Here is a 144,179-nt window from a genome sequence, read left to right on the forward strand (position 1 = left end):
ACACAATATACACACACACAGTATACATACACACAGTATACTGTATACACACACACACACACACACACACACACACACAGTGTACATACAGAGTACACACACAGACAGTATACATACAGAGTACACACACACAATATACATACACACACTCACAGTATACATACACACAGTATATACACACACAGACGGTGTACATACACAGTATACACACACACACACACAGTATACACGCACACACAGAAGACACATACACACACTGAAAAGGTACTGGAGAGGCGGGGAAGCTATAATCTTGGGATTTTTTTTTTTTAAAACACAGATTTTTACATACTGTCCCTGGTTTTACTGAGGCTGGCAACCCTGATGGAGCCCCCTAGTGGCATGGGGCCCTCGGGCAGTGCCTGAATGGTCAGTCCGCCCCTGCAGAGCAAGGATCCTCCCCTGTAGCATGCAAAAATTATTTACTCTATTTGTGAATAAGTAATTTTCCTCCTTCGCTGATGAGGCGGTGCTAATGGGCACTGATAGGCTTAACTGATGGGTATTGATGGGGTGGCACTTATGGGCATTCAATATTTGACACTGATAGGTGACACTGATGGGCATTCATGGATGGCACTGATGGGCAGCACCTTTAGGTGCCACTGATAGCCAACACTGACTGGCATCACTGGGCACTGGTGGCACTTGTGGGCACTGATTTCTGGCACTGGTGGGCAATTGTGGGCACTGATTGCACTATAATGTAATCGGGGCACTGATGATCAGTGCCCCGATTACATGTTTTGTTGTCCCCTACACTGTCAGTGTAAGGCGAGGAGCGCCGATCACCGTCATCTCCCTGTTTACATGTGACCAGCTGTGATTGGACATAGCCGATCACATGGTTGAAGAGCCACTGACGTGGCCCTTTACAGAGATCAGGGTCGCGCCGTGTCCTAGCAACGTCCCGGAACGAGAGCGGCAGCGCCTCTTCGTCATTTTGATGGTGGACGGGCGGCAAGTGTTTAAAGTCAATTTAACTAAGCCCTGGTTCACACCAGTGCGGCTTTGAAATCACGCTGTATCAGTGCAATTTGGATCTTGCAAGCTGCCATGAAATTGCCAAAAAGTATCGCAGGAACCGTTTTCGACGTAAAAGCTAATTTGCATACCCGACGCTGGAAAACTATGCGAACTCCACCCATCGGCAACCAAAGTATTGCAGCCTAAGAAACTAAGGCGTACGAAGCCGTAAGCCTGTCGGATCTTAGCCAAATGCCGTCGTATCTTGTTTGTGAATCACAAATTAAGATAGGACGCGGCAAATTTGAAAATACGGCAGAGTATCAGCAGATACTCCGGCATACTTTATTCTGTGAATCTGGCCCAGGACGTGTATATATACAGTGGGCGGTCGTTAAGTGGTTAAAACGATGTTAAAAAATGCAGCATGTTCGAAAAAAAAATTGTCGTTTTTCAGAACCTGAAAAACGATGTGCAGCCCACACACGATCGTTTTAAATGACGGTTTTAAAAAATTACGTTTTCTTCATGCTAAAAAATGATCGTGTGTACGCGGCATGAGTGGTTCAGTCTTAGTAAATCCCCCCCCCCACACAAAATTCCACAACCATCTCTCATAAACATAAGTTGCAGTCTGTCCATACCAGAAATAGAAAGCACAGATGCAAACCGATCCTTTTATCTATACACTGAAAATCTCTGCATGACATAAAAGAAATACAAAGTATCAAAGGGCGAGATCACATCTTCACAAGAAAGGGAAAGTTTTCTCAGCCAATCAGTGCAGGGCGGGGGGGGCATGTGAGCTGTGTGGGCTGAGCCTGGCAGGGCTGTGCTGGGAGCATTACTACAATACTATAGCTGGATCTGTCACTAGCTGCATGCCGGTCTGAGGGGCGACTCCAGAGGACCATGCTGTGCGGGCTTAAGAAGGATTTTCAGTCGGATTTCGGTAAGTGGGGCCCCTTCTCTATTTCTAGGTTACGGCTGGCGGTTTGATCGCACGAGTCGGCGGGCTACAAGAGGAGCGCTCTGATCTGTGGACGGATCCTGCTGGAATATTTTGCTTCCTTTTCCTTTTAGCTTCATAATTTTTTTTTTAAATGCAATTAAAAACTAGCAGGGTAGCCAAAATGTCCCTCCGCTGTCACATAGGTCAGGGGGTTCCTGGCAGAAGGAGAAGCGGGGGGGATTCTTGGATGGGTGACACTTGGTCTTCTGAGTACCGGGGGGGGGGGGGTCCTGGGTTCAGTAACTACCAGAACTTTCATCAATCTGGATTTTTTTTTTACCTTTTTTTTTTTTATTTTATTTTTTATTTTATTTTTTTTACATTTTTATTTATTTTTTTTACATTTTTATTTTTATTAAATTTTTTTACATTTTTTTTTTTTAAATATTATGACTTATTTTTTTTTTAAAAAATTTTGAACATTGGCCCGGATTCAGAAAGCAGTTACGACGGCGTATCTCCAGATACGCCGGCGTAACTCTGAGTGCGGGCCGTCGCATCTCGCGTCTGATTCATAGAATCAGATACGCCTCAATGTTGCCTAGATACGAGCGGCGTAAGTCTCCTACGCCGTCGTATCTTAGGGTGCAATATTTACGCTGACCGCCAGGGGCGCTTCCCTAGAGTTCCGTGTCGAATATGCAAATTAGGTAGATACGCCAATTCAGAAACGCCCGGCGCATTTTTTTACGTCAGGCTTTTTCCGGCGTAAAGTTACCCCTCATAAAGCAGTGTTAATGTTAGGTATGGACGTCGGAAACGAACGAACAGCGTCGTATTTTAAAGTTACCCCTCATAAAGCAGTGTTAATGTTAGGTATGGACGTCGGAAACGAACGAACAGCGTCGTATTTTACGACGTTTGCGTAAGTCGTTCGCAAATAAGGCTGTACGTAAGTTACACGTAGTTCACGTCGAAAGCATTGACAGTTTGCGGCGTAATTTGGAGCATGCGCACTTGGAAACGTTCACGAACGGCGCATGCGCCGTTCGTAAAAAACGTCAAATACGTGGGGTCACAAGTAATTTAAATAAAACACGCCCACATCATCCACATTTGAATTAGGCGGGCTTACGCCGACACATTTACACCACGCCGCCGTAACTTAGGGCGCAAGTTCTTTCTGAATACGGAACTTGCGCCCTAAGTTACGGAGGCGTAATGTATCTGAGATACGTTAAGCCCGCCGATAGATACGAAAATGTACCTGAATCCGGGCCATTCTCTCTGTGTTGGATGGGTTTCGCCTTCCAGAAAATAACAGGTTAACCACATTCCGAACTGGACATGGAGCGTGAATGTAAAGCTGGATACACACTACACAATTTTCTTTAGATTTTTTTTTAACTTTCATCAATCTGGATTTTTTTTTTCTTTTTTAATTTCTTACTTTTTTAATTTTTTTTACATTTTTTTTTTTTTTAATATTGCGATTATTTTTTTTTTTTTTATTCTTTTTTTTTTTCCCGAACATTCTCTCTGTGTTGGATGGGTTTCGCCTTCCAGAAAATAACAGGTTAACCACATTCCAAACTGGACATGGAGCGTGAATGTAAAGCTGGATACACATTACACAATTTTTCTTTAGATTTTTTTTTAACTTTCATCAATCTGGATTTTTTTTCCTTTTTTATTTTATTTTATTTAATTTATTTTTATTTATTTATTTATTTATTTATTTTTTAATATTACGATTTTTTTTTTTTTTGGTTTAGATTTGCCAAAACCATATAATAGGAGATCGAACCTAAACACTTTCAATTTGTATGCAATCAGGCAGGACATTACACTACATGGTTGAAGGGTAAGGCTGGCCATCAGGGGCGGACTGGCCATTGGGACCCCCATGCCGCTAGGGGGCCCCGTCAGGGTTTCCAGGCTCAATAAAACCAGGGAGAATGGGCCATATTCTCAAAGAATTACGCCGGCGTATCAGCAGATACTCCGACGTAAGTCCGAATCTAAGGCCGTCGTATGTTTAAGTGTATTCTCAAACTGAGATGCACTTAAACATGCCTAAGATACGACGGCCAGCACCGTTGTATGTTAGGCTGCAATATCTACGCTGACCGCTAGGTGGCGTTTCCATTGCGGTCAGCGTAGAATATGCAAATGACTAGTTACGCGGATTCACGAACGTACGCTTGCCCGTCGTAGTGATTTTACGATGTTTCCGTAAGAGATACGCGGCGTAAAGATAAACATGCCCCCTAGGTGGCGTACTCAATGTTAAGTATGGCCGTCGTTCCCGCGTCTCAATTTAAAAATTTTACGTCGTTTGCGTAAGTCGTCCGTGAATGGCGCTGGACGCCATTTACGTTAACATCAAAACAAATGACGTCCGTGCGACGTCATTTAGCGCAATGTACGTCGGGTAATTTACCCGACAGAGCATGCGCAGTACGAACGGCGCGGGAGCGCGCCTAATTTAAATGATCCACGCCCCCTACCAGGATCATTTGAATTAGGAGGGCTTGCGCGGGTGGACTTTACGCGACGTCGCCGCAAGTTTACAGGTAAGTGGTTTATGAATCAGCCACTTGCCCGTAAAACTTGCGGCGGAGTAACGTAAAGGAGATACGTTACGCCGGAGATCTACGAGAATCTGGCCCAGTATGTCAAAATCTGTTTTTGTTTTTTTTTACATCTGTCCCTGATATGTCCGAAACCGACATGCTTTTGATGTGAAAATCCTGAGATTTTAGCTGCCCCGCCTCTGCACTGTCTCCTGGCGTATTGGCCATCTGTAAGCCAGAGGGGCCCCATAATCTTCTATTGCCCGGGGGGGCCCTATGAGTTGTCAGTCCGCCCCTGCTGGCCATGCATTATACAATTTTCTTCTATAGATTTCTTTTAGATTTACCAAAACCATATAATACAAGGTCAAATCTAAACGCTTTCAATTTGTATGCAATCAGGCCGGCCCTTGTGCTACACGATTTAAAGGTAAATCTAAAAGAAATTGAATAAGAAAATTGTATGGTGTATGGCCAGCTTAAAGGGGTTGTAAAGGTTCGATTTTTATTTTCTAAATGGGTTCCTTTAACCACTTCCATACCGGGGCACTTACGCACCTTCCTGCCAAAGTCAATTTTCAGCTTTCAGCGCTGTCGCACTTTGACAATTGCGCGGTCGTGCTACACTGTACCCAAATAATGTTTTTATCATTTTGTTCCCACAAATAGGGATTTCTTTTGGTGGTATTTGATCACCTCTGCGATTTATTTTTTATTTTTTGCGCAACCACTAAAAAAAGACAGAAAATTTGGAAAAAAAATATCGTTTTTATTTTTTTCTGTAACAATTTTTTTGTAAATAATTACAATTTCTTCTTTGATTACGGGCACTGATGAGGCGGCACTGATGGTCACTCATAGGCGGCACTGATGGTCACTCATGGGCGGCACTTATGGGTGGCACTGATGGGTACTTATGGGTGGCACAGATGGGCACTGATAGATGGGCACTGGGCATGGATAGGCACTAAGGGGTGGCACTGATGGACACTGAGGGGCATCCCTTGTTGATCCCATATTGTGCCAGTCAGTGCCCATGTTGCCAGTCAGTGCCCATCTGCCCTAGACCATACTTTCTCCATTTTTATTTTTTGCGCAACAACTAAAAAAAGACCGAAAATTTTGAAAAAAAATAACGTTTTTATTTTTTTCTGTTAATTTTTTTTGTAAATAATTTAAGTTTTCTTCTTCGATTACGGGCACTGATGAGGTGGCGCTGATGAGGTGGCACTGATGGTCACTCGTAGGCGGCACCTATGATCACTCATGGGCGGCACTTACGGGTGGCACTGATGGGTACTTATGGGTGGCACAGATGGGCACTAATAGATGGGCACTGGGCATGGATGGGCACTGAGGGGTGGCACTGATGGATACTGAGGGGCATCACTTGTTGATCCCATATTGTGCCAGTCAGTGCCCATTTTGCCAGTCAGTGCCCATCTGCCCTAGACCATACTTTCTCAGCCAAGGGTTGCGTGGATCTCAAGGATACCTCCAGAGGTTGCTATGAGTTCCTTGAACTGCGGCTGATTGACCTCCTATGTGATGGTGCCCGCATAGTTCCAGGACCATCATGACTTGGCACAGTGAATGGCGTGACACCAATCGTCTCTTACCTAACAACTACCCTAGGGGGACATTCTCCTCCCTGGCCCCCGATGTAAGGGCAGTTTTTCCCACTGACCCCCGATGAATTGGTTTTAGCAGAGGCTCCCTGAGACCTGATATTATTTTGAAGGTTTCTCTCGCCTTTTCCAAAAAATGTGCAGTGCTGCAATATACTTTTCAGATGAATAAAATGTACATGATGTGCAATTATTACTTCGTATTTAATAAAAAAGAATGTACACGCTGTGGGAAACTGTGCAAATGAGTTTTTGTAAACATCCAGAACTTGTCCCACAAGAGCCGTAGACACGTTTACTGCTGCTGCGAAATGCGAGTTGATAACTAATTTTTAAAGATGTAAGCTTCAGCGCTCTCGTCTCTGTAGAGCTTTTGGTGCCTAACCATCTGCCGTTTGGTCGCTTTTGTGTGGCCCTCTCACGGTGTCTGAAGTCTGTGTTTTCTCCTGGCCACCGCGCGTGCGCCACAGTCTCCTGGCCACCGGATCCGAGCGGAAGTGGGCGCGGGTACCTGTCAAAACGTGGGGGGAGGACTATAACAGGCGCTCCAGTGCTGGAACGCATCACGGCGACCGCGCAATGGCGTCATCGCCCGGCACCGCGTGCATTCCAGCCTGGAACGCGGAAGTGCGCTGTGGATCAGCACTGGATTCGGCTCACCTGTCTCCTGCCTATAAAGGCATTCAATTTAAATAGAAACACTGTTCTATTATTGTCGGCCGTAGCCGGCCAGGCTACAACGAACTACAGGTACCAGCAATCCTTAAACCCTGTAAACCATGCCACCGTGGATGCCTGCCCGATTAAAGCTATTACAGACTGCCATGTTGGGACACCTTGGCCCAGATTCTCAAAGGGCTTACGACGGCGCAACGCCATTTACGCCGTCGTAAGTCCTAATCTGGGCCGTCGTATCTATGCGACTGATTCTTAGAATCAGTTACGCATAGATATTTATTAGATCCAACAGGCGTAAGGCTCTTACGCTGTCGGATCTTAAATGCAATTTTTTTTTTTTGCCGCTAGGTGTCGCCTCCGTAGTTTTCCCTGTAGAGCAGGGGTCTCAAACTGGCGGCCCTCCAGCTGTTGCAAAACTACAAATCCCATTAAGCATTGCAAGGCTGAAAGTTACAAGCATGATTCTCACAGGCAAAGGCATGATGGGATTTGTAGTTTTGCAACAGCTTGAGACCCCTGCTGTAGAGTATGCAAATTAGCTAGATACGCAAATTCCCAAACGTACGCGCGGTCGACGCAGTGAAGTTACGACGTTTACATTAGGTTTGCGCGGCGTAAAGTTGCCCCTGCTATATGAGGGGCAACCAATGTTAAGTATGGCCGTCGTTCCCGCGTCGAAATTTATAAATTTACGTTGTTTGCGTACGTCGTCCGTGAATGGGGCTGGACGCCATTTACGTTCACGTCGAAACCAATGACGTCCTTGCGACGTCATTTGGAGCAATGCACCCTGGGATATTTTCCAGACTGCGCATGCGCAGTACGTTCGGCGCGCGAACGCGCTTAATTTAAATGCTCCACGCCCCCTACCCGGCTTATTTGAATTAGGCGGGCTTGCGCCGGGTGATTTATGCTATGCCGCCACAACTTTACAGGCAAGTTCTTTGTGAATAAAGCACTTGCCTGTAAAACTTGCGGCGGCGTAACGTAAATGAGATACGTTACGCCCGCAGAGTTTTACGCCCATCTACGAGAATCTGGGCCCTTAAGAATATCTTCTGCCAGGACACCCTACACTACGGAATCCCATGTCTTAAGCCCTGCAAACGGATAAGTACAAATTGTGTTACTTGTAGTGCTTTAAGAAGACCTGCTACACCTATTGCTGTCAAACAATTCCTGTACTTAACGCTGGCTTATTAGCTATCATCTACTGCTTGGGATTGACTGTTGTGTTACTGCTAGTCCGCTGTAGAGTATCTTAAAGGGACATACATACTCAACTTATCTGAGCTATATTTATGCCTCTCTTACGCAACTATTTGTTGCTATTACAAATCCTATTTACTACGTGCTTGACATAAGTTGGTACTTGTTTATGGGCCCATGCCCTAAGTGACTGAACATGTTCGCCTAAACTTTTGTATGCTAAGGGTTGAAGATATTTCATACCTGCGACCTAATGCATTCTTTACGTTAAAGTGATATGTTGTAGAGAACCCCCTAAACTCCTGTTCCCTGATTGGAGTGACGCCTGGGGTCCGATACTGATAGTCGCTTGCCTACAGAACTGCATTGGAATCTTCACGTGTGTGATATAATTTTAAACGCTAAGGTCCGGTCGCATGTTGTAATACGTCCAACCTTGGTAGCTCAACGCCTTTCTTTATGTGAGAGAGATGATGTAGTGAACCCCCAAACTCCTGTTTGTGTGGAGTGACGCCTAGGGTCCAATACTGAATTCTCACATTACAAAGTGCATTGAAATCCTTAAGCCGCAGTTGTGGTTCACCAGAACCGTTACAAGGACGTCTCAGGCCTCGTACACACGACCGAACATGTCCGCTGAAACTGGTCCGTCGGACCAGTTTCAGCAGACATGTTCGGTCGTGTGTAGGGCCGACCGGACAATTTTCCAGCCAACCGGACAGGTTTCCAGCGGACGAATGTTTCTTAGCATGCTAAGAAACATGTCCGCTGGAAGCCTGTCCGCCGGACATGTCCGATGGTCAGTACGACTCATCGGACATGTCCGAGCCCGCGCATGACGTCGAAGTCATTCGACGCATGCGTGGAAGCATTCAACGTCCCCGCGTCATCGTCGTATTCTGTCCACGGGGATTTTGGTTTGATGGTGTGTACAACCATCAGACCAAAATCTGCTAGCAGACATGCATACCTCCCAACTTGTAAGAGTTGGGGGGCGCAGACCAAAGTTGTTGAGGGGGGGGTCCGCGGATCAAAGTTGTTGAGCGGGGGGGGGAATTCTGCGTTGCTGAGAGGGGAGGGAATTCAAAGTTGTTGAGCGGGGGGTAAGAGTTGTTGAGCAGGGGGGGGTCCGCAGAACAAAGTTGTTTAGGGGGGGTCCGCAGATCAAAGTTGTTGAGCGGGGGGGGGGTCCGCGGTTCAAAATTGTTGAGCGGGGGGGTAATTTCGTGGATCTGAGTTTTTGAGCGGGGGGGGTTCTCGCCAATCGCGGGAACGCGGGATTTACCCGAATCGTGGTAATCGCGGGGGGGCCACCGGACATTCCCGCGAAATCCGGGACGGTTGGGAGGCATGGCCATGTCCGACAGGTCCGTGGACCATTTTCACCGTGCAGGTCCGCTCGTCTGTACGAGGCCTTAAAGTGGAACTTCCCCGTTTTGGGTGGATCTCCGCTTTAACGCCCGTGGGGGAGGTAGAGGAGCAGCGATCATGTGATCACTGTGAATAGCTGTCACCTGTCAGAAGCTGTTTCCGCCAGCCACCGATGTCTTCTTGGGACGGAGAACCATCTTTGGAAACGTAATCTTTGTGCTTGGAACGCGCATGGAGCACATAGACCTTGCCCGCCCACCTTGACACCTATGTGGGGTGTTAAAGCCCAGGCTTTTGCCACTGCACATATGTTACTGCGATGTAAAGGGGTTAACCTATCATGTAGACCTCATGCATACTGGGAGATTAGTCTCAGTCTCTGAGGCTCCAGCATTTAGCTGCGGGTGGAAGGTACAGGCTTATCGCCCAGCACCGTTGCCAGCAGCTTGTCATGGACAGTCAGTGCATTGATCGATACTTACGTTTAGTGCATTATGTGCCCAGAGATCAATGCCAAAAACGCAAGCCGTCTGCATTCCAGGCGTTCATCCCTGATCCTGCACTAAAACATGAGTACCAATGGGGGCACCGTCCAGCCGCAGCAGCTGCCAGCCCCTCCAAGCGTTTGACAGGCTTCCAGCAGTTGGGGTGGACGTTGAGCCTGTACCTTCCACCGGGAACCTAAATGCTGGAGCCTCATGCACGGTGTGAATCGGGCCTCATGGTCTTTAAATGATATATCTAATAATACATTTTTTCTTTGCCACCAAGTTAAAGTTTTTCATTAACAGACCGTTTGGCGAGTAGTCGGAGTTACCAATTTTTCGAAGTGTGACACTATAATATATTTTGTACGTGATCGGCGTCTCAATCTTTGCCAGTTCCAGCTGAAGCAGCCCCTAGGGTAACGAAGGTAACGTTTTCTTTAACGGACAGTTTGGCGAGTTGAGTCGGAGATAGCAATTCATATTGCGACACAATCGTGCGCAAAATATAGGATAGTGTCACACTTTGAACAATTGGTAACTCTGACTCAACTCGCCAATTGGCCGTTAACCGCTTGCCGATCGCCGCCAGTAGATATACGTCGGCATAATGGCATGGCTGCGCAAAGCAACGGACGGGTACATTGCTTCGAATTTGCAGCCATACGGGCACACGCGTGCCCCTGCCGCGAGCTCCGTGCCCGCGGGACCCATGGACTCAATGTCTGCTGGTGTCTCGAGATCGTGTCACGGAGCTGCCTGTGTAAACAATGCATTTCCCTGTTCTGCCTTGTGACAGGACACTGATCTACTGCTCCCTGTCATTGGGAGCAGTGATCAATGTTGTGTTACTGGTAGCCCATCCCCCACACGGTTAGAATGACTCCCTAGGACACAGTTAACCCCTTCCTCGCCCTCCTAGTGGTTAACCCCTTCCCTGCCAGTGTCATTTACATAGTAATGGTGCATTTTTATAGCACTGATCGCTGTATAAATGACAATGGTCCCAAAATGGCGTCAAAAGTGTCCGATGTGTCCGCCATAATGTCGCAGTCACGATAAAAATCACAGATCGCTGCCATTACTAGTAAAAAAAAATAATTTATAATAAAAATGCCATAAAACTATCCCCTATTTTGTAGACACTTTAACTTTTGCGCAAACCAATCGATATACGCTTATTGTGTTTTTTTTGTTTTTTTTTTACCAAAAATACAGTATGTAGATATGTAGTATGTAGAATACGTATCGGTCTAAACTGAGAAAAAAATATATATATATTTATTCGGGGATATTTATTATAGCAAAAAGTAAAAAATATTGCTTTTTTTTTTTTTTTTTTATTTTTTTTATTGTCGCTCTCCTTTTTTGTTTATAGCGCAAACAATAAAAACCGCAGAGGTGATCAAATACCACCAAAAGAAAGTTCTATTTGTGGAAAAGAAAGGACGGCAATTTTGTTTGGGTACAACGTTGTGCGACCGCGCAATTGTCAGTTAAAGCAACGCAGTGCCGAATCGCAAAAAGTGCTCAGTTCAGGAAGGGGGGTAAAACTTTACCTTGGGGGGCTTCTTCAGTGGAAACTGGCAGAGGGCCCCAATACCAGGCTAAGGGGTCCGACGTCTGTGGTCATAGACTGCTGATTTCATTGGGCCAGATTCACATAGATTAGCGGATCTTTAGATCCGCGTAATCTATGTGATTTACGATCCGCCGGCGCACTTTTGTGAGGCTAGTGCTGTATTCACAAAGCACTTACCTCGAAACTTGCACCGGCGGATCGTAACTCCCCCGGCGGAATTCAAATTCCGTGGCTAGGGGGAGTGTAGTATTTAAATCAGGCGCGTCCCCGCGCCGATTTAAATGCGCATGCGCCGCCGGCTAAATTTCCCGGCGTGCATTGCTCACACTGACGTCGCTAGGACGTCCGTGGTTTCGGCATGAGCGTAACTTGCGTCGGGAAGAATTCTGAATCGGCGTACCCAAACGACGTTAAAATTTAAAACTCGGCGCGGGAACGACGGCCATACTAAACATAGGATATGCCGCAGTTACCCCTGCCATAGCAGGGGTAACTATCCGCCGGAAAAAGCCGAACGCAAACAACGTGAAAAAAAAGCGACGGGCGGGCATTCGTTACTGAATCGGCGGTTCTCCTCATTTGCATATCCGATGCGTAAAAAACCAAGGCGACACCTAGCGGCCGGCGGGAGATTGCAGCCTAAGATCCGATGGTGTAAGTCACTTACACCAGTCGGATCTAAGCGAAACTGATTCTATGAATCAGTCGCATAGATCCGACCGTCGGATCTCAGAGATACGACGGCATATCAGGAGATACGCCGTCGTATCTCTTTCTGAATCTGCCCCACTGTGTTTCCATTTGAAGTATTTTCCCCGGTCTGTCTTTGTTATGGCGCCCTTGTATCAGTTCTCACCATGTTTCGGAATGACTGTTCTGTTTTATGTGCATTGTTATACCGCTCATAATAATATATTGTCTGTTTCTTGTATTATTCGAGATGGTGGCGGATTTCAGTAATTCAGTTGTAATAGTCAGTGATCCGTGTAAGGAGCATTGTGAAAGATGATTTTCAGAAAGTAAACTATTTAACTGTGAAATATTACCGAGGCTTGAAAAGTCGGGTAACGCTGTGTAGTGAAAATATACACTATATTACCAAAAGTATTGGGACGTCTGCCTTTACACGCACATGAACTTTTTAAAGTGGTTGTAAACCTGATGTAAAAGGAAAAAAAAAACCTGCAAGACAAAAGCATAATGAGCTAGTATGCGGCGACATCTCTCCCGGGGGTTACTTCCAGGTATCGCGGCTCCGGCGCTGTGATAAGCTGGAGCCGCGATGACATCAGTCCCGGGAGCCGCCGGTAACGGCACACGGACTGAAGCAACGGCACATAGGTGCCATTGCTTCAGTTTGCTTTAGTGCGCATGTGCCGATGACATCAGCACAAAAGCAGAGGTCCGCCAAATTTATTTATATTTATTCATATATACTGCAGCTACTGACTTTTAAAATAAGGACACTTACCTGTCCAGGGCACCTGCGATGTCGGCACCCACAGCCAATCCGTGTCTCTTTTCTCGGTTGCTCTCGTCGCTATCTTCGGTAAGGGAACCAGGAAGTGAAGCCTTGCGGCTTCACTTCCTGGTTCCCTACTGCGAATGCGCGACTCGCGCTGTGCGTTCCCACTGGTCCCTGCTTTCTTCTGTCCCAGAAGAGACAGCGGGGGGGGGTTTAGAAGGCGCCGGAAGGGGCATAGATACCCGCGGGTAGCTCGAGTATCTATGCCTAGATGTGGGAGAAGAATGCTTGTATTAGACAGGTGGCTGGAAAAGCGGAAGTTCCATTTTTGGGTGAAACTCCACTTTACAAAGGGGTTGTAAAGGAATTTTTCTTCCCTAAATATCTTCCTTTACCTTAGTGCAGTCCTCCTTCACTTACCTCATCCTTCCATTTTGCTTTTAAATGTCCTTATTTCTTCTGAGAAATCCTCACTCCCTGTTCTTTTGTCTGTAACTCTGTCCCTGGTGTGGAGAAAGCCTCTTGAGGGGGGAGGGGGCGAGCAGGAGTGTCAGGTAAGGAAAAGGAAGCTATTTAGGGAATTTTTTTTTTTACCTTTACAACCCCTTTAAGCGTCATACACACAAGTGGATTTCCATTAGACAAATCCATGGATTTTTGTATGAAGGGCGTTGGCCGCATACAGACGGCAGAACTTTCTTAGCAAACCTTCACAAAACGACGCGTTTTTTTCTGCTCTTTAGCGCTACCCTTAGGGCAACTTCTGCTAATGTTGTCTTATGGTTAGCGTTGGTTCGGAGCATGCGTGTTTGTACTTTGGATTTTAGTCCGACGGTCTAGTGTACACATGATTGGATAATTTTTAAAGACAGATTTGTTGTCGGACAATTTGAGAGCATGCAATCCCACATTTGTTGTCGGAAATTCCAACAATTGTCCGATGGAGCGTACAAACGGTCGGATCCGACAAAAAACCTTCCATTACACAATTGTCGGAATATCCGATCGTGTGTACGGGCTTTTAGACTGACCACCCCATGCAAAGCAGTAAAGTTGTGTGTGTGTGTGTCTGTGTGTGTGTGTGTGTGTGTGTGTGTCTGTGTGTGTGTGTGTGTCTGTGTGTGTGTGTGTGTGTGTCTGTGTGTGTGTCTGTGTGTGTGTGTGTGTGTGTGTGTGTGTGTGTGTGTGTCTGTGTGTGTGTCTGTGTGTGTCTGTGTGTGTGTGTGTGTGTGTGTGTGTGTGTTTTTTTGCCAGGATCTGAGCTTTAGAATTTCAATCCGATATAAAAATGTTGGCCAAGTAATTGACCCCCGGGGCAAACTGCACATGATCTAAAAATATCTGCAGCTAACCCATGATGCATCTTTAGTTTTTCCCAAGATATTCTGCCTTGAGGTGTGTCCGGGAAGACCTGCATATGCTCAGAGCTGAAATAATATCTAAAAGAAAGAAAAAAAAAAGGATACTAACATATTGCGTTCTTTGCTGTGCCTGAAACCAACAACGCAGTGTGGGGTCGTTGTATTGAGGGGCTGTGCATTGCATTGTGGGATGCTTGGGGGCATCTCCCGGTGCAGACAAGCAACATTTTCATTCTCTAGTACAGTAAAAACTTGGGTTTGCGAGTACAATCCATTCCAGAAACATTAGGGGTGCAACGAATCATCATTGATCCGTGATCCGAACGGGCCGCCGCGTTCGGATCGGCACACCACGCGATCCGCGGATTGCGGCCATAGCTAGGCCGAAGCCGCGGCCTTTCCTAGGTACACGCGGCGGCGGCCTAGGTGAGATGTGGAGAGATGTGTACATTACAGGGGGGAGATGTGTACATTACAGGGGGAGATGTGTACAGGGGGGAGATGTGTACAGGGGGGAGATGTGTACAGGGGGGGGGGGGGGAGATGTGTACAGGGGGGGAGATGTGTACTACATTACAGGGGGGAGATGTGTACAGGGGGGGGTGGGGGAGATGTGTACAGGGGGGGAGATGTGTACTACATTACAGGGGGGAGATGTGTACAGGGGGGGGGTGGGGGAGATGTGTACAGGGGGGGAGATGTGTACTACATTACAGGGGGGAGCTGTGTACAGGGGGGGGTGGGGGAGATGTGTACAGGGGGGGAGATGTGTACTACATTACAGGGGGGAGATGTGTACAGGGGGGATGTGTACAGGGGGGGGGGAGATGTGTACAGGGGGGGAGATGTGTACTACATTACAGGGGGGAGATGTGTACAGGGGGGGATGTGTACAGGGGGGGGGAGATGTGTACAGGGGGGGAGATGTGTACATTACAGGGAGGAGATGTGTACATTACAGTGGGAGGAGATGATGTGGACATTACAGAGGGGGAGATGACGTGGACATTACAGTGGGAGGGGATGACGTGGACATTACAGTGGGAGGGGATGACGCGGACATTACAGTGAGGGAGATGACGCGGACATTACAGTGGGAGGGGATGACGTGGACATTACAGTGGGAGGGGATGACGCGGACATTACAGTGAGGGAGATGACGTGGACATTACAGTGGGGGGAAATGACGCGGACATTACAGTGGGGGAGATGACGCGGACATTACAGTGGGAGGAGATGGCGTGGACATTACAGTGGGGGAGATGACGTGGACATTACAGTGGGGGGAGATGGCGTGGACATTACAGTGGGGGGAGATGGCGTGGACATTACAGTGGGGGGAAATGACGCGGACATTACAGTGGGAGGGGATGACGCGGACATTACAGTGGGAGGGGATGACGCGGACATTACAGTGGGAGGGGATGACGTGGACATTACAGTGGGGGAGATAACGTGGACATTACAGTGAGGGAGATGACGTGGACATTACAGTGGGGGAGATGACGTGGACATTACAGTGGGGGAGATGACGTGGACATTACAGTGGGGGAGATGACGTGGATATTACAGTGGGGGAGATGACGTGGACACTACAGTGGGAGGGGATGACGTGGACACTACAGTGGGGGAGACGACGTGGACATTAGTGGGGGAGATGATGTGGACATTACAGTGGACAGAAGTGGACATTACAGTGGGGACTATATATGGTGGTGATCCGAAAAATGATCCGATCCGTGACTCTGATCCGAGGAACGTTTCAAACCGTAAGTTTTTTGATCCGTTGCACCCCTAAAAAACATGCTTGTAATCCAAAGCACTTGTATATCAAAGCATTTTTTTTACAGGGTATAAAAGAGAAGAGAGGCGCCTCTAAGTGTAGCAATAAGTTGCTAAATGTTGTTCCTTCATTAAATGTAACCATATTGTTACACTTAGAGGCTCCTCTCTTCTCTTTTATACTCGGTTGTGACATGACGCTACTCTTATATCAAGACATCGCTTGTATATCGAGGCAAAATGTATTAAAAAATGTTGCTTGTCTTGCAAAACGCTCTCAAACCAAGTTACTCTCGAACCAAGGTTTTACTGTATTGCTATGTTATGCAGGATTGACTCGGGATGTTCTCACTTTAATAATTTTTTTTTTTTTTTTTTACGCACATCTGGCAGATGATTGGGTGTAAAGACAATGGGTGTTCCCCTGGAAAATAAGGGCCAGATTCACAAAAGCGATACGATGGCGTATCTCCTGATACTCCGTCGTATCTCTGTTTCTATCTATGCGGCTGATTCATAGAATCAGTTACGCATAGATATCCATAAGATCCGACAGGTGTAATTGTTTTACACTGTCGGATCTTAGGATGCAGTACCCGCGGCCGCCGCTGGGGGGAGTTCGCGTCGTAAACCAGCGTCGGGTATGCAAATTAGGAGTTACGGCGATTCCCGACGGATTTTCGCGTTCGCTACGTCGACGCTAGTCTAGTTTCCCGTCGCAAAGTTAGTCGTTTTTTTTTTGGTGCCTTAACTTTACGCAGCAATCGTATTGCTGTTTAAAGTATGGCCGTCGTTCCCGCGTTGAAGCTTAAAAAATAACGTTTGCGTAAGCCGTCCGGGAATACGGAATTACGCTACGCGCGTCGCCGTTCGAAAAAATGACGTCACGGCGCGCAAAGCACGACGGGAATTACGGAACGGAGCATGCGTAGTAGGTCCGGCGCGGGAGCGCGCCTAATTTAAATGGCACACGCCCATTTGAATAGGCCCGCCTTGCGCCGGAGGCCGCCGGCGTAGGTTTTCATCGCAAGTGCTTGGTGAATTAGACACTTGCAATGAAAAATTGCGGCGATGTAACGTATCTACGATACGTTACGCCGCGGCAGTTCTACGTGAATCTGGCCCTAAGTTCTTAAAATAGAACACATAATTTTTTCTTGTCATTTCTAGAGGCCGTACCATTGGAAGGGCTGCGACATTCTGCACCAGCCTGGAGAGCGGCGTGTCTGACATAGATAGGCTGCGTCTCAACAGCAGATTGTCCCTGGAAACTGTTTTTTTTTTTTTTACAGAATGGATGAATTAGAAAACAAGTCCTGTACTGTATAAATTATTTGTCATCTTGGTACAGATTTCAGAATATAACATGGCGGTGTGACGCCGTGTTCAGCATATTGCATGTAAACTCGGGAATGTTTCAATTTTATCATCATTATCTGAACATAATTCTGGGGACGGGGAATCTCTGGTGGAAAGTAAAACAAGTGATTGATTATACTCGGTGTTGTATGTGAAATCATCTGTAGAGTACTAGTGCCATGGGCAATGTATTCATTTTAGGATGATGTACCCCCCGATGGCAGGGCTGGACTGGGACAAAAATGTGGCCCTGGACTTCATCCAGACTGGCCCACTTTGACAGGTCCCTCCCATGGCGGCCGGACAACTAAATTAGGGGGTGCACGAGTTTAGTCAGGCCTATGGCAGCACAAAACCTAAATACACTACGGAGTATGGGACCCCCTGCTTTAGAAGAAGATCCAAAGATAAGGACACAGTGGTGGTTCGTCTATAGAGGGCCCTGGAGCGCTGCCCCCTCTGGCTCCGCAGCGCCACTGAAATAACATACATTAATGCATTGCATGAATGTATGTTCTTGTTGCCAGCTGCCGCTGGTCTATTCAGATGGCCAGAACTTGAGCGCCGACCACCTGAATAACGGCAGCTGGTTGGCTGTGCGGAAGTGCCTATCAGAGCCAGCGGCTCTTATAGGCTTTCCGAGTACAGCCCTCGTCTCCCAGAAGCTTATCTTTGGAACGTACTGGGGGGTGCGTTCCTTGGATAAGACTGACGGCCGTCTCAGCCAATCAGGTTCACCGATTCTGGTTATCGGTAACCTGATTGGCTGAAGCATCACCAAGGCGGGAGAAGACATCGAGGGACGTGGAAGGAGAAAGGTAAGTGCATTTTACAGGGCACAGCGACAACAGTGGGCACAGTGGCGACAATGGGCACAGTGGCGACAATTAAAGGGCACAGTGACATGCACAGTGGCAACAATGGGCACAGTGGCGACAATTAAAGGGCACAGTGGTGACAATTGGCACAGTGGCGACAATTGAGGGACACAGTGGCTGCGTTTGATGGCATGGCACAGTGGTGACAATTGATGGCACAGTGGCTGTGTTTGATGGCGTGGCACAGTGGCTGCGTTTGATGGCATGGCACAGTGGTGCGAATTGATGGCATGGCACAGTGACTGCATTTGATGGCATGGCACAGTGGTGACAATTGATAGCACAGTGGCTGCGTTTGATGGCATGGCACAGTGGTGACAATTGATGCCACAGTGGCTGCATTTGATGGGCACAGTGAGGCTGCAATTTTTTTCTTTTTTTTCGTTTGAGCACCGTTAGGACAGAATTGTATCCAGCAGGGTACCCGGGTGCAGAGGGTGAATGCCAGGAAGAAGTGGGCTGTATAGAAGTTTTGTGCGCCCTGCATTTGTTGAAATGTAAAATTCATTATTGGAGAGCGGTTTTACCTTTAATTCAGGAGGGTCGATGACCCCTGTAACTCTAAAAATCACTGCAATTAATTACTGAAATATTTTTAGCACACAATTAATAATATAGATTTCATCTCAGTGCAAAAACCGAAGGAAGGCAACTAGAACAAATCTATTCAATAACTTTCCACCAGACTCTGATTAGAGACAGAGAGCAGACTGGGGCTGATGGATGCCCGGGGGGGGGGGGGACCTTGGCATTGGTAGATACTATAAACATACACGTAATGTACAGAGCTTGGTGTAGGAGTGAACTGCAGAGGGGTCCCAATACATTCATACAGGGAAGCTTCTACCCAAAGGTCAGGAATGTCTATACATAAAACTGGTCTACAAGAGTGAAAGCTTCTCTCTGTTTATAGAACTCCCTTCTAAGTTTACATAAAGCAGAATCCCATTACCCCAAAAAACCCACATAAGGAATTCTGTATCATTCATCATATAACCTCTGCAAAGTATATAGAGCCACCAGTATCGGCCTCCTTAGCAATGGGTTATCTCAGTCAGAGACTCCATTAGAACCTTCATTTCTAGAGCTCCATCATATTCCTCCGCGCCTTACAGAAGATCGAAAACACACTCACTAAAATCTCATATCAATGTAACTTCAAGGATCGTTTTCTTTAAATCTTCAGCTTTCATGAAAAAGTTCCCGGTGATCCCGCAGAGAGGTTCAGCCACTTTATGTTATCAGGCATGTACTGTCCATCGGGAGTTTCCCGGTGGGCTGATGGCTCAGTGGGCCGATCGGGTACAGTCTTGGCACCGCGCCTCTCTGACAGTGAGTGATCACGATTCCACTCCTGTCAGGAGGCTGGTGATGGGGACACTCTGATGTAAGGAGGCTGGTGATGGGGACACTCTGATGTAAGGAGGCTGGTGATGGGGACACTCTGATGTAAGGAGGCTGGTGATGGGCACACTCTGATGTAAGGAGGCTGGTGATGGGGACAATCTGATGTAAGGAGGCTGGTGATGGGGACACTCTGATGTCAGGAGGCAGGTGATGGGGACACTCTGATGTAAGGAGGCTGGTGATGGGGACACTCTGATGTAAGGAGGCTGGTGATGGGGACACTCTGATGTAAGGAGGCTGGTGATGGGGACACTCTGATGTAAGGAGGCTGGTGATGGGGACACTCTGATGTAAGGAGGCTGGTGATGGGGAGACTCTGATGTAAGGAGGCTGGTGATGGGGACACTCTGATGTAAGGAGGCTGGTGATGGGGACACTCTGATGTAAGGAGGCTGGTGATGGGGACACTCTGATGTAAGGAGGCTGGTGATGGGGGAGACTCTGATGTAAGGAGGCTGGTGATGGGGAGACTCTGATGTAAGGAGGCTGGTGATGGGGAGACTCTGATGTAAGGAGGCTGGTGATGGGGACACTCTGATGTAAGGAGGCTGGTGATGGGGACACTCTGATGTAAGGAGGCTGGTGATGGGGACACTCTGATGTAAGGAGGCTGGTGATGGGGACACTTTAATGTAAGTGGGCTGCTGAAGGGCGCGCTCAAAATTTAAGTGGTCTGCTGATGGGGATACTCAAAATGCAATGGTATGGAGACAAGTGGGGGCCATCTTCCCCTCACTTGTCTCCATACGAAGCCAGGGAAAGGACCCGATCGCCTCCGGCTACCGAAGGCTCCGGTAAGTGGCAAAGGTCACCGGAGAGAGGCGGGAGGGGGGGTCCCTCTCCTGCCGCCGATAAGTGATTCGTGGCGAAACGGACCGCCCGCTGAAGAACGGGATACTAGGGTTATGGTAGCTAGCTGCTGCCATAACGATATCCCTCTTCAAAGTGCCAACGTACATCGGCGTGAGCCGGTCTGGAAGTAGACGCGTTTTGAATGGGAGAAACACACCAGAGAGGCAATTACTAAGGCCCAGATTCACATAGAGCGGGCGCACATTACGCCGCCGTAACGCAAACAATGTACGCTACGCCAACGCAGCGCAGAGAGGCAAGCATGGAATTCACCAAGCCAGTGCTCCCTACGCTGCCCTGGGTTTCGAAGACGTACGCCGGCGTAGGTGGAAGTGGGCGTGAGCCATGCAAATGAGATGTGACCCCATGCAAATGATGGGCCGAGCGCCAGACAGATACGTATCACGAACTGCGCATGCGCCGAGACGTGGACGCATCCCCCTACGCATGCTCACAAGCACTTCGGAAAAAACTGCCTAAACTACGCCGGATCACTGCGTACGGCGTGAACGTAACCTATGCCCAGCCAGACCCGACCAACGTAAAATACGCTGGCTTGTGTTCCTTGGTGCAGACCTTTTGTATGTCTGCTGCTGGGTTACACCTCCTTTATGGGGAATAACTTTACGCCGGACGTAGAACTTGCGCGCACTGCGTCGGGCGCACGTATGTTCGTGAATCGCCATATTTCACTCATTTACATATTTGAATGCCCCCGGCGGATCTGATCATGGACAGGCTCCATGGCTTTAATCCTGGAGGTTTATCCAACTTGAACTTATTATGGGAATGTTGTTGACATGGTCATGTACTTTCCTTGTGTATGAATGAGGAGAGCTAGTCTACAGTTAGACCCCTATCAAGCCACATTTTTGGTGTCTTTGATTTGACCATACTAGGGTTCCATGTAGAACCCTCTAAGAATAACCAGAACTGGACTACAGTTGGGTCCTTCCCAGGCCACTTTTATGGTGCCTTTTTTAATTTGATCATAAAGGGGTTCCAAGTAGAACCCTCTAAGAATAACCAGAACTTGACTACAGTTGGGTCACTCCAGGGCCACTGTTATGGTGCCTTTTGATTTGATCATAAAGGGGTTCCAAGTAGAACCCTCTAAGAATAACCAGAACTGGACTACAGTTGGGTCGCTCCTGGGCCACTTTTATGGTGCCTTTTGATTTGATCATAAAGGGGTTCCAAGTAGAACCCTCTAAGAATAACCAGAACTGGACTACAGTTGGGTCACTCCAGGGCCACTTTTATGGTTCCTTTTGATTTGATCATAAAGGGGTTCCAAGTAGAACCCTCTAAGAATAACCAGAACTGGACTACAGTTGGGTCCCTCCCAGTCCACTTTTATGGTGCCTTTTGATTTGATCATAAAGGGGTTCCAAGTAGAACCCTCTAAGAATAACCAGAACTGGACTACAGTTGGGTCACTCCAGGGCCACTTTTATGGTGCCTTTTGATTTGATCATAAAGGGGTTCCAAGTAGAACCCTCTAAGAATAACCAGAACTGGACTACAGTTGGGTCACTCCTGGGCCACTTTTATGGTGCCTTTGATTTGATCATACAGGGGAACCAAGTTTCGAGTACCTCTCACTCATATTGGCAGAACTGGGCTACAATTGGGCCCCTTCTCAGGAACAGTTCAACCATTTTTCTTCAGGTGGAGAGCTACAGACACCTCCAACTTATCTGGGAAAGCAAAACTGGCTGGGTAAGTTTTATTTAGCCGGCCCAATTGCTGTTGCTCCCAATGAACCTGCCAGTGGTGTCTTCAAGGTGCCCCATAGACATTAGTTTGTTACATGACCAGAAAGAAGGCTTTTATCCAACATCCATGGGCATCTTTACACGAATAAATGTTAAGCCAATCTTTGTTGAACGTAAGTCTAATCTTCTTCGTACGTAGGCCACCCATACCCTTGTGCAGTTTGTGAATATTTTCTTGTGTCGTACATCTTTGAAGACCCTTTCTTTGACTTTTCCTCTCCATCGAACAGAGCAAACTGACAACCTTTTAAACTCTCCGCAGAGAAAACCATTATAAGAGGCAAAGGGTTAAGGTTTAATGGGCAATTAGACCAACGCTGATTGATGCCAGCAGCTTAGGTTGCTATGCAAACCTTTATTAGCGCGGTCTTCCCGCCGATTATCTGTAGTACAGCGCGCAGTGTCAAGACCTTGGCCTGATATCCCTGTCACGACAAGCAAGATGTTTGAGCAACTTTAATTGCAGTGCTGCAGAGGGCGGAACAAATGTAAATGTCGATTTTTAACAGAATTGGATCTTTGTAGTCTTTATGCCCTGCAATAAGAAGTCGGCTGTGCAAAGTCTTCTAAGCTGAACTCAAGGCAAACCGCTAAACTTGCAATTAGAAATACTAATCTGGTTACTGTATCTTTACAACCAGACAGCACAGGCAGGCAGGGCCGCCATCAGGGGGGTACAGGCAGTACACCTGTAGGGGCCTGGATGGCAACCCCCTTATTTTTATTTATTTTTTATTTTTTTGTAAGGGGCCCTGAGGTCCCCATGGCCCCGGATGGCAACCCCCCCCCCCCCCCAATTTTTTTTCTTTTTATAAAAACCCCACCCCCCCCCCCCCCCCCCCCCCCCTGTTGCATTGCTGTTAAGTGGTAGTGCTAATACCCCACACCCTTGCATTGCTGGTCAGTGGCAGTGCCGTTAACCCACCCCCTTTATGATCAGTGGCAGTGCCGTTAACCCACCCCCTTTATGATCAGTGGCAGTGCCGTTAACCCACCCCCTTTATGATCAGTGGCAGTGCCGTTAACCCACCCCCTTCATGATCAGTGGCAGTGCCGTTAACCCATCCCCTTTATGATCAGTGGCAGTGCCGTTATCCCACCCCCTTTATGATCAGTGGCAGTGCCGTTAACCCACCCCCTTCATGATCAGTGGCAGTGCCGTTAACCCACCCCCTTCATGATCAGTGGCAGTGCCGGTAACCCACCCCCTTCATGATCAGTGGCAGTGCCGGTAACCCACCCCCTTCATGATCAGTGGCAGTGCCGTTAACCCACCCCCTTTATGATCAGTGGCAGTGCCGTTAGCCCACCCCCTTCATGATCAGTGGCAGTGCTGTTAACCCACCCCCTTCATGATCAGTGGCAGTGTCGTTAACCCACCCCCTTTATGATCAGTGGCAGTGCCAATAACCTGCTCACTTCATGATCAGTGGCAGTGCCGTTAACCCGCCCCCTTCATGATCAGTGGCAGTGCCGTTAACCCGCCCCCTTCATGATCAGTGGCAGTGCCATTAACCTGCCCACTTCATGGTCAGTGGCAGTGCTGTTAACCCACCCCCCTTCATGATCAGTGGCAGTGCCATTAACCCGCCCCCTTCATGATTAGTGGCAGGCTCCTCGCCTTGAGGGGTCAGTGACAATGCTGTTACCCCCCCACCTTGCATCGCTGGTCAGCGGCAGTGCTGTTAACCCCCCACCTTGCATTAATGGACAATGGTCACTGTCAGTGTTGTTAATTTTTCCCCTGCTTTGCTGGTGGCACTATTGCTATTGTTAACACCAATCTCCATTGCTGGTCCGTGGCAATACTGTTAACAGCACCCCCTTTGCATTTGTGGTCAGTGCTTACCTGATTATTCGCTCTCATACTACAAACTTGCTCTCCACCACCTGCCAGGACTATAGTCAGTTGGAGATCACTCTGCCAATACTACAGGTATTTTTTTAATTGCTGGGTGCTAAAACAAAGAGAGTGTTACCAGCACCTGACATCCTGCTGCTGCCACTCTGACCCAACCTAGGACACGGCGGGCCACACACACTCAGAACTGGAGGGCCGAATGTTGAGCATCAGGGTTTGGGGGTCCTGTCACACCACTGGCATTAGTTGCATGCATTTCCCCCTCGTTGGCTGGATGAGCAAAGTCGTCGCTGGCGAGTGACAGTCTGCATCGTTTCCCATTCAGGCCATTTCCGCTCTGCGACTAGAGCACTGCGCCTTTTTATAAATCTTTTATGCTCTTCACTTCTCTTGCCTGTGCAAGTCTATCAGCTCTTAAGTAGGTAGTGGGATAATCTCGCCCTCTAAGCAGCAATTTAAGATTTGCATATATTGGTGTTGGAAATATATAATGTCCTGGATTTAACCAGCTGCTAAAAATGTACTATTTCTGTTTTCACTTGTATGACTCATCCCCATATATTTATTACGCTCTTTATGTCTTTTGGGTTTACATTTTTTTTTTTCTCCTGCCACTGAAATTGCTTTCTGTGGGACTGATTAACAGTGAAGTTTGTAATATAGTATGTTTGGGTAATCTGTGTCCAGCATGCCTTCCAGTCCACACATGAAATATATCAAAACAGTATTTTCGCCCAAAAAATACACTAAAATAATTAGTAGCAGGCACAAACATAATAGAGAATCAGTGGGAATTAGCCCTTTTTTTTAAAATAATGTTTTTTACAATCTTTAAACATTCTTTTAATAATTTTTTTTTTACAATTTTTTTTTTTCAATTATATATATATATATATATATTTACGAAACAGGTAGGCTTGCAGCATAGGCTGCCCACGTGTCCTGGATTGCCCGGGACTGTACCGCAATTGACATGTCTGTCCCGGGTCCCTTCATTCTGGGACAATACAATATCCCGGAATGAAATAGAGGACACAGTCACCCCCCTACTAACTAATAACTACATTTCCGGAACTGGTTGCTAAGGCCAGGGCTGCCTGGCGTCTTGCAACCAGTGACAATTTACTCTCAGACGGTGAGACCGGGAGCGAGGCCTGCGCCTAGTGCAGCACTGCTGTCCCCACCCACCTCGGCACTTCCTCCGACACCCAGCGGCAAGCAGCAGGGTCTTCCAGAGCCAGCGGCTCTGATAGGCTTTCCAAGTACAGCCCTCGTCTCCTGGATGTCTTATCCAGGCAACGTACGGGGTGCGTTCCTTGGATAAGACTGACGGCCGTCTCAGCCAATCAGGTTCGCCGATTCTGGTTATCGGTAACCTGATTGGCTGAAGCGTCTCCAAGGCGGGAGAAGACATCGAGGGACGTCGAAGGATTAAGGTAAGTGCATTTTACAGGGCACAGCGGCGACAAAGGGCACAGTGGCATCAATGGGCACAGTGGCATCAATGGGCACAGTGGCATCAATGGGCACAGTGGCGACAATGGGCACAGTGGCATCAATGGGCACAGTGGCATCAATGGGCACAGTGGCATCAATGGGCACAGTGGCGACAATTAAAGTGGTGGTTCCCCTAAAAATAAAATTTTAACATTGCTTTTCCCAAATAAATTACGATTAGAATCGGCCGGTTTTATTAAAAAAAAAGGTTCATACATACCGTTTGTTATTTTCGTTCCCACCGCCACTTCCGGGTACGATGCTGGCGGTGGGCGTTCCTAATTGATGGACAGGCATCCGACCGACGCATACATCGCGTCACGAGATGCCGAAAGAAGCCGAACGTCGGTGCGGCTCTATACGGCGCATGCGCACCGACGTTCGGCTTCTTTCGGCATCTCGTGACGCGATGTATGCGTCGGTCGGGTGCCTGTCCATCAATTAGGAACGCCCACCGCCAGCATCGTACCCGGAAGTGGCGGTGGGAACGAAAATAACAAACCGTATGTACGAACCTTTTTTTTTTAATAAAACTGGCCGATTCTAATCGTAATTTATTTGGGAAAAGCAATGTTAAAATTTTATTTTTAGGGGAACCACCGCTTTAAAGGTCAAAGTGGTGACAATTGGCACAGTGTCGACAATTGAGGGGCACAGTGGCTGCGTTTGGAATGGCACAGTGGTGACAATTGATGGCACAGTGACTGCGTTTGATGGCATGGCACAGTGACTGCGTTTGATGGCATGGCACAGCGACTGCGTTTGATGGCATGGCACAGCGACTGCGTTTGATGGCATGGCACAGCGACTGCGTTTGATGGCATGACACAGTGGTGACAATTGATGGCACAGCGGCTGCATTTGATGGCATGGCACAGTGAATGCGTTTGATGGCATGGCACAGTGGTGCGAAATTGATGGCATAGTGACTGCATTTGATGGCATGGCACAGTGGTGATAATTGATGGCACAGTGGCTGCGTTTGATGGCATGGCACAGTGACTGCATTTGATGGCATGGCACAGTGGTGCAAATTGATGGCATAGTGACTGCATTTGATGGCATGGCACAGTGGTGTTAATTGATGGCACAGTGGCTGCGTTTGATGGCATGGCACAGTGGTTATAATTGATGGCACAGTGGCTGCATTTGATGGGCACAGTGAGGCTGCAATTTTTTTCTTTTTACGTTTGCCCCCCTCCCAAATAAATTTGAGCACCAGCCGCCACTGCATTCTATACACTATGCAGAGTGGAGGGAAAAGCTGCCAGGAATGTAAACTCGACTGCAAAGGCTTCTGGGTAATCCCCTGCAGAAGAATGTCCGTGTACACATTTGTCATGAGATCTGATGACACTCTGCAATGCTGGGCACCTCTGTCAATGTAATCAGCAAGGCGATGATCTCCTACAGGGGCATCAAATGTGCGTCTCTTCCACCCGGCCGCTCTGTAAGGACACATTTAGATCAGAGGAAGGGGCAGGGTGAGGGATCGGTGGCGTGGTTGTCATGCCGGAGCGTTTATAGTACCAGGCGCCGAAATAAAACTTTTGTTTCATCACGTTATTTAAGGAAACAGAAGGATGTGTAGGATTGGCTAGAGGAGACGGCGCCCACGCGTTTAGCATTGCATTGACAACATTCCGTACGCCGAGCCGCAAAGAACGAGCTAATGTTACCAAATCCGATTCATATCAAGAAAGGCGCGGGCTGGCTGCTGTTTGGCAGAAGTCTCCCTGAAATGAATGGTGGGGAAATATTTGTATGTCCTCAAATTTACTACCAGAGCAATGTAATGCAGAGTGATACAGAGTGCTATATGGTGATACAGAGTGCTATATGGTGATACAGAGTGCTATATGGTGATACAGAGTGCTATATGGTGATACAGAGTGCTATATGGCGATACAGAGTGCTATATGGCGATACAGGTGCTATATGGTGACACAGGGTGCTATATGGTGACACAGGGTGCTATATGGTGATACAGAGTGCTATATGGTGATACAGGGTGCTATATGGTGATACAGGGTGCTATATGGTGATACAGGGTGCTATATGGTGATACAGGGTGCTATATGGTGACACAGGGCGCTATATGGTGATACAGAGTGCTATATGGCGATACAGGGTGCTATATGGCGATACAGGGTGCTATATGGCGATACAGAGTGCTATATGGCGATACAGGGTGCTATATGGCGATACAGGGTGCTATATGGCGATACAGAGTGCTATATGGCGATACAGGGTGCTATATGGTGTTACAGGGTGCTATATGGTGATACAGAGTGCTATATGGCGATACAGGGTGCTATATGGTGTTACAGGGTGCTATATGGTGTTACAGGGTGCTATATGGTGATACAGGGTGCTATATGGTGATACAGGGTGCTATATGGTGATACAGGGTGCTATATGGTGATACAGGGTGCTATATGGTGATACAGGGTGCTATATGGCGATACAGGGTGCTATATGGCGATAGAGTGCTATATGGTGATACAGGGTGCTATATGGTGATACAGGGTGCTATATGGTGATACAGGGTGCTATATGGTGATACAGGGTGCTATATGGCGATACAGGGTGCTATATGGCGCTAGAGAGTGATACATGGCGCTAGAGAGTGATACATGGCGCTAGAGAGTGATACATGGCGCTAGAGAGTGATACATGGCGCTAGAGAGTGATACATGGCGCTAGAGAGTGATACATGGCGCTAGAGAGTGATACATGGCGCTAGAGAGTGATACATGGCGCTACAGGGCGCTACATGGCACTACATGGCGCTACATGGCGCTATATGGTGATACAGAGCGCTATATGGTGATACAGATTGCTGGATGGTGATACAGGGTGGTACAGGGTGATATATGAGGATACAGATTGATAAATGGTGGTACATGTTGGAAGAATGTTCCTTACATTGGTGATCAGTGAGAAGAATGCTGCTTACTTCTGAGTAGAAAAGCTTGGTGTGCTGCAGAAAAAAGGATCCTTGTGCTGTGTGTGGAAGCAGTGGTCACTCTGCATAGGTCCCACACACCTGCTTGCTGAGACGTATAGATTTCCAGTCAGTAATGCTTGTGCTCTCTGCTGATTGGAAAGCTGACCTCTGTGGAGGGATGATGATCATGTTGGACTGTAATGTACCCTCTTCTTCCTTTAAAAAAAAAAAAAAAAAAAAACTAAATATGTCATAATTGCCATCAAAATACAAAAATAAAACCCCCCCTCCTCCATTAGGCATCTGATGAGCTGTAATGACTCGCCTGTACATGGAATTGGAATACCAGAAAAGTAGCGGAGAGCCAGAGAGGCTTCATCCATACAAATGTTCATTAGTGTGTATTGTAATCAGCAGCCTGCGGGGGGCAGCGGTTCACTTTCTGGGTGCTCTATGCTGTATCCCCCCCCCCCCCCATCGGGGGATGGTAATTATCAGCGGTGCTACAAAAAAAAAAAAAAACTTTTTTTATAGAGATATCGGCAACATCTGCCAGTGACTGCGACAGAGTAGAGCAAAGACTCATTCATTTCATACCGTAGATGAATATTTACTAATGATAAAAAGAATATCCGAAAAATTCCAATTTACTGTTATTATGTTGAAAAGCGGTCCCGGAATAATCAGTGCGGCCGGACCAATACTTCATTAAACCGCTCATTAACAATTCATTTTTCTTTGGCAATAAAACCTGAAAAATGGTTTGGCTGTGACTATGTTATGTTCACTAAAATAATTCCCCCCTCCCCCCCTCCTAACCTCCTTAAAGGAGTTGTAAAGTAAAGAAAAATGTCACCTTAATGCAATCTATGCATTAAGGTGAAAAAACATCTGATGATTGATACAGTTGATTGACAATAAATGGCTTCAGCCAAACACTAACCATGAGTGAGAGAAAAGTTTTTGTGTTATCATTCATATTCTCTGGAAAATCGCAGAGAAATCATAAATTCTGCCAGGGTATGTAAACTTATGAGCACAAGTGTGTGTGTGTGTGTGTGTGTGTGTGTGTGTGTAAGAGAGAGATGGATGTGTAATAGATTAATTCATTTCCTGACACAATTTCTCAGGGCGAATAGCTACTTTGCCTGCTGACCAAATTACAAGGAGCTGAGACCAGACTACTTGGATGGCTGTGCGAAGAAGAGGGGGAGGAAGACCTCTCACTGTAGTTTTTTTTAGCACCATAAAAACACAAATACATGCATTTGATTGGTTCACATTATACATACACACCCACTCCATCACCCATTCTACCCTCCCCCCTCCCTGTTACGTCTGTAGCACATGGCACCCTCATAGGTCAGTTCATATAGGGATGGTTTCTTCTTGGAAATCCATTCTTGGGCATGCACACACACCCTTGTGAATCCACGTGTCATAAAGAGTCCATTGTCAGCTTTGCAAATTTCCTATCCTTGCTGGTCTGAGTGAGAAGGAGGGGGAGGCTTTCCTGTTACAATTGAGGAATCTAGGAGGGAGGGGTGGTTTGGGAGTGAGAGCGAAGAGTGGGGGGGGGGGGTGACATCTGCTCTTAATACTAGTCCTTTTGTATCTCCATTTCAAATGGTAACTTTTTACAATGTAATATCTGTTTCTTCATATTTTCAATGCTGGGTTCATAACTTTAAAACAATATCTGATATAAAATCCTCAAGGAAGATAAGCAGTATTGTGACATACCCATACATACATATGCATAATGCGTATAAAAACAAATAAACAGTATAAGGAATATAGGAAAGATAAACATTTCAGTGATTCTAATAGTAAAAAGAATAAAATATTCATTTTATTTTCACGTCCACCACAGATGGAGAGTGATGGATGGAGGGAGAGAAATGGATGGAGAGAGAGAGAGATGGGGGGGGAGAGAGAGATGGGGGGGAGAGAGAGAGATGGAGGGGGAGAGAGAGATGGAGGGGGGGAGAGAGATGGAGGGGGGGGGGGAGAGAGATGAGGGGGGGGAGAGAGAGATGAGGGGGGGGAGAGAGAGATGAGGGGGAGAGAAAGAGATGGGGGGGAGAGAAAGAGATGGGGGGAGAGAAAGAGATGGGGGGAGAGGGAGAGATGATGGGGGGAGAGAGATGAGGGGGGGAGAGAGAGAGATGAGGGGGGGGAGAGAGAGATGGGGGGAGAGAAAGAGATGGGGGGAGAGGAAGAGAGAGATGGGGAGAGAGAGAGATGGGGGAGAGGGAGAGATGATGGGGGGAGAGAGAGATGGGGGGGGGGGGGAGAGAGAGAGATGGGGGGAGAGAAATAAATGGGGAGAGAGAGATGGGGGGAGAGGGAGAGAGAGAGAGATGGGGAGAGAGAGAGATGGGGGGGGGGAAGAGAGAGGGGGATTGTTGGATTTCCGCACTACACATGTCCCAGCAGTCCCTTAATGTTTAAAAAGTAATCCCCTCCCCCTTTATAAATCTTTATTTTGATGGCGATGCCTCTTCCAATGACAATGTGATGGATTTCCATCCTTTGTCTGGACGAGGCGGGGACACCGTCTCCAGTAATCTCTCTGGCATCTTCTTTTTGTCGTCTTGCAGTATACAGCCTCGTCTCACTTGTGATTTCGATCTCCGGGAGCCATTGATGGGAAATGTTATTTGTGGAAATGTTTGGCTGTCTCGGGTCCTTGAAGTCTCTTATCTGGTGACAGATTAGAAAAGAAAGTAATGTGTTGTACAGCAAACTTACAGCCTGCGTACAAAATGTCAAAACTTTGCGGTTCAGGAACGGTAAAGCGAGTCGGACGCGTAGCCTTGGAAAAGTAGAGATGATGGCAACAAAAATAGAACTTTGGCCTCCCAGTGAAAGGAGAAAAAAAATGTGTTGCAATACTTCATTAGAAGTAGATCTGCGCTTACAGCTTTCTTAGTCACACAAATACCTGTTGATCCTGCCAGTGACGTCCACCTAATGCCGTTTCCTGTGACTTGGTGACAACAATGCTGCTCCTGAATTCACAGCAGAGTTGTCGCATAGCCTGTGTCTGCTTGCACTACAATGGGTTAAACAAAATTCTCAGGAGGCGTGGCTATCAGCATTAGTCTGATTAGTCCATAGCTTGTCAATCAGCACCTGAGCACACCTGGTCCCACCCAGTGGTGTATTTTGGGTTTGTGCTGCCCTAGGGAAGAATAAAATGCACCCCCCCCCCCCAAAACCCATTACTAGCCTTCCACAGTGTTCCCCCACCTGCTAGGAGAAGAGATAGGAATTAGAAGGAGAGATTGGGGACATGGAAAAGGAGAGAAATGGAAGTAGGGGAGAGAGAGGGGGGTTGAGAGAGAGAGGGGGGGTTTGAGAGAGAGAGAGGGGGGTTGAGAGATACGCTTTCTGGGATTTTTATTTATCAAAGACCTGTAGCAGAATACATTTTGGCAACATTTATGAAGAAAGTTTTTTTTTATTTTTTATATTTTTTTTACTTCTTTATTGGATAATTTTTTTTAATGTTGGTCTTCTTTTTAATTACATTGCAAAAAAAACTGTTCAAAAAGCTCTATTTGTGTAAAATAAATAAATTTAAAACTCGGTTGTTCAGAAAGCTCTACTTGTGTAAAATAAAATAAATAAAATAAAACCCAGTTTTTCAAAAGCTCTATTTGTGTAAAAAAATAATAATTAAACCCAGTTGTTCAAAAAGCTCTATTTGTGTAAAAAAAATATATAAAACTTGGTTCTTCGAAAAGCTCTGTTTGTGTAAAATAAAACCCAGTTCTTCAAAAAGCTCTATTTGTGTAAAATAAAATAAATAAAACCCAGTTGCTCAAAAAGCTCTGTTTGTGTAAAAAATAAAATAAATAAAACCCAGTTTTTTAAAAGCTCTATTTGTGTAAAAATAAATTAAATACAAATAAAATCAAAAACCCAGTTCAAAAAGCTCTATTTGTGTAAAATAAATAAAATATAAAACTTGGTTCTTCAAAAAGCTCTGTTTGTGTAAAATAAAACCCAGTTGTTCAAAAAGCTCTATTTGTGTAAAAAATAAAATAAATAAAACCCATTTTTTTAAAAGCTCTATTTGTGTAAAAATAAATTAAATACAAATAAAATCAAAAACCCAGTTCAAAAAGCTCTATTTGTGTAAAATAAAACCCAGTTGTTCAAAAAGCTCTATTTGTGTAAAATAAAACCCAGTTGTTCAAAAAGCTCTATTTGTGTAAAAAAAAAAAACTAAAATAAAACCCAATCGTTCAAAAAGCTCTATTTGTGTAAAAAATAAAATAAAACCCAGTTGTTCAAAAAGCTCTATTTGTGTAAAAAAAAAAAAAAAAACCCAGTAGTTCAAAAAGCTCTATTTGTGTAATAATAATAATAAAATCTGTAAATGTAGTTTGGGTTACAGGGGAGATACCTGCATGTCTGCCACCATCTAAAGTCTGAGCTCCCTAAATCCGGCCATACAGTACGTGGATTGGAATTTGTCCGGTTCAGCGGGGAACCATCCGGATTGTGATCCATGTATGGCCCTCTGTGGTTGTACAGAAGTCAATCTAGTGATGACTGTGCAGCTGCCCTGTTGGATTTTCCCAACTTGATCAGCGCTGCCGTCTATAGCCTGCAATGTTGATCAGTGTATTCTGATGACAGGGAAGGAAGTTCCCCCCCACTGTCTGAATACAGTAGCTCAGCAGGCGGATTCCCCGTCCGCCTCAAATTTGTGAATGAGGGAATCGGGTCAGTTTTTATTCGTTCAACCCATAGATTACAAACTGACCCATCTATGACCGGACTTGGTGCTGAAACAGCAGGAGCACTAAAGCACAGCCACTATGCCGCAATACTAAGCGGAGATGCCAGTGTGTATACGTACTGCATAAATAATAATAAATAATGCCATCCTTTTCCACATAGACGAGGTGTACCAACCATAAACTCATGGTGGTCATAAACCGATTCATATCATTTGCTGATTTGTATTTATATGAATATAAAAAAAAAAAAACTGTAGTCATTTCTAATATAAAGATGACATAAGTCAGATTTCCAACCCATTTATTTTTCTAGCCCTTTGATCCTTTTTATTGTCCTCTTTTCCAGATGACGGCCCGTATTCGAAAGGCGGCAAAGATCCGACGGGCAACGATGCTGCTTTGGTGTCCCGGCGTCAAAGTATTCCAGGTGAGAAGATAAAAGGCTTAAAGGGTAAATCCACTTTCGTAAGAAAAAAGTAACTAATCTTGCATATACAATTGCTACACAAGTCTTATTGTAATTGAATGTTATTAAAAATGACCTTTCCTTTTTCAATCTGCAAACTGCTGTAACTTTCTGTAAAATGCAATATGACCACCAGGAGGCGCTCTGTACACAGTATAGAAAACGCCCCCCAGGAATGTCATTTCCTGATCGTGTGATTGACTGATTTTACCAGACGTTGTTTGAAAAGTTTGGAGACCCCTGGCCTAAACTGATAAAAATTGGGCATATTTATTACAGCAAAAAGTACAAAATATTGCTTTTTTTTTCAAAATTGTCACTCTGTTTTTGTTTATAGCACAAAAAATAAAAACCGCAGAGGTGATTAAATACCACCAAAAGAAAGCTCTATTTGTGGGAAAAAAAGGATGTCAATTTTGTTTGGGAGTCACGTCGCACGACCGTGCAATTGTCAGTTAAAGAAAACGCAGTGCCGAATCGCCAAATGGTCCAGGGCTGAAGTGGTTAAAAGATCGCTGGTGTCACGCAGTTGACTTTGCCAAGTGGCATTGGCCCCAGCACCATGGTAACACCATCACAAGGATAGGCGCAATAGATGGCATATAAAGACGAATAAATAATAATAGTCCTATAAAGTCTTGCTGACTGTAATATAATGGCAGAAAAAAAAGTCCCATAAGTCCAACCAGTAGGGCAGGCTAGTCCTAGGAGCAGAAGCTGGCTCTGGTAATAAGGGGGACAGTAGAAGCACCTGAAACTGCTGGACTGGGCTTCAGTTCTGCAGTCTTTGAATGGTAGTAAAAGTACAAAATCTACCCTAAAATTTTGAAATGTATTGAACCCTCCATATTAAACGACATCTAGAACAGCATACCTCCGTTTCTCTGTTTCATGCTATGTGCTTTGCATTTTCTGCCTGCAATTTCTTTATATTCAGTCTTTCCTTCATTACTATAGCAGCCATTCTCAACCGAGGTTCCTTGGAATCCTAGGGTTCTTTGAGGTTTACGGGAGTTCCTTGAGCTGTGTTTAATTGACATCCCATTTAATGGTATCACCATAGGAAACAAAAAGGAACGGGAGAAGAGCCTCGAAGTGTAGACTGTATGACAATTTTATTCACTCATAAAGTTAACAACTCGCATCATGGAAAAGATAGGAAGGTTTATCAATAAAATAATCCGGTAAGATCGGCAAATCCTCAGCAAAGAACTGCTGTGAAGTCTGCTGTAGGGGATGAGGAAGCCGGCCACAACCATCAAAGGCACACTGTGGATGGCAGCGCGGGCATGATGATGTCACTGGTAGGATGCGACGCGTTTCTGAGCATGTGCAATGCTGGCAGTGGGCATGCACGCTCCTTTCTCAAGCTTGAGAAGAGAGCGGGCATGCTTAATGCCAGCTTAGCTAAGCACTTTCCCCGACTTGTTCATTCCCAAACTTGGTTGGGGTAGGTGGTACGCTTTGGTGGGGGTGGGTCAGCTACGCCTCGTGGCCAATGGCCTCTAAGAACCCGCCTTCAGACCTTTTACCTCTGGGGGAGGCCCCTTTTCCAATTTCTGAGTCCTAGCCTTATTCTTCAAGGGTAAACCCTAACCCCTAAAGCCTCGTACACACGATAGGTTAACCAGAGGACAACAGTCTGATGGACCGCTTTCATAGTTCAAAACCGATCGTGTGTGGGCCCCATAGGTTAAAAAAACCATAGGTTAAAAAAAAGCCAACTTTCTTTAAAATTAACCTATGGATTCCTAACCAATAAGTCAAAACCGATCGTTAGTAGGCACGACCATCGGTTAAAAATCGGTTCTGACACGATCGTTTTTTTAACTGATGGTGTGTAGGCGTGAAGGACCATCAGGGATGGACTGGCCATTGGGACTACAGTGAGTTTTCCGGTGGGTCGATGGCTCAGTGGGCCAGCTTCAGTGACAGCGGACCCCTCTGCGCCTCTGTCTCTCCCTCCCCGCTGCGCTCACCTGGGGGGAACAAAGAAGCAGGGGGAGGACCAGAGGAGCAGGGGGGACAACAGAGGAGCATGGGCGGAGGGGATAGACAGCTGACTCAACAGCTATGGCCTGGGAGTTTCTCACTTCTACCTAATCTTGTCCCATAAGGGGGGAGCACCGAACTGATTCTTTCCCCCGGGTGAAATAATGTCTAGCTGCCCAATTGGTACTGCCTATAAGAGTACCGGTACCAGACGTTCTACTCTAATAAAGTAGAACGGCTAGTGGCTAGTGAAGGGGGAGAAGGGGTGCGGGAGTTGTCCGGCCGCCATGGGAGAGACCTGTCAAAGTGGGCCAGTCTGGATAAAGTCCTGGGCCAAATTTCTGTCCCAGTCCAGCCCTGCGGACCATCAGTCAGCTTCATCGGTTAACCTATGGAGTGACTGATCGTGTGTACGAGGCTTAACTCTTAACCCTAACCATAATGTGTCACCTCCTCGTTTCGGTGATGTCATCACACCCGCGCTGCTGACCACGGTGCGCCTCAGCCTTCCATTTGGATAGAGGATGGTTCAGAACGGCCTTCTCATCCTCTACAGTAAGGGAGTATTAGTGTGGGGGATGGGGCCTGTTGAGGGAACCTAAATGAGAAGAGTAACCATACCAGGTCATTTAAGTTATTAGTCCTTGTAGACCACATTTTGTTTATACTGTGGTTTATACTGAACTCTGCTCCTCTGGCTAGCCAAATAGGACAAGTCGGTCCACCATCAATAATTTGAAATGGCAAAACTCCATTGGTACTTTGACGGTTAACATCTTTAGACATGGGCAATTTCTCCTTTTATCCAGACATGGTCAGAAGTAAAGTTCAGCCCTATTAGTGGATGTTGTATACGTGTCTCGGTAACGGGAAATACATTTGTCGGCCAGCTGTCCATACACAATGTCTTTTGTTGCGCTGCGGCATACGTTCTCTTAGCTCCTGTGTGTAATCTGAAATCCACGGAGGTCGGCTCAGAGCTGCAGGTCGCCATAACTACAATTTAAATTTTTGTCAGGCCAGAAATTAAACCCCAGCAAGAGAGCATTAATATCCCTGCAAGGTGCCATCTGCAGTCATATCAAGATGTGTGTGTGAGGAGCCAGGGCCCGGGCAGCTGGTAATTCGCACAGCGGTGGGGTAGATTGATAGGACATGAATCCCCGCAGAGCAGTCAGTCATCCATGAGGAATCGGATCAGAACTGTGAATGTACGTAACCCTTTCAAAGCCGGGCAGACGCTCGACTACCACTAATAGGAGGTGTGCTGTGGAAATTATTCTGAGCTACAGGCAAAGACAGCTTTAGCTAGTTGCATGATGTCCTTCGACCTCCATTGTCTCAAAGAAAGCTTTATTTATGACTATACGTTCACCAAAAATTATGTATTAGGAACACCATGCTAATGCTGGGTTGGCCTACCTGTTCTCTAAAAACATCCTCCGTTCTTCATGCCACGGATTCCACGTTACACAACCATGCCTTCGAGATTCTGGTCCATGTTGACTTGATTACATCATGCAATTTCTGCACACTCATGCTGCAAATCTCCCATTCTACTACATCCAAATTGGTTTCTATTAGATTTAGTTGTGGTGAATGGCAAACGAAAAAAAAAAAATTGCAGCCTCGCTGTGCCCATCAAACGCAGCCACTGTGCCATCAATTGTCACCACTGTGCCATGCCATCAAACGCAGCCACTGTGCCATCAATTGTCACCACTGTGCCATGCCATCAAATGCAGTCACATCAATTCGCACCACTGTGCCATGCCATCAAACATAGTCACTGTGCCATGCCATCAAATGCAGTCACTGTGCCATGCCATCAAACGCAGCCACTGTGGCATCAATTGTCACCACTGTGCCATGCCATCAAACGCAGCCACTGTGCCATCAATTGTCACCAATGTGCCATGCCATCAAACGCAGCCACTGTGGCATCAATTGTGACCACTGTGCCATGCCATCAAACGCAGCCACTGTGCCATCAATTGTCACCACTGTGCCATGCCATCAAACGCAGCCACTGTGCCATCAATTGTCACCACTGTGCCATGCCATCAAATGCAGTCACATCAATTCGCACCACTGTGCCATGCCATCAAACATAGTCACTGTGCCATGCCATCAAATGCAGTCACTGTGCCATGCCATCAAACGCAGCCACTGTGGCATCAATTGTCACCACTGTGCCATGCCATCAAACGCAGCCACTGTGCCATCAATTGTCACCAATGTGCCATGCCATCAAATGCAGCCACTGTGCCATCAATTCGCACCACTGTGCCATGCCATCAAAATGCAGTCACTGTGCCATGCCATCAAACGCAGTCACTGTGCAATGCCATCAAACACAGCCACTGTGCCATCAATTGTCACCACTGTGCCATGCCATCAAACGCAGCCACTGTGCGCCTCAATTGTCGCCACTGTGCCAATTGTCACCACCACTGTGCCCTTTAATTGTCACCACTGTGCCCATTTTTGCCACTGTGCATGTCACTGTGCCCTGCAATGCATGAATGTATGTTATTTGCGAGAGCCAGAGGGGGCGGCACATTTTAAGATTTTTTTTTTTAAAGGGCCCTTTTTTTTGTGACTACAGGAGGGGGGGGGGCACCCTGGCACGCCCTATGGACGGGCCGCCACTGGTGAATGGCCTAACATCTGTGTGCCTTGAAAAGAACTCAAGGTCAACACGATCAGGCTACAGTTTTCAGTCCTCAGCTGTCCAAGATGGTAATCCTATGCCCATGATGGCCTCAGCTTCCAGTTGTAGGTTTCCAGTAGACAAATGTAGCACTACTTTCCTATTTTTGGGTGGCACATTACCTCTGTATTCTCGCTGTCTAGGGAGAAAGAGAGTCTGAAGAAATCCAATGTCCACACAATACCCTTTTTTTTTCTTGGATTTATTTGGGAGATCTTCAGAAGAAAAGAAGTATGAGGGGTGGAAGGGTAGGTAGGTTCAGGTGCATAATCAAAGTAAGGAAACACTCCTGTTTCCAGCAAACAGTTCTTGTCGCCACTCTAGCCAGAGTGGGTATTGCTCATCCGGATAGGTCCCTCTTACTGGCCTAGCAGCCGGGATGGCGCACGAAGCAAAGTACAGTCTCTGCCACAGACCTTCCTTTGTAGATGAGACACTTTTGGTCCGGAATACCCTACCACAGGATTCAGCACCCGGATCTTTTTAGCTTGGCTTCTTTAGGACTTCTAGATCCGACAGACGACACTATCAAGCCTTTCGGTGTAAGGTGCATCCTTCGATGAAGTGTCCAGGCCTTCTCCCAAGGTACCAGCCTCTTGCATGGCCCTCTCCAGGATAGGTCCTCCCCTGGCTTCCTTCATCAAGTGGCTTCCTCCCGCAGGACGGACAGCACAGGTTCACCCTTTCAGCACAGGCCCCAGCCAGACAACTGGGCCCACAAGCGAAGCTGCGGTTTCGGGCAAACGTGGTCCCGGAACCAGGACGCGCACCTCAGGCCAGGCGGGCCACGAGGCGCGGGCGGACAACAGACCCCCGCCAATGGCGTCTGTCCCTTCCTGTTTGGCTATGGGGCAGGAAGTGAAGGCAAATCTCTGCAATGGGACAGGAATGGTAAAAAATAAACTGACAGGGGCTATAACCCTCCCTTACGCTATCCAAAATGTAAAAAAAAAAGTGTTGCTTATAGTTTACTTTAAGTAGATGGTGCAGCAGAAACATATAGCACAGCGAGTAAGGTTTGTGGTCCAGGATTATAGGACAGTCAAAATCAGAAGCGGCTAACGTGAAAGTTCCTGCGCAGGCACAATCTGATCTGCCGATATGGTTCCGGCTAACGAGAAAGTTCCCCTAACATGAAAGTTCCTTTAAGGACTGCGCAGGCACAAACTTGCCGACGGAAATCTCCGAACCTCGGCCGGCATCCAGGGAGACGTGGATTTCGAGGAAAGTGGCCAGTCAGCCTCACGACCTCGCTTCGCTCGGACGGCTCGCTCCGCTCGCTCGGCCTCCTGGCTCTTTTTTTAACATCCTCCAATCCACAGGGATGTTAAAGAATGAGCCTGGATGCCGGCCGAGGTTCGGAGATTTCCATCGGCAAGTTTGCGCCTGCGCAGTCCTTGAAGGAACTTTCATGTTAGGGGAACTTTAAGGACAAGTCACCGGCCACCCACATACCAGAAGCAGTGCAGCCGCTTTGTGGGGGCGCTAGACTGATTTGCCTAACGGGGTAGTGCAATCCGGAGGGGACTCTTTTTGTGCCCACCCCTGCAAAAGTGCTGCCCTAGACCTTGTTGGCCTAGGCCAGGATACAGCAGTGCCTAAAATAGAAGATGAGAGGAAGATGGGCAGAGAGAAGTTGAAGGACACAAGAACGTGTTTTACCTTCTTACTAAAGTTTTTTTTATTTATTTTTTCCCCCAGATGAGTTTCGGGGCGTCACTGTCGTGGAGCTCATCAAGAAAGAAGGAAGCACACTGGGCCTGACCATCTCAGGGGGCACGGACAAAGATGGCAAACCTCGAGTGTCCAATCTGAGGCCAGGAGGTCTGGCAGCAAGGTGAACCTATTGTAGTCTTAATGCAACTGTTGTAAAATGTCGTCATTCCTGATCCCAAAAGTTTCTCCTGATTCTCACTAACCACCAATCCTCCTTACAGGAGTGACCAGCTGAATATCGGTGATTATATAAAGTCGGTGAATGGCATTAACTTGACAAAACTCCGCCATGAAGAGATCATCAGTTTACTGAAGAACGTGGGGGAGAGAGTTGTGCTGGAGGTGGAGTACGAGTTGCCTCCAACCAGTAAGTAATGACCCATTGATGTATTACGGTTGCTACCATGAGCAGAAATCTAATTACAGTGCAGGTAGAGCGGCATGAATAAATGCAAAGGGCATGATAAAAATGGTGACTTGTTCACGGTATGGCCAAAGAATGTGGAAAACCTTCCAAATTTTGAGTTTTAGGTCTTTAGGGCCAAGCATCAGCGCCGTCTTTTGTCACTCCACACTGCAGCCGCAGTTAAAATAGCCACTGAGCAGACAACATAATGCCTCCTCACCACCTGTCAAACACCCTCTGAAGAGTGGTCCACCGCAGATCACTTTTCCGAGGTCAAAGGCAGTGTACACTAGTCCTTAACCACTTAACCCCCGGACCATATTGCTGCCCAGAGACCAGAGCACTTTTTGCGATTCGGCACTGCGTCGCTTTAACTGACAATTGCGCGGTTGTGTGACGTGGCTCCCAAACAAAATTGGCGTTCTTTTTTCCCCACAAATAGAGCTTTCTTTTGGTGGTATTTGATCACCTCTGCGGTTTTTAGTTTTTGTGCTATAAACAAAAATAGAGCGACAATTTGGAAAAAAATTTATATTTTTTACTTTTTGCTATAATAAATATCCCCCAAAAATATATAAAAAAACATTTTTTTTCATCAGTTTAGGCCGATACGTATTTTTCTACCTATTTTTCGTTAAAAAAAAAATCGCAATAAGCGTTTATTGATTGGTTTGCGCAAAAGTTATAGCGTTTACAAAATAGGGGGTATTTTTATGGCATTTTTATTAATGTTTTTTTTTTACTAGTAATGGCAGTGATGAGCGTTTTTTTTTCGGTACTGCGACATTATGGCGGACACTTCGGACACTTTTGGGACCATTGGCATTTTTATAGCGATCAGTGCTATAAAAATGCATTGATTACTATAAAAATGCCACTGGCAAGGAAGGGGTTAACACTAAGGGGCGGGGAAGGTGTTAAGTATGTTCCCTGGGTGTGTTCTAACTGTGGGGGGGGGTGGCCTCACTAGGGGAAATTACTGATCTTCTGTTCATACATTATATGAACAGAAGATCAGTATTTCTCCCCCTGACAGGACCGGGAGCTGTGTGTTTACACACACAGCTCCCGGTCCCCGCTCTGTAAAGAGTGATCGCGTGTGCCCGGCGGCGATTGTGCCCCCCGGGCACGGATGCCGGGGGCGCGAGAGCCGACGTTATATTACATGCTCTCGCGCAGGGGAGCCGACTTACCGCCGTAAAACGACGGTGGGCAATTGGCAAGCAGTTAAATCAGATCTTCAGTCATTTTTTCAACTTTCCAGCAATTAAATCTTCTGCCCTTGTTGTTGTTTTAGTTTTGGATAGTAAAATGTTTTTTTTTCTGCCAGTAAAAACCCTTATACAGCCCACTTCCTGCATACCCCCCAACTTTTTGAGATGGGAATGAGGGACACCTATCAGCAAAAGTATGCAGGCATAGGACACACCTCTTGCCACGCCCCCTTAAAGGAGAATTGTACAAAAAACAAGTTTGGTTAAACCAGTGTTTCTCAATTCCAGTCCTCAGGCCCCCCCAACAGGTCAGGTTTTCAGGATTTCCATTATTTTGCACAGGTGATTTGATCAGTTTCACTGCCTTAGTAATCACCACAGCCTTTTCATCTGAGGGAAATCCTGAAAACCTGACCTGTTGGGGGGGCCTGAGGACTGGAATTGAGAAACACTGGGTTAAACCCACAAGTGCTTTTTTTTTTACCACTACTATTCCTTTATATTGTCTTTTGGAATTTACAAATGCAGCAATTTAGAAATTGGATGAAAGGTTTAGCTCTGGAAAACACTTTTTGATAGATAACAATTTTGTATACAACTATAGAGATCAGACCAAAATGAGGAGTAAAGAGGGACATTGCTCCAAATCGGGGACAGTTGGGAGCTATGTTCCTGTTTCATGTCTGGTAAAAAGCCTAGGCTTATGACATCATGCACAGCTTCTCTCTCTCTCTCTCTCTCTTGTGAGAGTTTGCCAGGAAGGGGGGGGGGGTTATAAGAGGACAAATGAGAGCTGGAGGTGTGTGTCTGTATAAATCTAGGAAGTGAACAGGCATACCTCCCAACTGTCCCTGATTTGGAGCAATGTCCCTCTGTCCCTCATTCTCCTCATTTGTCCCTCATTTTGGTCTGATCTCTATAGTTGTATATAAAATGAACTTTTTATCTATCAAAAAGTGTTTCCCAGCACTAAACTTTCATCTGATTTCTAAATTGCTGCATTTGTAAATTCCAAAAGCCAATATAAAGAAAAAAAGCACTTGTGGGTTTAACCAATCTTATTTTTGTGTACATTTCTCCTTTAAGGGGGCGTGGCAAGGGGTGTGTCCTATGCCTGCATACTTTTGCTGATAGGTGTCCCTCATTCCCATCTCAGAAAGTTGGGAGGTATGGAACAGGCAGCAGCTTCAGCTGCCCACAGTTAAAATGGCTGCAGCCAGACTTAGTGGAGGGAGATTTCTGCAGCATATTTGGCAAGTACAGAATCACAGTATATATAAAATAATATGCAAAGTGGTTGGAGGGGAAGCTTCAGAATGGCAAAGATGTTTTTATTACAAACTATGTGAGCAGACTGCAGTTCCTCCTTTAAACATTTTTTTTCTTCGTGCCCGTTCACACTACCCCATGGCTTGGGATCCGACTTGTGTCGCCCCAAGTCGCGTGGCATGAGAAATTTACATTGAAGTGAATGAGAGCCGTCTTATTGTAAGTCGCTCCGACTTCAGAAAAGGTTCCTGTGCTACTTCAAGGCGACTTCTAGGCGACTTGTACCTATTGATTTCAATGGAAGTCGCCTCCAAAGTCGATCCCCTGTCTTAACTGAAGCAACTTTACAGGAAGAGAAAATATTTTTCTCAGGCAAACCCCTCCCTCCCACAGAGCTGATTATTGTTTGACTGGCCACTGGCAAAGTTGCCTGTCCTGGAGGCGCCTCGAATTGAGGGATCTTTAGCATGAGCGATCCTTCATCAGAAGAAAATGGCTACATTTCTGTTTGCTCGCACCACCTGTTACCCTTCTGTGTTGTGTTTCAGCTCCGGATAACACTGCAGCCATCATCCCAAAGACGCTGGAGATCACTCTTTGCAAAGAGGGCAACAGCTTTGGCTTCGTAATGAGAGGTAACCATGGAGGACCTATTGATGTGAGAACATTTAAAGAGCCATTCCAGGCAATGCTCAGAGCCACTGCTAATGCAAGTCAGCAGTCCAAGTCCAGTTAAAGCAGAGGTTCACCCTAATAACATGTATAGCTGACCAACTCCCTTTATAGTCGTAACAAGTACTGTCCGCAATTAGTTTTTTTTTTTTATGCTGTACTTGTAATCCATTTTTTCAATCTACTTCTCCTTCTCCCCACGGGAATAGGCGTTTCTATTCCTAGGGGGATTGTCATCTGGGAGGTCGCCCAGATGATTGACGTCTGTTACCCACTTTTTTCGGAAACCCCGTAACTCGTGCGCGCCTACGCAATACGGGGGCGGGGCCTTATCCGCCAGGGGGAACAGACGTCAATCATCTGGGCGACCTCCCAGATGACAATCCCCCTAGGCATAGAAACGCCTACTCCTGCGGGGAGAAGTAGATTGAAAAAATGGATTACAAGTACAGCATAAAAAAAAAACGAATTGCGGACAGTACTTGTTACGACTATAAGGGAGTTGGTCAGATATACATGTTATTAGGGTGAACCTCCGCTTTAACTGATATCGGAGTTTTAGGAAATCCATGTTAGCTAGATTCCAAAGGGCACATCATCTTGGTGAGATTTGTGTATTTCTTCCAGATCTGTGCAGTAATCCAGTGTGAGGCCGTGTACACACGACCGGTTTTCTCGGCAGAATTCAGCAAGAAACTCGATGGGAGACGTATTCTGCCGAGAAAACCGGACGTGTAAAAGAGAGCATGTTCTCTATTTCCTCGTTGGGCCATGGGAAAATTTGGCTCGACGAGTTTTTTGACAGCCGAACAAGGAACTCGACCCGTCAAGTTTTTCGGTCGTGTGTACGCGGCCTGAGATTTCCTGTAATAAAGACCGCTCACTGCTGCTCTCTCTAATGCCGGGTACACACGAGAGGATTTATCCGCGGAAACGGTCCTCCGGACCGTATCCGCGGATAAATCCTCTGGCGGATTTTGATCTCCTGGTTGTACTAACCAGGAGATCAAAATCCCCGCGGAATTCCGTCCGCGATGACGTGTCGCGCTGTCGCCGCGATGATGACGCGGCGACGTGCGCGACGCTGTCATATAAGGATATCCATGCATGCGTCGAATCATTACGACGCATGCGAGGGATGGGTTCGGACGGATCGATCCGGTGAGTCTGTACAGACCACCGGATCGATCTGCTGGAGCCGATTCCAGCGGATAGATTGCTTAGCATGCTAAGAAATTTTTATCCGCTGGAAATCGGTTGGCCCGAAAAAAATCTGCGGAAAAATATCCGCTGGGTTGTACACACCAGCGGATCTATCCGCTGGAACTGATCCGCAGATCAATTCCAGCGGATAGATCCTCTCGTGTGTACGAGGCCTAATTGTGCAGAGTGACTGGTCTGGTCTCCGCCCCCTCCTGTAGTTTTCAGTAGTGGGTGGGGCCTACTGGGCCCCTCCCACAGCTGTGCACGCTGTACAGGCTATGTGCAGCACAGTGATGATGTTACTGCTACTTTTCCAATATAATAATAATAAATGCATTTTATGAATACAAAGTGGATTGATATGAATGAATGAGTGACTTGTATAGCGCTACACATGCGAATTGAATCGCCTCTAGGCGCTTTTTGCAGTCAGTGTCTTCCTGGGTGATGTGGTCAATTAGGATCACGACACGCTCGGGACAGTCGTACACATATATACTGGGCCAATTTGGACAGGATCCAATTAACATACCAGCATGTCTTTGGAGTGTGGGAGGAAACCGGAGCACCCTGAGGAAACCCACGCAGTCACAGGGAGAACATGCAAACTCCAGGCAGATGGTGTCGTGGTCGGGATTTGAACCAGCGACCCTTTTGCTGCTAGGTGAAAGTGCTAACCACTAGACCACTGTGCTTCCCTTATCTTATTGAGGAATATATTAAGATGAAAGTTTTGGTGTTTGGAGTTCAGCTTTCAATGTGCAGGATTATAGGAAAACTTTTATATACAATCAGGGGATGCTCAAAATAACTCTATAAAACGCCCCTGACCACTTCCCGTTCCCTTTACATACCAAAATCACAAACCTAACTATTGCAAATCCTTTTGCTTATTAAAAAGTGGCATGAATAGCATGACTTGTGTGTCCATTTGCTTGATAAATCTCATAGTTGTATGTGTTCATGTGGGGCATATTCTGACCGATGGCATTAAGGTCCCCATGTAGAAGCAAAGGCAAATACATTTTTTTTATTTTATCATCTTTTTTTGTTTTGTTTTTGCAGGTGGGGCACAAGAAGACTGGCACAAATCCAGGCCTTTGGTCATAACCTACGTGAGGCCGGGAGGACCAGCGGACAGGTATCGGATCGGCACTAAAATCTCTATCCATCATGTCCCCATGATTCCACCCGGCCGGTCTGCTGTACCGCAACATCTGTGTGCCAGCGCAGATTGGGTTAAATGATGCGATTTGCAGGCAAAGCAGCAGGATCAGCAGCCTGGCGCTTTTCATAAATCCGTCCCGATATTACTTAATGCGTTCCGCGAGCGAGCGACATATTGCAAATGGCATTTAATGTCACTTTAATTCCAGAGCAGACAATTTTGGAAATAGGATACATATGACAGATCAGGGAGCTAAGTCATTTCTGCTCTTAGATAAATGTTCTTGCTTGGGAAAAATGATATTGTAACGGCATAATCTGCTTTACACGCCATAAGCTGTGTAAAGGAAGTGCGGTGTGTAAAAGCTTTACCTGCGTTTATGGAGAGCCCAGCCCTTCCTGTATGTTATGAGTCCTCTTGGCATTGCCAAGGCAATAGTTCTGCACTCTTCCCAGTAGGGTTGCACCGATACCGATAACTCAACACACAGCCAATAATGTCTAAACCGCTGGCAACAAAAGTGAGTACAACCCTAAGGCCCGGATTCACGTAGAACCGTGTATCTTTGTGTGGGCGTAACGTATCCTATTTAGGTTACGCCTCCGCAACTTTGACAGGCAAGTGCCATATTCTCAAACCAAAGTTGTGGCGGCGTTGCGTAAATAGGCCTGGCGTAAGCCCGCCTAATTCAAATGTGGTAGATGTGGGCGTGTGTTATGTAAATTTTATGTGACCCCACGTAAATGACGCTTTTTACGAGCGGTGCATGCGCCGTCCGTGAAAGTATGCTTTTGACGTGAACGTAAATGACGCCCAGCCCTATTCGCTAACGACTTACGCAAACGACGTAGAATTTTCAAAATTTGACGCGGGAACGACGTCCACACTTAACATTGGTACGCCTCATATAGCAGGGGTAACTTTACGCCGGGAAAAGCCTAACGTAAACGGCGTATCTGTACTGCGTCGGCCGGGCGTACGTTCGTGAATTGGCGTATCTAGCTGATTTACATATTTCTAGGCGTAAATCAGCGTACACGCCCCTAGCGGCCAGCGTAAATATGCAGTCAAGATCCGACGGCGTAAGAGACTTACGCCGGTCGGATCTAATACAAATCTATGCGTAACTGATTCTAAGAATCGGGCGCATAGATACGACGGCTCGGATTTAGAGTTACGACGGCGTATCTGGAGATACGCCGGCGTAACTCGTACGAGAATCCGGGCCTAAGTGACCATGTCCAAATTGGGCCCAATTAGCCATTTTCCCTCCCCGGTGTCATGTGACTCATTCGTGTTACAAGGTCTAAGGTATGAATGGTATCGCTCTCACTGTCTCATACTGGTCACTGGAAGTCCAACATGGCACCTCATGTCAAAGAACTCTCTGAGGATCTGAAAAAAATAATTGTTGCTCTACGTAAAGATGGCCTAGGCCAGTGATGGTGAACCTTGGCACCCCAGATGTTTTGGAACTACATTTCCCATGATGCTCATGCACTCTGCAGTGTAGTTGAGTATCATGGGAAATGTAGTTCCAAAACATCTGGGGTGCCAAGGTTCGCCATCACTGGCCTAGGCTATAAGAAGATTGCCAAGACCCTGAAACTGAGCTGCAGCACGTTGGCCAAGACCATACAGCAATTTAACAGGACGGGTTCCACTCAGGACAGGCCTCACTATGGTCGACCAAAGAAGTTGAGTGCACGTGCTCAGCGTCATATCCAAAGGTTGTCTTTGGGAAATAGATGTATGAGTGCTGCCAGCATTGCTGCAGAGGTTGAAGGGGTGGGGGGGGGGGGGGTCAGCCTGTCAGTGCTCAGACCAAATGCCGTACACTGCATCAAATTGGTCTGCATGGCTGTCTTCCGAGAAGGAAGCCTCTTCTAAAGATGATGTACAAGAAAGCCCGCAAACAGTTTGCTGAAGACAAGCAGACTAAGGACATGGATTACTGGAACCGTGTCCTGTGGTCTGATGAGACCAAGATAAACTTATTTGGTTCAGATAATGACAAGTGTGTGTGTGGCGGCAACCAGGTGAGGAGGACAAAGACAAGTGTGTCTTGTCTACAGTCAAGAATGGTGGTGGGAGTGTCATGGTCTGGGGCTGCATGAGTGCTGCCGGCACTGAGGGCTACAGATCATTGAGGGAACCATAAATGCCAACATGTACTGTGACATACTGAAGCAGAGCATGATCCCCTCCCTTCAGAGACTGGGCCCAGACCTAAACCCTATTGATTATCTGTGGGACATCCTCAAACGGAAGGTGGAGGAGTGCAAGGTCTCTAAGATCCACCAGCTTCGTGATGTTGTCATGGAGGAGGGGAAGAGGACTCCAGCGGCAACCTGTGAAGCTCTGGTGACCTCCATGCCCAAGAGGGTTATAGCAGTGCTGGAAAATAATGGCGGCCACACAAAATATTGACACTTTGGGCCCAATTTGGACATTTTCCCTTTTGTTGCCAGCAGTTTAGACATGAATGGCTGTGTGCTGAGTTATTTTGAGGGGACAGCAAATGTACACTGTTATACAAGCTGCACACTCACTACACAACATTGTAGCAAAGTGTCACTTCTTCAGTGTTGTCACATGAAAAGATGAATAAAACATTTACAAAAATGTAAGGGGAGTACTCGCTTTTGTGAGATACTATATGTGTGTGTGTATATATAGATTTTTTTAAATTTACCTTTACAATCACTTTAATGAATTACAATTTAACTAAACCCATTAAGTTTTAGTAGACTGAAACGTACTGGAGATTTTAGTCGACTAAAACAATTCAGATGACTAAAATACGACAATGGCATTTTAGTTAAGACTATAACTAAAACTAAATAGAAGTTTGATGTCAAAATTAACACTGGTAATTACCATGTATGTTGAAGTAAGATTTTTCTGCCCTCTTAAATAAAATAATGATCATTGGCTCTTCTATTCAATGCCTGTCAGTAGTAAACACAACCGTGAGCCACGAGCCGTGACAATCCAATCTGTTTCAGGGTCTCAGAACTGGCGCTTTAACTCTCTCCGCCACTCTGGGCACCCGCCAGACAGCGAGCGAGCTGCTCCAGTTTTGTGGTGGTGGTAGGGGGGGGGGGGGTTCTGTGAAATTTTCAGAGCGCTTAACCGAACAAATTAAAATGACAAATGTCTTAAATCATCCGCGGTATCCGACGGCGGCTCGCTTTGATCAGAGCAATCTGCTTAGGTCTGACTGTCACAGCCGGGGCACCTGCATATCTTAATGGAAATGCTGCTCATTGATTGAAGAGTTAGGAATCAAGAGGCTTAGAGACCGGTGGAGTCCGCAGGGATTCGGGTATCCTTGTCTGCAAGGTTATTGCGACAGTACCGTGGGGGGGGGGGGAGTAGGGGGTGTAGGAAGGTAAAGGGAGACAGAAGGAGTTTTTGTTACAGTGGACCTGTAGACAGAAAGGTCTACAGGTTGACGTTCGCAATGACCGCGTGTATGCAAGACAAGTTTGAGCCAACATCCGCCCGAAAAAATATCCACGGTTTTGTTGTCGGAATGTCCGATCGTGTGTACACGGCATTGCACTACTACTGACACTGGCTGGGAAGGGGTTAACATCCGGGGAGATCACAGGATTCACTGTGTGCCTAGCCAGTGTTTTTGTACAGTTTGTGGGAGGCGCAAAATCATCAAGGAATCGTGATATCAATTATTTTACTACCATTTGCTTGTGTAGCGATTGGCTGACTCCTTTTCAATCTATTTGTATTCCTAAAACCATCACATTTTCTCCCACAGGGAAGGGACCTTAAAACTTAGTGACCGGATCATGTGTGTGGATGGCATCTCCTTTTACAATGTGCCCCTCTCGGACGCCCTCGCCATCCTCCGGCAGTGCAGTCAAGAGGCCGTCTTCCAGATCGAATATGATGTCTCCCTTATGGGTAAGATACGATCGCGCTTGAAGTTGTTGAGATGATCAAAGTCAAGTCACCACTACCTTCACCTCCTTTCCATAGAGTAGTGGAGCATCTACTGCTGTGAGGTATTGGTGGTCTTTGGTCCTCTGTGAGCACTTTGGAAACACCTAATCTGCTTCACATATTATGGAGGCACCTGATAAACATTAAGTAGACTCACCTGGGTGTAAAGAATCTGACAGTAGACTCACCTGGGTGTAAAGAATCTGACAGTAGGCTCACCTGGGTGTAAAGAATCTGGCAGTAGACTCGCCTGGGTGCAAAGAATCTGACAGTAGACACACCTGGGTGTGAAGAATCTGACAGTAGACTCACCTGTGTGTAAAGAATCTGACAGTAGACTCACCTGTGTGTAAAGAATCTGACAGTAGACTCACCTGTGTGTAAAGAATCTGACAGTAGACTCACCTGGGTGTAAAGAATCTGACAGCAGACTCACCTGGGTGTAAAGAATCTGACAGCAGACTCACCTGGGTGTAAAGAATCTGGCAGCAGACTCACCTGGGTGTAAAGAATCTGACAGTAGACTCACCTGGGTGTAAAGAATCTGACAGTAGACTCGCCTGGGTGTAAAGAATCTGACAGTAGACTCACCTGTGTGTAAAGAATCTGGCAGTAGACTCACCTGGGTGTAAAGAATCTGGCAGTAGACTCACCTAGGTGTAAAGAATATGGCAGTAGACTCACCTGGGTGTAAAGAATATGGCAGTAGACTCACCTGGGTGTAAAGAATATGGCAGTAGACTCACCTGGGTGTAAAGAATCTGGCAGTAGACTCACCTGGGTGTAAAGAATCTGGCAGTAGACTCACCTGGGTGTAAAGAATCTGGCAGTAGACTCACCTGGGTGTAAAGAATCTGGCAGTAGACTCACCTAGGTGTAAAGAATATGGCAGTAGACTCACCTGGGTGTAAAGAATATGGCAGTAGACTCACCTGGGTGTAAAGAATATGGCAGCAGACTCACCTGGGTGTAAAGAATCTGGCAGTAGACTCACCTGGGTGTAAAGAATCTGGCAGTAGACTCACCTGGGTGTAAAGAATCTGGCAGTAGACTCACCTGGGTGTAAAGAATCTGGCAGTAGACTCACCTGGGTGCATCTCCTTCTATCTCCTCTGACCAAGTGATTTGTAAACACAGCCAAGAACTGCATAAGGATTTATGGGATTGTGCAGGGTTGTCTTTAATGTTGATTGGACCCTGGGCAAAAAAAAAATCTTAGCCCCCCCATATGCAATTTTGCTCTCCACCTGATCTGAGACATACAATAAATATCAGCTAGACTTAAAATCAGTTTACTGTATCAGATCAGTCAGTGATTGCGATTGGTTGCCAGGGGTTACAGCATATCATTACCATTTACTGACTAGTTGCTAGAGGTTACAGCACATGATTTCTTCTTGGTGACTGGTTGCTAGAGATTACTGTACAGTAATACTGCTCACTGATTGGTTGCTAGAGGTTACAGCACATCATCTCTTCACTGCACAGGCGCCTGATATACATATGAATGCCGCCTTTATTTACATATGAATGCCGCCGGCCTCGGCTATTTACATATGATTGCCGCCAATATTTACATATGAATGCTACCACTTATTCCATATGAATGACTGTTATTTACATGTAAACAGAGGGTCTGCTGGTGAGTCCTCTGTACACAACAACAGGGCAGAGCTGGGCAGCATTAGTAGCAGCACTTCACACTGAAATATCAGGACACAGCACCGGACTAAAACTTCAAGGGACGAGGGAATTTAAACTGGGATAGTTGGCAAGTATGAGGCAGCTGCTTTGGGCCCCACAGCAATGACAGGGCCCAGGGCAGCTTCCCCTTTTGCCCTGCCTTAAAGACGGCTCTGTGGCATCACTGTCCCAAGAAGTAGATGGTGGTGATCAAAGATGAAGGAATTGTGAGGGGGGAGTACTGGGATCTCTGTAAAAGGTTTTAAATACCTGGAAGCTTTATACTTACACATTACTGGACACGCTGGCCCATAAAAAATATGTCTGACCCTGGGTTCAATAGAAAAACGATATATTCAGATCCAGAATGACTGGTTCTCTTTTAGACCCAGGATTTCGTATTCATTTATACCACTTCTTCAGGTAGACCTGGGTACAGATTGAGATCTTGAACTGTTCTGCCGACTAGTAGAGGTCACAAAATCTTGGCACTCGTATTCCGCTACCATAATGAGAATTATTCGCTATCTCAGGACAGTACATGGAGCCAAGCCTTTCTCCATGCTGATCTCTTGGCGGCTGGGGCAGGTCGAACGCCAGTGTTTCCGATAACACTCACTAAAAGTCATTTACCAGACTGCAGCGCTCCAAGGCACAATCACTCCGCTTCCATCCCATGCTGGAAATTAATTGATTGGACCCAATTCAGCTTTGTCTCCATGGATTTACCCGGAAAACATGTAACCCCTTCAGGACCGGACCTCCAGTGCGCTACTAAGGTTAAAGTACAACATGTTTGATCACAAAAAGCTGATATATATATTTATATACGGTGTATAATATAAAATATACAACAGCTTTTTGTGATAAAACATTTTGTACTTTAAACTTAGTAGCGCACTGGAGGTTCAGTACTGAAGGGGTTACATATATCTATCTATCTATCTATCTATCTATCTATCTATCTATCTATCTATCTATCTATCTATCTATCTATCTATCTATCTATCTATCTATCTATCTATCTATCTATGTATCTATCTATCTATCTCTTTATCTAACTATGTATCTATCTATCTATCTATCTATCTATCTATCTATCTATCTATCTATCTATCTATCTCTTTATCTAACTATGTATCTATCTATGTATCTATCTATCTATCTATCTATCTATCTATCTATCTATCTATCTATCTATCTATCTATCTATGTATCTATCTATCTATCTATCTATCTATCTATCTATCTATCTATCTATCTATCTATCTATCTATGTATCTATCTATCTATCTATCTATCTATCTATCTATCTATCTGCGATAGATACTATTAGCTGGATTCAAAAAGACGCGCCTAACGTTAGGCAGGCGTAGCGTATCTCATATACGCTACGCCGCCGTAAGTTAGAGAGGCAAGTGCTGTATTCACAAAGCACTTGCGTCCTAAGTTAAGGCGGCGTAGCGTAAATGTGTCGGCGTAAGCGCGCCTAAATCAAATTGTGAAGAGGTGGGCGTGTTTTATGTAAATAAAGCATGACTCGACGTAAATGACGTTTTTATCGAACGGCGCATGCGCCGTCCGTGGACGTATCCCAATGCGCATGCTCCAAATTACGCCGCTAAGACTCATTGGTTTCGACGCGAACGTAAATTACGGCCAGCCCCATTCACAGACGACTTACGCAAACGACGTAAACATTTCAAAATTTCGACGCGGTTCCGAAGTCCATACTTAACATTGGCTGCGCCATCTTTTTGGTGGTTTATCTTTACGCCTGAAAACGCCTTACGTATACGGTGTATCTTTACTGCGACGGGCAAGCGTACGTTCGTGAATAGGCGTAAATCAGTGTACACGCCCCTATCGGCCAGCGTAAACAGACAGCTAAGATACGACAGCGCCGGCGGTCGTATCTTAGCTACATTTAAGCGTATCTCTATTTGAGAATACACTTAAATATACGACCGTGCAGATTCGGAGTTACAACGGCGTATCTACTGATACGCCGTCGTATCTCTACATGAATCTGCCTATTAGTCTGTAGGGTTCAATATTGAGTTGGCCCCGCCCTTTGCATCTATAACAGCTTCACCTCTTCTGGGAAGGCCGTCCACAAGGTTTAGGAGTGTCTATGGGAATGTTTGACCATTCTTCCAGAAGCGCATTTGTGAGGTCAGGGCACTGATGTTGGGTGAGAAGGTCTGGCTCGCAGTCTCCACTCTAATTCATTCCAAAGGTGTTCTTTTTTTGTGGGTTTAGGTCAGGACTCTGTGCAGGCCAGCCAAGTTCCTCCACCTCAAACTCGCTCATTCATGTCTGTTTTGAACCTTGCTTTGTGCACTGTAACATGTTAGAACAGGAAGGGGCCGTCCCCAAACTGTTGCCACAAAGTTGGGAACATGAAATTGTCCAAAATGTCTTGGTATGCCGACGCCTTAAGAGTTCCTTTCACTGGAACTAAGGGGCCAAATCCAACCCTTGAAAAACAACCCCCCCCCCCCATAATCCCCCCTTCACCAAATGGTTTGGACCAGTGCACAAAGCAAGGTCCATAAAGACAAGGGGCTGGATTCAGGTAGATTTGCGCTTTTTTTACGGAGGCGCAGGGCAACGTTTTTGCCCTGCGCCCCCGCAAATTTACTGCGCTGCCCTTGATTCACGGAGCAGTAGCTCCGTAAATTGCGTGGGCGCGCCGGCAAAATGCCCGGGGTAAGCGCGCGCAATTTAAATGATCCCGTAGGGGGCGGGAATCATTTAAATTAGGCGGGTTCCCGCGCCGATCGTAGAGCGCATGCTCCGTCGGGAAACTTTCCCGACGTGCATTGCGGCAAATGACATCGCAAGGACGTCATTTGCTATAAAGTGAACGTGAATGGCGTCCAGCGCCATTCACGAATCACTTACGCAAACTACGTAAATTTGAAATTTTGCGACGCGGGAACGACGGGTATACGTAACATTGGCTGCCCCTGCTAAGAGCAGGGGCAGCCTTACGCGAAAGACGCCGTACGGAAACGACGTAAACTGCGTACGCAGGGCTCGCGTAAAGTTGTGAATCAGCGTCAGTATGCAATTTGCATACTATACGCTGAGCACAACGGGAACGCCACCTAGCGGCCATCGCAAGAATGCAGCCTAAGATATGTGGGCATAAGAGCCTTATGCCGCGCAGATCTTAGGCTGCAGTCGGCGTAACGAGGTTCCTGAATCAGGAGCATTCGTTACGCCGGGGCAAGTAAGCAATTGCGCTGTGTAACTATGGTTACCCAGGCGCAATTGCTTCTTGAATCCAGCCCAAGGTCCATAAAGACTCTTCTCTCCGAGTTCTGCTCAATGAGATCTGCAGAGTGTAACTTCAAGGAAGAAAGAATTCCACCGGTCCAGGTGTATACAATGACCCAAATGGAGCCAGGTAGGAGTGCTAGCCCCGTCCCACCTCCGTGGAATACTTAGAAAAAGAAGAACGGCTGCACATCCAAAGGTTCCAAAGTGGCTTTATTGAAAATCACCAGGATGACACCAAAATTCAGTCACGTAGACACGTTTCACACATACAGCTTGTGCTTAATCACTAACAAAGGTAATGATTAAGCACAGGTTGTATGTGTGAAACGTGTCTACGTGACTGAATTCTGGTGTCTGATGTCATCCTGGTGATTTTCAATATGGGGAACTTTGGAACCTTCGGATGTGCAGCCGTTCTTCCTTTTCAGAGTATAACTTCAGCTCGCTCTCCACCACCTGCTTTCTGAAAGCTTAAACAAGCTGGATAAATTCTGCACTTTGGCTGTAGAGAAGGGACGGCTGCAGATTAACAGGTACAACTTATGTAGGAGGATTTGTTTGATCTCTGTTTATCACCTGAGGCCAGTCACTTCACTGGGCATATGTAAGGGTTTACAAGCACGTTGGCTATCCATTTATGTAAAGTATATCCTGAGTGTCAGGAATGATTTAAACAAGGATCACTATGGTGTGTTCCATGTTTACCCTGACCCCTTCTCTCCTAGACACTGTGACAAACGCATCAGGACCCCTACTGGTGGAAATCGCCAAGACACCCGGCTCCACATTGGGCATTTCGCTGAGCACGAGCACCCATCGGAACAAGCAGGTGATAATCATCGACAAGGTGAAGCCAGCCAGCGTGGCGGACAGGTGAGCGGTCATTGTTCTGGTGATATACTTTCCCTATGAGTTCTCTGATTTATTTTTACCGTACCGTCCTTCTCTTGTTCTGCAGTTCACGTTTCACAGTGCGATATACAATCACTGCATACAAAGGCCCGGATTCACAAAGCACTTACGCCGACGTATCTCCAGATACGCCGCGTAAGTGCAAATATGCGCCGTCGTATCTGTGCGCCGGGCCCACATACTAAGATACGCCTAAAAACAGGCTTCATCCAACCGACGTAACTTGTCTACGCTGGCGTAGAGTGGGCGCATATTTACGCTGGACGTATTTGGCGCTCCCATAGATTTTCTATTCAAATATGCAAATGTGGGAGATACGCCGATTCACGAACGTACGTGCGTCCGACGCAGTGCGCGTAAAGTCCTACGTTTGGCGTAAAGTTATGCCCCATAAAGGAGGTGTAACTCAGCAGCATCCATGCAAAGGGCTGCACCAGGGAACACAAGCCAACGTATTTTACGGAGGACGTGAATATGACTAGGCGTAGGTTACGTTCACGCCGTAGGCAGTGATCCAACGTATCTTATAGAGTTGTTATGAAATGATTCTGAGCATGCGCACTGGGATGCGTCCACGGGACGGCGCACGCGCCGTTCGTTATACGTATCTGTCTGGCGCTCGGCCCATCATTTGCATGGGGTCACGCCTCATTTGCATTACTCACGCCCACTTCCACCTACGCCGGATTACGCCTAGGAAACCCAGCGCAGTTTTGGCAGCACTGGCTTTGTGAATTCAGTGCTTGCCTCTCTGCACTGCGTCGGCGTAGCGTAAAGGAGATACGCTACGGCGGCATAAATGTGCGCCGATGTCTGTGAATCCGGGCCAAAGAGTTTATATATAGTACACAATCTGATCTCCTCTGCCAGTGGCTCTCACTCTTTTGCATGGTGCAAATACTCTGATCTGATTTTTGAAGCAGAATGTTGCAGCAAATGCATGTTGAAGGATAAATTCACCTTTGGTTGCATCTAAGGTGTAACATGTTGCCAAAGAGTACCTGCTGCGCCTTTGCGATCCCCTGCTGTGACAACGGGCAGAGGATCCCCCCCTTGCATCAGAGTGTCCCCCCCTTGCATCATAGTGTCCCCCCCTTGCATCAGAGTGTCACCAATCAGTGCCCCCCCCCTTGCATTAGAGTGTCCCTCCTTGCATCAGCGTGTCCCCAATCAGTGTCCCCCCCTTGCATCAGAGTGTCCCCAATCGGTGTCCCCCTTCTTGCATCAGAGTGTCCCTCCTTGCATCAGTGTGTCCCCAATCAGTGTACCCTCTTGCATCCGAGTGTCCCCAATCAGTGTACCCCCTTGCATCAGAGTGTCCCTCCTTGCATCAGCGTGTCCCCCCCCCTTGCATCAGAGTGTCCCTCCTTGCATCAGCGTGTCCCCAATCAGTGTACCCTCCTTGCATCAGAGAGTCCCTACTTGCATCAGAGTGTCCCTCCTTGCATCAGAGTGTCCCCAATTAGTGTCCCCCCCCTTGAATCAGAGTGTCCCCCCTTGCATCCGAGTGTCCCCAATCAGTGTCCCCCCCCCCCTTGCATCAGCGTGTCCTCAATCAGTGTACCCTCCTTGCATCAGAGAGTCCCTACTTGCATCAGAGTGTCCCTCCTTGCATCAGAGTGTCCCCAATTAGTGTCCCCCCCCCCTTGAATCAGAGTGTCCCCCCTTGCATCCGAGTGTCCCCCAATCAGTGTCCCCCCCCCCTTGCATCAGTGTGTCCCCTGTCAGTGTGTCCCCCTTGCATCAATGAGCCCCCCTTGCATCAGTGTCCCCCCTTTTCTCCCCCTTCCACATGCACTCTCACAGCTCTCCAGAATGAAGGCAGCATCGTTCCTCTCTCCAGTCATGTGATAAGGGGAGAGAGGGAGGAAAGTCTGTTGGCTGTCTATCTCCCCCTGCAGGCTGGAGGGAGCAGAAAGGCTAATACTCACTCCAGCAAGTGACGGCAGCTGCTCCTCCTGATGGGAGTGAAATCGCGACCACTCATTGTCAGAGAGGAGCGGCTCAAGGACTGCACCTGACCAGCCTACCGGGAAACTCTCGGTAGTCCCGATGGCCAGTGCATGCCTGGAAGGGGATACGAATCCCAAGTATATGGATTTAAAAAAAATGGGATAACTGGTACCTAAACGTTTCAGTGTAAGGCATGCGTAATTTCTAGATGCAATCCACCGACACCACCCAAGTCCGCCGAGAGCATTTAACAGCAAGTCAGCAAACGGAATGAAGTGGGGGATGCCTGAAATCTGACTTGGATCTTAGTAAAGACTTCTGGGAAGATGGAGGTCAACGGTGGAAGAAAAAGCATTGCAATTTAAGAGGCCATACGAGGTGTATCCAGAAAAGGGCATAACCAGTGAGGCAGGAGAATGAAAGGAGTGTAACCAGCTAAGGAACCTGGATAGACCCCAGCAAGGGAAGGCATTTCTAGACCCGGAAACAGGTCTATATTGGAGGTGAGCGCAGTGGTGAAAGGTGGTGGGCGTCACAATACTATTGCTATAGATCAGGGGTCTCCAAACTTTGAAACAAAGGGCCAGTTTACTGTCCTTCAGACATTAGGGGGGCCGGACTGTGGCCAGCTGGAATAAAAAATGTTTCTGGCATCAGTGGAAGAAAACAGTGCCCAGTGTATTAGGGGGAGGAATTTCACCCCATTGTTGGTTTCAGTGGAAGAAATGGCGCCCCATTGTTGTCAGTGGCAGTAATTATTCCTCTATTTTTTGGTGTCCGAGGGAAGAATTGTGTCTCATATTAGTGGAATGAATAGTGCCCCAGGGGCCGGATAAAGCAAGCAAAGGGCCACATCTGACCCCAGGGCCAAAGTTTGAAGACCCCTGCTATAGAAGACTCACAAGGGTGTAGATTTAAAGAGAATTGGCAAAAAGGTCACACCTGGAAATTGGACGATGTGTCGCATATGAACTATATATACACAAATGAACTGTGCAATTGGGTTTTACACATGTAACAGTGGATCATGTCACTAATATGTTTGTTTTGATTGATTTAAATATTATCTACACGCAAGGTGAAGTTTTATAACCATTTTTTTTGAGTTTTGAAAGCCGTGGGCAATTTACACATTTTTATTCCCCCCTATATTTTTTATCTTCTAATCAGTAAGTGGCTGGTGTTTTTTATTTTTTTTGGGGGGGGGGGAACCCCTCCAAACGGCCACCTTTATCACCCCCATCCCCCCCCCCACCTGCTGTCTGCCTGTCAGTCCGACACCTACCCCATCTAGGTGGGTGGCGGGCAGCAGCTCCGTGTCCTCTCCTCCATCGCGGCGACTCCTCCCCTCCTCTTAGGCATCCAATAGGATCGTCTGTCCTTTCAACCAATCAGGTGACGGGTCTCAAAACCCTCTTCCTGATTGGCCGGGAGGAGGATCAATGTTACAATAACCATGGGCGTCTGTAGAACTTTTTTCAGGGGGGCATCATTTTAAGGTCACCCCCTTTCGACAATGTCATAAAGGGGAGGGGCTTAGCCACGACTCGCAAATATTTATTTTTAAAGGTGAAAAGGCAAACTTTATTCCAGGCGTGTGCTATGTGCAGGGTGCAGATTCCAGGCGTGTGCTATGTGCAGGGTGCAGATTCCAGGCGTGTGCTATGTGCAGGGTGCAGATTCCAGGCGTGTGCTATGTGCAGGGTGCAGATTCCAGGCGTGTGCTATGTGCAGGGTGCAGATTCCAGGCGTGTGCTATGTGCAGGGTGCAGATTCCAGGGGTGTGCTATGTGCAGGGCGCAGAATCAGGCGGTGTGCTATGTACAGGGCGCAGATATCAGGAGTGTACAACCCATGCCCACACCTATGGTGGACACCTTGCTGATCCCTGATTCCAGTGGGGGGGGAACGCTTCCCCCCTTGCCCCTACCTGCAGACGCCCATGACAATAGCGAATCTTCATTCGCTGTTGTAACACACCTGGGAGGGCATTCTCTGCGCCCCAAGCCCACCCTATTTAAGGCCGGATTCACACTTGTGCGGTGCGAATTTCAGCTCTCTTATCTCTGCAGAGAGATATGTGAACCAGCCTCATTGAAATCAATGTATTTTATAATGTTATGCGAATTGGATGCGTGTGAACCCGGCCTTAAAGCCTCTTAGAACCTCTGACTCTAATTGGGTGCTTCAAAAAACGCCCCAGCCATTGTAGTTCATGCATCTGGCATCCTGAAAGGGGCCAGATGTGGGGGGGTCGGCACCCTTGCGCCCTTAATGGACGGGCCGCCCCTGCGTTGTGATACAAATGTAAGGGAGAAGCAAAAACCCTTTTTGCATTTAGAACTCTGTCATAGGCGTGCGCACAGGGTGTGCCAGATGTGCCCAGGCACACCCTAATCACCCCATGCACATTAGTGTTATTGCTCTGTATAGCAGCAGGAACATGGGAAAGATCTCCCTCTTACCGTCTCTGCCATAAGAGAAGTGTCTATGCTCTTCTCTTTCACTATGCTGGCAGGGAGGTCAATGTGCCGGGTTAATATATATGTAGACACATCCACATGCATATGTGTTTGAGCTTAAGGGTGCACACCCTAATGCAATAGGCTGTGCACACCTATGAACTCTGTAATATAATCTCCATCCATTTTCTCTTCCAGGTGTGGAGCACTGCACCCCGGAGATCACATCCTGTCCATCGATGGCACCAGTACAGAGCATTGCACGGTGATGGAAGCCACGCAGCTCCTGGCCAGCACCATGGAGAACGTCAAGCTGGAGATCCTGCCGGTCCATCACAGCCGGCTGTCTCTCCGACCGCCGGAGACCGGTCAGTGGATGCTGCTTTTCCCCCCTGTGGGGTAGTGATGATGAGATCTGTAGCAGAGGATGGTGCTAGGTGAAGGTCGAGCTCTGCTGCCTGCAGTCACTTTGCAGAGGGTTCTCTTCATCCAAAGCCTCTCATCCGTGAAGGGTTGTTATTTGACAGGGCAAGGTTGGAGCAGAGCCTGCTTTGTATAGGCAGTTCTGTAACCCTCTCCTGTCCTCGGTCCTTACCAACTCTAACATCACTACAGCTTCTGTGCATAGGAATTGATTATATTCACTTTGATGATCGAATGTCCGCATCCTCTGCATTGCCGCACATATCTAGGGCACACAGAGGCTAGAAGAAAACATTAAAACACAGAAGTGGATATACGTAAAAGATGGATGCTCAGGCAAATTTCTATTCCTTTACTAAACCTACTCCGACAAAATAGGGTGTCCCGGGCAATCGCGGGACTGTCCCGGATTGCCCGGGACAGTCCCGCATTTTGCAGGTCTGTCCCGGGCACCTTCATTCCAGGACAATACAGTGTCCCGGAATGAAACTGACACAGAAACCCCCCCGGGCCAAGCTGATACCCCCAAAAAAGGCCGCCACATCACCGACAGTACTTTTCCTGGCCGGGAATGCCTGGAGAAGCACAATCCCCGCCCCCTGCTTGTGATTGGAGAAATCATAAATCCCACCTCTTATGTCCAATCACTGTGCTGTGATTCATTTTTTGGAAGGAGGGTGTCCCTGAATGGCAGTTTGGAAATGTGGTCACCCTACGACAAAATGTAATGTACCTAAAATAGTCCATAGGCGACACTTACAGTTTATCAATTTAGAATGAATTATATCTCTAGCATTATTGCCCCCACTCCGATGTCTGTGGCAATATCTCATATGTGTGGCACACATGGGCATTTGCATTCAGATGTATGCAACGGGTGATGTATGCACTACTTTTAACTTTTTTTTTTTATTATATATATATATATATTTAAACACTTTAAAAAACAAAACGTAATTGCTCTCAGGATCCATTCAGACACTATTATATGCTTTGGTGGAAGCACTGATTGAAAAAAGGGCTGTAATAGCAGTGATCTCTAGCACTTTCATGTCATAGGCCTCTAGTGTATGACTCATGAAGCATGTCCCCAGTCTCCAAAAACACCTATAGCATGTTCGCGGTCTCTGACCATCTCCAGCTGCCTGCCCATAGTCTCTGACCATCTTCGGCAGCATGCCCATAGTCTGTGACCATCTTCGGCAGCATGCTCATAGTCTGTGACCATCTTCGGCAGCATACTCATAGTCTGTGACCATCTCCAGTAGCATGCCCATAGTCTGTGACCATCTCCAGCAGCCTGCCCATAGTCTGTGACCATCTCCAGCAGCCTGCCCATAGTCTGTGACCATCTTCGGCAGCATGTTCATAGTCTGTGACCATCTTCGGCAGCATGCTCATAGTCTGTGACCATCTTCGGCAGCATACTCATAGTCTGTGACCATCTCCAGTAGCATGCCCATAGTCTGTGACCATCTCCAGCAGCATGCTCTTAGTCTGTGACCATCTCCAGTAACATGCCTCTAGTCTCTGACCATCTCCAGTAGCATGCTCCTAGCCTCTGACCATCTCCAGTAGCATGCTCCTAGCCTCTGACCATCTCCAGTAGCATGCTCCTAGTCTCTGACCATCTCCAGTAGGATGCTCCTAGTCTCTGACCATCTCCAGTAGGATGCTCCTAGCCTCTGACCATCTCCAGTAGGATGCTCCTAGTCTCTGACCATCTCCAGTAGCATGCTCCTAGTCTCTGACCATCTCCAGTAGGATGCTCCTAGTCTCTGACCATCTCCAGTAGCATGCTCCTAGTCTCTGACCATTTACAGTAGCATGCTCCTAGTCTCTGACCATCTCCAGTAGCATGCTCCTAGTCTCTGACCATCTCCAGCAGCATGCTCCTAGTCTCTGACCATCTCCAGTAGCATGCATACAGTTCTGTAGAAGAAAGTTCCAGAGATGGGGAGCAGCAGGTTAGCAGAGAGAAGTTTAGAAAACTGAGTAAGGTGAAGGGAAGAAGTTTTTTTTTGAGCAGGTTGAAGGAATCTTTAATTCGGATTCCATATACTGCAAATAGAAGATCATTCAGCCACTTCTCAAACATCGGCAGAAAAAAAAACAATAGTGAAGAATAGGGAATAAATAATATACATTTGTCCTGAATTAGAAGTTTCTGAGCCAAAATGTAGCTATTAAAGGCTCACTCCGCTCAGAATGAACATCATGCCCTATAGATGGAGGCTGATGCCAGTGAGTTCTCTAGATGACTACAGAAGTTAGATGAACCCTTTGAAATCCTTCCCTGGTCGATGTGGATTTTTAGGAGGGTGCAGCAATTTTACATTCACAAGAAATAGAAAGTCTTGGCTTCAGGCTTATAGTTTAGTTGAACCCCTTTTTCCTCCCAGTTAAGGTGCAGAAGAGTGAACACCACCACTGCTGGGACCCCTGCGTCAACTACTGCCATACCCACCTCCCCGGGCACTGCAAGACCCCCACTTGGAATCCTACTTCTAATCAAGACTACTGCAAGTGTGAGTACACCGCTATGTCTCATGCCGGCTACATTGTAGGGGGCACTCTATTGTTTCTTTAGGAAATCGAGACAATCGGCAAAAGTTCCAAATACGTTATACTGTCAAAAGTATTGGGACACACATGATCTTTAATGGCATCCCAGTCTTAGTCCGTAGGGTTCAATATTGAGTTGGCCCCGCCCTTTGCAGCTATAACCGCTTCAACTCTTCTGGAAATGCTGTCCAACCTGAGTACATTCAGTCTGCCCATACATGGTTTGAATTCTGGCCGAGTCTTGCCAAACCAGTCGAGATCCGAACCATCTATGGCTGGCTTTATCTCCAAAAACTTTAATAATGTGCACATAAAGAATTGGTCCCGGCTCACTAATTGGTTGCTAGACGTTACTGCAAATCCTTTACCACTCAGATTGGTTTCTAGAGGTTACTGAACGACAATACTACTCACCCATTGGTTGCTAGAGGTTACTGCACATCATTACGCTCACCCCATTGGTTGCTAGAGGTTACTGCGCATCATTACCAATCACCCATTGGTTGCTAGAGGTTACTGCGCATCATTACCAATCACCCATGGTTGCTATAGGTTACTGCACATCGTTACCGCTCACCCATTGGTTGCTACATATCATTATTGCTCACCCCATTGCTGCTAGAGGTTACTGCACATTATTACTGCTCACTATTTGCCTGCAACTCACCCCGTTTCGTCCTGCCGCTGCTTTATTAATCTCCCCACCACCCCACTGCCCTGCTATTAATCTCTATTAATCTCTCTCATGCTGACAAAAGAAGGGTGAGGGAGAAAAATCCACACACAGCCAGCTCTCTGTTTTATCTACACGCTGCTGACCAGACAAAGGGGGCGCTCTGCCTCACTTCATGTCAAAGCAGCCCCAGTCCTGACAGAGGGAGAAGATACGCGGATCTACGTGAATCTACCCCTAAAAGTCCAATAAAGAGACCCTGAAAAATGTGTTCGCTAAGTATAAACAAATTTACACAAAGAATAAAAAAAAACACTTTACATTTTTTTACAGGTTACATTTTTCGAGTTAGAGGAGGCCTTAGGCCCCGTTCACACCTAGGCGTATATACACCTGTAGTGTGAACGCCGCTGCCGCCACGACACGCCAGAGGGATGCTTTAGCATTGCCCTCTATGGAGATGGTTCACATCTCCACGCCGAACGCGGGACGCCTGCCGTCTGAAAAAAGGTCCCGGACCTTTTTTTCCAGGCATCTTTCGGCGTTCGGCTAGGAGATGGGAAGCATCTCCATAGAGGGTGTCACAGGCTGCATTCACAATCGCGGCGTTTTGTCCCGCCGCAATTCGCGGGACAAAACGCAGCGATTCAGTACGCTATAGTGTGAATGCAGCCAAAGACTAGAATTATTGCTCTCGCTCTAAAATTCACGGCAACACCTCACATGTGTGGGTTGACCGTCGTTTACATATGTGGGCGCAACATACGTATGCGTTCGCTTCTGCGAGCGAGCACACAGGGACAGGGGCGCTTTAAATTTATTTAATTTTTATTGTTAATTTGACTTGATGCCTTCTTTTTAAAAATAAAACAATTTTTGATCACTATTAGTCTTGTTACAAGGAATGTAAACATCCCTTGTAATAGGAATAGTGTGTGACCGGTCCTCCTTACAGTGAAGATCTGGGGCCAATAAGTCCCCAATCTCACCTTTAGGCTGGGAAGCCTAAAATAAAAAACAAAAAAACGATCCTGGCTTCCACAGCCGTGGAGGCGGCAATTTTCAAATGCAGAGGCTGTGCGTGACGTCATAACATCGCGCACGATCATAGAGACTTTGGGGGACTGTCTGGCCACCAGAAACGCTGTGGTCATCATCCGGCTCCGATCGGTTCCTTCTCTGGTTCGCCGATCGTAGGAGCGAGTCAGGAGAAGGGCATCCCCTCCCGCCGCCTGTAAGAACGATCAAGCAGCTGAACAGCCGCTATGATTGTTCTTATGGTGCAAGGAATCGCCGGCTCTAAAAGAACATATCTGAATGATGCCTGTGGGTGCACCATCATTCAGATATTGCCACTCAGGTCGATGCTGTCATAGGGTGTTGGGAGGGAAGCCGTTAAAGCAGCTTCCACCCAAAAATTGAACTTCTGCTTTTCGGAACCCTCCCCCCCCTCCGGTTCACATTTGGCACCTTTTAGAGGGAGGAGGGAGCAGATACCTGTGTAATACAGGTATTTTGTTCCCACTTTCCTGGCATAGATACCCCGAGCCACCCGCGGGTATCTACACCACTTCCTGCGCCTTCTCCATCCCCCCCGCTGTCTTCTGGGAGACGCACAGGCTCCAGAAGACAGCAGGGACCAGTGGGATCGTGCAGCGCGACTCATGCATGCACAGTAGGGAACCAGGAAGTGAAGCCGCGAGGCTTCACTTCCTGTTTCCCCTCACCGAAGATGCCAGCGGCAGCACCCGAGGGATCGATTGGCAGGGCTGTCTTAATGAAGAGGGCACACCTGGCCACTGCCAGGGGCCCCAACTGCATGGTGGGCCCCTGCACTTTCCCCAAAGCAGCTGGTCCTTGAGCCCATGCTGCCCCGAAATTGTGGCACCTGAGTGGCACTGAGAGTAAAAGATACACAGGGGAGGCAGTTCTGTCTCCTATCTATCTTGATGTCCGTTTACCTGCCACTGTATAATTCTAGGGGCCCCAGTCATTTCTTTGCCCAAGGGCCCATGATGCTATTAAGACGGCCCTGATCACAGGGAACCCAGGACAGGTAAGTGTCCTTATTTAAAAAGGTCGGCAGCTGCAGTATTTGTAGCTGCTCCAGTGAAACTTGGTGAATGTCACTGCTTTACAAATATGCCCCTCATAAGAAGCTGCCCCATTCTATATATATCTGATCACAGTCCGGGATCTCTGAGTAATGCCCCATCATAATGAAGCGGGACGTTTGTCCCTGGAATTGGCATTGCCTAGCTGCACCCAAAACCCCCCCCCCCCACCCCCCGGCGTAGTGGAGCTTAACACTACCATCTGCCGACACCGCAGGAATGGAAGATGCCGCCAGGCCGAGCGCTTCTACTATGATGGATAAATGGCTGTCCGCAAGCGGGAGTGCACAATGCCAGGCAGATGCCAGTTACTAATTAGACGTTACTGTATTATCTAACCAAAGCCGGCACAATAAGGAGCCCTTTACAGCTGGCCGGGGCACAAGGAGCGGCGTTTACCCTGCCAGGCACTGCGGGCTAATTAAAGGGTTTGTGCTTTAAAAGGAATGTACAATAAATGTTCCTCCTGTGTCATTAACACATGATCACACGCCCCTTGTATATACAGTGCTGTGAAAAAGTATTTGCCCCCTTCCTGATTTGTCACACTTTGTGTAATATTAAAATATGTCTGATAATAAAAAAAGATAAGCCAAGTAAATACAAAATGCAGTTTTTAAGCGGTGATCTTGTTTATTAAAGCGGAGTTCCACCCAAAAATGGAACTTCCGATTTTCGGAACCCTCCCCCTCTCTCCGGTGTCACATTTGGCACCTTTCAGGGGGGAGGATACATGTAATCTAATACAGGTAATTTGCTCCCACTTCCAGGCATAGATACCAGAGCCACACGTGGGTATCTACGCCACTTCCGGCGCCTTCTCCGCCCCCCCTGCTGTCTTTTGGGAGACACACAGGCCCCAGAAGACAGCAGCGACTAGTGGGATCGTACATTAGGGAACCAGGAAGTGAAGCCGCAAGGCTTACCGAAGATGGCGGCGGTGGCAGCATATGAGAGCCGAGCGATAGATCGGCTTCGGGTGCCGACATCGCAGGCGCCCAGGACAGCCAAGTGTCCTTTTTTTAAAAGTCAGCAGCTGCAGTATTTGTAGCTGCTGACTTTAGAAAAAAAAATTAGGTGGACCTCCACTTTAAGGTGGAAAAAAGCTGTCCAAACCTGCCTGGCCCTATGTGAAAAAGTAATTGCCCCCTAAATCGAATAGGGGGAGGGGGGGGGGTGCTGCCGCCTGAAATTGAGAAGCGGGGGGGGGGGGGGGGCCTTTGCAAAAAAATAAGAAATAAAGAAAAAGATATATAAAAAGGGGGGGTAGCCATCCGGGGCCCTGGGGACCTCTGGCTGGGCCCTTTAATATATAATAATAAAAAAAAGAAATAAATATATATATAAAAAATATATATTTAAATGGCTGCGCTGCTATCAATCTGTCCAGCCTAGCGAATCAACGGCCAGGCTGGGAACCGAAGAGGATCACGGGTACGTGCGCGGGACTTTCGAGGGGTGAGGTAAGTAAAACGGGGGTTCGGGGGGGGGGGGCGTTACCGTCGGATGTTTTTTCACCTTAATGCATAGGATGCATTAAGGTGGAAAAACTTTTACCTTTACAACCCCTTTATTGAGATCTAGAAGAAAATGTAGGGAAAGTTTTTTATTTTCGTTCATTGTTTACAAATGTGCCCGGGCCTGTTCATATATACCGCTTGTTCTGTATGAACTGGCCCTTTAATTGACATTTGTTTTCATACTTTTCTATCCTCCGCAGCTTTGGTTGCCACCAATTTCTCCTCCTCGTCATCGGCAGGCACTCCTGGGTTTAGCAGCAGCCAAAATTCCAACACCCTCCCCCGTACTGCGCACCAGATGAGTCCGAGGACGACGATGACTAGAAGACGGCAGCGGAGAAAGGACCACAAGAGTTCCTGTAAACGGATTTATTTTTTCTTTTTCATGTCCTTGCACTGTCTATGACTTTTTTATTATTATTTTTTTATGCTCGTTGTCTGACTATAGATTTGTTTATCAGTACATGGGAGGAGGAGATTTTTTATTTTAATTTTTTTTTATCTGATTATTAAAAAAATAAGTTGTAGTTTCTCTATGGCTAGATTACCAATAGCTGCTCAATATTTTACTTCACGCCTAACGATGCCTTCTTGTGATGCCTGTCCTCTGTACCTTCCCCCCCCCAGTGTCTCTTTCTTCTAGTACGGTGGGTCCTGGCGGTCAGATCATACACACGGAAACCACAGAGATAATCCTTCGGGGTGACCCCTTAAATGGATTTGGGATTCAACTGCAGGGAGGAATATTTGCGACTGAGACGCTGTCATCTCCCCCGCTAATCAGATTCATTGAGCCGGACAGCCCAGCCGAGAGGTGAGATCTTCGCTTCGTTGATAAGTTCACCCTTTTTAACATATTGCATGTCACGTCTGTATTTGGGGTGTAACATGTTCCGCAATGCCCCCTCACCTCCTGTGACAGTGGGAGGCAGGGCTGGTGCAAGGATTTTTGACACTAGGCGAAACCTCATTTTTTCGCACCCCCTTGACTCCACCCCTTTGCCCTGCCCATGTATAACCCTCCATTTTAATAAAGCGCCCATCAAATGCAGCCTCACCAGCGCCCATCAATGCAGCCTCACCAGCACCCATCAAATGCAGCCTCACCAGCGCCCATCAAATGCAGCCTCACCAGCGCCCATCAAATGCAGCCTCACCAGCGCCCGTCATTGCAGCCTCACCAGCGCCCATCAAATGCAGCCTCACCAGCGCCCATCAAATGCAGCCTCACCAGCGCCCATCAAATGCAGCCTCACCAGCGCCCATCAAATGCAGCCTCACCAGCGCCCATCAAATGCAGCCTCACCAGCGCCCATCAAATGCAGCCTCACCAGCGCCCGTCATTGCAGCCTCACCAGCGCCCATCAAATGCAGCCAAGGCAGCCTTTACAAATTTTGGGGCCCCTTACGCAGGGCCCCCCTGGAGCAGAGAACCGGGGGGTTGTGGTAAACGAAAGTGTCATCTCTTCTCTTCTCTCTCCTGCCGCGAGATAAGGGGGACGGGGGGGGGGGGCTGGGGGTTGGTGCTTGGCGAACAAAACAAAGTCAAGTCTTCTCTCTCCTGCTGCGAGTTTCTAAAGTCAGACGGAAAAAAAACGGGGGGGCGGACCCCTGCTGCGAGTTGCTAAAGGTGGGGGGGGGGGGTCAGACCCTTACAGGTGTAATGCCTGAACCCCCCTGATGGCAGCCCTGAATGCAGCCTCACCAGCGCCCATCAAATGCAGCCTCACCAGCACCCGTCAATGGATGTTTGCTTGCTTCCATGTATTCGGGAATCGGGACAAAGACGCAGTCCTTCGCTGCCACTGCGCTTCTGACACTATGTGCGAACGAAGCGGGGGCTGCCTACTGATGCTGAGACTTAGTTGCTTTTTGCTGAGAGAAGAGACTGGGAACACCAGTGGCCAGGCGCCCTAGGCGGTTGCCTAGTGGTAGCACCGGCCCTGGTGGGAGGGGCTTCGCTGCTGCTGTCACATTTGAAATTGGTGCATCTATGTGAGGCTCCACCCACACAGCCACACCCTACATTCACAGAGATCTGGCGCCTTACCCGGAAAAGCAGAATCGAGTATATATACGTGATTCTGCCCATACTGTAGTGGTAAAGCTACAATGCGGTTTGGGACCCCTTACATGGGCACCCAAATTATTGTTTAATTATATATATATATATATATATATATATATATATATATATATTTATATATATATACATTTTTTTGGGGCGTGGAATTGTTTTTTATATTTGCACAATATGCGGTTGTAAGTTGTTCCCTCCCTACATACATTTTTTAATAAATCGCAATGTAATTACTTTCTCTTTAAAGTTTTCCTATGCAGCCACATGACTGTAATCTGCGGCTCTATCTCCTTTCCCCTGTGGCTGGTGGGCCTGAACTCCTCTCCCGGCCGACAGCACTTTAGTGCTACGGATGACACCACGGTTCTTGGGATTCAGAAGCGTTGTCGCCCCTCCACAGACGCACAGATTGGCCCGGAGCTTGTCATGTGACCACATAGAAAAACTTTAAGGGCCAGATCCACGAAGCAGTTACGCTGGAGTATCTATTGATACGCCGCGTAACTTCTAGGTTGCTCCGGCGTATCTTTGTTTTGTATCCACAAAACAAGATACGCCTGAAGCTGGGCTAGATCCGACTGGCGTACGTCTTAGTACGCCGCCGGATCTAAGGTGCATATTTACGCTGGCCGCTAGGTGGCGCTTCCGTCGATTTCCGCGTCGAGTATGCAAATTAGCTAGATACGCCAATCCACAAACGTACGTCCGGCCGGCGCACTTTTTTACGTCGTTTCCGTAAGGCTTTTTCCGGCGTAAAGTTACCCCTGCTATATGAGGCGTAGCCAATGTTAAGTATGGACGTTGGGCCAGCGTCTAATTTTCCGTTGTTTGCGTAAAACGTTCGCGAATAGGGCTATGCGTAGAATTACGTTCACGTCGAAAGCATTGGCTTGTTGCGGGTTAATTTGGAGCATGCGCACTGGGATACCCCCACGGACGGCGCATGCGCCGTTCAAAAAAAAAATTAATTTACGTGGGGTCAAGACGTATTGGCATAAAACATGCCCACAACTTAGTGATTTGAATTGCGTGCCCTTACGCGACACATTTACATTACGCCGCCGTAACTTACGGCACAAATTCTTTGTGGATACGGGAAATACGCTGTAAGTTACGGCGGCGTAGTGTATCTGAGATACATACTATGCCGGACTTACAAATGCGCCACGCTACGTGGATCTGGGCCAATGTATTTACATTGCAATTTATTAGAAAATGAATGCAGGGTAGAGCTGCACGATTAATTGTGAAGAATCGAAATTCCATTATTTTTCCCTTTCCGATCTTCAAAACAGCATGTCACGATCTTTTTAATAAGTGCAGAGAGTTCTCACAGCTGGATAAACAAAATCCAGGCAGTTTGCCAAGTTTTAATAAGTGGAAACAAAGTATCTTTTCATTCTTTTATCAATGGAAAGAACTCCGGCGTGTAGATGAAGGAAGTTTAACCATTTAAAGACCAAACCCTTTCTGACATTTAGGGATGGGATGGCCATTGGGACTACAGGGAGTTTCCCAGTGGGCCGGCTTCAGTGACAGCGGACTGCCGCCCCCCTCTGCTCCTCTGTCTCTCCCTCCCCGCAGCGCTCACCTGGGGGGATCAAAGAAGCAGGGGGAGGACCAGAGGAGCAGGGGGGACGACAGAGGAGCATGGGGGAGGGGATAGACAGCTGACTCGACAGCTATGGCCTGAGAGTTTCTCACTTCTGCCTAATCTTGTCCCATAAGGGGGGGGCACAGAACCGATTCTTTGCCCCGGGTGAAATAATGTCTAGCTTCCCCACTGGTACTGCCTATAAGAGTACCAGCACCAGCCGTTCTATTCTAATAAAGTAGAAGGGCTAGTGAAGGGGGAGAGGGGGCTTGGGTGTCCGGCGGGGTGCGGGAGTTGTCCGGCCGCCATGGGAGAGACCTGTCAAAGTGGGCCAGTCTGGATGAAGTCCAGGGCCACATTTCTGTCCCAGTCCAGCCCTGCTGACATTTGTTGCTTACAAGTAAAAAATCATTATTTTCTGCAAAAAAAATTACTTGGAACACCCAAGTAGAGACCCTAGACTAGAGAATAAAATGGTGGTTGTTGTAATATTTTATATCACACTGTATTTGCGCAACGGTTTTTCAAATGCAAATTTTTGTTAAAATATACACTTTAATGAATAAAAAATAAAAAAACTAAACAGCAAAGTTAGCCCAATTTTTGGGTATAATGTAAAAGATGATGTTACACCGCGAGAATCGTGATCTTTATTCTAAGCAGAAGAATCGCGATTCTCTCATTTCAGCCAGAATCGTGCCGCTCTAATGCAGGGAATATAAAAGCAGTGGGGGAGGCGATATGTAAAACTTGGAGGATTGTATTGTCTTCTGTTCTTTGATTTGAACGCTGTGGTAATAAACCGTTGCGGTCTGCAAATAATCTGCTGACGCTAATCTGCTTTGTGCAGAGTATGCTGGGAGTTCGAATCTGCAGCTTCTGCACTAGAGCCGGGCTCGGGGAGACGTGAGTGCGAGGCGCTCGGGGCGGAACAGCGGCGAGTCCAGAAAAGCTCAGACTTTGTCAGGATGACATATCTGGTGCAGCGTGCGTGAAATGAGAGGTAACCAGGCTTGCAGGGACACGCTCTGCCCTGGCACAAGGACACTCGGTCTATCCATGAGCTCCACGCTCACAGCTAATTGACTGCAGATTTTAATTAGCCTTCCGCATTGACACCCGGGAAGGGACTGTGCCTCTCTGCATTGTCTGTGGCCCGGATACAAAGCGCGCGGCGCGTCCGATCGAATCTCTTTCAGAGAACTAAATTACATAGACTGTTCTCTCCGTCGTCTCGGGGGATTGGGTCATGGCTGGGCCGTGGGGCCAGCAGCCGTTGGGGGCCCTGCAGAGGGTGACCCTCGTTATAATGGGAGCTTTTTCTGTCTTACTGCTCTTCCTTAAAGCGGAGGTTCACCCTAAAAACATGTATAATAACGTATTTATCGCGGTATAACGCGCTCCCGCGTATACCGCGCACCCCTAAAGTGGCCCCCAATCCTGTGGAAAAAAAGTTTTTTGTACTTACAGTTTTGGTGTCTTGCGCGGCGTCCATCGGCGGCCTCGTCGGGTCCGGCGTCCTTCTGCGGCTTCGGGTGTCCTCTTCGGCGGGTCCGGCGTCCTTCTGCGGCGGGTCCGGTGTCCTCTTCGGCGGGTCTGGCGTCCTTCTGCGGCGTCCTTCCCGCCACGAGTTTGATTACTGCGCCGGCATATATACCGAGCGCAGTACACTCGTGAATCTTCGGGCAGGCTCGGCAACTGTCGCGCTGACGTCCTGTACGTACAGGACGTCAGTGCGAGAGGCGCCGAGACTGCCCCGAAGATTCACGAGTGTACTGCGCTCGGTATATGCCGGCGCAGTATTCAAACTCGTGGCGGGTATCGGCGTATATCGCGCACCCACGATTTTGCCCTGATTTTCAGGGCAAAATAGTGCGCGGTATACGCCGATAAATACGGTAACATTACATTCTGCATACTTCCAACATGTACAGTATGCTGTTTGTTTGGTTTGTTTTTTGCTGTACATACCGTATTATTGCTATTTTCCGGGGTGCTCACTCCCGCGGGAGTAGGCGTTCTTATGCAGAGGCGCAGTGTCATGTGGGACTTCGCCCAGATGATTGACGTCTTGAGAAAAAACTCCCCCCCCCCCCCGGCGGATAAGGGCGCGCCACGAGTTTCCGAAAGTAGCCGAACTGCGAGTCGGCTCTATGCGGCGCTATACGGCGCCTGCGCACCGACTAGGAGCCGTGTAGAGCTGACTGCGCAGGCGCCGTATAGCGCCGACTCCCAATTTTTTTTATATTGTGAAATACATAGACAAGAAGTTGTGCATGTCTGCAAGCTAGTGCACGAGATATGTAAATAACCTGTCGCTCAAGCAAGGGCTTTGGTCTTTATCTGGAAGTCCGTTTTATTTCACGGAACAATAAAAAGAGGATTGCTCAGCGCTGGATTAACTCTGTGTGGCAAGACTGGGCACAGATGATGGGAAATCTTATTCTCTACATTGTGACATCAAAAAAAAAAAAAAAATTGGGGTTTACATCCACTTTAAGTGGTTAATAACGAAAACAAATGCAGCCGTCACATCTAAGAATTGATAATCTGCAATATTTATAAATGTTTGCTTTTGGGGGTTAATACCACTTTAACAGTGACTTCTAGGTAGATTCAGGTAGAGTTAGGCCGACTTATCAGTAGATAAGCCGACCTAACTCAGAATCTGCGCCGACCTATGTTTAAGCGTATGCTCAAACAGAGATACGCTTAAACATATCTAAGATACGACGGCTTGCGCCGTCCTATCTTAGATTGCAATTTTTCGGATGGCCGCTAGGTGACGCTTCCATTGCGGTCGGCGTAGATTATGTAAATGACGTACGTATGCCCGGCCGCCGCAGTCGATTTACGCCGTTTCCGTAAGTCATTAGGAGTATGTTAAAGTATGGCAGCTGCAAGGTTCGAATTTTTAACGTCGTTTGCGTAAGTCGTCCGCGAATCGGGATTTACGTCTATGTCCACGTCAAAATCAATAGGCCCGTGCGGCGTACGTAACCGCAATGCACACTGTGAAATGTAGTCGCCCGCCGCATTCTCAGTGAAAAAAAAACGTCAAAAACGTGAGATCAAGCCTCATTACCATGAAACACGCCCCCCTCCAAGTCATTTGAATTCGGCGCCCTTACGCCCGCTCGCTTAGGGCTACGCCACCGTATATTAGCAGGCAAGTATATTGAGAATCATTACTAGCCTAGCTAATTTACGGCGGCGTAGCCTAAACACGCTAAGCTACGCCGCCGGCGCCGTAACATTACACCAATGTACCTGAATCTACCTATTGAAGTACAACTAAAGGTAGAGTGGAGAGGGATTGGACACCCCTGTCCGGTGTTTATTGCTGTTTGCGCCTCCATTAGGGAACCCCGCCCTCTCTATTTGTCCTGATGACTGTTATCTCTGAGAAAGAAAGTGAAAGAAAATCCCATATTTTGAGATGTTACCACAACAGGATGTGAGGGGACGGATCTTCCGCTCGTATTGGTGACAACCAGGAAGTCTCTAACTTTGGAGGGATTTCCTCTCACTTCCTGTTTAACTTTGGGACAGGAAGGAAAGTCTCCCCAATGAAACAAAGATGGCAAAAAAATAAATAATTGACAAGGGTTATGAACCTCCCTACTAGGTAATGAAGCCCTGGAACCTGCACCTTTTTATGGCAGCACCCGTGAAAAAAAAATCTTGTCCTTATTGGTTCACAGCAAAATGAAAATGCCGCACAATTTTAGTCAATCGGTCGTTGATCATTAGAGGAGCTGCAGTGCCACCTTGTGGCAAGCTGGTGAATTGTTGCTGGTTTTCTGTTCCATGCAACTGAAAGAATTGTGTACAAGACATGTGCAATTGGTTTTTTTCCGAATTTGTTTTCCTCGTCGTTGACATGATCACAGCCTCGTCGTTGCCGTGATCGCAGCCTCGTCGTTGCCGTGATCGCAGCCTCGTCGTTGCCGTGATCGCAGCCTCGTCGTTGCCGTGAACGCAGCCTCGTCGTTGCCGTGAACGCAGCCTCGTCGTGGCCGTGATCGCACCCTCGTCGTGGCTGTGATCGCACCCTCGTCGTTGCCGTGAACGCAGCCTCGTCGTTGCCGTGATCGCAGCCTCGTCGTTGTAGTGATCGCAGCCTCGTCGTTGCCGTGAACGCAGCCTCGTCGTTGCCGTGATCGCAGCCTCGTCGTTGCCGTGATCGCAGCCTCGTCGTTGCCATGATCGCAGCCTCGTCGTTGCCATGAACGCAGCCTCGTCGTTGCCATGAACGCAGCCTCGTCGTTGCCATGAACGCAGCCTCGTCGTTGCCATGAACGCAGCCTCGTCGTTGCCATGAACGCAGCCTCGTCGTTACCATGAACGCAGCCTCGTCGTTGCCATGAACGCAGCCTCGTCGTTGCCATGAACGCAGCCTCGTCGTTGCCATGAACGCAGCCTCGTCGTTGCCATGAACGCAGCCTCGTCGTTGCCATGAACGCAGCCTCGTCGTTGCCATGAACGCAGCCTCGTCGTTGCCATGATCGCAGCCTCGTAGTTTTTTTTTTGCCATGATCGCAGCCTCGTCGTTGCCATGAACGCAGCCTCGTCGTTGCCATGAACGCAGCCTCGTCGTTGACATGATCGCAGCGTCGTCGTTGCCATGATCGCAGCCTCGTCGTTGCCATGAACGCAGCCTCGTCGTGGCCATGAACGCAGCCTCGTCGTTGCCATGAACGCAGCCTCGTCGTTGCCATGATCGCAGCCTCGTCGTTGCCATGAACGGAGCCTGATCGATGACCATCTGCAGCCTCACAGATTACATACAGGAGAATCTTTTGTATTAAAGAGGCCACCGAGTAAACAAAGTCCCGCCTCCTATGATAGGCAGAACAGTCGTCCAATGCCAGCCCAGGAGACGGGACTTCCTATTACAGAGGCCACTGAGTAAACAGGAGATTCTCACTGAATGTAATCACTGGATGTAATCTGTCAGCACTCGTGCCGTCCCCTCCGAGGCAGTCAGAACGATCGCCGTATAACATGCGCACACGATTTTCACCTGATTTTCAGGGTGAAAAAGTGTGTTATACGCCGATAAATATGGTAGCTGTTTGTCTGTGAAACACGAATGTGAGTGATTTTTATAATTATCGATCAACTGCTGTATTTGCAGGGTCTGCATCCCTGTAGATGTGATTTCCCTTTGGGATTATTTAACCAAAAATAACATTAAATTACAATATGACTTGTATAGTAAATCTATAGGTATATATTTTTTTTATTTGCTTTTTTCCCCCACAAGTGGAGTTACCCTTTTAAGTTAGCAATGTAGCAGAATATTAAGTTCTAACCCTTGAACCTTGTCTCCCCAGGTGTGGGCTCCTGCAGGTTGGCGATCGGTTACTCTCCATCAATGGGATCCTAACTGAAGATGGGACGCTGGAAGAGGCCAATCAGCTCCTTCGAGACGCAGCATTGTCCAATAAAGTTGTGCTGGAGATTGAATACGATGTTGCAGGTGAGTTAGAATCTCTTATAGTCTACATTCAGCAAACCGCGCCTTCTAAAAAAATCAGAACGCCTCAGCCGTAATCTCTCTTCTAGGCTCTTCTCTATCATCTTCAGGGTGCGGCCAGCTAGTCACAGAGGATACCAGAGACCAGATCGTCTCTGATCACCTCTATGGCCTAGGAGGACCGGGGTGACGTCATGAGGTCACTTCTGGTCTAGGGCGGAAGTAAACAATTTTTTTTTTATTTACTTGGCGTAACATAATCTTTCATATTTTACAAAGAGATTCGGTTATATATTGTTGTTTTTATTTTATTCACGTAGGCTAGATTCACGTAGAATCGCGTAACTTTGTGCGGGCGTAACGTATCCTATTTACGTTACGCCTCCGCAACTTTTACAGGCAAGTGCCGTATTCTCAAAAAAAAGTTGCGGTAGCGTAAATAGGCCGGCGTAAGCCCGCCTAATTTAAATTGTGAAGAGGTGGGCGTGTGTTATGTAAAACAGGCTTGACCCGACGTGATTGACGTTTTTCCCAAAAGGAAATTTCCCAGTGTGCATTGCTCCAAAGTACGCCGCAAGGACGTCATTTGTTTTCGCCGTGAACGTAAATGACGTCCAGCCCCATTCACAGACGACTTACGCAACTTTTTCAAATTTCGACGCGGGAACGACGGCCATACTTAACATTGGTACGCCGCACTTGCGCCACCATATAGCAGGGGCAACTATACGCCGGGAAAAGCCTAACGTAAACGGGCGTACGTTCGTGAATTCGCGTATCTAGCTGATTTGTATGTCCAGCTTTACTTTGTCTATATAGGCCCGGATTCACAAAGCACTTGCACCGACGTAAGTGCAAATATGCGCCGTTGTATCTGTGCGCCGTGCCCACAAAACTAGATACGCCTGAAAATAGGCTTCCTACGACCGACGTAACTTGCCTACGTCGTCTTATCGTGGGCGCATATTTACGCCGGGCGCATTTGCCGCTCCCATTTATTTTCTATGCACATATGCAAATGAGGGAGATACGCCGATTCACGAACGTAGTTGCGCCTGGCGCATAATATACGCGGTTTGCGTAAGTCGTACGTCCGGCGTAAAGTTATTCCCCATATAGGAGGCGCAACTCATGCAAAGGTATGGACCAGGGAACAGAGCCGTCGTATTTTACGTTGTTTACGTCGTACGTGAATCTGACTAGGCGTAGGTTACGTTCACGCCGTAGGCAGTGATTCGGCGTATCTTAGGCAGTTGTTTTCGACGTGATTCTGAGCATGCGCACTGGGATACGTCCACGGGACGGTGCATGCGCCGTTCGATTTAAGTACTTGTATGTCACTCGGCCCATCATTTGCATGGGGTCACGCCTCATTAGCATGGCTCACGCCCACTTCCACCTACGACGGCTTGCGCCGAGGGAACCCAGCGCAGTTTGGGAGGCAAGTGCTTTGTGAATTCGGTGCTTGCCTCTCTGCGCTACGTCAGCGTAGCGTATATTCGATACGCTACGCCGGCATAAATATGCGCCGATGTGTGTGAATCCGGGCCAAAGTGTATGTCTATCAGTGCGGGTTTCCTTTAAATGCAGATGAGTTGAGAATCACACTTCATCTCATTAATGTGAACGGAGCCAGAGAAGATGAATGTTTATGACAACCACAACAGACTGAGCGTGGGTTTGTGTGTACACATTGGCTGCTGGTGTATTTCTGCAGATCATGTCGTATTGCCCCCGGAAAACGTAGGAATCGCACTCCACATATTCCCAGAGGAAGAACATTTCATTCTAGATTGTGAGAGCAAAATGGCAATCTTCTGCTCTCTATTGGCACTACAAGTCCCAGCATGCTCTGACGGGCCTTCTTAAATCTCCAACATCTCTGATCATGTTGCCATTTTAAAGTAATGATGGCGCTTCTTTTTGTCACAGCAACCAGCCAAATCTTCTCCCTCCGCACAGCTGACGCGTCCTTTTATAATGTACCATTTTGCTTCCGGCGTAGTCGTCTCTTGCAACAATTTCAAGTTATCACTTGACGGCTGTTTTCTTGCAGCTGTCAGAAATCCTCCTTCTTTAGTGATCCTGCTGTCCTGCTTGACTGGCAGATGAGATTTGCTTTCAGAGGCCGGCGCTAACACTCGTTCTGCACAGGATTTTTTTTTTTTTTTTTTTTTTTTACAAGCATTGATGACATTTTATGTCTTAAAAAGGCAACTTGGGGGGGGGGGGGGGGGGGAGGATATCCACCTTCAAGGCGAAAGTGGAAAGCCTACCCACAAATGTTATCGGTGGGGTTCTTACTTCTTGGGTATGCTAATGTTAGATTCACTCAGAGGGGTCCTGCAGAGTTTCCTGGGGGGGGAGGGGTCCTGCAGAGTTTCATGGGGGGGGGGTCCCCCAGAGTTTCATGGGGGGGTACCACAGAGTTTCCTTGAGGGGGCTCCTGCAGAGTTTCCTTGAGGGGGGGGTCCCTGCAGAGTTTCCCTGCAGAATTTCCTCGAGGGGGGTCCCTGTAAAGTTTCCTTGAGGGGGTCCCTGTAGAGGTTCCTCGAGGGGGGGTCCCTGCAGAGTTTCCTCGAAGGGGGGGTCCCTGCAGAGTTTCCTCGAAGGGGGGGTCCCTGCAGAGTTTCCTCGAAGGGGGGGTCCCTGCAGAGTTTCCTCGAAGGGGGGGTCCCTGCAGAGTTTCCTCGAGGGGGGGTCCCTGCAGAGTTTCCTCAGGGGGGGGGGGGTCCCTGGAGTTTTTCCTCGAGGGTCCCTGCAGTTTTTCCTCGAGGGGGGGGTCCCTGCAGAGTTTTCTTGGGGGGGGGGGGGCTATTGGGCCTAACAGCAGAGCTCCGTTAAGCCTCCAATTAGGCCTTAGCCCAAGGGAAGAGAGCAAGCACGTGGCCTGTCCCAAATATGTATAACCTCCCCCAGCAAGCACCAGTGGCATGAACTTCCTACTGGATTGGCTGAAGGAAATCTAAATATTCATAACTTAGTTGTGTTTGTGAAATCTCATACTATGATCAGTGATACCAGTGACATCTACTGGCGACAGTGAGAAATAGCAAGACAACTTAAAGCGGAGCTCCACCCAAAAGGGGGTGGAATCCACACCAAAAATCACTGTTTTGTTTATTCATTTTCAAATTGTTTCAAAAAGTTTTCGAATTCGAAAAGTTTTCAAATAGTTTTTGAAATCGAATAGTTTTCCAATTTCCAAAGAGAATAAAATAGAATAGAAAATATTTTTTTGTATTATTATTCTATTCCTTTATTTTCTAGTCTATCCAATTCTCTTTGAAAATTGGAAAACTATTCGAATTTGAATTTCGTCCGATTTATTTTATATTTTTTTTCATCATTTAGGATTCATTTCAATTCGTTATTTACATAAATTAGTTTAGTTAAATTAATTATTTGGTTCATTTGTTTTAATTATTTTCGGAATTAGTTTTGTTAGTTTTCGAATTCAAAATTTTTCGAATCGTTTTCGAATTCTAAAAGTTTTCCAATTTCCAAAGAGAATTAAATAGAATTGAAAATAAAGGAATAGAATAGAATAGAATAGAAATTGTTGTTTCTATTCTATTCCTTTATTTTCTAGTCTATTGTATTCTCTTTGGAAATTGGAAAACTATTCAAAATAGAAAACGAATTTGAAAAAATTTGAATTTGAAAACTTTCAAAAAGGATTCGAAAACTATTTGAATTTGAATTTCGTCCGAATATTTTTTTTCCACCGTTTCGGATACGTTTCAATCCGGTACTTTCTGATTCGATAACGAAAATAACGAAAATTTGTCTGCGCATGTTTAATGTAACATTAATATATAACATGTTTAATATACCAAATGAAGTTCATGCCCAGTCGGCCCGCATATTCTATTAATTCAACAATGATTATTTGAATTTAATGATACAAGTTTGGATTAATTTAAACATGGAATCCTTAACGATTATAATTTTCGGTGGGGGTGGGGAGTGCAAATTAAGGGACATGTTAGAATAAACCTACCAATAAAATTTATAGACTGATCATTTCTTTGTCAGTGGGCAAACGTACAAAATCAGCAGGGGATCAAATACTTTTTTCCCCTCCCTGTAACTTTACAAGCACTGCACTATTATGCAGGGATGGACTGGCCATTGGGACTACAGGGAGTTTCCCGGTGGGCCGATGGTTCAGTGGGCCGGCTTCAGTGACAGCGGCCTGGGAGTTTCTCACTTCTGCCTAATCTTGTCCCATAAGGGGGGGGCACCAAACTGATTCTTTGCCCCAGGAGAAATAATGTCTAGCTTCCCCACTGGTACTGCCTATAAGAGTACCAGTACCAGCCGTTCTACTCGGCTAGTGGCTAGTGAAGGGGGAGAGGGGGCTTGGGTGGCCGGGGGGGTGCGGGAGTTGTCTGGCCGCTGTGGGAGAGACCTGTCAAAGTGGGCCGGTCTGGATGAAGTCCAGGGCCCAATTTTTGTCCCAGTCCAGCCTTGCTATTATGTTGTTTTAAAATTATGTATTATTTTTCAATACTATAATTTCATCAGACAATTACAGTATTAAACCATATTAAAAAAAGTTTGGACACCCCTGTGTTAGATGTATTATTATAAAACGGTGGTTCTTAACCTTTTTTGGGTCATGGACCCCTTTAATGTACTATGTGTATACTATATGATGTACGCGCGGCTATGTGCAGTGTCAGGGGGCGTTTTCTTTAATTGATTTATTTTCCAATAGTTTCTACTGAAGTTTCAAAAAAGTACAACGGAAACTTGGCATAGTTCAATACGGTAGACACAAATCTTTTTCTTGACAATCAAAGTACATACAAGAGAGAAGCATATTAAGTACTTTCATTATATAGGCCCTAAAGTTTATACAGTAATTATATAAATACATAGCCAGATTCAGAGAGGTTTACGCCAGCGTATCAGTAGATACGCCGTCGTAACTCTGAATCTGCGCCGTCCTAAATTTAAGTGTATTCTCAAATTGAGATACACTTAAATCTAGCTAAGATACGACTGCGGGCGCCGTCGTATCTTGGCTGTGTATTTAGGCAGGTCGCTAGGGGCGTGTACGCTGATTTACGCCTAGAATGCGTAAATCGGCGAGATACTATTCACGAACGTACGCTTGCCCATCGCAGTAAAGATACGCCGTTTACGTAAGGCATTTTCAGGCGTAAAGTTAGTCCACCAAAAAGCTGGCCCAGCCAATGTTAAGTATGGACGTCGTTCCCGCGTCAAATTTTTTAATTTTTACGTCGTTTTCGTAAGTCGTCCGTGAATGGGGCTGGGCGTAATTTACGTTCACGTCGAAACCAATGAGTCTTTGCGGCGTAATTTGGAGCATGCGCACTGGGATACGTCCGCGCCGTTCGAAAAAAATGTAATTTACGTGGGGTCATGCTTTATTTACATAAAACACGCCAACCTCTTCACAATTTGAATTAGGTGCGCTTACGCCGGCACATTTACGCTACGCTGCCGTAACTTAGTAACTTTCGGCGGCGTAGCGTATATGAGATACGCTACGCCTGCCTAACGTTAGGCGCGTCTTTTGGAATCCAGCTAATAGAGTATAAAGATGAAGCTAAAGGAAGAGTCTACTTGGCCATCTAAAGAACGTCCAATCTTCGAGAAAGTGAGAATTGGGGCTTCACGAGGCTAAAAATGAACAACTGGAGTTTCTCTTTAATGTATTTGTATAATGTTTGCATTGATGTGTATTTATTGTTGCTCAGTCCTCCCCTCCTTACAATGTATAGGCGCTCAGCACAGATGGCTGACTGCAGGCTGACCTACATTTCCCTCATTAATTCCCCCTTCTTTGCTTCCTCCAAGAGTCCGTGGTTCCGAGCAGTGGTACGTTTCACGTCAAGCTGCCGAAGAAGAGAGGAGTGGAGCTGGGCATCACAATCAGCTGTGAGTAACGCTTCAGTGGACCGAAGTCTGAACTCCAGGCAAAGCGGCTAGACCAGTGACGGTGAACCTCGGCACCCCAGATGTTTTGGAACTACATGTCCCATGATGCTGATGCACTCTGCAGTGTAGTTGAGCATCACGGGAAATGTTGTTCCAAAACATCTGGGGTGCCAAGGTTCACCATCACTGGGCTAGACGCACGCTTGGAGTGCATATATAATCTGTCTTGCTCACCAAAAGATTTGTAACTCTGCTTGGCCAGTCTTTTGATTCCTCCTGCCAGACAGAATTACACTGAGAGAGCAAGACCAAAAATGTTAGTTCAAAATCTTTTCATATTCGTATTTCTGCATAACAGTTCGACATGGAAACACCCAACATGTTTTCGGGGATTCAGACACTTCTCCCTCATAAGGGCCTATAATGCCTCGTTTCCACTGAGAGGAACGGTTCAGGTCAGTACAGTTTGGAAGGGTTAGAATGGCCCGGCCTATTCAGGTGAGCGTTTCCACGTCAAGTCGGACCGTCAGGGGCCATACAGGGTTTAGAAAAAATGCCTAGCGTGTCCGCCAATCAGTATTGTAGCTCCGCCCTAACCGAACCGTACCATTTTCTATGGCCCCACATCTGAAGCAGGACCCAGAATGGTGCGGTATGGTTCGGTTGTATGGGCCACTTTCATAATGGAAACTCTCAGAATAGCGTACCGTACCGAACCAACCCGAACCAACCCGCTCAGTGGAAACGAGGCATAAATGTGATCTAATACTGCCAATACTGGCGATGGAGGGGGGAATGTCTAAACTAGACACGTGCAATTCGTTTAGATACGGCATTCGTTATTACGTATAAATTCGTATTCATTACGTTCACTAATAGCCAAATTTTGAAAGAAAATTCCATTACCTATAATTTAATAGTTAGTAATAGTTATTAGTTATTTCAGATTTTCGTGTTTTTGAATAATTGTATTCTCGTTTTTTTTTTTTTTTGGAGTTCCAAATTTCAAGCTTTTCGAATTTCTGCATTTTTCTGAATATTTGGAAATTCAAAAATAAGAACGAAAATCCAATTATTAAAAAACTCGAAAATTCGAAACTCTGAAATAACGAACTTAGTAATAACTTTACTATTACTAACTATTAAATTATAGGTATTGGAATTTTCTTTCAAAATTTGGCTATTAGTGAACATTATGGGGTAGATCCACAGAGCAAGTACGCCGGCGTATCTACTGATACGCCGGCGTACTTTCAAATTTCCCACGTCGTATCTTCAGTTTGAATCCTCAAACCAAGATACGACGGCATCTGGGTTTGATCCGACAGGCGTACGGCTTCGTACGCCTTTGGATCGTAGATGCAATACTTTGGCGTCCGCTGGGTGGAGTTTGCGTCGTTTTCCGCGTCGGGTATGCAAATTAGCTATTTCCGACGATCCACGGACATACGCGCGGCCGTCACATTCTCTTACGTCGTCTCTAGTTGGCTTTTTACGGCGTATAGTTAAAGCTGGTATTTTGCGGCGTATAGTTAGATTTGTCATGTTAAGTATGGCCGTCGTTCCCGCGTCGAAATTAGAATTTTTTCTTTTTTTGCACAACTCGTCCGTGAATCGGGATGGACGCAAGTCACGTCTAAGTTTCAAAAATGACGTCCTTGCGACGTCATTTCGTGCAATGCCAGGGCGGGAAATTTCAAAACGGAGCATGCGCAGTTCATTCTGCGCGGGGACGCGCTTCATTTAGATGAAACACGCCCCCTAATCGCCGATTTGAATTCCGCCGCCAGAAATAAACTACGCCGCCGTAACTTACGGCGCAAAATTTTTGAGGATTCGAAAGAACAACAGGTAAGGAACGGCGGCGTAGCGTATCTCTGATACACTGCGCCGATCCATTTCTATGTGGATCTACCCCTATGAATTTATCCGTAATAATGAAAGGAACGTAACAAATTAATGATGAGATATAATAATAATAAAAACATATTATTTATTATTATTTCGTTCTGTTCCATTTGTTTAGATGCAGCATTTTTGTTTTTTTAGGATAATTTTGTAACTTCAGATAAATTTGTATTCGTTACGTTCACGAACGGCAACATTTGAAAGGAAATTCCAATACCCATAATTTAATAGTTACCGTATTTATCGCGGTATACCGCGCACCCCTAAAGTTGCCCCGAATCCTGTGGAAAAAAAGTTTTTTTTGTACTTACAGTTTTGGTGTCTTGCGCGGCATTCATCGGCGGCCTCGTCGGGTCCAGCGTTCGTCTGCGGCTTCGGGTGTCCTCTTCGTCGGGTCCGGCGTCCTTCTGCGGCTTCGGGTGTTCTCTTTGTCGGGTCCAGCGTCCGTCTGCGGCTTCGGGTGTCCTCTTCGTCGGGTCCGGCGTCCTTCCCGCTCGTTTCCCGCGCCAAGTTTGAATACTGCGCCGACATATATAGAGCGCAGTACACTCGTGTATTGTCGGCAATGCTCGGCAACTCTCGCGCTGACGTCCAGGACGTGAGCGCGGAAGGAGCCGAGACTGCCCGACTATACCCGAGTATACTACGCTCGGTATATGTCGGCGCAGTATTCAAAACTCGGCGCTGGAAAGCGGGTATCGGTCTATACCGCTCACCCACGATTTTGCCCTGGGCAAAAAAGTGCGCGGTATACGCCGATAAATACGGTATTTGTTATTATTTAGATATATTCTTCGTCACATTCGGCTACCCATCACATTTGTAAAAGTGTTGGAAAGCATATGGCGGCGGCGCGCATGCGCACTCCAGCGGGTAGCCATATGTGACGAAAACACTGGCTAAGTGGCATCAGCTGACAGCAGGCTTTAGCCCGCTGTCAGCTGTGTCAGCTGAAAATCAGTTACAGGAGTGCAGAACAAACTGCACTCTTGTGATCCGAGACGTATGGCCAAAAAAGCATTAAATATTCTTCTCCTTTAAATGAAACTAAAAGTTTGTTTGGGCTTTTTATCACCAGTATTTTCTTTGATCATCTTGTGCGCACTCTGTCGCATAACGTTCATATTTTTCTCCACACGCCTTTGTAAAGAAATTATTGTAATTCCCTTTCCTCCTGCATATTTATGATCCGCTATATAAACATCCGGGACGACTCCAGTTCTTATGATTAATGGACTCTGAAGATGTATGTAGTTAAACTAATGCACAGATAAAGAAACATAACTGCTCTGCAATGCTTTACAGTTCAGCGCATGAGTGCACTTCTCCCAGTCAGTAAGAATTATTCTCTGCAGGCGTTGATGCTTAGTAATTAGCTGTTTTGTGAAATGCCTCTTAATCAGTTTTATTGGGTTTTTTCGTATGAAAATTGAATACAAGATTTAAGGTCTATGAAGTCTTTTTGGCTTGTCTAACGGGCAGCACCAAAAAAAAACAAAAATAACCCATAAAGATCACACTTGTACATTTTATCTCAATTACAGAGACATTGCAGCAAAGGACAGTGAGACATATCGATCGGTCTGTATCCCAGAGGAGCTAACAATCTAATGCTTACAGTCATAGGTGTGTGCAGCCTATTGCATTAGGGCAGGCATGTCCAAAGTCCGGCCCGGGGGGGGCCAATTGCGGCCCCCGTTCCAGTTTAATGTGGCCCCCCTGGTAATTTGGATATATACTGGGGCAGATCCACAAAGAGAGTATGCCAGCGTATCTACTAATACGCCGGCGTGCTTTCAAATTTCCCGCGTCATATCTTTGTTTTGAATCCTCAAAACAAGATACGACGGCATCTGGGTTAGATCCGACAAGATACGACGGCATCTGGGTTAGATCCTTCTGATCTTAGTTGCAATTCTTCCGTGCCCGCTGGGTGGCGTTCCCGTCGTTTTCCGCGTCGAGTATGCAAATTAGCTATTTTCCGACGATCCACGAACGTACGAGCGGCGGTCGCATTCTTCTACGTCGGCTTTTTTCGGCGTATAGTTAAAGCTGCTATTTGGTGGCGTACGCAATGTTAAGTATGGCCGTCGTTCCCGCGTATAATTTAAAAAAAAATATTTGTTTGCGTAAGTCGTCCGTGAATCGGGCTGGACGTAATTTACGTCCACGTCAAAAAAATTACGTCCTTGCGACGTCATTTAGCTCCATGCACGGCGGGAAATTTAGGAACGGAGCATGCGCGGTTCGTTCGGCACAGGGACGCGCTTTATTTAAATGAAACACGCTCCCTACTCGCCGATTTGAATTACGTGCTGTTATGCCGCGAGAGATAGACTAGGCCGCCGTAACTTACGGCGCAAATTCTTTCTGGATTCGAACCTAAGAAAAGTAAGTTACAGCGGCGTAGCGTATCTCACATACGCTGCGCCGGGGCAGATCTTTGTGGATCTGCCCCACTCTATTTATCGGTGCTGCCTCGGAGGGGACAGGGAGGGGGCGGGGAATGAGTGCTGTCAAATTACATACAGGAGAATCTCCTGTTTACTCTGCGGCATCTGTAATTGGAAGTCTTGTCTCCTGGGCTGCCATTGGACAACTCCTCTGTCTATCATAGGAGGCGGGACATTGTATTAAAGAGGCTGCTGTGTAAAAAGGAGATTCTCCTGTATGTAATCTGTTGGTGCTCGTCCCGCCTCCCCTCCGAGGCTGCAGATGGGCATCGATCAGGCTGCATTCATGGCAGTGGAGAGGCTGCATTCATGGCAATGACCCTTATTTTGCTTCACAGTTCTTTATTTACATTTTTTTCCTGAAACTTCCCTCCTAACGTTAAGGTACTTGTTCTACGCCAATAAATACTATGGGCCAGATTCACAGAAGAAATACGCCGGAGTATCTACTGATACTCCGGCGTATTTTAAAATTTGCCGCGTCGTATCTTAATTTGTGATTCACAAACAAGATACGACGGTATTTGGCTAAGATCCGACAGGCTTACGGCTTTGTACGCCTTCGGATCTTAGGCTGCAATACTTCGGCCGCCGCTGGGTGGAGTTCGCGTCGTTTTCCAGCGTCGGGTATGCAAATTGGCTTTTGAGGCGATCCACGAAGGTACTCGCGTGCGTTACGTCGTCGCAAGTAGTTTTTTCCCGTCGCAAAGTTAAGCCTGCTTTTTCATGGCTTAACTTTAGAGCAGCCATGTTAAAGTATGGCCGTCGTTCCCGTGTCGAATTTCAAATTTTTTTTTTTTTTGCGTAAGACGTCCGGGAATACGAAAGTACGTTACGCGCGTCGCCGTTCAAAAAAATGACGTCACTTCGCGCAAAGCACGGCGGGAATTTCAAAACGGAGCAGTACATCCGGCGCGGGAGCGCGCCTAATTTAAATGGTACACGCCCCATTTGAATTAGGCGGGCTTGCGCCGGACGGCTTTACGTTACACCGCCATAAGTTTACACGCAAGTGCTTGGTGAATCAGGCACTTGCGCTGAAAACTTGCGGCGGTGTAATGTAAAGACGATACGTTACGCCGCCGGATTTGTACCTGAATCTGGCCCGGTATATCCAAATAATACGCCTGAGCTCATCTCTTCACCACACACAGCCACAAAGGCAAGAGAATTCTTGTTGGGCCGTGTATTAGTTGCTCGGGCAAACACACTTAGACCAAATTTTAATGGTTCAAAGAATGTCAGCAAAATGTTCGGCCCTTACGCATGTTCACTTCATAAAATCTGGCCCTCTTTGAAAAAAGTTTGGCCACCCCTGCATTAGGGTGTGCACCCCAAAGTAGGGTGACCAGACATCCCTGGTTTCCGGGGACAGCCCCCGGATTGAGGACACTGTCCCCGGACCAAGTCTGTCCCCAGTTTTGTCCCCGGATTGGATTTGAACAGGGGCTGGGGCAATTTCAAAGACCGTGCAGAATAAAAATAAAAATCTGAATTGCACACCCCCGCTCTGCCGCTCCTACTAGCTTAGGGGGGTGTATTATTTTCCATTATCTGTGCCCCTTTCTGATGATCATGTGCTGGTCGGAGCGGAGGGAGTTTTTCTTCAGTTTCGGGCGCATGTTCTTCTGCCCTGGCTCAAGTCCTGGCCAGCCGCCTGCCTGCCTATCTCCTTGCCTCCCCTGGTAGAGTGATCTTCCTCCTCTCCCCTCCCAGTAGTAGCCGAGGCCCAGAGAGTAAGACTTTGACAGGCTGTGAGGCGGGCGGCGGGCAGAGAGTCGCTGATTGCTGCCATTACTAGTAAAAAAAAACAAATATGTCCCTGGATTTTCTTTGAAAGCCCAAACACACACTACCGATCGCTCGTGGTGTTCATTTAGAAAGGGAAGGGACTGGTAAATTACATATATACCGGCCCCTTCCCCACTCCTAAAACATCCCAGCAACAACAGCTGATAGGAGAGGAGGGAAGCTGGCAGCGCTGTGGGGGGAAAGATGGGAGCCAGGGCAGTAGGGGGAATCTGTGCTGCACAGATTAAGGTGTGCCTGGGCACACCTGGCACACCCTGTGTGCACGCCTATGCTTACAGTCATACTGTCAAATGGGTGTCATTCACACCATGTCACATTTCTAGGCTTTGATGTGCACTACTGCTATGCTATGCTTGAATCTATCCATTAACCATATAGGGGGTGGTGTGTATAGAGGGGGCAGTGCCCGTGTGCCCTTAATGGTCGGACCGCCCCTGGTTTGCATTTAAAATTCCAGCATTTTTGGATTGTGGTAGCATACACACACACACACACACACACACAAACGCATACAAACTCCATGTAGACAATGGAGTAGGAACTGAGCTCAGTGACTCAGCACAAGTGTTAAGTCCTGTACCTTTCATCACGTTAAGGCAGTCATAGGGATGAAAAATGGTTGCTGTGGATATCCACACTTCTGTGCATTTCTATTCTCCTTATTAAGCAAACAGCAAAGTGCAGCAACTCCTATCATACAGTCAGAATGAATTTTTCATTGGTCTGACTGCACTAAACTGCTGAAAGGTACAGCGCGCTGCATATCATTACTCTGGGCGCTGTAAACGCAGAAGGCAGTTCATCAGCTTATAATCAAATCGAAGCGCATGTGGGAGAGAGGGCCGTTCATTACAACTGCAAACTCGCAGCATCCCCTCAGCCGTCAGTTGTGCCAGGTAACAAAAGTCAACTGGTATAAAGTGCACCTGTCGGCAGTTTTAAAGGATAAAGTGCACTTAGAAAATGCACTTATGCTTTTTGTTTCCTTACCCTGACCTAACCTAACCCACTCTCCCCCTTAAAGGAGTTGTAAAGGAAAACATTTTTTCACCTAAATGCAATCTATGCATTTAGGTGAAAAAACATCTGCCGCCCCCTCCGAGCCCCCGTTTTACTTACCTGACCCCTCGAAAGTCCTGCGCTCGGTCCCGAGATCCTCTTCGCCGCTCAGCCTGGCCGCTGATTGGCTAGAGCGGATGGATTGAGAGCATGGATGGATTGGCTGGCACTGTTGTCAATCACATCCAGTGACGCGGCGCGTCGAGGGGTGGGGCCGAGTGATACAGTGAGCGGCTATGGCCACTCGCTGTATCATGGTAGCACGCCCGCAAGGACTCACCGCCATGCAAGCTCTCTCGCATGAATGTGGTGAGTTCTTGCAGGGAGGACCAGAGACATCCGCCGAGGGACCCCAGAAGATGCGGATCGGGGCCACTCTGTGCAAAAGTAACTGTACAGTGGAGGGAAGTATGACATGTTTGTTATTTTAATTTTTATTTCGGACGGCCGACATCGCGGGCGCGCTGTACAGGTAAGTGTGCTTCTTAAAAATCCGCAGCTACAGTGTTTGTGGCTGCTGACTTTGAATTTTTTTTTTCTCCAGCTGGACCTCCTCTTTAACCCTCTGGGCCCTTTAATAAAAAGAAAAAAAGAACATAAATAAAAAATATATAGATATAGATATAGATTTTATATATATATATATATATAAGGAAATTACAAAAAAAGGGGTTGCCATCCGGGACCTCTGGGCCCTTTAATAAAAAATAAATAAAATAAAAAATAAACATTTTTTAAAAAAAAGGGGGGGGTTGCCATCCAGGGCCCTGGGGACCTCTGGGCCCTTTAATAATAAAAAAATATATAAAAAAAATAAACATTTATAAAAAAAGGGGGTTTGCCACATGGGGCCCTGGGGACCTCTGAGCCCTTTAATAAATAATAAAATATATATATATATATATATTATAATTTGTTTTTTATTTGTTTATTTAAAAAAAGGGGGGGTTGTCATCCGGGGCCCCTGGGGACCTCCGGACCCCTAAAAAAAAAAAAAATTAGCCCTTTAATAAAAAAAAATATATATATATTTTTTTTATAAAAAATAAATAAAAAGGGGGGTTGCCATCTGGGGCCCTGGGGACCTCCGGGCCCCTTACAGGTGTACTGCCTGTACCCCCCTGATGGCGGCCCTGCGTAGAATGTATGAAGGTGAAAAAACACGAGGGTTTACAACCCCTTTAAGGAACTAAAAGTCCCAATAACTGCTTGACAGCGGGCCGCGAATATCAGTTCCTTGGCTAGTTGCGTAGATGAGAACGTATCTCTCTGAGGATATAAGGAATGATCCCATTTACATGCAAACTCTCAGCGTTCATTAATGATCCGGTATAGGAAAGATTAACAAGCCCCGGTGCTGATGTATTGGAAATCGTTATCTATCATCCGAGTAGCTTTTTGTTGGATGAAAAATAAATACCGTCCCATCCCTTTGCATTTCGGGGGCCGGGCGGCGCGCTGTGAATTATGATGCGTTTAGCGGTTTCCTCTGAGATCCCGGAGCCTGGGGGCTTGTTTCCCCAAACTGGCCATCATATGCGGGAATCCACCGCCGCCTCCGAGCGCCCCATCCCCTCGTTTATCATCCTTCCCTGCAGAGGAGATGGTGAATTAATTAGACATCTATTATCAGTGCGGCATCAATCTCCCCTTCCATTCTTCCTGCTCTGTCTTCCAGTCCCTGCGGAAGGATAAGTTCTGTTATTTTCAGTGATTTATTGCCTCTGCTTCCCGTGACTTCTGCCCAGGGGCATTATGGGACATTGTCTGGCATCGCAATGTGCGGACATATATGCAAACCTGCCGTCCTGTACCCAAATATTAACCAGAAACCTGACCTGAGAGACGTTTGTGGTCTTTTCTTGCTTAAAGTTGTAATAAACACTCAACCTTTTTTTAGTTTGCACATCAAGCGCAATAAAATCTACATTCACCAACAAATTACAGTGGAACCTCGGATAAGGAGCATAATTCGTTCCAGGAGAATGCTCGTAATCCAAAGTACTCGCATATCAAAGCGAGTTTCCCCATTGAAGTCAATAGAAACGAAAATAATTTGTTCCGCATTGACTTCAATGGCATGCAATACAGCATGTGGCCAGAGGTGGAGCGGCGCCGGAGAGCCTCGAAGACGCACCGAAGGGCCAGAGGACAGCTCGGCTGACCTTGGAAAGGCTCGGGAACAAAGTATTTCCAATCATTTCCAAATGGCGCCAGTGCCCCCCTCCACCTCAGGCCAAAAGCAGTACTGCACACCGCTTTGGCTGGAATCCTGCTCATTTTGCGAGACAACACTCGCAAACCGAGTTAGTTTTTTTTTAAATACAGTGCTCGTATTGCGAAACGCTCGTTAACCGCGTTACTTGCAATCCGAGGTTCCACTGTGTATGGTAAAATTCTTACCCCAAGCACTTACAGTTTACAACTTTCAATGCTGCTGGGACAAGGGGTGGGCAGGAGGGGAAGCTGCCCTGGGCAATGTGGTATTGTGAGGTGAGGGGCGGCACCATGAGGTTATTGGGGGAGGGGATTTGTGTTGGGAGGAGGAATTTGGGGGGTGGCAGGGGGTAAGAATTGTTCTTGCCCCCCTACCATCCGACCACAGTTGGTTCCCCGTCCGGCTAAACCACTACTTCTGGTTGGACTACAAGCCAGCAATCCCAACCCCATGCTGCTCTCCCACTCCTGGAAAGGCTCTCAGGGAGCCTAGCAGCCAAATATCCCCGGAATAGGCCTCAGTCTTCCGGCCTAGCAGCCTGGGGCAGCACAACACACGTCCAGCCAGACAGCCATCCAGGTGGCACCGAACCCCGATCGCCTGACTCCACCCAAATAAATAAGCTCTCCCAGCAGGCCAAGGGACCAAAGAAAATCTCTGCCCATTGGCTGAGACAACCTTTCCATTCATGTCTGAGCTTGCAAAGCCCCTGTCTTATCTAATGTCACTAGCATAGTGCTACCCAGTGACAGAAGAGAAACGGTGCAACAAGTCCAGATTTAGAGAGGAATCAATTGATCTCCTAACAATTGGCCAAGGCAACTATCGCCTGGCAACTAAATTTCATAGCAACCTTGCCTAAACATCAGGGTGTTGCATGTAAATTTAAATGAAAGAAAGAAGCTGGTGGCACACCTGGAACCCACCACATGTAAAGTTTTAGAGCCCATTAACAATTTGAAGCTCCTTTGACGCTCCACCAGAAGGTCTCCCAACACTAGGATTCCCATTCTATTCAATGATGTCCCTTCACACCTGAGCATAGAGCTTGTAACTTGTCATTCAAAAATGTAGGTGTGCTTATTTTTGGGCAGAGTAGTGCATTTTGGGCACAATAGACTGCAATGGGAGTGCCTAGAAATATATTTTTTTGCATGCCTAGTAACTCGTTTTCAATTGACTAAAAATAAAAATAAATCGCTCATGTCCAAAGAGGCTCTTCTGTGTGAGGGTGAGATTGGGGCCATGTTGTTCTGGAAAAGCAATCTAAAGCCCCAACGCTGACGCGTGTCACCTAGAACTGGGCTCAGGGCTGTCTTAATGAGAGGGCACACCTGGGCACTGCCCAGGGGCCCCAGCTGCATGAAGGACCCCTGTTTTTTCCCCAAAGCAGCTGGTCCTTGAGCCCACCCTGCCTCGAAATTGGGGGCCCCATGATGGCACTGAGAGTGATGGATACACAGGGGAGGCAGTCTGCCTCCTACCTACTTGATGTCTGTTTACCTGCACTGTCATCATTGTAGGGGCCCCAGAGCATTACTTTACCCAGGGGCCCATGATGCTATTAAGACCGCCCTGACTGGGCTTAATAGCAGGTCTCTATGGTTAGGCCCAGGTTTTGGTGAAATGCATCGGCAGGTCCTCCCAGGTAGGACTTTATGTTGCTTGTCCGAAACAATAAATCTTGCATTACATTTTTTTTTTTGTACTGATAGTATGGGGAAAGAATGAGCCCATGCTTGGATATTGCATCTGGTCAGCCAAGCAGGGCTGTTTTAATGAGGGCACACCTGGGTACTGTCCGGGGGCCCCTGCACTTTCCCCAAAGCAGCTGGTCCTTGAGCCCAGGCTGCCGCGAAATTGGGGGCCCCCATGATGGCACTGAGAGTGATGGATACACAGGGGAGGCAGTCTACCTCCTACCTACTTGATGTCTGTTTACCTGCACTGTCAGCATTGTAGGGGCCCCAGAGCATTACTTTGCCCAGGGGCCCATGATGCTATTATGACGGCCCTGCAGCCAAGGGAGTGGCCCAGCATGAAGGGATTGTGAGTGATCTCTATGATTAAGCACTGTGTTGGGTTAAACGAGTCCGGAACAATAAAACTTTACATGCATTGGATCTTTGGGTGTGTCACCGGATTCCTTCTTTTGGATCTACTGATAGTTGGGGACGAGTTGGAGCTTCAGCTTGGATATAACACCAGGTCAGCCAGGGCAGTGACCCAGCATGGAGGGCTTGCAAGCAGCAAATAACTTTTTATTTGAATTTCTTATATGGACCAGTGACAGCAATAGAATAGCTATACTGTGCAGTGACATTGTGTAATTATTAAAGATGTACAGAAACTTTTATTTTAACCTTTTTTTTATTTTTTTTATTTCCTCTTTTCAGCTAGCAGAAAACCGGGAGAACCTCTAATAATCTCTGACATTAAGAAGGGCAGTGTAGCACACAGGTGGGTATTACAAGCGACGCGAGAGATTGATCGATTTTTCTAGGCAGTGAAGCGGCACTAAACCTAAGCTGTGATATATTGTATGAGACCGTTGTATAGGATCACAGTCCGAATAATAAACTCCTTGTCTTCGAAGGAACCCTATAAATCAGGGGTGCCCAACCTTTTGAAGAGCAAGGGCCATCAAAGCGACTTGGTAACCGGTCGCAGGCCAAAATAAGTGTAATGGACAGATGACAGGTCTGTGTCTACACTGCATATGTAGAATGCATATGGACACAGCCCACGCTACTCTATGAGCCCTCCAATTTAATCTGATGGAAGGGGATTGATCCCCTTCTGTTTTTTGTTTTTTTAGCGTATCTGATTGAAGGTAAGCAGGGGTAAATGGAATTTTTTTTTTCAATCCATGTGTCTGGCACCCTGCATGTAGATTAGGGTCCGGGTGCATGGATTAGGGGAGTGGCCCCTGCACCCTGTATGGAGTGGCTGCCACTGGTAGTGGCCCCTTACATTAGAGGCGTGTGTAGTGGCCCCCCTTACATTAGAGGCGTGTGTAGTGGCCCCCCTTACATTGGAGGCGAGTGTAGTGGCCCCCCTTACATTGGAGGCGAGTGTAGTGGCCCCCCTTACATTGGAGGCGAGTGTAGTGGCCCCCCTTACATTGGAGGCAAGTGTAGTGGCCCCCCTTACATTGGAGGCGAGTGTAGTGGCCCCCCTTACATTGGAGGCGAGTGTAGTGGCCCCCCTTACATTGGAGGCAAGTGTAGTGCCCCCCTTACATTGGAGGCGAGTGTAGTGACCCCCCTTACATTGGAGGCGAGTGTAGTGCCCCCCCTTACATTGGAGGCGAGTGTAGTGGCCCCCCTTACATTGGAGGCGAGTGTAGTGGCCCCCCTTACATTGGAGGCGAGTATAGTGGCCCCCCTTACATTGGAGGCGAGTATAGTGGCCCCCCTTACATTTGGGAACGGGTGCAGTGCTCAGTTACAATGGTGGTCAGTGGTAGATGGGCCCTCTTACATTGATGGTCAGGAGGAACAAGCCTCATTATACTGGTGACTGGTGGGAATATGCTCCTTACAGATAGCTGAAAGGATCATTGGAGTTAATGGTAATTTATCTGAGAGGCAGAAATTGCCATGAGCATCTAGCAACCTCTAAAGCGGAGAAAGGCAACATCGGCTCTCCAGCTTTGGTGAAACTACAAATCCCATCATCCCTCTGCCTCTGGGAGTCGTGCTTACAGCTGTTGGTCTCTATTAGGTAGATTCACATACCTGGCCGCAACTTTAAGGCGGCGTAGCTTAAGGCATTTAAGCTACGGCGCCGTAAGTTAGCGAGGCAAGTACATGATTCACAATGTACTTGCCTGCTAAGTTACGGCGGCGTAGCCTAAAGCGGGCGGGCGTAAGGGCGCCTAATTCAAATTGGTCTAAGGGAGCGTGTTTTATGTTAATGGAGCTTGACCTGACGTTTTTGACGTTTTTTTTTCAACTGCGCATGCGCCGGGCGCCTACATTTCCCAGTGTGCATTGCGGCTAAGTACGCCGCACGGGCCTATTGATTTCGACGTGGACGTAAACTACGTAAATCCCTATTCACGGACGACTTACGCAAACAACGTAAAAATTTCGAATTTCGACGCGGAAACGGCGGCCATACTTTAACATTGGCTACGCCACCTAGGGCCCAGCTTTAACTTTAGGCGGCCTATCTCTTACGTAAACGGCGTAAATGTACTACAGCGGCCGGGCGTACGTTCGTGAATAGGCGTATCTAGTGATTTGCATATTCTACGCCAACCGCAATGGAAGCGCCACCTAGCGGCCAGCAGAAATATTGCAACCTAAGATAGGACGGGACAAGCCGTCGTATCTTAGATATGTTTAAGCGTATCTCTGTTTGAGAATACACTTAAACATAGGTCGGCGCAGATTCTGAGTTAGGTCGGCGTATATACTGATACGCCGGCCTAACTCTCTCTGAATCTAGCTATATATTCCTTGTGGGTCTTGTTCCACACCAGCTGGAGTGCTGAGGTTGCCTATCCCCGCTCTTAAGAAACCCTGGGGGACCAAGTGACCCTAGTTGAGCCAGGCTGATTTCAAGTAGCACCACTCCAATATAAAACATTCCCCTGACCACCCTGGACATGTGCATACAGTATTAACAAAGTAAAAATCAATTGCATGCAATGTAACGCCACTGTTGAATTGGTGAAATTTTGGGGTCATTTATCTAATGCAGAGATTTGTCCTCTCCCTGTGCAGAACTGGCACCTTAGAGCCTGGTGACAAGCTATTGGCCATTGACAACATCCGTCTTGACAACTGCTCAATGGAGGACGCTGTACAGATCCTGCGGCAGTGCGAGGAGCTGGTCAAACTGAAGATTCGCAAGGATGAGGACAACTCTGGTATGAAACTTTGTGCTTAAAGTTGTCTACGGTGTACAGCCTGCCGTGTTCCGCAAGGAGCCATTATGGTCCCTGATATAAATATTAATCATATCCATCTTTTTGAGAATTTCAATCAGAAAATATATCTTTTGTTTTGTTTGATTTTAACTACATTGGTGCATTTTGGCAGGACAGCTTTTTCAAGTATCTGTATAATACCACTGGGGACCAGAGAGTGCTGTATGCTTCCTCCCAGCCAATAGAGAGCTCTTTGTGATCTCATCCAAACATCAGAGTGCTGTGTGTCACTGCCCAGCCATCAGAGTGCTGTGTGTTGTCCCGCTCAGCAATCGGAGTGCACTGTGTGATCCCATCCAACCAACAGAGGGCGCTTTCTGATCCTCGTAGGCATCATAGAGTGCTGGGTAATGCCACCCAGCCATCAGAAAGTGCTAAGTGATTCTGCTTGGCTACCATATAGTGCTGCCTGATCATTTCCAGCCATCAGAGAGTGTTAGGTGAGGTTTAGGGAGTTTGCATAATCCTGGCCAGCTGTTGGAAAGTGCTGTGAGGTTATGCTCTCTATAATATATTGGATTGGAGAACAGAGATATATTTACCTTCACACACCCCCCCCCCCCACACACACACACAAGACCAGTCCCTATGTAAACCCCCCGCAGTCTAGTGGTCTTGTATGGTGGACTGTTCCTGACGTTATCAAGCCCATAGACCTGCTCTTGACATGAGGACGTCGGGAACAGCCCATCGCTGGATCATGGGGGAGCCCCATTTGCCTGTGGAGTTGGAGGAACGGGTGATGAAGTAATTGCTACAATAAATAAACTATTCCGAAAGGTGGTTAAGGATTCCCTCTATTTATTGAATATATGTTCTAATTTGTCTATTCCTATAATTAGCTAGATACTTATAAGCACAATTATATAAGGTTATCTGAAAGTAAACACACTGCTTAGTAAAACAGTGTGTCATTTATTTCCCAAGAAAATAGGAATATGCTAACATCAAACACTAACATAAAGTATAACAGAACATCAGAAATACTTATCACAATGCTTTCCTTGAGATATTGTTTTGTCAGCTGGGCTCAGGATGGCAAAAAGAACCAGAGCCATGAGGCTCATGGAAGCAGGCCAAAAGGGACGATTTTCTCTTCTGTGTATATTTTTTATACATTCATTCACACCCACTCATAACCACCCCCACCTGCCTCCTGTCCTATAAGATATTGCCAAGAGGTAGTCCTTTTAATATTTCTGTCTGTCCTGCTGTATTGGCCTCTAGGGACAGTATTGTCCATGTTTCATGTCTATATGCCCTGGGCCGTCTTCAGTGTTGGCTAGCCCATGTTCTCTTTGAAGCCTGTAATCGCGCATATCACACCAGGGGGGGCAGGAGCCAAGCTCTTGTTCTACAAAGCTCTGAAGTGCAATTTGTTACATTACGGGCCCATCTGCCTGTATCAACCAGGAAGTGAAATTCCAGAAATATGATATTAAACCATGTTGCCTTCCAACAGGTGAGCGTACAGCTTTCTCCTCTAACCTGGACAAAATGAGCAGTGGACTGTGCCCGGTGTTGGGCTTTAAAATGAGACCGGAAATAATGGAAACCATTAAGCTACCGGAAGCAAAAAAAAAAGAAAAAGGCTTTGCGTGAGTTAAGTCATCCAAGTCTTGGCTCATTTAGGGCTTTAAACTTCCCTACCTTTTGCAACTTCTGGAACAGCTGCACTTGCAGAGTGCACAGTCTATTTGCCTTTAGCAAATCAACCCCAAAGTGTTCAGTTAACCGTGGATCAGGCTAACATGATGGCTGTGGCCACTGAGAACCAGTGTACAGGTCTTCCCTGTATGGTCATGTCCATTGCCTTTTCTCCAGCCATGTATTAATTTAATAACTATGCTTTTGTTTTTCAGATGAGCAGGAGACAACGGGTGCCATTATATACACAGTAGAGCTTAAGAGATACGGAGGACCTCTGGGAATTACAATCTCAGGGACTGAAGAGCCATTTGATCCCATTGTCATTTCTGGTCTCACCAAAAGAGGGCTGGCGGAGAGGTGGGTCACACATGGGGATATCTGCCTACAGTCAAAATTTGAAAATCTTAAAGTAGATGTAAAATCAATATGGATGACATTTTAGTTGCTAAAGTAAAGGTCTATATAGTAGGTTCAGGACCGCCGTCCTCCTGCTGGGGACCCCGAGTCTAAAGTGATAACTAAAGATTTATATAGAGGAATCAGGACCTCCTTCCTCCTTCTGGGGATCCCTCAGAAGATCTATACAAAACGAGGTACAATCTGATATCGACCACCGAATACCCAGTTTCCCAGAAAATAAGCCCTGCCCCCAAAATAAGACCTAGCCCTAGTTAAAGTCATTGTAAAAACATGTTATCCGTTTTCTAAAAAGATTATATGATGTGCAGTGTGTCTTCTATGGTAACTCTATTGTGGAAAATACCTGATTTACAGTGCCGCTGGGCGCTCACGTGTCCTGTTCTCATCCTTGCTGACGTCAGCGGCCCTTCCCTTGGCAGTGCTCGGAGCGGGGAAGAAGAGATCCGGCCGGTCACGTGAGGGCCCAGCGACACTGTAAATAAGGTATTTTCCACAATAAAGTTACAAAAGGAGACACACTGCACATTATATAATCCTTTTTACAAAACGAATTACTTCATTTTACAATGAATTTACCAAGGTTTATTTTTGTGATTACAAAATGTCATGACTCCTGAGCTGAGAGGAGGAGAGAAGACAGGAACTTTTTTTAAAACATTTTGTTTTATTCCAGGTTTTTTAGAACATAGAGAGGGGTAAATGACAGCACAAGCACTGTGCTGGCTATCATGCTTTATAAAAGATCAAGAAAGAAATATATATATATATATATATATATATATATATCTTTATTTTTTATTTATTTTTTATTTTTATTTTTTTAAGATTGTCATGATGACATGACTGTATTGGAATAAATGTAGATTATTGTACATACCTTAAATAAATAAGACATCCCCTCAAAATAAGCCCTAGTGTGTTTTTTTGTAACCAAAATTAATATAAGGCCCGGTCTTATTTTCGGGGACTCACAGTATCAGACTTTATATTCTCAATATAGGAGACCACATATGTTTCTACAACGCAATAAATGTATTATTCCTGAATTTAATTTGTTTTTATATTAAAAGCATAGGCAACAGTTGCCTCCAAAATATCCACAAGGTAGTGTTGCATTTGCTCTAGTTAGGGTGCTGGAGGGTGCTGGTGGGCGACAAACCAACATAGTGCAAACTAGGACCGGATCAGCATTTACTGGAAACGAGAGAGTAGCAGTTAGGGCAACACATGCAAAAATGGACCAAAAAAACGCAGGATCGAGCACACGTGCCCAAGCGCACACACACACACACCTAAGGTGCGCGTGCCTGGGCGCGTGCACAGGACACGGCGGTTAGAAGCCCAAACCCAACCCTCCAAAAAAAAGGCATCAGGGTGGATGGATACCCACCCAAAAACAGATGCCCATGGACCAGAACGGCCCACGCATGCCGGGATTGCACCAATGGGGCACCCAGCCCCAACCGACCAGAAGAGCAGTGATTATTGGTAGCTGGCAATATTAACATGAAGGATCTGACATGCTGGTTTTACCCAAGTCATACAACAATTGAGTTGGGTACAATCAGCCTGCCCATAGATGAACTGGCCGAGTTTCGAACCATCTTTGGCCAGCTTTAGCCTGTTCTGTACAATTGCCCCTCTATGCTTATAATACGACCAAGCAGTCAACCTCACAAGGTAGGTTTGAATCTGACTGATGGCTGAGAGATACTACTTTTTATATGCTTGTGGTGGGTGTGTTTGTGGAATCCCTTCCTGCATTACAAAAGTATGCAAAAGGGGTTCTCAGATCAGCAGATTACCAGCAAGGGTTGACTGTGTTCCCTTTGCGATTTTATGTTCCATTTTCATTAGTGTACCTGTAAGGGGAACACATTTGCCTGGGTGTTAATGTCAATCCAAAGGTTTCAATCATTTCAGATAAAGCTAGTGGCCAGGAACAAGTATGGAAACAAGGGTGAAAAAGTGATCTGGTTAAGAGAGACTTGGTGCCTCCAATCCTATCCTTTAGCCTCCTAAAACACTGTGACCACTCCCGTTGTTTTTCAGGACTGGAGCCATCCATATTGGGGACCGCATTCTAGCCATTAACAATGTCAGTCTGAAAGGAAAGCCACTGAGTGAGGCCATCCACTTGCTGCAGATGGCGGGAGAGACGGTGACGCTCAAGATAAAGAAGCAGGCAGAGAGTAAGTGAACAATTTCTGTACCGCTGCCACAAGGGTGGCATTCCTTTATAGCAAATTCTGCCTCATTATGCTTGCCTGGGTACTGCAACTATTTTATGTGCAGAAGCAATGTATTCAGCACAGTGGCCTATCTGTGCTAAAATAATTATTGGTGGGTGGCAGCCATTTTATTCACACTGTGCTCTAGCTGTACCATTGGCTCTTTCCAATGACCTTCCTCATTCTGGGGTCATCACATAGACACTTTTAATAAATTAAGCATGTCCTGGAACCATACGGTTCAAAGGTATTTACAATCTTTGTTTTACAAGTAAACATTTAATACATGACAAGGGATTCCCAGGGCTCTATGGGTTTTATTTCTAAAGCGATAGTACAGAAGTAGCTGCCTGCCTGTTGGCTTGATTTGCTTCATTGACATGCTCAACAGAGCCATCATTTATGAAGTAAGGTACTACTCTAACCTTGAAATGGCATTAACCTTTTGGCCTGCCTAGACTGGGGATGATTGTCCTTTATGTTCTAGTACAGTGGTCTCCAAACTGTGGCCCAGGGGCTGGATTCGGCCCTTTGCTTGTCTTTATCAGGCCCTTGGGGCACATTTCTCCCACTGACGCCAAAGATGGGGGCACTACTTCTACCAATGACACCAACAATGGGGGCACTATTCCTCCAACTGATGCCAACAATCAGGTGCTATTCCTCCCACTGATGCCAACAATCAGGTGCTATTCCTCCCACTGATGCCAACAATCGGACACTATTCCTCCCCAAAAAAAACAATGATGGGGTATAGCTTACTTCCATTGATGATAGGGCATTATCTACTCCCATCAGCCACAGTCCAGCCACCTTTAAAGCCTGAAGGACAGTAAACTGGCCCTTTGTTTAGAAAGTTTGGAGACCCCTGTTCTAGTAGTCTGGATTTACTCAGGTTTTTTTTCGTGTCACATTGCAGGGCCTCAATCACAAAAGCTCTCTGATGGAATGAACGAAGGAAGCGACCCAGAAGATGACCTAACTGACTCCCAGAAGACTAGCAAGCTATCCGAAATCTACTCCACTACAATCCCCAGTGTGGACAGCGCCCTCGAGTCGTGGGATGGCTCTGGCATTGAGACAGGATATAGCAGTCAGGGTAAGCTACATCCAAGTTGTTCAACGTTTCAAAAGCATGGTCTTTTCTGTTGAGGCAGTCGGGAAGAATAAAAAGATTTGTTTGGCACCTTTTAGTGTCTTCTATTAACACATACACTGTCTTTCTATTTATTCATCCAGGGAACTTCATACATCAGGCTGTTGGTCTCTCTCTGCACCCACACGAGTGGAGAGCCAGTCGGCAGAAGATGAACACGCCACCGGTAGAGCACAGGAAAAGCTATCCCTTCCTGGATGGAAGCTTCAATGAAGAGGAATGGGAAAAGCCAGCCCGGTATGTGTCCACATGCTATGCAGAAGGATATTTTAGTATGAGGCAGTGCCATGTCAGGGCTTGAGGGCACGTAATTAATTTGCAAGTTGGGCAAATATAGCCTAAAGAGGCCTTTGCAGCCTGAAGATGGTAGTTTGCCACTGTTTAATACTGTAATTGTCTGATGAAATTATAGTATTGAAAAATAATATATAATTTTAAAACAACATAATAGTGCAGTGCTTTGCGCGAAATTACGACGCGCCGACGTTTTGTGAATCGCGACGTGAAAAAAAGACTTGCGCCGGGGAAAAAAAAAATAAAAAAAAAATTCAAAAGCGACGTGGGAAAGACGGGTATACTTTTACATGGTGGAGTAATTTTCCACTTTGTAAAAGGTGCCCTATCTTTGTGACGGCAAACGAACACTTGCGGCGACAGAACGACGGGAAAAAGTTTTGTGGATCGCCGTAACTGCTAATTTGCATACCCGACGCTGGTTTACGACGCAAACTCCCCCCAGCGGCGGCCGCGGTACTGCATCCTAAGATCCGACAGTGTAAAACTATTACATCTGTCGGATCTTCTGGCTATCTATGCGTAACTGATTCTATGAATCATTTGCATAGATAGAAACGGGGATACAACGGCGTATCAGCAGATACGCCGTCGTATCCCTTTTGTGAATCTAGCCCACAGATTTTAACTTGTAAACACCAAATGTCAGAAATAGGCTTAGTCATGAAAGGGATAATATTTATTTGGTTTGCACTATTTGTAGCAATTATTGATTTTAACTATTCAAGCGCTGCACTGTTACGTTGTTTTATTTTAGATAATAGGTTGGTCAATCACCTTTTTGTGCTAGCGGCTTAATTTTTCTTTAACGCTCGCTTGCACTGTTTACGACGGATTGAATATAACATTTTTATTTACTTTTTTTTTTTTTGTTCTCTCGTCAGCCTACAATGTAAAAGACCTCAGGGTTTTTAAAGTGTACTAAATAAAAAATATCTTAAAAAATAAAAATAAAAAAATGTTGTCAAATTTATGCAGTTCTAGTCCAGTTTAGACGCGGCAACATTTTGTCCCGTGCGTCTCTCTGGGCATGAACAGTTTGCAAAGGAGTCATGTAATTTTGTTGTAAAGGTTTGAATGACCCACCCCCACCACACTCACCTGTTGTACATTAGTGTATGACGTGTATATATTCTCCTTTCATCACTTTCTCAACTCGTCTGTCTCCTCTTTGTGCTTCTCTTTCTCTCTTTCCCCAGGTGTTCTGTGTCTCAGCTCTGAACGTTTCCCATCATCTCTCCTGTGTACTAACAACTCACGGAGCTTCTGTGCTTCCTCACCCCCTTCTCCCCCCCCCCCCCCCAAATTTCCCCCATGTAGTCATTCATTTTCTTTTTCTTTCCCCGTCGCCACCTGCATGTCCTCATCCCCAGGCTTGCCTTCACTGTATCCAACATGCTTCCTAACCGCTACCCATTGGTGAATGCATTGACGTGTCATGGATGGTGAGCGTGTCCCTCTCGAGGTGACCGTGGTCCTATACGTTTGTATAAGAAGATGCCCTGAGCGTTTAAGACTTGGAGTGTGGTCAGAAGATGCTCCTAGAGGGGGACTCATCATGTTTGGTTCAACAGATATCCCAGCCAACCCAATGGCCTGGAGACTGAGCACGACGATAGCTTCTGGCGAGTCTTCGGAGAAGCTTTGGAGGATCTGGAGACCTGTGGACAATCCGAGCTCTTGAGGGAGATTGAGGTAACAAATGTCCACTAAATTTTATATTTTACAGGGGTTTCCAATTGCTCCAGCTTTCCACAGCCATAAGGAGTGGGTCCTGCTCTCATTTTTAGACTGTACATCTGTTGGAGGAGAAAAGGGACCAACGGCATACATACAGAGGGCTTCTACTCTACACCCCCCAGGCCCTTTCACAATTTCCTGCACAAGCTTGCTCTTCCAGGCAAACGTCTCCACTAAGGCCCTGTACACACGACCGAACATGTCTGCTGAAACTGGCCCGCGGACCAGTTTCAGCAGACATGTTCGGTCGTGTGTACGGCCGACCGGACAGGTTTCCAGCGGACATTTGTCCAGTCGACCGTCTTCCAGCGGACAAATGTTTCTTAGCATGCTAAGAAACATGTCCGCTGGAAGCCTGTCCGTCGGACATGTTCGGTCGTCTGTACAGACTCACCGTACATGTCCGCTCGGCCACCATCCCTCGCATGCTTCGAAGTGATTCAACGCATGCGTGGAAGCATTGACCTTCCAGGGTCGCACACGTCGCTGCATAATCATCGCGGCGACGGCGCGGCCACGTCACCGCGTATCGTGTACGCGCGGATTTCTGTCTGATGGTGTGTACAACCATCAGACAGAAATCTCTGGGCGGACATGTCCGCTGAAAACGGTCCGGCGGACCGATTTCAGCGGACGGTCCGTCCGTGTGTACGAGGCCTCAGACATTATTAGGTGCTCTCTTTTCTCATGTAAAGTGTACCTGGGTGCAGCTACCTACCTTGCCTCTTCTTGGTGCTGCAATCTACCACTTGTTATCTATCATGTTTACACACAGCTCTCCCCGTTCTTCAGCTCTGGGGACCGATCGCGGGACTCCAGTGGCGATCGGGTCACGGAGCTTCGGACCGGGTCGCGGGTGCGCACCCGCGACCCACGGCTGGGCACTTAGAGGACGTACCTGTACGTGCTTGTGCCCAGCCGTGCCATTCTGCCGACGTATATGTGCAGGAGGCGGTCCTTAAGTGGTTAAGTTATTACTAAAACCAGTAATAATTTCAACCCAATAGAGCAGGGGTTTCAAACTGGCGGCCCCACAAGTCCCATCATGACTCTGCCTGTGGGAGTCATACTTGTAACCGTCAGGCCCCGTACACACGACCGAGTTTCTCGGCAGAATTCAGCCAGAAACTCGATGGGAGCCATATTCTGCCGAGGAAACCGGTCATGTGTACACTTTTGGCCGAGGAAACCGACGAGGAACTCGTCGAGCCAAATAGAGAACATGTTCTCTTTTTCCTCGTTAGTCAATGGGGAAACTTGGCTCGCCGAGATCCTCGGCGGCTTCACAAGGAACTCGACGAGTAAAACGATGTGTTTTGCTCGTCGAGTTTCTCGGACGTGTGTACGGGGCCTTAGCCTTGCAATGCCTCATGGGACTTGTAGTTTTGCAACAGCTGAAGGGGCAGTTTGAGATCCCCGGCAATAGAGGGTATGGTGGATGCCAAAATATCGGATATACAATATTGGACATAGTATTTGCATACAAGGCAGATTGTTGCTTCCATAGTAAGCGTGTTAAGGCCGTTAAGCAGCCTTGAGCTTGTCTTTTACATCAACATTTTAGTTGATGTTGTTTCTCTTGTTCCTTTATTGCAGGCATCCATCATGACGGGCAGTGTACAAAGCTTGGGCTTGGATGGCACTAAACTGCTACATGAAAACTCCAATAAGAGTAGCCGCTTCCTGCATCGGAAATCGCACCACTCTAGAAACAGCCCCAAGAAAGACGGCAAGCTCAGCCAAGACCCGAAAATCCTGAGGGACGAGGACCAAGATGTGTACTCCAGTGCTGAGCTGCTCAAGGTGAGGGCGCCACGTGGTGTATGCAGAAATGAAACTGACACTGCAAAGGGCTTCTTTGCCAATCTATGCTTTGGATCAGTTTTGCATCACTTTTGTTGCTTTTGTGTGCCCATTGTTTTTGATCGGTATTTGGAGCAATTCAAGAACTACAGTGGAACCTTGGTTTACGAGTAATGCGGTTAACAAGCGTTTGGAATAACAATTAACTTATTTTTTTTTTGACAATATGTGATCAGTTATGACACCAGCCATTTGATGGTTTGACCAGGGCCGATCCTAGGGTCACAGGCGCCTGGGTGCAGAAATATTTCTGGCGCCCCCACATGGGCGTGGTAATTTTACCAACTCCTCCTCTTTACAAATGTTTCTATGGCAACGACTCAACCACAGAGATGCTCCTCCACAAAGTCTTCATTACCCCGGGATCCTTACATGATCTCTTAACAATAAACAAAATACACAAAGAGAAGCAGAGTACCGTATTTATTGGGGTATAGCGCGCTCCCGCGTATAGCGCGCACCCCTAAAATTGGGCAGAAATTCCTGTGGAAAAAAGGATTTTGTACTTACAGTGTTGGTGTCTTGCGCGGCGTCCATCGGCGGCCTCGTCGGGTCCGGCGTCCGTCTGCGGCTTCGGGTGTCCTCTTCGTCGTGTCCGGCGTCCTTCTGCGGCGTCCTCCTCGCTCGTTTCCCGCGCCGAATTTGAATACTGCGCCGGCATATACCGAGCGCAGTACACTCGGGGAGGCTCGGCTACTGTCGCGCTCACGTTCTGTACGTCCAGGACGTGAGCGCGGAAGGAGCCGAGACTGCCCGACTATACACGAGTGTACTGCGCTCGGTATATGTCGTCGCAGTATTCAAACTCGGCGCGGGAAAGCGGGTATCGGCGTATATCGCGCACCCACGATTTTGCCCTGATTTTCAGGGCAAAAAATTGTGCGGTATACGCCGATAAATACGGTACTTTTTTGGGACCTGGAGGGGGGGCCTCTCTGATTGACACAGAGAGGGCTTCTGTTAGAGAGTCTGTTAGAAAGACCCCCAGACATACTACAGACATGATTAAGGAGACGGTCAGAGACTTCAGACGTAGTACAGGAGATGGTCAGAGACACATCAGTTCTGGACGGACACAACCCTATGCTCCGAACAGTAGTTCTAAATGGACACAATCAAGGAGGGAGGGGAGAACTCTGCCACTAGGGTGTCCCCACCTCTGCAGGCGCCTGGGTGCAAAGCACCCTGCCTAGGATCGGCCCTGGGTTTGACAGTTTGGTTATGGACACAAGCAAATGTGATGGGCTTGGTTAACACTGCCATGACCTGAAAGTTGTGCGACTTACAGCTGCTCAGGGGCTCTGGGCTTCAGCAAAATGGCAGCCTCCAGCAAGAAGAAACAGGAGCAATGCTGGAGGCAATTTACAGGAAAACGCTAATTGTGGTAGCATAATTATTAATGTGGAATGTATGTTACTTGTTAAAGAACATCATTTTTTTTTTTTTTTCAAGTTGTTATGAGTAAAGTTCCGCTTTTAAATGCCAACAGTTCTCCCTCTCTCATGGCAGGTGACTGTTATGAAGGACTTGGAGACAGATGACTTTGGGTTCAGTGTCTCGGATGGTCTTCTAGAGAAAGGTGTGTACGTGAACATGATCCGACCCAATGGTCCGGCAGACAGGAGTGGTCTCCAGCCTTACGATCGGATCCTGCAGGTAACTACGATAAAAGGCATCATTCTTATTAGGTGGACATCTCAAAACGGTACACTATATTGTCGCACCCGCGATTGTAAATGGTGGTTCATTGAGAGCTACAAGCCGACAGCCACAAAGGCTGTTGACAGTCCACAGAGTTAAGGTTGAGGGGTATCTTAATATAGGGCGGTCTTACCCGGAAGGGTGATCAAATGCCTCTGAACATCCATCCTGGTCGCCCTTTCTCCTCCTCTGAACTCTGTGAATGAAGGACGTGGACGGGGGCAGACCCGCTTGGCCATGTTTTAAAAAAATGGTGACCGCAAGCGGGGGGAGAAGCTTCCCCACTCGCTGTCACAACAGAGAATCTGGTGGTACGGGGGCCAGTGCTAGAGTAACATGGAACATCTTGAATAAGAAAAGTGAACTTATCCTTTTAAGGCTCCTTCGCTACGGAGTCCGCCTGCTCAGCGGGAGATCAGTCCCTGAGCGGGGAGGGGCTTGTCGGGCGCCGCTGTCTCCTATGGGGAGATCGGATGAAAATGGACAGCATATCCGTTTATTATCAGATCTCACCCGATCCGATCCGCCGTGGACGGATAGGGAGGTATCCCCATACGTCTGTTCTGGCGGATCAGGTCGGATGTCAGCGGACATGTCTCCGCTGACATCTGACGCTCCATAGAGATGCATGGAGCGGCCGTTCAGGTCCCACATTCTGGTAGAGGGAAGGGGGTTTAAAAAAATAAAAAACTGCTGTTTATTTTACTGATCATTGTGACTTTTATGCAGGTAAACCACGTGCGCACGCGAGATTTTGACTGTTGCCTGGCCGTGCCTCTTTTGTCCGATGCTGGGGACAGACTGGATCTCGTCATCAGTCGGAGCCCTCCGTCGGGGAGCGCTCTGGAAGACGCCATCAAACGCCAAACTAGTGTGGAATCCAAAACGAGCACAAAAACCCTCTGAGATGATGTGACAAAAATGTGACCGCCTCCCCCCCCCCCCTTCCTCAATCTATTTGGCCAGCTCAAAGGTACTCCGGCCCCAAGGTTCCTCCCTCCCTGTTGACTTCCTGCACAGATATGCTATATATTCCATTCAGAGTCTTTAAAAACATTCAGCACTTATAATTTATATAAAAAAAAAGCTCTTTCACTCGTCACTTACCAATTCTTAGGGGCCACAACATTAGGGGGGGCTCTGTCCTTGGTTTTTAGAGATTCATCCCTTTCTCATGGTGCTATTCTGCTTTTTTGTTATTTTTTCCTGTTATTTTTTTTTTCAAACCTATATACCTCTCATTAATGATCAGTGCTCCCCTTAACTGTGTTTGAAGGAACAGCACCCCATTTTCCCAAGCCAGAAGGAGTCTCCCTGTGTGTCTGTGTATTGCTTGTGATACTATCTTTTTTTTTTTTTTTTATTAATATTTATTGTTCCACGTGAGGCTCGCATTTTGTAGTTTTTGTATCACTGACGCACTTTATACTCTTCTCTTAGCACCCTATGTAAAGTATTTTTATTCCCTGACCCCTTCAGAATAAGGGATCAACCTCCCCAGTAGAGGGCTCTCCAGATACGCCCAAGCTTCACAAAACCCTACAAATGCTAGCCCATCACCCTCGCTCCACGCCACCCCTACCACATAAGTCTTTAGTTACTGCTAGACACACCTGCATTACATTCACAGAATCCCAGACAAGCCTTCACAAAAATGGCTGCTCTTACGCACATCTTCCCCATGATGCACTGCCATCCGGGCCTACTATCCCTTTGACGATTGACTTGGCACTGTGATATCACGCGCACTTCCAGCACTCTACCATTGTTTTTCTTCTCTCTTTTCCATATACACCGAGCGATCACTGTTACCCGCACCTAACTGCCATTTCCTTTCTTTCCTATCAGAATTTTGTATTTGTGGGAATTCGGTTGCTGCTTTTTATTTATTTTGTGGTCACTTTTTTTCATATTACACTGCCAATATTGGTGAGCGATGACGCACTTTCTGACTGTTGAGCTGTTTTGGTGAAATAGACCTTCACGCCCATGTGGTTCCTGTAGTCCCAGAGATATGCAAGTAGCGGACCTCTAGCTGTTGTACAACTACAAGTCCCATGAGGCCATGGGCGTCCACTCCATAGGGCAAGGGGGGTCATTTGCCCCCCCTGGAATCGCCAGTGAGAGCCAGGAGCAGTGCTGAACTTTAAGCGGTGACTGCAGCGCTCCCCTCCGGCGCTCGTATCGTATGTCATGGCGCTGGGTCTGTGTGCAAGGTCCCGCCCCACCTAGTTCGGCTCGTCTTATAGTCTTTTAGTGTTCCACCTATCACACAAGCCGAAATGGGGGGGGGGCGGGACCTTGTGTAATTTAAAGGGGGCCAGTGATGCAGGGTGCTGTGTAATGTAAAGGGGTCCAGAGCTGTGGGGTGCTGTGTAATGTAAAGGGGTCCAGAGGTGCAGTTGTGGAGAGGGGGTACACAGTAGTGACAAAGAGATATTGAAAGATGCAGGGGGCACAGTGGGGTGTTTTTACATTTTAACGTGGGGGGGGGGGGGCGCTTTTTAACCACCACTAGCAGTCGAAGAAAGGGTAAAATATGACTGTGTATCGCCCCTGCCGAAGCGCCTCCCTCTGAAAAAATTTCAGCGGACGCCCATGCATGAGGCATTGCAAGACTCTGACAGCCAAAAGCTTGACACCCAGAGGCAGAAGCATGATGGGACTTGTAGTTTTGCAACAGCTGGAGGTCCGCTAATTGCATATCCCTGCTGTAGTCAAATCCTGTTTGGTTGTCAAACTTGCGGTCTTCAAAGAGAAACTAGGGCTGTTGGTTGGCAAGAAATAAAAAATGAGCTAGAAGGACATTCAAAAAGTTCACCTTTTCAAAAACACTCTTGGATCTGATAAAGGAGAGATACCAAAATGTGGCTTTTAATTCTTTACCTGCTGCTCCATAATCTCATGGGTTATAGAGCCGTTACAGGCAGTCCCCGCGTTATGAACATCCGACTTGCGAACGACTTCTACTTACAAACGGGAAGATGGCATGGCGTCTCTGCCGTTCTGCGCATGCGCGGCCACTTTTTGACGGCAGGCACATTTCGACAGAACATCAAAAAAGGTACTGTTCCGACTTACGAACAAATTCGACTTAAGAACAAACCTACAGTCCCTAGCCCGTTCGTAACGCGGGGATTGCCTGTAATCTGAGTGGTGACACAATGGCTACTAAGTAAGGCCCTGTGTTTTGGAAGCCTAGAACTTCTAGTGCAGCCATTGTCAGCCCTAGGCTTCCTCTAGTTGTTTCTAGGGTTTCCTTGAGCTGTGGCTGATTGACCTCCCATCTGATGGGGCCAACGCCACTTAGATGATCACTTGGAAGCATCACTGTAAGGGGGGCATTTTTCCTACTGACCACCAAATGTAAGGGGCATTTTTTCAATGTCCCCCTTACAGAGATGCCTAGAATGCCACTCTTACACTACACAGATCATCCAAGTGGTGCTGGCCTGGGAACTATGTAGGCACCATCAAATGGTGGGTCGATCAGACACAGCTCAAGGAACATTTAGCAACTTTTGGAGGAACCCTAGGACTAATCTTTGCTGGGGTTCCTTGAGACCTAAAATTTGTATTAAGGGTTCTTCTGGGGTAAAAAGATTGACCAATGCTGCTCTACTGGCTTTCAAAGGCAGGGGCCTTCCTTTGTGGCCAGCCCGTCACAAAGACAAGATGTGCATCCTGGAGCGTGCCATGCAAGGGATTTCCCCAATTTTTTTGGGGATAGAACTTCTTAAAACGGTGCACCTACCAGATGCTGGGTTGGTTTGGAAGTTTCATGCATTTACATGTATACTGTTTCTTTGTTTTTACTTCCATGAAGTGCATTGCCACCTCCTCACAATTGAAGCAGACATTTTGTTATCTGACCAATATTGACCACCTCAGATTTTCTCAAAAAAATATGCCACATCAATGAAACGGTCAACTGGACATCTTTTGAGCCAAAGTGATGTGGTGGGTTCATGGTGATGAACGACAATATTATTGTTTCGATGGCCTAGTCAATTGATGGGGCTGCCTTGACATCAAGACTGGTTTACCTGGCAAAATGGTTTACTACATTGTACAAAGGAGGCTCATTAAGGTTTTTTCATAGTTGTATTTATTTTTGTTTTACTTATTTTATTGATGCTCCCTGTGATAGATTGTTGTGGCTTCCAGATAAGATGTCCTGGGTAAAAGGTTGAAGTTATCCCTTGACCGCCATATATCTGTCATGTAACTGGATAGACATTCTCCTTCTCCGATCACAAATATCGCACCATGTCAAGAAAAGCATTTGCATATAGTCTTACCAAAATATTAATCATCCCACTGCCTAAGCACCCGATATTGCCAGTGGAACACTTGGCCTATTAACCCCCCCCCCCCCCCCCAATGGTGTCTGTAGGAGTTAGGATAAATTCTAGGCATGTTATAATTTTTACATAGTTACATTGGTCCAGTGTGGATCAATGTTTATATGTATATACCATACCTGGCTGATGCCCCTGGAAGCTGGAAATCAGACACCTCTACTTGTGATCTCCACTTGCTTCCAGGTCCCGTGCTGAGCGCCTAGCCTGCTGCATTGTGAATACAGGAGGTTGGTTGCTCTGCACAGCCACCATTCAGAGAATGTTTTGCATTTTCTGAATGACTGCAAAGCATTCTCTGATTGGACCAGGTAGAGAGTGTGACATCGCTGCCCCGCCTTTCCACATCACCCAATCGGAGAATGTTTTGCATTTATTCAGAAAATGCAAAGCATTCTCTGAATGGTACCCCATGCTAAGTGGCCAATCTCCTGTCTTCACAATGTATCAGGTTGACTGCTCGGCATGGGACCTGGAAGCTAGTGGAGATCACGAAAGTAACAGGGCCAGATCCACAAAGAACTTACGGCGGCGTATCTATTGATATGCCGCGTAAGTTCTACGATGCGCCGTCGTATCTTTGTTTTGTATCCACAAAACAAGATACGGCTGAATGTGGGCTAGATCTGACTGACGTACGTCTTAGTACGCCGTCGGATCTTAGGTGCATATTTACGCTGGCCGCTAGGTGTTCGCTTCCGTTGATTTCTGCGTAGAGTATGCATTTTTTTACGTTGTTTACGTAAAGCTTTTTTCAGCGTAACATTACCCCTGCCTCTGAGGTGTACGCAATGTTAGGTATGGACATCGGGACAGCGTCAAATTTTCGGTCATTTGCGTAAATCGTTCGCAAATAGGGCTTTGTGTAAGTCACGTTCATGTCGAAAGCATTGACTATTTGCGACGTGATTTTGCGCATGTGCACTGGCATACGTCCACGGACGTCCATGCGCCGTTAGTTAAAAGCGTCAATTACGTGGGGTCAAACCAGATTACCATACAACACGCCCACTCCAAGCCTAATTTGAATTACGCAGGTTACGCCGGCAGATTTACGTTACGCCGGCCCGCATATGGGAGCAAGTTCTTTGTGGATACCCTAGGAGCCGCTCTGATTTACGGCGGCGTAGCGCATATGAGATGCGATACGCCCGCCTAAATATACGCCCGTTTTTGTGGATCTGGCCCAATGTGTCTTCGTAGCTTACAGGGACAAAAGCCAGGTATGGTGTAAAGCAGTGGTTCTCAACCCTGTCCTCAAGTACCCCCAGCAGGCCATGTTCTTGGAATTTCTCTTAGATAAAATAGCTGTCCAAAATACCAAGCCATTGACTGTGATTTCAATTACCTGTGCAAGATAAAAGAAAACCTGCAAATATGGCCTGTTGGGGGTACTTGAGGACAAGGTTGAGAACCACTGGTATAATGCATAGTTAGATTGGTCCAAGCTGGATCAATCTAACTATGTAAAAATATACCATGCCTAGAATTCCTATTTTAAACATTTGCTGACAGATGATTGGCTGTTGCAGCCTGTGTCTTGGACATGGTCTACGGACGTGGGCTGCTTCAATGGTCTTCGATCACCATCCCAACTCATCCGGGTACCGCTGGGATCAAAGGCAGCGTTACCTATAGGAAATAAGGTGAGGGATTCAAGTGGGGGGAAAGCTATAGTTCTGTATGCTGTGAATAGTTTCTCTTTAAACTCACTGGTCAGGTGAGCTAATCAAACAGTCGGCCAACCATAAGAGCCGGCTCACACTGGGGGCGACTCGTCAGGCGGCTCAGCCGACCTGACGAGTCGCGTCCCATTCAATGCAATGGAACAGTTCTAATAGGAGCGACTTGCGTCGCTCCGACTTAGAAAAAGGTTCTTGCACGACTTCGGGGGCGGCTCGGGGCGACCTGCATTGACTTCTATACAGAAGTCGTTTTGCAGGTCGCCTCTGAAGTCGTCTACAGCAGTGGTCATCAACCCTGCCCTACAGGGCCCACTAACAGGCCAGGTTTGCAAGATAACTGAAATACATAATAGGTGATATAATTTGCTGCTCAGTGATTGCAGTATTGTAGACTGCATCTCCCCATGGTAATACATAAAACCTGGCCTGTTAGTGGGCCCTGTAGGGCAGGGTTGATGACCACTGGTCTACAGGACGCCTTGCCGAGTCGCCCCCAAAGTCATGCCGTGGAAGTGTGAACTGGCTCTAAGAAGTGGACCTCAGTCAATTCTTCTCAGGAGAAGACTTAAACCAGTTTGAAGAAACAACTTAAAGGGGTTGTAAAGGTTTTTTTTTGTTTGTTTGTTTTTTTCTAAATAGGTTCCTTTAAGCTAGTGCATTGTTGGGTCACTTACTTTTTCCTTCCATTTCCCTTCTAAATGTATTTTTGTCTTTGTCTGAATTTCTCACTTCCTGTTAATCCTCAGGATTCTTGCACCCGTTACCCAAGCTGTTCTAGCTGGGGGTTAGTCAGCAGGGATGTAGTCCCAAGGGAGGGGGCGAGCATGCTGACTCCCCGCAGGGATGTAGTGCCAAGGGAGGGGGTGAGCATGCTGACTAACCCCCAGCCAGAATGGCTCGGATGACGGGGGCAAGGTTACTGAGGAGGAACAGGAAGTGAGAAATTCAGACAAAGAAAAAAAAACATTTAGAAGGGAAATGGAAGGAAAAGGTAAGTGAACCAACAATGCACTAGCTTAAAGGAACCTATTTAAAAAAAAAAAAAAAAAAAACCTTTACCATCCCTTTAACTGAAAACAGTTGCCAGTGAATGGAGGAAGCCTCTTAAGAGCCTGTTTTGTGTTTTTATTTTTTTTAGATATTCCCAATACAGCCTGCGCATTACGCCATATACAATATCTGTGCCATAAGCAGGTACCGAAGGTATTTTTTATATGCAATATTTGTGGGTACAGAGCTCCCCGTTTTCTTGGGTTTTTAAACGATGCATTTAAAACTGAAGGCTTTAAGAATAATAGTTTCCTTGTACCCTTTCCTATGCATTTTCAACCGTCGTGTCCGTTGACCTGCATTACGAAAGATGAGTATTTTTATCCGTACGAGTTTAAAAAGCAGCTCGACTTGTAAAGTATTTTTCTACAAATTTAGGTTTTTTTCTTATGTATTCATGAAAGCACAAATATGTTAAGGTTACAGGATACGGAGAACTTTATTTTAATTCCTGTTCTGGGCACATTTGTAAATATTTTTTTCTGTATTTAAAAAAAAAAAAAATATGGGATTATTGTGGATAAAAAAAATGGGTTTTTATTAATAAAATATGTAATTTTATTTGTACGAGTCGTTATTTTCTCTCTAGCAGGTTTAGGTTTTCGACCACTCGGGGAGGAACAAGACCCAAACCTCTGCCAGATTCTACATGAGACTTGTCATATATCCAGTTATTATAAAATGTAAGTGTATCCAGAGCCAAAAGTTTTTGTTTAGTTTCGGCTAGAGTGGGGAACGGTTGCTGTTTGTGTCTCCAGTTAGGGGATTCACTCTTTGACCTGTGACCATTGGGGATTCACTCTTTGACCTGTGACCATTGGGGATTCACTCTTTGACCTGTGACCATTGGGGATCCACTCTTTGACCTGTGACCATTGGGGATCCACTCTTTGACCATTGGGGATTCACTCTTTGACCTGTGACCATTGGGGATTCACTCTTTGACCTGTGACCATTGGGGATTCACTCTTTGACCTGTGACCATTGGGGATTCACTCTTTGACCTGTGACCATTGGGGATTCACTCTTTGACCTGTGACCATTTGGGATTCACTCTTTGACCTGTGACCATTGGGGATTCACTCTTTGACCTGTGACCATTGGGGATTCACTCTTTGACCATTTGGGATTCACTCTTTGACCTGTGACCATTGGGGATTCACTCTTTGACCTGTGACCATTGGGGATTCACTCTTTGACCTGTGACCATTGGGGATCCACTCTTTGACCTGTGACCATTGGGGATCCACTCTTTGACCTGTGACCATTGGGGATCCACTCTTTGACCTGTGACCATTGGGGATTCACTCTTTGACCTGTGACCATTGGGGATTCACTCTTTGACCTGTGACCATTGGGGATTCACTCTTTGACCTGTGACCATTGGGGATTCACTCTTTGACCTGTGACCATTTGGGATTCACTCTTTGACCTGTGACCATTGGGGATTCACTCTTTGACCTGTGACCATTGGGGATTCACTCTTTGACCATTTGGGATTCACTCTTTGACCTGTGACCGTTGGGGATTCACTCTTTGACCTGTGACCGTTGGGGATTCACTCTTTGACCTGTGACCATTGGGGATTCACTCTTTGACCTGTGACCGTTGGGGATTCACTCTTTGACCTGTGACCGTTGGGGATTCACTCTTTGACCTGTGACCGTTGGGGATTCACTCTTTGACCTGTGACCATTGGGGATTCACTCTTTGACCTGTGACCATTGGGGATTCACTCTTTGACCTGTGACCGTTGGGGATTCACTCTTTGACCTGTGACCGTTGGGGATTCACTCTTTGACCTGTGACCATTGGGGATCCACTCTTTGACCTGTGACCATTGGGGATTCACTCTTTGACCTGTGACCATTGGGGATCCACTCTTTGACCTGTGACCATTGGGGATTCACTCTTTGACCTGTGACCATTGGGTATTCACTCTTTGACCTGTGACCATTGGGTATTCACTCTTTGACCATTGGGGATTCACTCTTTGACCTGTGACCATTGGGGATTCACTCTTTGACCTGTGACCATTGGGACAGAAATTGATGGGAAATACATATTTTTGAGTTGTCAATCAAGAAAGGAATAGAGGAATAATCGCTCGATAGGGACATGGCAACAACTGTGATGGCAACAACTTGCATTGTGGGTAGGTGCAGCGGCCAGAAAACACATGTAGCCGGATTCAAAAAGACTTACGACTTTGGCTCTTCGGCGTGCGCTCCACACCTCGGTGTTGCGCTATTCAGTACGCGGAAGTGCCGTGGAGGTGACGTATTTCCGGTTGTGAAGATATTTCCCATAGGCCTCTACGCATTTCGCATGTATGCATGCGTCATCGGGAAGCTTCCTGATGACGCATGCGTACATGCGAAACGCGTAGAGGCACGCCGAAGAGCCATAGCAGTAACGCTGAATAGACTAGTGCCGGTTGGGTACTTGAAAATGTGAGTGGAAAATGTTATGTTTATAAATAAACTTGCCTTAACTTTTACATACTACACCATATGGTGTTTTTTTCTTTTGGAGCAAGGAAAGCGGCTGGTGTGGATGCAAACGTTTTTTCCTGCATGTTGATCTGGTACATATCTAAAAGGAGAGATGGAAATATTGCCATACAATTGAGGATACACTTGGATACCGATTACGGGCTATATACCTACCATTATCTGGTGAGAGTTTAGCACATAAGAGGTGGTGGAATCACACAGAGGGTGAAAAAGTCACGGAATTTCAGTCAAGAATATTGGCACTACACATATGTTTTCTTGGAAAAGTTTTTTCTGTAAATTTTGAACATTGGACTTTTTTCTTTGTGCATGTTAATTTGATTTTTTATTTGGTTTAATCATCCGTGATTGTATATCGTGGGGCACGTTTTGAGCACGCTGGTGTTATTGTATATTTGTAATGTTTCAAAGAGATTGAAAGTGTTATATTTATAGGGGTTAAAAGTTAATTTTGCACAGTATCAGCGCAGTAGTATATGTGCATCATATACAAATATATATTTCTCATACTACCACACCTCCTGGAGGTGTTAACAGGAACTGCAGCAGATATTATAATTTGATAAAAAAAAAAACACCATTTTTGCGCCGGTGACACCATATACAAATACTGAGAACAAAGTTATTTGCTTGATTTACACCTAAAAAGTCAACACAGTATGAAATTATCAGCCCCTGGTATTTCCTGGCAGTTGTAAAAAAATGTATGATTTTTACAGACTGTCAGTAAATTTACTGGCGGTTGGCAACCCTGGCTGACATTTTCCCGAGCCCTGACCCAATCCAGGGCTCGGGATAAGCGTAACCCCTCCCCCCCTCCTATACTTGTGCTGAACAGTGATGTGCACAAAACAAAAGCGGCCAATCTTTTTTCTGAATGATCGGAATCTCTTTATTATTGACCTTTGATTACAAAAGCTTCTAACGTTACATGATAAAACAGCAATGTGAAAACAGTCTTGTATAGACATGTAGGAAAAGGAAGAAACGGCAGGGTTTTTATTTTGTTTTTTACACCCCAGTATGTACACTAGACTCAATTTACACAACTACCAGCCTGGGATAAGGGGCCCTTATTTTCCAAAAGATCCAATGAGATCGGAAAATTGCAATCAAGTGCCCAAAGCAAAGATACTTCTATCTGTTGCTTAACCACTTAAGACCCGGACCTTTAGGCAGGTAATGGATCTGGACAGTTTTTGCGATTCGGCACTGCGTCGCTTTAACTGACAATTGCGCGGTCGTGCGACGTGGCTCCCAAACAAAATCAGCGTCCTTTTTTCCCCACAAATAGAGCTTTCTTTTGGTGGTATTTGATCACCTCTGCGGTTTTTATTTTTTGCGCTATAAACAAAAATAGAGCGACAATTTTGAAAAAAAAATACAATATCTTTTACTTTTTGCTATAATAAATATACCCCAAAAAGATATAAAAAAAAAACGTTTTTTTCCTCAGTTAGGCCGATACGTTTTCTTCTACCTATTTTTGGTAAAAAAAAAAAAAATCGCAACAAGCGTTTATCGATTGGATTGCGCTATAAACAAAAATAGAGCGACAATTTTGAAAAAAAAAATTCAATGTTTTTTCCTTTTTGCTATAATAAATATCCCCCAAAAATATATAAAAAACATTTTTTCCTCAGTTTAGGCCGATACATATTCTTCTACGTATTTTTGGTAAAAAAAAAAAAAAATCGCAATAAGCGTTCATCAATTGGTTTGCGCAAAATTTATAGCGTTTACAAAATAGGGGATCGTTTTATTGCATTTTTATTAATAATTTTTTTTTTACTACGAATGGCGGCGATCAGCGATTTTTTTCGTGACCGCGACATTATGGCGGACACTTTTGACACATTTTTGGGACCATTGTCATTTTCACAGCAAAAAATGCTATAAAAATGTGATACTTTGAAAAAGACAGTGCAGTTTAGGAGTTAACCACTAGGGGGCGCTGTAGGGGTTATGTGTGACCTCATATGTTTTTCTACCTGTAGGGGGGGCAGGGCTGGACGTGTGACGTCATTAATTGTGTTTCCCTATATCAGGGAACAGACGATCAATGAAGCTGCCACAGCTCTCCCCGTTCTTCAGCTCCGGGAACCGATCGCGGGACTCCGGCGGCAATCGGGTCCGCGGTCACGGAGCTTCGGACCGGGTCGCGGGCACGCACCCGCGACCTACGGTTGGGCATTTAAAGAGGATGTGCTTGTGCCCAGCCGTGCAATTCTGCCGACGTATATCTGCAGGAGGCGGTCCTTAAGTGGTTAAAAACCCCTTTTTAAGCAGTGTCCATGGATGCCAAAAAACGTAGCCTTTACTTTCAATCATTTTTCTAGAAAGATATATATATATAGTCAAAAATAACAGAGCAATGCCCACAGAGTCGGACACGGGTGGGAACCTTTGGACAGCAGCATTTTCAGTTTGCAGAGATGGGCATTCGCACCAAGGAGCCGATAAATTATTCTCCAGGTACAGTTTGGTTATCGGCTCCTTGGTGCGAATGCCCATCTCTGCAAACTTCTAAAAGACAACAAGGTGGCAGCAGAGCCCCTTATCAATGCTACTACTGCATCATTAAATACAAAACCTAAAAGGTCATATATTGCAGCTTACCAATTATTTTCTCTCTTTTTTAGTTTTTTGTTTTTTCTTTCCCCCACTGTTTTTATCCGGTGATCTGGCCAGTAACACACCTCTTGTATTAGAGTGCCCCCACTCTGGATGAAGGAGCACACTTTGGACAACAGCATTTTCAGTCTGGGGGGGAGGGGAGTGTTAAATGGACTAGCAAATTTAGATACACTAACAAAGTGAAGCTACATTTCAGCTCACACTTTTACAGCATTACTCCTTTTGGGATAAAGGTTTGAAATGAATAAATAAAAGCTAATCATTTGTAAGCACCCCTGGCAATGGTAAATGGTTTGTCTCGACACCTTCTGCTACATTTGCATTAGCGCTTGATCTGATGAAAAACAATAGACTTGGGCTTGGTTCACACATATGCAAATTAGATGTGAGTTTCTCTCGCAATTTTTTGGGTTAGAATGAAGATCACGATTCTCACGGCGTAAAATCTTTAACATTTATACAAAAAAAATAAAAAATCGCGCTAACTTTACTGGCTAGTTTTTTTTTTTAATTCAGTAAACTATTTTTTTCCCAAAAAATTGCATTTAAAAAGACTGCTGCGCAAATACAGTGCAACATAAAATATTGCAACAACCGCCATTTTATTCTCTAGGGTTTCTACTAAAAAATTGTGGGCCAGATTCAGGTAGGAGATACGCCGTCTTATCTCTGAGTGTGCGGCGTCGTATCTATGCGCCTGATTCTTAGTCAAATCTATGCGTAACTGATTCTAAGATCCGACCGGCGTAAGTCTCTTACGCCGTCGTATCTTAGGCTGCATATTTACGCTGGCCGCTAGGTGGGGCTTCCGTCGATTTACGCGAGCGATATGCAAATTGGGTAGATACGCCGATTCAGAAACGTACGTCCGCTGCATTTTTTTACGTCGTTTACGTTAGGCTTTTTCCGGCGTAAAGTTACCCCTGCTATATGAGGCGTAGCCAATGTTAAGTATGGACGTCGTTCCCGCGTCGAATTTTGAAATTTTTACGTCGTTTGCATAAGTCGTCCGTGATTGGGGCTGTGCGTAATTTCCGTTCACGTCGAAAGCATTGGCTTTTTGCGGGTTAATTTGGAGCATGCGCACTGGGTTACTTTCACGGACGGCGCATGCGCCGTTAGTCAAAAACGTCATTTACGTGGGGTCATGTTTTATTTGCATAAAACACGCCCACCTCTTCACAATTGAATTAGGCTCGCTTACGCCGGCAGATTTACGCTACGCCGCAGGTTCTTGGTGAATACAGAACCTGCCTCACTAAGTTACGGCGGCGTAGCGTATCGGAGATACGCTACGCCCGCATAAAAATAATATAAGCCATTCTACGTGAAATATATATATATATATATATATATATATATATATATATATATATATATATATATATATATATAAAAAATTAAATGTTTGGGGGTTCCAAGTAATTTTCTAGCAAAAAAAAAAAAATATGATTTTAACTTGAAAAGAGCTGTCAGAAAAAGGTTTGGTGTTTAAGTGGTTAAATGTTTTTAATTTACATACAAAAGTCCATTCCTTTCATGTACAATGTGATACAATGTTTAGACTTAACATTCCACTGATAAAGAATGTTTTCAAAACTTGGCAGGCTGCCCAGACTTTGACTTTTGGCTGAGAGCAGAGAGGAAATTCTTTTCATGTCAAAGATCGTGAAACCCTGTGTCATGATCGCAACGGGAAAAAGATCGCGATAACGATTCTTGACCGTGCAGCTCTAGGAAAGAGCATTCCAAGTCATGGAACATACCCTATTCTTTTATTGATTTTTGGGGGGGGGCACAACATAATTGAAGTATTGCCCAGGGGCGGACTGACCATTGAGTTACTCGGGCACTATGTCACTAGGGGGCCCCATCAGGGTTGCCAGGCTCAGTAAAACCAGGGACAGTATGTAAAAATCTGTCCCTGATATGTCCGAAACCGACATGCTTTTGATGTGAAAATCCCGAGATTTTAGCTGCACTGCCTCCTGGCATGGCGGCCATCTGTAAGCCCAGGGGCCCCATAATCTTCTATTGCCCGGGGGCCCCATGAGTTGTCAGTCCTCCCCCTGGTATTGCCAAATCATTCTATTGAAGGTGCCTCCCAGACATATTGATTAACACCCTTGTTCCTATTATAGTTGTTACTATTATAACATCTTCTATGTAAAACTTATGGAATTGTTCAGCAAAGTTCCCCCTTCTGGCTCGCCAGCTGTTGTGGAACTACAAAGCTTTATGATACTTAAAACGTTAGATACAAAAGCTTAACAGATACGGTGCTCAGGTGGGTAGACATTTTTCATTTTTTTAAAACTGTAATTATTTTATTTAAATTTTTTTTAATGTGACCATCTGTCACTTTTTTTTTTTTTTTTTTTAAGAACCAACTCCTGAGTGGAGGTAGATAAAATTGATAAAAATAATTCGCATATATTGCAATATATATAAAAATCAAATCTTTTAAAATCTTTGACATGAGGTGGTCTCTGCACCGAGAGATCGAGACCTCACTACAAAATGTTATGAAATACGCACGTGCGCGCACACATATTATACAACGTTTTCTCTACAAGAGCTGACCAATCAAATTCTAGTGCAAATAGAGATCTCCAGACTCGACGCTAAGGAGAGGGTTAGTAAACAGCTGGGTAGGTGGTGCGTTTTCTTCCCCCCCCCCTATAGATGAGGGGGTGGGGCCCTCTGTCACATCATGGTCTCGACAATGACGTGAGTTGGTTTCTTGTGATCACCGTTGGGGCAGAAGGGGGCGGAGCCTTCTTCTTCCTTGGCCCAGCGCTCTAGCTCTCTGGGAGCTGTAACGGATTTGATCCTCTGTGGAAACAAAACGATTTTTTTTTTTAATTGCGTTACTCCAAATAAAGAGCAGTACATGAGTTAATAAGTGTGCAATTAATAATAAGAAACGCAGGGACCAGTGGGATTGCGCAGTAGGGAACCAGGAAATGAAGTCGCAATGCTTCACTTCCTGATTCCCTTACTGAAGATGGCGGCGCCTCCACCTGAAAGCGGAGTGACAGATTGGCTTCGGGGGCGCCCAGGACAGACACGTGTCCCAATATTAAAGGACAGGCACGTGTCCCAATATTAAAAGTCAGCAGCTGCAGTATTTGTAGCTGCCAACTTTAAATTATTTTATTTTTTTGGCGGAACTCCGCTTTACAGGGGTTGTAAAGGTACAATTATTTTTTCCTAAATATCTTCCTTTACCTTAGTGCAGTCCTCCTTCACTTACCTCATCCTTCCATTTTGCTTTTAAATGTCCTTATTTCTTCTGAGAAATCCTCACTTCCTGTTCTGTCTGTAACTCCACACAGTAATGCGAGGCTTTCTCCCTGGTGTGGAGTGTCGGGCCTCGCCCCCCTCCTTTGGACTATAGGAGAGTCAGGACGCTCTCTACGTTCCAGATAGAGAAAGGAGCTGTGTGTTAGTGGGCGTCCTGACTCTCCTGTAGTCCAAGGGAGGGGGGCGAGCACGACACTCCACACCAGGGAGAAAGCCTCGCATTACTGTGTGGAGTTACAGACAGAAGAACAGGAAGTGAGGATTTCTCAGAAGAAATAAGGACATTTAAAAGCAAAATGGAAGGATAAGGTAAGTGAAGGAGGACTGCACTAAGGTAAAGGAAGATATTTAGGGGGGGGGGGGGGAATTGTACCTTTACAACCCCTTTAAGCCTTTTACACAAAATCTGATTGTTGGCCAACCGAGCGTCTGATTTTTTGTCCAAAGGGCGTGTGCCTGGATCTGGTCTTGCCAACAAACACAAATGTGACTTACTACGAGGAATTTCAGCTCTTGAGCGCCACCCTCTGGGCCCCTTCTGCTAATTTCATGTCTGGTGAGCATCAATTTTGAGCATGCGTGTTTGTGCTTTTGCCTTTTGTGCGTTCGGGTTTGTGTACGGACGATACGAAAATCAGACAACAGACTGTTGTCCGCCAAAAATTTACTAGCCTGCCATCCAACATTTGTTGGCCAAAAGTTGGACAATATTTATCAGGAGGAGTGTAACCAACAGTCAGATTTTAGGACAACAGTCAACAGACGATCCCCTGCCAACAATCGGATCACGTATACAAGGCTTAAGTGCCGAAGTTAAGCCGAGCAATTCTTGCTCCCAAAACTCGATGTTGGAAAAGGAAGCCGCCACATAGCGGAGGGATCACCGACCGTCACGATTATTGTGTAGAACATCCCCCGTGTCTAAGCCCTACTGGGTTAAATGCATTAGCAGAGGCAGTGCAAGGGCAGGGACTGTCATTGCATTGTCTGTGGATGTCATATACAATAAACATGGATATCAGTGGTCCATCTGGTATATTCCTTTTCCTACATCAAATGTGCAAGTAAGTTTGCAAATATAACTTCCTATGTACAGTGGAACCTCGGATTGCGAGTAATGTATTTAGAAAAAAAATCCTAACTCGGTGTGCAGTACCTTGTTTGGCCTGAGGTGGGGGGGGCGCCAGAACCGATCGGAAAGACACGGAAATAGTCCGTTCCCGAGGTCAGCCGAGCTGTCCTCGGGTGTTTACAGGCTCTCCAGCGCCCCCCCCAACCTCTGGCCACATGCGGTATTGCAAAGGGCTTCTTTGCCAATCTATGTTCTGGGTCCATTTTGCATCACTTTTGTATGCCCATTGTTTTTGATAGGCATTTGGAGCAATTAAAGAACTACAGTGGAACCTTGGTTTAAGAGTAACGTGGTTAACGAGCATTTTGAATAACGAGCACGTTTTTTTTATTTTTTATCAGCCGAGATGTCCCAAAATATTCCCGAGGCTCTCCCGCGCCCCCCTCATCTCTGGCCACATGCGGTATTGCATGCCATTGCGGAACAAATTATTTTAGTTTCCATTAACTTCAATGGGGAAACTCGCTTTGATATGCGAGTGCTTTGGATTACGAGCATTCTCCTGGAACAGATTATGCAAGTAATCCGAGGCTCTCCAGCTACGCCCGTCGCAATTAGTTACGCCGTTTACGCAAGACATACGCCGGCGTAAAGATAAAGCATGTCTCTAGGTGGCGCAGCCCATGCAAAGTATGGACGTTGGAACAAGCGTAAATTTTTACGTTGTTTGCGCAAGTCGTACGCGAATAGGGCTGTGCGTAAATTACATTCACGTCACAGGCATTGAGCCGACGTATCTTTGGGCGTAAATACGACGCGATACTGAGCATGCGCGCGCATGCGCCGTTCATTCAGCCATGCATCTACATGTGGTCAAGCCTCATTTAAATACAACACGCCCCCTACCAGCCTACTTTGAATTACGCGCGCTTACGCCGGCCCATTTACGCTACGTCGCCGTAACTTAGGACACAAGTGCTTTGTGAATACAGCACTTGCCTCTCTAAGTTGCGGCGGCGTAGCGTAAATACGATACGCTACGCCCGCGCAACGTAAAGCGGCCGTACGTGAATCTAGGCCTTCGTATCTCTCTGATCCACCATCTCTCACGTACCTCAATAAACCCTCCTTCAGAGCGCAGAATCCGATAGACCACGACCAGCGGGATACAGACCATTGAGGAGAGAGCCAGGACCCAACCCAAGCCGATTGACCAGTCCGGATAGGTGTAATACTTATTGTAGGTGAGTGGGGTGTATTTGGCTAGAGAGAAGATAAAACAACCCTAGAAAAAGGAAAAAAAAAATTAAAAAATTTGCAAACATATTTACTACGCTTTAAACCTGAACTGCAACATAAGCAAATCTCCTCTAAATATTAGTCAGGTGTATTCTTCTTGAATCCCACGAGATTTGTGTATTTCTTCCAGATCTGTGCAGTAATCCAGTGTGAGACTTCCTGTAATAAAGACCGCTCACTGTTGTTCTCTCTCCTTGTCCAGGGGGACTGGTCTCGTCTCCGCCCCCTCCTGTAGTTCTCTGCAGCCAGTAGTGGGTGGAGCCTCTTGGGGCCCCTCCCACAGCTCTGCTCTCTCTTCTTGTAGAGGGAGACTGGTCTCGTCTCCGCCCCCTCCTGTAGTGTTTTTTTCTGCAGTGAGTGGGACCTGCAGGGCCACTCCCACAGCGCTGCTCAGGCTATGTACAGTGATGATGTCACTGCTACGTTCACAAATGAATATATGAATTTACAAAATAAATTTATATCCGAGGAAGTTATTTAAAAGGAAAATTTCTGTGCCTGGAATTCAGCTTTAAATTACTGTTGTAAAGTTTTCCTAAGGGCTCATTGACACTTGCTTCAACTTCGACACATATTAAAGTGCCTACCACTTCAACATGCTTCCTTGATGCTTTTTTGAAGCTTGGCAAATGCGCCATGTGTATGTTCATTTTCTATTTCGTTTTAAAGGGGGCCGGTAGAACCCCCACTCAGCAGATCCCCAGCTCATTAGTACTCCTGTTGAGCAGATCCCAAGCTTATTAGTGCCCTCAATCAGCAGATCCCTTTGCTCAATAGTACCCCTAGCTCTGCTGATCCTCCACTGAGTAGTACCCTCCAGCTCTGCCGATTCCCCCACTCAGCAGTAACCTCCAGCTCTGCCGATCCCCCCCACTCAGCAGTAACCTCCAGCTCTGCCGATCCCCCCCACTCAGCAGTAACCTCCAGCTCTGCCAACCCCCCCCCCCCCCCCCCCCCCACTCAGCAGTAACCTCCAGCTCTGCCGATCCCCCCCCCACTCAGCAGTAACCTATAAAAATGCACTGATTACTGTAAAAATGACACTGGCAGTAAGGGGTTAACCAGGAGGGGGCGCTGTAGGGGTTAAGTGTGACCCAATTTGTGTTTCTTACTGTGTGGGGGCGTGGCTTGGCGTGTGACGTCACTGATCGTCGTTCCCTATGACAGGGAACAGACGATCAGTGGCAGTCACACTAGGAAAGGTTTGTTTACACTCACCTCTCCCTGTTCTCTGCAGCTCTGTGACCCGATCGCAGGACACGGCGGTGCTTCTTAAAGGGGACGTACCTGTAGGTCCATATGCCCAGACGTGCCATTCTGCCGACGTGCGGCGGTCCTTAAGCGGTTAAGTAACGCAGTACCATATCGCAAAAAGTGGCCTGGTCATGAAGGGGGGGGGGCGTGGTTAAATAAATTAGTGCTTGGACTCTGCTGCACAGGGTTGCCAATGTTGCTACAGTACAAAGTACGGAAAAAAAAACCCCACAAGAATATTTATTATTATATATGCAAGAATTCCTCTGCAAACTGAATGCCATGGATGTACTCACACAATGAACCCAACTGATCTCATGTTCCCCTCCCCCTCCCTTCAGTATGTACAGTGGAGCTTTTTTAGAGCCATACTCACCACACACAGCAGAGGCGTGATATAACACCAGCTCCACTTCATCCATGGGCCTGGCCTGTAGCCAATCATATCCTCAATATTGTCGTACATTTTATCAGCGCCTGCACAGAAGGAAAATAGAGCCGTAAAAACGTTAATTCCATGAAAAAATCTCAATTCACATTAACAATTCTAGGAAACAAGTAAAAGTGATGAACAAGTGCCTTAGCAGGGTTGCCAACCGCCCACAGCATTTTTTTACTGACAAAACATAGAAAATTTACTGGCGGAGCACTTTTTTTTTATTGGAAACCTGAGAAATGACAGAATTCCTATTGAAAACTAACACAGTGAATATTTTAGCAGTATAAACATGATATGGAAACACTGAGAACAACGTTATTTGTTGATTTACACTTAGCCCAGGGGTTGACAAATTTGCTTGGAATCTAGGAGCCAGCTAAAAAAGTTAGGAACCAGAAAACGTGCCCCGTCCCGACGAGCTTGCGCGCAGAAGCGAACACATACGTGAGGTATCGCCGCGATTGGTAGAGCGAGAGCAATAATTCTAGCCCTAGACCTCCTCTGTAACTTAAAACATGCAACCTGTAGATTTTTTTAAACGTCGCCTATGGAGATTTTAAAGGGTAAAAGTTTGTCGCCATTCCACGAGCGGACGTAATTTTGAAGCGTGACATGTTGGGTATCAATTTACTCGGCGTAACATTATCTTTCATATTAAAAAAAATGGGGATAACTTTACTGTTGTCTTATTTTTTTTATTAAAAAAAGTAATTTTTTCCCACAAAAGTGCGCTTGTAAGACCGCTGCGCAAATACGGCGTGACAGAAAGTATTGCAACGATCGCCATTTTATTCTCTAGGGTGTTAGGATAAAAAATATATATAATGTTTGGGGGTTCTAATTAGAGGGAAGAAGATGGCAGTGAAAATAGTGAAAAATTACATTAGAATTGCTGTTTAACTTGTAATGCTTAACTTGTAATACCAACGGCCACCACCAGATGGCGCCAGCTTACACATCTGGTGGTAATAACTTGTAATACCAACGGCTTACAACCAGATGGCGCCAGCTCACAAAAAAAAAATTTTTTTGCACCCCCCTTCCAAGCCAAGTCGCCAGGACCCTATTTCTAGTCGCCATGGCGACCGGGATTTGTCGAAACCTGACTTAGCCCCTTTCACATTGAGGCGTTTTTCATGCGGTACAGCGCTAAAAATGGCGCTGCTATACCGCATGAAAAAATCATGCCCTTCAGGCTTCAATGTGAAAGTCCCAGCACAAAAAGGGAGGAACACATATATCCAACCCCATGGAAAAAAGCCCAGTGCAGTGAAAATGTTAATAAAGGGAAATTTCCAAATACACCATTTGTTTAGTGAATAGAACAACATCCAAGAATTAGAAGACTGAGGCAGAACAGGGAATGGAGCCATGCCGACATCCATTATAAAATCTTATTACCAAGCGAGAAGGACTTACCATATACCCAGGCCACAGCAACACATTCAAAGAATGCAACCCACAGGAGGCAAACACCGCTAGCTGCATAGTAGTCAAAGAGCTGGAATACGTACATGCCGCCCTGCGGGGACAGGAGAGGGGGGTTATGGGAAAACATAAAACACGAACATCTTGCGCATTAAAAAGTAGATGCATCGGCCACAGTTACCAGTCCAGTGTTTGTTTTGTCTCCTTTGCACCCAGAAGCCTTTTTTTCTTTTTTTTATAATCATGAGAGGGCCCTTGCTGTTACCCAATGGGCCCCTTTAAAGCACCACCCAATGTGCTCCTCGCAGGAAGTGGGTGTAAGGCAGTTAGTGCGTCTCTTGCTGTTCTAAATATAATGATTGGTTAGCAGGGTCGATCCTAGGCAGGGTGCACAGGGTGCATTGCACCCAGGCACCTGCAGAGGTGGGGGCGCCGAACATCTAACAGACTCTCTAACAGAAGCCCTCTCTGATCAGAGAGTCCCCCCTCCAGGTCCCAATAAAGTTCTCTGCTTCTCTTCCTGTATTTTGTTTATTGTTAAGAGATCATGTAAGGATCCCGGGGTAATGAAGACTTTGTGGGGGAGCATCTCTGTGGTTGAGTCGTTGCCATAGAAACATTTGTAAAGGGGAGGAGTTAGTAAAATGACCACGCCCATGTGGGGCGCCAGAAATATTTCTGCACCCAGGCGCCTGTGACCCCAGTTGGTCCTGTTGGTTAGTTACTGCTACTTTTTTTTTTCTCCAGTTGTGGCTTAGGTTTCCGTGGCCAGTATAGGGTCAGCCTAGCCGTTCCGAGTAGATGATTGTAAGGGGAAGCCATGCTGAAAACATTCTAAGGGCTCATTTACACTTGCTTTGGTTTCAACACGCATTAAGGGCTAGTTTACACTTGCTTCTAAACAAGGCTTCGGACAGGCTTTGTTAAAGCTCTCTGAACGCCAGTCAAAGCTCCTGTCACTAAATAAAATGGTTAGCTTACAGTCCTGTTTACACCTTGCTTTTGCTTTGGGTTCACTTAAAAAATTAAGCCTCCATAGAAGTCTATAGAAAAGCTCGATCAAAGCCCCCGCCAAAGAGTCATCAAGGCCCCGCCAAAGAGTCATCAAAGCCCCCGCCAAAGAGTCCTCAAAGCCCCCGCCAAAGAGTCATCAAAGCCCCCGCCAAAGAGTCATCAAAGCCCCCGCCAAAGAGTCATCAAAGCCCCCGCCAAAGAGTCATCAAAGCCCCCGCCAAAGAGTCATCAAAGCCCCCGCCAAAGAGTCATCAAAGCCCCCGCCAAAGAGTCATCAAAGCCCCCGCCAAAGAGTCATCAAAGCCCCCGCCAAAGAGTCCTCAAAGCCCCCGCCAAAGAGTCCTCAAAGCCCCCGCCAAAGAGTCCTCAAAGCCCCCGCCAAAGAGTCATCAAAGCACCCGCCAAAGAGTCATCAAAGCACCCGCCAAAGAGTCATCAAAGCACCCGCCAAAGAGTCATCAAAGCACCCACCAAAGAGTCATCAAAGCACCCACCAAAGCCCCCACCAAAGAGCCATCAAAGCCCCACCAAAGAGTCATCAAAGCCCCCGCCAAAGAGTCATCAAAGCCCCACCAAAGAGTCATCAAAGCCCCCACCAAAGAGTCATCAAAGCCCCCACCAAAGAGTCATCAAAGCCCCCACCAAAGAGTCATCAAAGCCCCCACCAAAGCACCAAGCAAATGCAAGGTGTAAACAGGACTGTAAGCTAACCGTTTTTTTTAGAGACAGGAGCTTGACTGGTGTTCAGAGAGCTTTAACAAAGCCTGTCCGAAGCCATGTTTTGAAGCAAGTGTAAACGAGCCCCTACTGTGCTAAAGAAGAAACATCCAACACTGGATTATTAAAGTAGACCTTTCACCAAAATGTGATCCCATCTGGTGCCTCCTCTTCTTCCTTTACCATAAAACATGCTCGGTGTGGCACGTGTAAGGCTGGTGTTCACACATATGCAAATGGCTTTGCCTGCATCCAATTTGCACGAGAGGTGAGTGTGACCGGCTATCAATGGAGGCGGTCCACACAGGTCCGGGGCGGCTACGGTCCGCATTCAAAAAGGATCCTTTGGGTCCGATTTCAGGCAACATTTTTGACCAGATTTGCACCTAAACCGCTGAACGGGAATGCACCGGACCCCAGGCACGAACCCGCTTTCGGACATATATGAACCTGGCCTTAACGTGCGTTGTGGTAAGTCAACCCACATCTTATGAATGGGCTGCCAATTAACCACAACCGATGAAAAAAACTATACATGACCATTTTTAAAATGCATACTAGCACATTATGTAAAACATACCTTAGAAAGAAGCCCTCCAGCGGCGCGCTGTTACCGCTGAAGGTGTTTTCCTCTTCCCCCTGTCTTCCTTCCTTCCAGGGTTTGCGGACTCACTGGCTGTGTGAGTGGTCGGAGCTATGGTGACGTCACTCCAGCGCATGCACGTAGGAGCCCAACGTGGACTCTGGCTGTGTGAGTGGTCGGAGCTATGGTGACGTCACCCCCGCGCATGTACGTAGGAGCCGCCGTTTACAGCGCAGGACTCTGAAGGAATGACGCAAGTACATGGTTCCTTCAGAGCGCATGCAGCGGTGATGTCACCAGCTACATGTGCAGTAAAAATCTTCTAAACAAATTTTTACAATACCTATAGGCAAGTCTTATTATAGGCTCACCTATATTCAAAAAATCACGCATGGGACTTTTACTCCCACTTTAAAAGAGGTCCGGCTGGTGTTCATCTTTAGCTAGAGTAAATTTGGGGTCGATCTCTACCGAGGACAAAAGGACTGACAGTTGAGGCATCATCAGGGAGCCACAGGAAATAAATGGGCAACAAAGCTTGCAATTGACTTACTTCTGTGATCATAGTCAACCCCAGAAGATAGCTGAGGAAACACACAATAGCGATGAAGATCTCTCGCCGGTAACCCTTCCGTAGGAAGGACGGGTATAGATCAACCAATGAGGTGATCTGTCCTTCAACTTCAACAAACTGTCACAAGAAAGAACAAAGACTGACGTCACTTTACTGGTAAAGACAAACATGGCTGCCCCTATGTGTTTATCTCACTATCTATCGAGATATCTCTCTATCTGTCTATCGAGATATCTCTCTCTCTCTATCGAGATATCTCTCTCTCTATCGAGATATCTCTCTCTCTATCGAGATATCTCTCTCTCTATCGAGATATCTCTCTCTCTCTATCGATATCCCTCTCTCTCTCTCTCTCTCTATCGAGATATCTCTCTCTCTCTCTCTCTATCGAGATATCTCTCTCTCTCTCTCTATCGAGATATCTCTCTCTCTCTATCGAGATATCTCTCTCTCTCTCTATCGAGATATCTCTCTCTCTCTATCGAGATATCTCTCTCTCTCTCTCTATCGAGATATCTCTCTCTATCTATCCATCTATCTATCTAGATATCTCTATATATCTCCATCCACATATAGATGGACACTACAATGGGGGGGGGGGGGTGAAGGTGGCAGAGGACACAGAATTAGGGGAGTACAGGACACTACCTTGGGGGGGGGGGGGGGGGAGAGAGGGCACAGGACAATAGGGGGGGGCAAAGGACAATATGGGGGGTGATGTGAAGGGGAAGAGGACAGTGTGTTGGGGAGGGTGGGGTGTGAAGGAGGCAGAGGACACAGCATTAGGGGAGTACAGGATACTACTGTGGAGGGGAGGAGGGGGCACAGGAAACAGCATTGAGGGTACAGGACAGTGCATGGGGGGGGGGGGGGGGTTTACAAAACTCTACTGTGGGAGGCAGAGGACACTAAAATGGGGGGGGGGGGATGTGAAGGAGGCAGAGGACACAGCATTAGGAGAGTACAGGACACTGGGGGGGGGGTGATGTGAAGGGGGCAGGGAGCACTACATTGGGGGGGGGACAGAGGACACTACAGTGAATTGAGAGCTTGAAAGCGCCGCCTAGTAGACCCCCCCCCCCCCCTGAGCCTCACTCACTTAAACAGTCCCCCGAGATCTCTGGCAAATCTTAGCATATTGATACATTCACAGCAGAGGGTATAATATGATGTGTAACCTACCTGGCTATCCAGTCCAAGCAGCAGAAGCATAATGAAGAAGAGAATTGCCCAGAAGGAGGGCAGGGGCATCATAGACACGGCTTTGGGGTAAGCGATGAATGCCAGGCCAGGACCTAGAACAATATCAGAGGAGGGGAGAGGGAGAGGGAGACGAGGAAATTAGCACAGCTCTGCCCATGATGGTGGATACCCAGCCCAACCAGGACCTAATGGTTTTGCACCACCAGTGGCTGTGGAACATCTTCCCGCTTACTAGGAGGGGCAGTTCCACATCCACTGGGAGCCAAAACTAACTTTTGTTTTGTTCTCCCTTATAATTTATTACTCTAAATCCCTTCGCCCATTTCCATCAGAAACTTTACAAAGAAGAGTGAAAACTGGCACTGTCGCCTACAGCTTTCAGATTAATTTGGTGGTTTCCACTAGAAATGGCAGCTGGACTTTAGCAGGCTGCTGAAGGGCGACAATGTCACTTTTCCCAGATCCTATAAAGGCCATAGATCTACATTAAAAAGGGAACCTGTGATTAAGGTTATAAACCTTTCCCTTGCTGATGTGTGCAACGCTTCTAGGATTTGGACAGGAGCAGCTTTGAATGCGACATTTAAACCTCATGACAGGTACCCTTTAGGGTCATTTCTGCCAATTCTCGCCTGTGGCCGCCAACAAGTGTGGCAATCCTCCAGCTCCGGGGCAAAGATGCATACTCACTGTCCCAGAACAAGCATGGGGATCTGAATTTGGACAAAGCTGCTTCTGCCAGGGACCTTGGTGGCATGTTAGGGGCGGAAGTGCCGTGTAGTCTTGTGTGCCTATCAAACAGGCCTACAAAAAAAACGGATAATGATCTAGAAAGGAATTTTGCTTTTTCTGTTCTGGTCACTATCCATCAATAATTTTATTTTTATTTATTTTTTTGCATCGGGTATTTTTTTTATTGAAATTTCTTTCAGTTATACAGAGAAACAAAACTTTTATTAATTAGCTCACCTAAACTTTTTTCATTGACCTGGGAGACACTACATGGCATCATCAGTTATGGGCCACAACGGGAACATTTCCCACCTTGCATCATTCAAAGCCGTCGGGCTGGATTCACATTGTCCATGTATGTAGGTATAAATGGGACCATGTCGTTCCCTTGACCTTCGACGCTGAACTTCAGCATATAGATGTGAACCAGCCCCATAGGAAAGAATGGGATTTTTTACTTGGAATGCAAATAGGACCTTAATGTTCCTGGCATCGAATGTCTATGGCAGGGATCCTCAAACTACGGCCCTCCAGCTGTTGTAGAACTACACATCCCATGAGGCATTGTAACACACTGACATGACTAGGCATGATGGGAATTGTAGCTCCTGAACATCTGGAGGGCCCGTAGTTTGAAGACCCCTTGCTCTATGGGGATTATATAGACATGAATTACAGAATAGCCCAAAAAGACACTTGTGTTTCAAAGATCCATCTACTAAAGTCCATCCTACATGTCCCAGAAAAAGTGCAATGTTATGGACAGGGGCGGACTGACCATTGAGTCACTCGGGCACTGCCCGAGGGCCCCATATCACTAGGGGGCCCCATCAGGGTTGCCAGGCTAGTAAAACCAGGGACAGTATGTAAAAATCGATGTTTTTTTTACATCTGTCCCTGATATGTCTGAAACCAACATGCTTCTGATGTGAAAATCCCGAGATTTTAGTTGCCCCGCCTCTGCACTGCCTCCTGGCGTGGTGGCCATCTGCAAGCCCGGGGGCCCCATAATCTTCTATTGCCCAGGGACCCCATGAGTTGTCAGTCTGCCCCTGGTTATGGATTATATGTTCTGATCGCTTTCGCTATCCTGTACAATAAATGTATTCACAAAACTCAACAGCAAATTGAATTTAGCAAACTGGTAAGAGGTGGAAATCAAGAAAACAGCCAATGCTGTACAGAAATATCAAGAAATTTACATTCAATTTTTTTTTACAGAATTGGATGCAGCCATACATGGCAGGCTTGTTAAAGGGCTTGCCGTTATGATCGCAGCATCCTGTCACATGATTCTGTGCTGTACAACCATCCTTTTGTCTACTATGTATACAGAGGAGGTAGCAGGATTCTGACATAAAAAGGGCAGAAATTTCTGATGGACCTTCGGCTCTATTTGTGATTTTTCATAAATGAAACCTTTGGCATTACAGCATCATCTAAGGCAGGGGTGCCCAATCTTTTGCAGGCCGAGGGCCACTTAAGCGACTTAGTAAATAGTCGCGGGCCACAAGGAGCGGTGTGGGTAGATGACAGGTCCATGTCTAGTCTGCATATGCAAAGCAGAAACAGACGCAGCCCAATCTATGGGCCCCATGATCTAATCAGATGGAAGGGGACAGATCCACTTCTGTTTTTTTTTAGCAGATCGGATTGGAGGTAGGCAGGTGTAAACGGACAAAAGTCTGTTTACATCTGCCGCTCCATAGAGGTGAATGGAGGGTCTGACCGATCGTGTGAAAGGGGCCTAAAGCTGCTTTTACACTGATGGTCTGCAGTCTATTGCGGCACAGTGTACCTGTGGTTTTCCCGCCGGTTAGCTGCACTTTGCCATAGATGTCTATTATATCCTGCAGGTGTGGTGCACTTTCTGAAAAGCCGCTTGCTTCCTCTACCGCCGACTTCATTTACAATACTGATGCTCTTGGATGGCAGGTCGGCAATCTGGGCTTGCCAACCAGCCATCCCAAAGCAGGAGGTCGCGGGCCACATCAAAGGGCTCCGCGGGCCACATGGTTGGGCACCCATGATCTAAGGCATGGGTGTCAAACTGGTGGCTCTCCAGCTGTTGCAGAATTACAAGTCCCATCATGCCTCTGGGAGTCATACTTGTAACGGTCAGCCTTGCAAATCCTCATGGGATTTGTAGTTCTGCAACAGCTGGAGGGCCACCGGTTTAACGTCTCTAATCTAAGGTCTTTAAACCCTGGGGGGGGGGGGGGTGCTAACTGCAGAGGGTCGGGGCATCTACAACTCTGTCCTGATCTGACAATAATCCACCATATCGGGGGAAACAATTGTCTCCTGAGTATGGTTAATTACAGGAGGAAAATATCAATCCTTTTAAAGAGATGACAGTGGGAAACCAGGTGGCCAAAAAGAGGATTACAGATGGGAACTTGCATCAAATCCCATTTTTACCAACCAGGCAGCAAAACCCTAGACCCTAGCGGAGCTGATAGTAGGGAACCAGATGCTACAAACAGAGTTTACAGATGGGAACTTGCATCAAATTTAAAGTTTTACCAACCAGGCGGCAACCCTAGACTGTGGGCTCTCTATGTACTCCATGTAGTGTTACCTTGTTATGATGTGCACTGCAGAAAGGTGCCGTACAAAATAAGTGTACCACACATTAATGCAACGTGTAGGTGCCTTTCCAGCCACAAACATCTGCCACAGACTCTAGGTCTTATAGAGCAGTGATGGCGAATCTCTGCACCCCAGATATTTTGGAACTACATTTCCCATGATGCTCATGCACTCTGCAGTGTTGTTAAGCACCATGGGAAATGTAGTTCCAAAACATCTGGGGTGCCAAGGTTCACCATCACTGTTATAGAGAATCCATCAGTGGATCCAATCATCTAGCTATATAATGTGCAAGACAATTGGAGAGAACTGGGGAATCTGGTGTAGAGTCACCAAAGGGATACCAGGAGCCAGCATGTGATTCAAACTGCCAGCACCAAGCCAAAACTGAGCAACTGTTTTGGATGACCCTGGGTTTTGGGTTTCCATAATGGCGCTACTCTTATTCTATATCAAACACATGAAAGCCAGAACAAAGGAAACACGGCTAGGTCACTAGTGGCAACCAATCTGATCCCAGCCGCCATTTTCCTAACGTTGCAGAAAGAATACTAAAACCTGATTGGTTGCCACGGGCAGCAAAAATGCCAAGCATTGATATTTAAACCGCCCGGAGGATGTTCTCATGACAACCGGCCAGTTCTCCAGTGACTGGTTTCAATGTCGTAACATGGATTGTCTGAGAATTTCCTAGGACACTTCCATAGTAATATTCCACTGTTCCTTGGCCCTGGTTTTCATAAATCAATGTGAAACTATGATATTATTTTTTTGAAGATCAATCTCAAGACTACGGGAATTGTTATTCAATTCTTCTTCCATTAGAGGGACAATTTATAAGAAATGGAGGCCGCAAAAATGTCTGTATTGCCTCCAACAGCCGAGTATTAGCAAAATGCCACTTGGCTTCTGGCTGGTTACTGTAGGCAACACAGACACATCCCTAATTCCTCTTCAAGTTGCAACAGAATTTAAAAGCACATTATAGTTAGTTTAAGCATTACTAAAGTGCAGATTATGGTTGTTTTAGCATGCCTTCAGTAGTATTGCAGCTTTAAGATTCCGGGCCATAAGCTGCTTCCATTCATTTTAAATTGGACCTGGTCTATGATGGGAAACATGCAACTCTCAGCGGACTGCTCCTACACAGAGGAGAGCTGCATCTCTATGTGACCGCCTCACCGTTGTATTGTCATACAGTACCTGACTCTGCCACATCTGCAATGTCCACCCCTTGCTCTTGTGCCATGAAGCCCAGGACGGAAAAAATTGCGAAGCCAGACACAAAACTGGTACCACTGTTGAGGCATCCCAGCAGCATACAGTCCCTATGTCACACACATGTCACGGAGCAGTGTTAATGACCAAAACCTGGAACCCCCGCACACCTCCCACCCCCGCTGACCGACGACTTGCCTATAGCAGTTGTACTTGTACTTGTTGTAGCTCCCCAAGGACGTCATGGCTCCCAGGCAGATGGCGTAGGAGAAGAAGATCTGGGTGCCAGCGTCAATCCAGACCTTGTGGGGATAAAAAGACAAGAGGGGGGTGTTGAATGGGGGGAGAGAGTCATTTTTAACACGTGTCATATGTTATGTCAAGTAGTGTCTCCTTCCCAGGCGCTTCGTTCCCAATATTCAAGACTCAGGTCTCCTTCAAAAGTACAAAGTTTATTCTTCAAGACAGGACAAGCAAACTGTCAATGCTTACATATTGACAGCTGATAACACATGGCAGGATGGTAATTCAGAAGGTTTTAGACGGAATGATATGATGGTACATCATCTGCTGGATAGGGTCCCTTCCCCCGATACTTCCATAGTAAAGGCTTCCCGCAGGGTGGGCTTCCTACCCTCATCTCCCTACATGGTCGGGTGACCCGAAGTCCCTAACTAGCTACTCACACCACATGGATTCTTATACTGTTTTAAAAGCCAAGCTAAGCATAATTTCTTTTAGAACAGCTCCAAGAAAGGTGGTGGTGCTCCTGTCACAAACGTAACACCCACTTGTATATATTAAGTAACACATCTCCACCCATAGTCTTGACGTAGAACTCCAAAAATACATGCAACCTACACAGCAACTGACCTTCGTCTATCCTCAAGAACCTTCAAAATTACCATGTTTAAATATTGATTCTCAGAAACTTTTATCACATAAAATTGTAATAAATTCAAAATCTAACAGGGGGGTGAGAAGCAACAGGTGACGTGTACTAATGTCAAGTTTTGTGGACAACTGATCATCACACCTATGTGAGCTTGTTGGATGTCTATTAAAAAATCATGGGCAATAATATGCAGTTGTGGCCTTAGGTCTTTAATTACCTTTACTCTTCTGTAAAGAACGTCTACAAGATTTTGTGTCTCTGTGGCAATGTGTGACCATTTAGCCAAAAGTGCATTTCTGAGGTCAGGTACTGAAGTTATAGGAGAAGTCCTGGCTTGCAATCAACTTTTCAACTCATCCCAAAAGGTGCTTTTTTTCGGGTGGCCGGGACTCTATGTGGGTCACTTGAGTTCCTCCACACCAGACTGGTCAAACTGTTATTCAGATGCTGAAACAGAAAAGGGTCTTCCCCAAACCTTAAGGTCGGAAGCGCACAATTGTCTAAAACGTCTTCGTATGCTCTAGTATTAACGAAACCCTTCATTAAAGGGGTTGTAAAGGTACATGTTTTCCCGCCTTAATGCATTCTATACATTAAGGTGAAAAAACATCCTGAAGATTAGCAGCCCCCCAGCCCCCCCCATTTACTTACCTGAGCCCTCGAAAGTCCCACATCGTGAACGCACTGGCTTCTCGGCCGGGCTTCTCGGCTCAATCATTGGATGATTGATAGCAGTGCAGCCATTGGCTCCCGCTGCTGTCAATCAAATCAATGACGCGGCTCGCCGGGGGTGGGGCCGAGTGATACAGTCGGCAGGTATGGCGCCCGCAAGCCAACTCCCTTGGGAGAGTGCTTCCCAGAAGAGGGTTAGCTCTTGCGGGGAGGAGCCGAAACAGCTGCCGAGGGACCCCAGAAGAGGAGGATCTGGGCCTCTCTGTGCAAAAGGAGCTGCACACTGAAGGTAAGTATGATGGGTCAGATTCAGATACAATGGCGTATCTTTTGGCCGGCGTAGCGCATCCCATTTGCACTACGTTGAAGTAACAAAGTGAGGCAAGTACAGTATTCACAAAGCACTTGCTCCGTAAGTTACGTTGGCGTAGCGCAAATGGGCCGGCGTAACCCCACCTAATTCAAAGTAGGCATGTAGTGGGCGGGCTACATTTAAATTAAATGAGGGCCGTTCGTACGGCGCATGCGTGCACATGCTCAGAATCACGTCGCAAATACTCCCTACGTAACGACATAAGCTCAATGCTTTCGACGTGAACGTAACCTACGCCCAGCCCCATTCACGTACGCTAACGCAAACAACGTAAAATACGACGGCTGTTCCGTCGTCCATACCTTGCATGGGCTGCGCCATCTTTTTGGTGGTTTATCTTTACGCCGGCGTATGTCTTACGTAAACGGCGTATCTTACTGCGACGGGCGTACGTACGTTCTTGAATCGGCGTATCTTGCTCATTTACATATTCGACAGGTACACGTCCTTGGGGGCCAGCGTAAATATGCACATAAGATACGACGGCGTAGGAGACTTAAATTTGGCCAAGATACGGCCGACGTAAGCGTATCTGGTTTCCAGAATACGCTTAAATATACGACGGCGTTCATTCGGACTTACGACGGCGTATCTACTGATACGCCGTCGTAAGTCTCTCTGAATCCGGCCCGAGATGTTTGTTATCTAAAGAAAAAAAAAAAAAGAAAGAAAAACCTTTAGAACCCCTTTAAGCTTAAATCAAACTTCTGAATCCTCCTAGAAAACACCAACTAAACTTAGAGACCACCTCATTTACATAAACCACTTGAGATGTACGTTTACTGCAAGCTGCCTTTAAAGGGGACACTAAACAATGGACACATTGAAAGGTTGTTTTCACCTGCGGATCCCTCAGTCGGGTGATGTCCGGGTACAGGTAGAATTTGATCCCTTCTGCGGCTCCAGGCAAGGTGACCCCACGGATCAGTAACACAAGCAGCATGATGAATGGGAAGGTGGCTGTAAAATACACCACCTAGAGCGGAAACAGATGACAACATTGTCTATGAGATTCCAGAGATGCAATAAAAAAGGTACCTGCCAGGGCGGCTGTTACCCAGCACCACTGAGGCTCCCATATAGAACTAGAGGCTACCATTCCCTACAATGTACATTGATCGCCCAGAGGGATTTTTTTTTCTCTAACAAAAGTGGAGTTACTCTTTAAAAGTACTTAGTTAAGCATTTATATAATCTGCCAATCTCTCATCGCTGAAGACTACCTGTCTTGGGGTCCCTCTTACCTTGCCTGTAGAATGGACGCCCTTCCAGATACAGAAGAAGCAGATGACCCAGGTGAGGAGCAAACACAGTGCCAGGTCCCACTTGACCACCCCAACGTCATCTATTCCCTTTGATAAAGTAAGAACTTTGCGCCTGCAGATGGAAAGAAAAAGTTGTTGATTAAAATGAGTGCATTTCACCTATACAGAATTCTGTACTAGAGAATAAAAAAAATAAAAAAACGATGGGGCACCATTCCTCCCTCTGGCCACAGTCTGTCCCCCCTAAAGTCTGAAGGTTAGTAAAACCCTGAGTTTGGGTATACAGTACATATCCTTTAAGTGCTCTGAACAGTTTACCGTATATACTCGAGTATAAGCCGAGTTTTTCAGCACTTTTTGTGTGGAAAATGCCCCCCTCGGCTTATACTCGAGTCACTTTTTTGCGCCTGATCTCCTGGTCTTTGGGGACCCCGTACCAGCCAGCCATAGGTCCCCTGGACCCCAATCTTGGCACACATGTAGCTCCACCCTTCCTCTACAAGTGTGCAAAGTTTGTTGTCCAGGGGACCTACGGCTGGGGAGCCCCAATTTTTCAAATTCGGGCACCCCTTCTATAGACTCCAATGTTAAAAAACGGTAATTTCTCTGGTGATTTTGGGGACCCGGTACTGGCCGGTCATAGGTCCCCTGGACCCGGAACTTGGCACACATGTAGCCCCATTTCTCCTCTAAGTGTGCAAAGTTTGTTGTCTGGGGGACCTACGGCTGGGGAGCACCGATTTTTCAAAGCCGGGCACCCCTTCCATAGACTCTAATGTTAAAACGTCTAGTCATGAGGCATGGGCATAGTGAGGCATGGGCACAGTGAGGCATGGGCACAGTGAGGCATGCAGATGGACACCCTAGGCTTACACTTGAGTCAATACGTTTTTCCCATTTTTTTGTGGTAAAATTAGGTGCCTCGGCTTATACTCGAGTATATATGGTATATTGCTAAAATGTGAATTCCTGGGCATTGGAGAATCCTCTTAAATATAGCACAAGGTGCTCCCTTTGTGCCTCTTTTACTCTCTGTAAATGATGGTGGGTTACATTATTCGCTCAGAACATCATAATAAAGATGTGCGGTAACAACATTATTCGCTCAGAACATCATAATAAAGATGTGCGGTAACAAAGTCAAACATCATTTTGCGAGGATTAAGCAATGTTAATTTTTGGCTTCCTAAGAGATGTGCTCTGACCCCTCAACCCGCGGTATTTGGGTTTTTATCCCACTGCTAAAATTTTGGCAAAAGACTGAACAGACAAATGCCAAGAATATCTGGCCAACCGCCACAGAAGCTATAAAACCTCAGATCTCCCAAGCAATCGGGATGAAGCATTCCGAAGAAAATTGACCTAAAAATAAACACTAATAGGAAAAACACAAAAACATGGCGTCGTGCCACTTTTTTCGGACTAGAACAAACCAGAACCTGAATATTCGCTGTAATTATACTTTCATAACATCTGCCAATCTGCAGCAGTTCAATTTCCTAAATGAAAGGCCCACTATAGTGAAAAAAAAATTATTCGGGTAACTAGATGTGGCTGATATTGTATAAGAATCGGTGTTGTATTTAAAATAAGTTTACATTTTTCATGATGTGTACATACAGACCAAGTTGTCCAGGGATTGGGGCAATACAAATACCACTGATGGGTTTTTACAACAATCCACTTTTCGTCGAGCAAGTTATTTTTTCGAAAGTAAAATAAAAACTACAGTATACTAAGGCTTACCTGTGGGTACAGCCAGGGCCGGCCCTACCATGGGTCCCGGCGAGTCCATGGGACCCAGGTGGAATTTTAAGAGGTTGGCAACGGGCACACTGCCCGAGGACTCGAAGCTCCATCCTTCTAGCATACAGTGTCATCCTTGCATCATGCTCCAATCCCCAGACGCACCCCGCTCCCCAGCAGTACAAGCTGTACTGCTGGGGAGCGGTGAAGGGGGGGCGGGGCGGGGGGTGGAGCAGCTCTCCCGGTCCCGGAACAACACAGGCCTCTATAGCTGGAGCACCCGCCACTGCTTCAGCACTGCTGTCGCCGCAATTTACATCACTGAGCCGGGATTGGAGCTTAGCTGGTTGGCGGCGGTGAAGCGGAAGGGGGGAGCTTTCATATACCTGTGAGCTGAGCTGATGTTTTTGGCCATGTCTCCTTGCAGGAGGGGGCATGTCTCTTTAGCATATGGAAATATCTCTTTGCTGAATATATGGGGATGTCTCTTTGCTTTATGGAAATGTCTCTTTGCTGGATATTTGTTTTGGGGGGGCAGCATTTTATTCTTGGACCCAGGCAGTACAATGTCTTGGGCCAGCCCTGTGTACAGCGGATATCTCCTAAACTTGCAACGTACAGCGTTTTAAATGACAGATGCCACCTGGATGGATGGACGGCTCTAGCCTTCCTTCTCACATTTGATTGCACCTAAAGCCCCTCTCACTCTTTGCATCTTGTGGTCACTGGATCACTTTACCAAAAAAATGCCTCAGCGCCACAGCCACATATCAAGGGAGAAGCAAGGAAATTCAATAGTAAAGTACAGTTAAAACAGACTTTATTATTAAAATTTCAAGAGAATATCCAAGCTCTTCAAGCGAGCGTGACGTCACTGCTACACTCCGCTCTAGGCACGTTTCGTCCAATTGATGTCTTCCAGGGGCAACTGAGAGCAATGTGCCATCGCTGTGACTCCCGTGTGTGCACACGGGAATGACTTCATTGCAGCCTGGCCATTTAAAAGACTGAAGCCCACAAATTTGGAAGGAAGACCAGGTAAAGATGGAAGCCCTGATAGCGGGGACAGTGAGCCGCCGGAGGGCTCCATCTCAAGGTAAGTCTGCCATAATGTGCTAGTATGCACTAGTTATGACTTAAACCCCCCCCCCCCCCGGGGGCCCACATTTTTTTTCCAAGGAGTTTTATACCACTTTAAAGGGGTTGTAAAGGCAGAAGGTTTTT

At 46.6% G+C, this 144,179-nt stretch overlaps 2 protein-coding genes across 2 annotated transcripts in view; one reads left to right on the top strand and one right to left on the bottom strand.

The window, feature by feature from the left end:
* Positions 1–1,884: 1,884 nt before the first annotated feature.
* On the top strand, positions 1,885–110,399 carry GRIP2 (glutamate receptor interacting protein 2). Its single transcript, XM_040358877.1, has 24 exons — positions 1,885–1,957; positions 33,780–33,860; positions 40,306–40,441; positions 40,542–40,687; positions 43,758–43,844; positions 46,150–46,225; positions 50,034–50,179; positions 55,915–56,062; positions 60,715–60,884; positions 63,342–63,467; positions 68,012–68,170; positions 68,439–68,625; positions 76,825–76,970; positions 82,800–82,880; positions 94,727–94,790; positions 97,064–97,209; positions 99,132–99,276; positions 101,392–101,531; positions 102,490–102,669; positions 102,810–102,963; positions 104,595–104,715; positions 106,357–106,563; positions 108,133–108,279; positions 109,054–110,399. Exons 1-24 carry the CDS (start codon positions 1,918–1,920, stop codon positions 109,228–109,230), a joined length of 3,210 nt encoding a protein of 1,069 aa, XP_040214811.1. The 5' UTR covers positions 1,885–1,917; the 3' UTR covers positions 109,231–110,399.
* Positions 110,400–122,909: 12,510 nt separating this feature from the next.
* SLC6A6 (solute carrier family 6 member 6) overlaps positions 122,910–144,179 on the bottom strand; it is a 72,797-nt gene continuing 51,527 nt past the window's right edge. The window contains exons 5-14 of the mRNA XM_040358879.1: positions 141,189–141,321; positions 140,786–140,920; positions 138,203–138,306; positions 137,990–138,114; positions 133,442–133,554; positions 132,239–132,376; positions 129,363–129,465; positions 127,881–127,981; positions 126,066–126,236; positions 122,910–123,408 (exon numbers count right to left, since the gene is read on the bottom strand). Coding sequence (XP_040214813.1) covers positions 123,280–123,408; positions 126,066–126,236; positions 127,881–127,981; positions 129,363–129,465; positions 132,239–132,376; positions 133,442–133,554; positions 137,990–138,114; positions 138,203–138,306; positions 140,786–140,920; positions 141,189–141,321 — 1,252 coding nt within the window. The 3' untranslated portion in view covers positions 122,910–123,279. The remainder of the gene's footprint in view (positions 123,409–126,065; positions 126,237–127,880; positions 127,982–129,362; positions 129,466–132,238; positions 132,377–133,441; positions 133,555–137,989; positions 138,115–138,202; positions 138,307–140,785; positions 140,921–141,188; positions 141,322–144,179) is intronic.

This window comes from Rana temporaria, chromosome 7, assembly GCF_905171775.1.
Source record: "Rana temporaria chromosome 7, aRanTem1.1, whole genome shotgun sequence".
Taxonomy (NCBI): Eukaryota; Metazoa; Chordata; class Amphibia; order Anura; family Ranidae; genus Rana; species Rana temporaria.

What these genes read in the sequence shown, in the direction of transcription:
- GRIP2 (XM_040358877.1), top strand. Translation starts at nt 1,918, where the DNA reads ATGCTGTGCGGGCTTAAGAAGGATTTTCAGTCGGATTTCG. An exon ending in AAAGGACCACAAGAGTTCCT is followed by an intron (nt 68,171 to 68,438) that starts GTAAACGGATTT and finishes TCCCCCCCCCAG; the next exon opens with TGTCTCTTTCTTCTAGTACG. An exon ending in AAAAGAGGGCTGGCGGAGAG is followed by an intron (nt 99,277 to 101,391) that starts GTGGGTCACACA and finishes GTTGTTTTTCAG; the next exon opens with GACTGGAGCCATCCATATTG.